Source organism: Gymnoscopelus braueri (assembly GCF_963280865.1).
Source record: "Gymnoscopelus braueri genome assembly, chromosome: 24".
Taxonomy (NCBI): domain Eukaryota; kingdom Metazoa; phylum Chordata; class Actinopteri; order Myctophiformes; family Myctophidae; genus Gymnoscopelus; species Gymnoscopelus braueri.
This window is the reverse complement of record NC_137626.1, coordinates 2932554-3076732: the sequence shown is the minus strand read 5'-3', so window position 1 is coordinate 3076732 and position 144179 is coordinate 2932554. Positions and strand designations below refer to the sequence as shown.

The 144179-nt window shown below is 41.0% G+C and overlaps 2 protein-coding genes and 2 long non-coding RNA genes across 10 annotated transcripts in view; 2 read left to right on the top strand and 2 right to left on the bottom strand.

Annotated features, from left to right (window-relative positions):
* Positions 1 to 40629: 40629 nt before the first annotated feature.
* Positions 40630 to 105313, bottom strand: LOC308080326 (uncharacterized protein). 7 transcript variants are annotated; one of them, XM_080422134.1, is made up of 18 exons: positions 105252 to 105313; positions 96199 to 96299; positions 95838 to 95949; positions 94496 to 94552; positions 90203 to 90332; positions 81199 to 81255; positions 61310 to 61386; positions 60439 to 60484; positions 59996 to 60238; positions 57995 to 59765; positions 57728 to 57901; positions 57463 to 57636; positions 57196 to 57369; positions 56931 to 57104; positions 56664 to 56837; positions 54554 to 54703; positions 54332 to 54378; positions 40630 to 41308 (listed from the first exon to the last, which is right to left on the bottom strand). In XM_080422134.1, the coding sequence occupies exons 7-18, from the start codon at positions 61355 to 61357 to the stop codon at positions 40755 to 40757; spliced, it is 3729 nt and encodes a 1242-aa protein (XP_080278260.1). In that variant the 5' UTR covers positions 61358 to 61386; positions 81199 to 81255; positions 90203 to 90332; positions 94496 to 94552; positions 95838 to 95949; positions 96199 to 96299; positions 105252 to 105313; the 3' UTR covers positions 40630 to 40754. The 7 variants fall into 7 exon arrangements, with proteins under 7 accessions (XP_080278260.1, XP_080278261.1, XP_080278262.1 ...); XM_080422135.1 differs by having other exon boundaries at positions 90203 to 90319; XM_080422136.1 differs by having other exon boundaries at positions 90203 to 90319; positions 95846 to 95949.
* On the top strand, positions 45740 to 46991 carry LOC308080332. The gene is made up of 3 exons (XR_013932696.1): positions 45740 to 46119; positions 46312 to 46403; positions 46616 to 46991. It is a non-coding gene; the product is annotated as an uncharacterized lncRNA (long non-coding RNA).
* On the top strand, positions 63095 to 67563 carry LOC308080330. The gene is made up of 4 exons (XR_013932693.1): positions 63095 to 63671; positions 65532 to 65700; positions 65902 to 66060; positions 66226 to 67563. It is a non-coding gene; the product is annotated as an uncharacterized lncRNA (long non-coding RNA).
* A 22347-nt stretch (positions 105314 to 127660) lies between the features above and the next one.
* The window catches only part of LOC308080231 (NACHT, LRR and PYD domains-containing protein 12-like), a gene marked incomplete at its 3' end in the record, with an annotated part of 63789 nt that continues 47270 nt past the window's right edge, over positions 127661 to 144179 (bottom strand). The window contains exons 14-15 of the mRNA XM_080422007.1: positions 132894 to 133185; positions 127661 to 128294 (exon numbers count right to left, since the gene is read on the bottom strand). Of these exons, the coding sequence (XP_080278133.1) occupies positions 127661 to 128294; positions 132894 to 133185 (926 nt within the window). The remainder of the gene's footprint in view (positions 128295 to 132893; positions 133186 to 144179) is intronic.

The following is a 144179-nucleotide window of genomic DNA, read 5'->3' as shown; positions in this document are numbered from 1 at the left end:
ATAAAAGGTTAAAATTATCGTGACGCTATTAACACATTTTGATGGGGACCCCCTGGAACCCCCCCCAAGGACCCCTGGGGGTCCCCGGACCCCACTTTGAGAACCAATGCTGTAAGGCGAGCACCGTGGCCTTCAGACGATAAAGAAAAGCCCCAGTGGACCTTTAAGACTTTACTGTCTGTCTGACACCACCTTTAACATGGTCCTGTTTCTGGTTGGACAAGAGCTCAGTGGTAAAAAAAAGTGTCAGCATTTGCACAGGAGACCCGGGTTCAAATCCAGGGCTAGAACAGGAACGTTACATGGTGCAGCTTTAAAGTAGATAAACACACTGAAGCAGCTGGTGAGGAAGACTGGAGCTGTGTTACAGTTAACCTGAGCAGGTGATGAAGACTGATAGAGAATAGCAGTGGTGGCCATTTTGTGGTTCCACGGATAGAAACCCCATTCGTTTCTCCCATAGAGATTTCTAGAAAATATTTATATTAATAATTGTAAGGCAGGAGCAGAGCCATCCAGGATCCTGGTGAATCATGACCATAAAACATTAGATGTGTCAACAAGTATTTCAAAACCGCAAAAAAAGGTTATATTAAATTAGTATATAATAGACCCCTTTATTATTATTACAAAACATACATTACCCACTTCACCCCTATATACATTTTGGCCGTTTGAAAATAGACGATCTACAAGCTCACAATGCGTCGCGATCAAGCCCCCAGGCCAGAACCCAGTGGTTTCATTGAAGCCAAATGGATATGCTGGCCATTTGAGGTATTGCAGGTGGGGCCACTGTATATGAACGAGCCAATAGGCCGCGCCCATCACATTTTCCAATACGTTTCCAACCAGGAAGAAGGGGTGATTTCGGCCCATGCGCTGGGTGAGCAACTCAATGCAAGTGGATGGGATATATCCGGTGCCCTCTCTATTATTTTTAATTCTATGGTCGCGATGCGACGCATTGAGAGTTTGTAGATCTGCTATTTCCCCCAACACATAATATGTAACCTGAACACATCATGTGATTACAGTATAGGATAGAAATGACTCATAATATGTAACCTGAACACATCATTTGATTACAGTATAGGATAGAAATGACTCATAATATGTAACCTGAACACATCATGTGATTACAGTATAGGATAGAAATGACTCATAATATGTAACCTGACCACATCATGTGATTACAGTAGGATTGAAATGACTCATAATATGTAACCTGAACACATCATGTGATTACAGTAGGATAGAAATGACACCTTCTTAAAGTGTATACTGTATATTGTTCTGTCTTTGCAATGTGCTTTAATCTACTTTTAGTTTCAATGAGTTACAGTTGGTTGTTGTGTATTTGGTACAGATTAATTAATGAGTGTTTACAACTCTTTGTTCGCTTGACTTGAACATTTACACACTGAAATCTGATGTCTGGACGCCATCTAGTGTTCATTAGCAGACATAACATGTGATGTTAATCTGTCTGAGAAGCAGTTAGGAGGAGCACAACCAAACATTTTGAAGGATTCTTTATCAAACTAAATAAACTGTTAACACTCGCATGACTGAGGTTTCATTATCCTCCACCATGCCTGAAAAACGATCATTTTGATCCCCAAATCAGGCTATCCTATTGGCCACTGTTAATTCTCTATTAGCTGTGAAGGGTCTTCTTTCATGTCTATCAGTCATGATTTATTTCGCTATCAAAAAATATCAAGCAAAATCACGAAATCGTCTGAGTTTTTTTTATTTTTTCTTCGTCCCAGAAGTGGGGGGGATATCACCCAAACTCTCAAAACCCCGGACATTTGAAGGATTTTATAAAACCCCCAGACAGCCCCCCAAAAGAGGATATGTCCGGGTAAAAGAGGACGTATGGCCACCCTGCATGAATGATGTAATTCAGTGTCAGACATACTCTGTAATATACGGTGGCTGTTATAAGCAGCAGTGCCGTGCGGGACTGCTGCGGGGGGTGGGGGGTCTGGGGACTGTACGAGCAAAAAGAGGGACGGGTCAGGATTTAATTCATAAATGTAAGTTTGCTCATCCTGGCGCTTCGTTCACTATTTCAGGAATAAATGGCTTTGCACAAACTGTTAACTATAAAGATAACAATGTGGCCATCCACATTGATGAATTGTCTATTCTTATATTCTGTATTATTCTATACCTGCATATTATTCTATGCATGTATATTTTCATCCACGGCTCTGGTCCAGCTGTTTGAGACGTCATAAGTGATCGCGGAGTTTTCTGTCGCTTTGAAATGACGCTAAGTGCAGTCCGATCCTTTGACGGCAACCGCTCGACCACTCCGTCCTCGCAAATAATCCTCGGCTCCTCGCAGGGGCGGGGCTTAGGCGCGAGTGGAGGAAGCGAGGAGAGTGAGCGAGTGACCGAGCTTTGGGGAATGGAATTTGGCTATTGTCTTCTAAAAAGCTGAGAGTTGAAAATGGGTTGCCAAATTTTGAGAGAGAAATAAGCAGGCAGGTCTATGAAAGTGTTACTGCATGCGTTGTGCCCTGAGAAAACAGTGAGACATGAAGAAGTAGGCTATTGTGTATTTCTATCTGTCTCCTATATGTCATCATGATTTGTGATTTGTGTATGTGGGGATCTCATTTTTACTTCCATGCAGTGTTGATTTCGTTAACGAAAACAAAACGAAATATGTTCGTCAACGCACATTTTTCAAAGGACGAAGACGAGACGAGACCACCACCCATATGAATAAACAATAACTGGGACTAAATCATTATGCAATTTCGTTGACTAATAAAGACGAGACGAAAATGTAGTTCACTAAATAAAGACTGGACTAAAATCTATGGTCATTTTAGTTCACGAACAAAGACGAGACGAAATATTATACCTGTATCATATATTTATTATATGATTTTGTCACTCCCTGTCTCCTTTGATGCGCAGCGCAGGTCATGCTGTTCCTCACTCACACACACCCCCTTTTAAAGTTGCAGCCGCGCACGCACACACACACAGAGTCACACCACCGTCAAATGAATGGCAGGAGGATTCAGATTTCAGAGCGAAACTTTACAAAATAAAACGGTAAAATGCTTTGCACGGGGCTCGGGAGAAAGAGAAGAGGTGATATGGACACATTTTCGCTACATCGATGTGGAGAACAAAACACAATGCTTGATTTTATCCGAAGGCAAGCAATGTGGGAAAAACAACAACTTGAAGAGACACAAGCGTTCACCACAAAGAGATCGAGTTATAAGTTAACAAAAGGTTTGGTGGTGGTTGTTTACAACGTAACATTAAACGTGGTGTTGCGTGTCGGCTTAATGTTCCAACAAAAACACTAATCCGACCCCAAAGTGCCCAAACTAATGCTGACGAACTTGCGTTAGCTTCTTAGCATGTAGCGATAAACTTACACCTGGTGTTTGCACTTTCTCCATTTACAGCCCGTACATCTACACAAACGTTCAGATTTCAAATATAAAGTGCTTACCTCATGGCCAGGGATGTTACAATTCTATTCGGGTAACCCATAAGTACCCATATTTTCCGTATTGTCCAATAAAAAACATTTTAATCCGATCGGTGGCCATTTTCTCCGTATTTTCTCCATGCTTTCAACTACGTGACCCTATCGGTTGGGAGGTGTAATTGCACTCTGATACACTATAACTCTATGAGAAAATGACCGCCAATCGGATTAAAATGCTTTTTATTGAACAATACAGAAGTTACGGGTACTTATACCCACCCGAAGTAAATTGTAACATCCGTGGCCACGGAATAAAAACTTTATATTTGAAATCCGAACGTTTATGTAGATGTATGGGCTGTAAATGGAGAAAGTGCAAAAAACAGGTTGAAGTTTCGTCATGACTGTCATAATATGACCGTCATGTAATGCTGCTTTAAATTTAGTAGCAGCAAGCGAACTATAGTAACTTGTAAACAACCCAGTGCCTATATTATTATTATTCATAATAATAATATTCACATTATTGTCTGAGCGTAAAGCTCTCATTCTATCAGCTGTCCACGTCGCTGACAAACGCGTCTCCTCTCCTCCTCCCTCAGTGCAACAAGTGAACACAATGCTATGTTCCACAAATGTGCTCAATCCTGCGCAAAATATCTGATCTTCAAGCATAAAACAGTTGCTGCGTGACAAGCTGTATGCTTGTAGATCCTATCTTTTTCCACCGCTTTGCAGTGAAAGGGAAGGTGGAAAAACATTTTTGCGAGAGAAATAAGCAGTCAGGTCTATGAAAATGTTACTGCATGCGTCGTTGTGCCCTGAGAAAACAGTGAGGCATGAATGGGGTAATAGCCGAGGCTAATTTGCAACACCAGTCCCTGATTAGACCTTTCTATATAAATATATACCTAATAAAAATGCATGAAGCTCTAATCTAAACAAGTATGAAAAGATATTTATATCTGCAAAGTAACTAGTAACTAAAGTTTTCAAATAATTGTAGTGAAGTAAAAGTACAAGATTTGCCTCTGAGCTGTAGTGGAGTAGAAAAGTATTACCATTATAATGTAATTATATATATAATTATAATATTAATAATAATAGAAAGACGCGAAAAACAAGCCCAAAGTCGCTTATAATAAGCAGACATGGCAACATAGACTCGCTGCTGCGCAGGGAGTCTGCTCGTCTACGGGCCGCTCTGCGGGGGGTCTGGAGGTGTCAACTGCTCTTCCCTGGGGGAGAGAGGGTGAGAGCGGTCAATTTAGCCGAAATATAACGGCTGGGATGGTATATATGGTATATATTTCATATTTATAATACGTTTCAGAAAGAAAAAAAAAACGGAGATGATTTGAAACAAATATTTGGGAAAAGTCATGAAAGGGGAACTTTCTCAGAGCTTCATGAGAGAAGATAATCCACTTTAAATTCTCAAAATCGGTCATATTGATGGCTTAGTCATGCAAGTGTTAACACAACGAAAATGTCCGCACACCATCTTGATGTTCCCAACATAATTTAATAAATAGAACGGTAAAAAACTGTTTCGACCGATGTGGCCTTCGTCAGGTATAAGGTATAAGCTGTCTGAAAACACAGTATGCCACCTGTCTGTCTATCTGTCTGTCTGTCTGCCTACACCTGGATCCTCTAGTATGCAGTGACAACAACTCCTGATCACCTCTACTGCAACAGCTTTGGTAGCAGGTCCTGAAGCACTAAGCACACTATCCACAACACTACAACACTTTTAAAGGTCCTGCATGTCCTTCAACTATAAATGTCCATGTCATTACGGTTCTCAGAGAGCGTCCATACTCACTCAGAAACGTGTTGAAATGTCTCACACACTCTCTTCTCCTCCAGGCTGTGTGTTAGTTGACCAGACACAGTCCATGTTGTACCTATTAATGTCAGCTGGTTATGGAAGAGATACTGAGTGAAAAGCAGCTCCAAACACACACACATGATGATGATATATACACACTGATATTAATACCCAGGTCTTTCATGTAGTGACATTTACCAGATTGTTGCATTTATAACCAACACTTAAACATCTCTGTTTTCACCTGTTTCTTCCTTCCTCCTTTTAAGTCCCACCCCCTCTCAGAACCTGCTAGGTTGACTAGAGTTGATTGACACCTGGATAACCAATGACATTGCTTCCATGAGCTTGGTATAAATGTAACATATATCTGACCAAGTAGCTGCATGTCTGCTGCCCCCTAGTGGACCTGGTGCTTTAGACAACTGGTTAGTGCAGCTGCCAGTGAAATGACAAACCTGGGTTCAAATCTCCTTCTGGACGCTTTGTCTTTGATGTTTGATGCTGTCTTTGATGTTTGATGCTCTCAATGTTAAGAGATCAAGTGTCACTCTTACTACATTTAACCTACATTAATATGAATACAGTAAAATAAGATAATTTGTCAAATCACAAGCACCTTGTCGACAACATAATTTAAATGTAATTTTCTCTTATGGGGGTTCCTGGCACAAAATATTTTCAGATGGGGGTCCATGGGCCAAATACATATAATAATAGTAATAATAATAATAATAATAGTAATAATAATAATAATAATAATAGTAATAATAATAATAATAATAATAATAATAATGATAATGATCATCATCATCATCATCATCATCATCATCATCATAATCCTCATAATACTCATAACACATAATAATAGTCAATGTAATAATAATAATAATAATAATCATCATCATCATCATAATCATCATAATAATCATAACACATGTAATAATAATATAGTCTGCACTCCTTTGCAGTATGTGTCACCTATATTTGCATACACAGTGAAATGAGGAATCTGCATTTAAAGAGGTGGTGCCATGTTTTTGCACTTTTTCTGTTTTTCATGTGTCTATGAGGTTGATAGAACTTCATTAAGCCCCCCGGTGGTGTTTTTATGGTGTTTTATGTCTTCTCAGACTATTTGGAGTTTTTTCCTGGAGGCTGAAACCTTGAGGGTCAAATGTGCCAATAGAGAAACAGCGCTTTAGTGACATCACAAAGCCCACACCCTCCCCCTCATTATCATAACACAACAGGTGTGGGCATGAGGAGGAGGAGGGACTAGGACAGGTGGGTGGTGCTAAGGTGGTGGAGGAGGTGCTAAGGTGAGAACCAGGTATACTTAATGCACTGGTGGGTGTGTCTACATAAAAACAACATTTTAACACTTACTGTACACTTTTTTTTTGTTGAAAAAAATCCTTACATAATAATAATACCTTATGATCAGGTTTTAGGGTTGAAAAATATCATGGCACTCCATCTTTAACCATCCTCAGTAGCAGTGGGCGCTACGGGGCAGGTAGGGGTTAAGTATCTTGGCATGGCCTGGCATCTGTCCTGGCCTGGCATCGAACCTGGGAAAATGGCTCTTTCTCTTACCTTTAATTATTTTATTTGAGTCTTTTCCCGTTGTTGGGTAAAGACGGTGAGAGGTGCTACAGCATCAGCTGTCAATCCACTCTATTATTAACTGCATCAGAGGCAAGTCGTTTAAACATTGAGATGTCAGCTGGCTTCCTGCAACTCAGAGCCTGTGAAAAGCCTGGTTTCCATTCGCTGTTCAATGTTCATATCCTGTCTAGAGCCCGCCTACTGCATCTGGTCATTTCCACACACACACACACACACACACACACACACACACACACACACACACACACACACACACACACACACACACACACACACACACACACACACACACACACACACACACACACACACACACACACACACACACACACACACACACACACACACACAGTGCAGGGCAGGCTGAAGCACTTTGCCTTTAGTAAGAGGTGAGAGGAGCCACAAAGAGCCTCCATTATGTCTTTATTTCTGATACAAAGTTCAGTCTCTTCATCTATTTTATTGGGCTAATCTTAATTCAGTTATGACTATTAGAATAAGAAAGATCCAACAAGAAACTTTTCAATCCAGGCTTTTGGAGGCCCACCCCATTGGGCCCAGTTAACTCAGTCCTATTTGACCCCAAGTTCCACACCTCTGGTCTTTCTCCATTCCTAGATCTGACAGAACATTCTGCTCCCCTGTTTTGTCCATTTCACCCAGAAGTCTATGTAATCCCTGTTCACAGGAGCATCATTTGGGGTTCCAGGACATGGCAGCTGTCTGTCAACCCCCTAGGTTTAACATTTAACCTTAAAATTCATATTTCCTCCACCTGAATGAATGTTTTTTTGCATATTTTAGATACACTTTACAGTATGACACTTGGTTTCTTTCTGCAACCATAAATTCATGAAACTCTTTGAGATTAGTTTCAAATGTAAAGTTCATTATAAATCGCGACGCATTGTGAGCTTGTAGATTGTAGAGCTTGTAGAGCTTGTAGATCTGCTATTTTCAATTGGCCAAAATGTATATAGGGCTGAAGTGGTTAATGTATGTTTTGTAATAATAATCTAAATCTACAAAAAGTAACTAGTAACTAAAGTTTTCAAGTAATTGTAGTGGAGTAAAAGTATAATATTTGCCTCTGAGATGTAGTGGAGTAGAAGTAAAAGCACTGGAAAATGTAAACACTCCAGTAAAGTAAAAAATACCTTAAGTACAGTACTTGAGTAAATGTACTTAGTTACTTTACACCACTGGTCTGCGGCTACATGCGTATTCATCTGGGGGTCCTTGACATGAACATGTTTGAGGACCACTCATATAGACACTATAGATACATGTGTATTCATCTGGGGGTCCTTGACATGAACATGTTTGAGGACCACTCATATAGAGACTATAGATACAGTACAGTGGTCTCATACAGCTATAGATACAGTACAGTGGTCTCATACAGCTATAGATACAGTACAGTGGTCTCATGCAGCTATAGATACAGTACAGTGGTCTCATACAGCTATAGATGCAGTATAGTGGTCTCATACAGCTATAGATGCAGTACAGTGGTCTCATACAGCTATAGATACAGTACAGTGGTCTCATACAGCTATAGATGCAGTATAGTGGTCTCATACAGCTATAGATGCAGTACAGTGGTCTCATACAGCTATAGATACATTACAGTGGTTTCATACAGCTATAGATACAGTACAGTGGTCTCATACAGCTATAGATGCAGTAGAGTGGTCTCATACAGCTATAGATGCAGTACAGTGGTCTCATACAGCTATAGATACAGTACAGTGGTCTCATACAGCTATAGATAGAGTACAGTGGTCTCATGCAGCTATAGATACAGTACAGTGGTCTCATGCAGCTATAGATACAGTAAAGTGGTCTCCTTTTTACAATAGGCGGAAATTACATATTGGTACTGCATGCAATAAACTGCATGATTCTTGCCCAAAACTGCATGAGATTGGCATAAATGTGGCATTTATGTACAGGGGAGGCTTGTAGGTATACATGTAACCCATTTCAATTCACTTATATCAAGGTGACAGCTCAGGGGACCATTTGGAAAATAGTGATGGCCGTTTTTCCCTCGACAAAATGTTGTCTAACTTTGAATCATTAGGTATTTAGCCCCCTTACCGACAAGGTAGCATGACAAGGTTGGTCCCATTGGAAACCTGAGGTTGTCTAGAATCAAATGTTATCTCTATCTTTGAGCTACGTCTAAATTTGAGCGTGCCACAGTCTCCGAAAGACAGTCTCGCCGGCGTTTCAGACAGCAATCCTGCAGGTCTCATAGGGGTAATAAAACATTGAAAAAAACACACTTTGGACCACTTTTTTTCTTGGGATCATCAAAATCCCTATATTAGAGGTCCTATGGATGCCAAAAATCAAAACAAGAAAAAAAAATAAGAGGGTACGCGTGGACCCCTCCTAGGGCCTCTACTAAAACTACAGGCTTTCTATTCCTGGAAAGTTAGCATGCTATAATGGAAGCCATTGTTCTTGTGTTAATAAAAAATGAAATAAAAACATTGAAATATTGAAGAAGAAAAAAAGCCTTCCTAACGATGATGTCACTGGTAGACGGGTTTCTGAAGTGTCCACAGCCTCCTAATGAAAATGGGTGAAGTTGTCCTTTAAAAATAAAACGTATGTTTCTGTAGACTGCTGTAGGCAGACTGTCCTCACAAACACTGTTTATGACACTCTACCTGAGGGAACATTGTGTTCATGTCCTCACAAGTATAGTTATACAAGTTGTCACACACACACACACACACACACACACACACACACACACACACACCCCTTCCTGTGGTGTGTGGGTTGGTGTGTGATACAGAGATGTGGTGTGAAGGGCGAGGGAGTGGAGAGAAAGAGAGGGAGAGAGACAGAGACACACACACGCACGCACGTACATACGTGCGTGCGTGCGTGCGTGCAGGTATATAAAGACAGACAGACAGACAGACAGACAGACAGACAGGTATGTATATAAAGGGTGAGATGGTGACTCACCAACCGGTTTCACAATGTGTTGATGTGACATCCAACCCTGTCTGTCTGTCTGTCTGTGTATCTGTCTGAGTATCTGTCTGTCTGCCGTCTGTCTGTCTGTCTGTCTGTCTGTCTGTGTATCTGTCTGTCTGAGTATCTGTCTGTCTGCCTGCCTGCCTGCCTGCCTGCCTGCCTGCCTAACTGCCTGTCTGTGTAACTGCCTGTCTGCCTGCCTGCCTGCCTGTCTGTGTGCCTGTCTGCCTGCCTGCCTGTCTGCCTGCCCAGTACAACATGAGGTCACCTGCATTGTATCGTATCGTATTGTATTGTATTACTGATGAATTGAGTACAATGCACCACAATGGAAACAAGCCCCTTTTTGTGCCTTTTTGTGTTATCCTTTTAGCATTAACCTTTGACTGTATAATACCTGTACTGCTAACACACTTAATAATATTCAACAATATTCAATAATTCAATTAACCTCAGTGGTGGAGGAGGGGACGTGGTCAGAAACATCAGCTTCTCCGTTCACTTCCTGTCTACGGCAGAAAAGGGGCGGAGCCTCCTGTGGTCAGGTGTCACAGCCTGGAGTTCAACATTCAAATCAAATCAAATCAAATCAAATCAAACTTTATTTATATAGCACATTTACAACAGCCAAAGCCGACCAAAGTGCTGAACATGGTTAAAACAAGGTAATTCAGACACACAGAAGCATCTACAAAAAATATATACACAGGGCAAAAACAAAAGAAAAACAAAGGAGAAACAAAACAATGCAGAGTTAGGACAGAACAGGATAGCTAAATACGACTAAAAGCAAGAGAGAATAAGTGAGTTTTTAGTAAGGTTTTAAAAGCCCCAATCGACTGGGCAGATCTAATGTTGAGGGGCAGCAGATTCCAGAGCCTGGGGCCAGCAGCCGCAAAAGCACGGTCACCCCTACTCCTCAAATTAGTCGTAGGAGCGACCAGCAGTAGCTTGTCCGCAGACCTCAAGGCCCTGGTTGGGATATAAGGCTCAATTATGTCAGAGAGATAGGAGGGTGACAGGCCGTGAATGGTTTTAAAAACAAATAAAAGAACCTTAAAATCAATTCTAAAATGAACAGGGAGCCAATGAAGAGTGGCGAGGACTGGGGTTATATGGTCACGTTTTTTAGTGCCGGTGAGGAGGCGGGCGGCTGCATTCTGGACCAGCTGTAGACGCCTAAGTGAAGCTTGATCAATGCCAGTATACAGTGAGTTACAGTAATCTAATCTAGAGGAGATAAATGCATGTATGACCATCTCCAGCTGTTTTTGTGGGAGATAGGTTTTGACTTTAGCTATAAGTCTAAGCTGGAAGAAGCTTGTCTTGACAACAGAGCTGATGTGTTTGTCAAGTTTAAAATTATTATCAAAAATAAAACCAAGATTTTTGGCAGAGGAATGGATGTTTGAATTTAAAATGCCCAGGGAGTTGGAGGGTGGGACAGGATGGTGGCCAAAAATTCAAATTTCAGTTTTGTTTTCATTGAGGGTGAGAAAATTGGCGTCCATCCAGGCCTTGACATCGTGGAAACAGGTGAGAAATGGCTGGAATGGATCATTGGAGTCGATTTTTTGCGGAAAATAAATTTGTACATCATCTGCATAGCAGTGAAAGGGCATATTGTGCTTTGCAAAAATTGAACCAAGAGGTAATATGTAAAGGAGAAATAAAATCGGACCTAGTATGGAGCCTTGAGGCACTCCACATGAGAGGGGAGTTGCAGGTGACGCAAATTCCCCTATGTGCACGGAGAAGGTTCTATCTGAGAGGTAGGACTGGAACCAAGTGAGTACAGTGCCGGAGATGCCAACAAGGTGTTCAAGGCGTGAAATTAAAATATTGTGGTCAACCGTGTCAAAGGCCGCCGAAAGGTCGAGGAGCACCAGTGCAGCAGGGGAACCGTTATCAGCTGTTAAAATTAAATCATTAAAAACTCTAAGAAGGGCTGTCTCTGTGCTGTGGCCAGGTTTGAAGCCAGACTGGAACTTTTCGTGGAGACCATGGGATAGTAAAAATGACTGAAGTTGTGAGTATACGACTTTCTCCAGGACTTTAGATAAAAAGGGAAGCTGGGAAATGGGCCTAAAATTGGAGAGGATGGAAGCGTCGAGATTTTTATTTTTAAGTAGTGGGTGTACAACAGCATGTTTAAAAGCAGGGGGAACAGAACCAGATATGAGGCAAGAGTTAATTAGCAGGAGGACACTAGGACCAACCACACCAAAAACCTCTTTGAGAAGGCGGGGGGGAATGCAGTCGGAGGGACAATTTGATGGGCGTAGCAGCATAACCATGTCAGTAAGGGCAGAGAGTGAAATAGGCTCAAACTGAGAGAGAGTTGCAGGACATGGAGAGGGGGTGGGATCTAAGGCCGTGAGTGGATGTGCTGCCCTGAGGTCAGAGATTTTGGAAATAAAAAAATTCTGAAACTCGATACAGAGGGCGAGAGAAGGGACAATGGGAGGGGCTTCGCGGGGGTTAGTGAGGGAGTTGAAAATATTAAAGAGAACCTGAGGTTTATGGCTGTTATTGGTGACAAGATTGGAGATGTAGAATGATTTAGCAGCTTTCACTGCTCTCTGGTAGTCGAAGAGGGAGACCCGTAAAATGTCCAATGAAACATGGAGCCTGTCTTTGCGCCATTTCCGCTCTGCACGCCTGCTGAGGCGTCTGAGGGCGCGGGTTGAGTCATTTAACCAAGGCTCATGTGGTGCTTTAGAACGTTTATTGTGGCGAAAGGGAGCAACGGAGTCCAAAATGTCAGTACAGGTGGAGTTGAGAAGGGCAAGAAGAGCTTCAGCACTGAGAGCACAGGGAGAGACCAGGGTGTTGAGCAATGATTGGTTGAAAATAAGGGAGAACTGAGGTGCAGTTAAGGGGTTAATGGAGCGTGTGAGGCGTGAAGGGGGACCAGCATTAACCACTGAGCAAGGGATGGAGGTGGTGAATAATATGGGGAAGTGATCTGAGATGCATGGAATAGGAAAAACGTCAAAAACAGAGATAGTGAGGCCAAAAGACAAAACAAGGTCCAGTGTGTGGCCCTTTTCATGTGTGGGGCCGGTAATAGATCTGGTGAGATTAAATGACTCAAGGAGATTAAAAAAGTCCTTAACTAGGGGTCGAGATTCACAGCAGACGTGAATATCCCCACAAATTATGATGTGATCATATTTTATCATTATCCCGGATAGAAAGTCTCCAAATTCGTTAATAAAATCCTTGGATTTTGGGGGGCGATAGACCAGGGCAAAGAGCACAGGGGAGGATAGATTTAGCTCAAATAGTTGGAGTTCAAAGCTGGAATAGCCTGTGGCTGGAGTCAATCGACATGATAGATGGGATTTATAGACTGTAGCTAGACCGCCACCTATGCCTAGGGGCCTCGGGGAATTAAAAAAGGAGCAGTCAGGGGGGAGGAGATCAGGAAAGAGTGTGCAGTCACCAGGCTGAACCCATGTTTCTGTGAGGAACAAAAAATCGAGGGAGCGGGCAGTGAAAAGGTCATTCAGCCAACGGGTTTTATGATTCAGGGATCTCGTGTTAAAGAGAGCCATCGTGAAATTAGTGGAGTCTGGACTGGGGGGTGAAATAGACCGTCTCAGGGGTCTGAGAAGGGCGTGCTCCACGCAACGTCTAGTACTAGTCAGTATGGGTTGTCTGGAAGTTATTAGAATTGGGATGTGTGATAGATGAGTAACAGGGTTTTCAGGAGCAGAAATAGGCATGATATTACAAATGGGAGATGAGATTTGTGGTCCGAGCCCAGAAGCCAGTGGACTGGAGAGCAGGGCGGAACTAAAGTGCTGGGAACTAGGACCAGGGGGATGTCAATAGCTGACGGACTGGTCAGTAGTCAGGGCTGTGTAGTGACGTACGTTAAGAGCTAGATTAGCAGCTAACGTTAAACTTCCAAATTTATTCGGATGGAGACCATCGTGGTTAAAAAAGGAGGCGTGGCCCCAAAACAAGTTAAAATTATCTACGAAATTAAGATCATGAAGCCGACACAGCCTAGTGAGCCAGGTGTTCAGACTAGCAATACGGCTGAAGCGCTCGTCGCTGCCAGTAAGCGTTGGAATGGGGCCAGAAATAAAAAATATCATTCCACTGCTAGTTAATAAATCAATGAGGCGTAAAAAGTGTTGTTTTGTCACCTCGGAAGTGTGACGGGCTGAGTCGTTCGTGCCAATATGAACCAGGACCTTTGTGATGGACGATGGGATTGAATTGAGGACACCTGGGAGTTTTTCCAAGATAATCGGGACGGTCGCTCCAGGAAAACAGCGCGTAATTGCATTCGGAAAGTGGATGTGTTTAATGATGGAGTCGCCGACGATTAGTAGTGAAGGGGGAATAAGTGGAGGGATGGTGGCTGGAGTAACTACGATGTCATTATTGACCATGGGGTGAGTCCGACCTGCCATCGGGGTGTTTTGGGGGCAGTGGACAACAGGAGAGACAGACGGCTGGAGCAGCTGTGACGCAGGAGACAGCGGTGGAGAGGAGCAAGGATCTAAGCAAGCACCCGTCCGCGGAATAAGAGCCCCGGACTGGCGTCGGACAGCTGCTTTTATCAATTGATGACGGTCATTTGTCAGACCGGGGGCGGGCAGCCCTGACCTCGCCGAATGGGGAGGTGAGCTATGTGTGTAGCTACATGCTACAGTTACATCTAAGCTATGTGTGTAGCTACATGCTACAGTTACATCTAAGCTATGTGTGTAGCTACATGCTACAGTTACATCTAAGCTATGTGTGTAGCTGCCTGTTTTAATATAGGATTTGTATGTATTTATTTATTTAATTATTTATTTAACTATTTATTTTTAGTAGCGCAAACGGCCAATTTCCACATTCTACCAGAGAAGATAAACTCCCTGATGAGAAGAATAGAGACAATATAATAATAAAGTGAATAATTCTCTGTCAGCCCCCCATTGGTCGTTCTCCTCTCATCTAACTCATTTCAGAAGTGCTATTATACAGTAGCTGTTTGAAGAGACAGTTTCCATCACATGACTTGTTTCACAACCTCTGAGTTTGGGTACTTTTCCATTCTTGTGTAAGATGGCTTCTAATAACACTGTTCTTACTTAACATGTAACCACTCTTCATAGTTATACAATTCACATAGTTACTCACATTCATTAGGCCATTACTTGATTAGTAGCCTACATGATAAACTCAATAAACAGCAAAAGTATGTTAATGTTCATATTACATAACATTCAAGAGGTTTGTACCCATTCATTGTGTGTAGCTTTAACTTTAATTAATGTATTTTCACACATATGACACAATAGTAAAGTCAAATCCAACAGAATTCATCATCAGAGACATTCCTTCTTATCCCATTTAGACCTGAAGACGATTCTAAAAACGCCTTCTAAATCCTGACCTAAGTTTTCTGAAAAACTAAAATATCTATAAAAAAAATAAATGCTATTTGCTATATATTGTTCATAGCAACAAGAACCCTAAAAGGGGTTCCCGTGTTGAAAAGGTATAGTTACAAATAGGGGTTCCCACCCCAAATGGGTAAACACATGGTGCTGCTCCATGGTCACAGCTAAACTCATCCCCTGTCATACGTATTGATCATCATTATACTGTCATACGTATTGATCATCATTATATTGCTGGTTCAAAGTACAGTAGTGCAACATTTTGTTAGCAGATTGTTGTGAACATTGAGGTCAAATCATACTAGAGAGATGGAAAGAGGAAGTACAATCATTTGAGCTGCGTGCAGCACTGCGAGTGAGAGGAGGGGCTGATATATGTGGGCAACAGTGTGTGTGTGTGTGTGTGTGTGTGTGTGTGCGTGTGTGCGTGCGTGCGTGCGTGCGTGCGTGCGTGCGCTTGCGTCAGTGTAGCCTGTGTGTTGCATTCTGAACCTTTCAGAGAACACGGAGAGGAGTATTAAATGTGTAATGATCTGATTTTGGTCAATCTGCTTTTATTGACCACTACTACAGTCATGTTATTCATACAATAGCATAGTTTTTGTCCCTATCTAAATAAAGTTTTATAGATGCAGTCCTGGCTAGCTTCACAGGGCGGGACATGGGTCTAACACTGTCCTGTTCAGTTTAAAGAAAAAATGTCTCTATAAACATGTACTCCGGCCCGAAGCTCATTAAGATTGCAAGTTTTGCATCTGTTTCTTGCATTCCACCCAGTAGAATAAAACATTATAAATAACAGCTGGTGATAATATGACACAATAACTCCTCACATATTATCCTCATACTGCATAGTTGATATAGAAAGCATAACATTGTGTGTGTTCAGTGTATGTTTGTACAGAGACCTACAGAGATGGTGGTTACAGAGAGGCAGGCTTGTGGTAGCTTGAAGGTTTCACATCTGACATTGTGTTGATGTCAGGCGGAAACCTTGCATGTCCAAAAACCTTCCTTTATCATTATAAAAACATGTACAAATTTAAAAAGTGATATAGCTGAATAGCTGATCTACAAGCTTACAATGTGTCACCTCGCTGTGCGTTGTGAGCTTGTACATCTGCTATTTTCACTACTTTTGTGCAACACTCGAAGTAAGGCTTTTCTTTTTTTTTTTACAAAAGCACATACAAAGTTGAAATATGGAGATTCAAGGTTTTATTGGTGCTGCATGATGTACAGCCTGCTCTGTGTGTCACTCTCACTCTCTCTCAAATAGTCCGGCGTTTACGCGCAATATTTTGATGGAATCGTGCACTTTACGATAAAAGCATGCCATTTTTGGCTATAGGGCCATCGCAGATTTGTCCAGTGGTAACCATGGCAGACATGTTTCAAAATGACCACCACTGCTGTTATTTTACCAATAACTCAGGTTCTAGACAACCTAGGATCTTGATTCTGGTGACTAATCCTACATGTTCAAGGATGAGGAATACAGTGGGACTATTTACAACATGTTCAAATGTAGATGCATTATGCAAAGCATCTACTGCTGCAGATTTGCCACAGAAGAAGCATCTCTCTGTTGAATGGGGTTCATTTCGTGCTCTGACGGGTGAACCTGTGGGTTTCTGGATCATCTGTGCGGGGTGCTTTCGTCTTTTCAGCCCTCTGAAGTTTAGTTTTATTGTACTTCAGTCTGCAGGAGTCATGCCATTTGGCATTGTGACGCCAGAATGCTGCCTCAATACCCTGACCCTCATCCAGTTGTGACAGATTGAGTGTTCTTGGTAAGCAATTGATCTTGTCAAATGCTGTAAGATGCTCAGCTATGGTCTTGTATCCTGCCTAGGGTTGCCAACTCCCAGAGATTAAAATATGGGACACCCTATCCGCATGGGCGGATTTTTTTTGGGGGGTCTAAACCCCCAAACCCCCAAAATGCATAGAAAACTATGCATTACCTATAACACAATACAAACATAATGGTCTTACACCTGCATTAGGCTACTACATCACACTGTACAGTAACATGGTTGTAAGTTCCATTCAGATCATAATCACAAGGAAATGAAATGCAATGCTTCAGCCATACACCAGATATGTATTGTGTATGTATGTTGCAGTTTGATATTGGCAGTTGTTTGCAAAATGTGAAATATAAATAATAAAAGTATGCTTTGGAAAAGGGCATGAAATAATGTTAAGTAGGCTGTACATGATTTGAACCTCCAAAATGTACCCTTCAACTTATTGTTTATGCCATAATGACATCCACAGGTTTTATAGCAAATGTGATGCGATGGCGATGGCCCTATAGCCAAAAATGTTCCTTATGGCATGCTCTAACTGAAAAAAACTTAACTCCTCCAGCAGAGGAAAAAACATGCAAAAATTCAAAACAGAAATAAACTGGAGCAGGAATACAAACAGCAAGGCAGCAAACACAAGAAAATAACAACACCACTCTTTATATACACACGCCAGTCCAATGAACAGACTGTACAGCTGGGTTCTCCAGGTGGGAACAGTCTGTCAATCAGGGCCTCACACAGAGGGGAGGGGCTGAGCAGAAGGAGAGGAACACACTGGCAGTGTTGCCAAGTCTGCTTTTTATAAGCGACTTCCCCCCCCCCCCCCTGTAAAGTTGCTTGTAAATATTGGTGGTTGCGGTTTTCTGGGCTTGTTTCTAAAGTGTACTTGCTTATTTGGGCTTGTTTCTAAAGTGTAGTTGTTTATTTGGGCTTGTTTCTAAAGTGTAGTTGTTTATTTGGGCTTGTTTCTAAAGTGTACTTGTTTATTTGGGCTTGTTTCTAAAGTGTACTTGTTTATTTGGGCTTGTTTCTATAGTATAGTTGCTTATTTGGTCTTGTTTCTATAGTGTAGTTGTTTATTTAGGCTTGTTTCTATAGTGTAGTTGTTTATTTGGGCTTGTTTCTAAAGTGTAGTTGTTTATTTGGGCTTGTTTCTATAGTGTAGTTGTTTATTTGGGCTTGTTTCTAAAGTGTAGTTGTTTATTTGGGCTTGTTTCTAAAGTGTAGTTGTTTATGTGGGCTTGTTTCTATAGTGTAGTTGTTTATTTAGGCTTGTTTCTATAGTGTAGTTGTTTATTTGGGCTTGTTTCTAAAGTGTAGTTGTTTATTTAGGCTTGTTTCTAAAGTGTAGTTGTTTATTTGGGCTTGTTTCTAAAGTGTAGTTGTTTATTTGGGCTTGTTTCTAAAGTGTAGTTGTTTATTTGGGCTTGTTTCTAAAGTGTAGTTGTTTATTTGGGCTTGTTTCTAAAGTGTACTTGTTTATTTGGGCTTGTTTCTAACGTGTACTTGTTTATTTGGGCTTGTTTCTATAGTATAGTTGCTTATTTGGTCTTGTTTCTATAGTGTAGTTGTTTATTTGGGCTTGTTTCTATAGTGTAGTTGTTTATTTGGGCTTGTTTCTATAGTGTAGTTGTTTATTTGGGCTTGTTTCTAAAGTGTAGTTGTTTATTTAGGCTTGTTTCTATAGTGTAGTTGTTTATTTGGTCTTGTTTCTAAAGTGTAGTTGTTTATTTGGTCTTGTTTCTAAAGTGTAGTTGTTTATTTGGGCTTGTTTCTAAAGTGTAGTTGTTTATTTGGGCTTGTTTCTAAAGTGTAGTTGTTTATGTGGGCTTGTTTCTAAAGTGTAGTTGTTTATTTGGGCTTGTTTCTATAGTGTAGTTGTTTATTTGGGCTTGTTTCTATAGTGTAGTTGTTTATTTGGGCTTGTTTCTAAAGTGTAGTTGTTTATTTGGTCTTGTTTCTAAAGTGTAGTTGTTTATTTGGGCTTGTTTCTATAGTGTAGTTGTTTATTTGGTCTTGTTTCTAAAGTGTAGTTGTTTATTTGGGCTTGTTTCTAAAGTGTAGTTGTTTATTTGGGCTTGTTTCTAAAGTGTAGTTGTTTATTTGGGCTTGTTTCTAAAGTGTAGTTGTTTATGTGGGCTTGTTTCTAAAGTGTAGTTGTTTATGTGGGCTTGTTTCTATAGTGTAGTTGTTTATTTGGGCTTGTTTCTATAGTGTAGTTGTTTATTTGGGCTTGTTTCTATAGTGTAGTTGTTTATTTGGGCTTGTTTCTATAGTGTAGTTGTTTATTTGGTCTTGTTTCTAAAGTGTAGTTGTTTATTTGGTCTTGTTTCTAAAGTGTAGTTGTTTATGTGGGATTGTTTCTAAAGTGTAAATTATTTGGGCTTGATTCCTAATGTTGTTTAACCCGGTGGTTCTTCCACATTTTCATGTCAAGGACCCCCAAAATAATATGTATTTGTCCCTGAACCCTCATCTGAAAATCTGGTCTCATCATCTGGTCTATGGTAGTGTATAATAATATTCATCGGTCCATAGCACTGAAATGTCTTGTAAAGACATCTGGAAGGAAACCGTAGATGAACTCCTGTCACAAGGAGATGGAAAGACAGTGATGGGGGCTTGACTTACCACCAGCTCCACAGTGACTCCTACAGGCCATTAAGTGCACCTGCAGGCCAGACTGCAGCAGCCTGAGGTGACAGTGAGAGAACTCTTACATGTAGAACTGTAAAGGATGTGGGTGTTAATTCACTGAACACACCATGTTAAGTGGTCAGATGGGTGGGCTGTGGGCATTCTGTTTGAATGATCAATCAATCAATTTTTTGTTTTTGTTTTTTGTTTTAAAGAAAATGTATTCAAAGAGTAGAGAAATGTACACATGACATTGCATAAAGTTATCATAAACATTTGTGGGAACCATTATTAATGTCCCATTGTTGAATAGTTTTAGCATTATTATGTAATACTCTTACTGTGAACACTAACCCAGCACCATGCCCCATTATTAAATAATTGTTTATTATTATTATTATTATAATATTTGAATTAAACCTTTATTTAACCAGGTAGACCTCATTGAGACATAACATCTGGGGCGGCAGTGGCTCAGGGGTTGAGTGGCTGGTAGAGCGGTCGGATTCTCAGTTCGATCCCGGGCTCCCCCAGAGTTAGTGTTGAAGTGTCCTTGAGCAAGACACTGAACCCCTAATTGCTCCCGATGAGCAGGTTGATGCCTTGCATGGTTTCCTCCTCCATCGGTGTGTGAATGTATGGGTGAATGTAATGCACAATCTATGTAAAGCGCTTTGGATAAAAGTGCTATATTAATGCACCATTTACCATATATAAATGTACCATTTAACATCTATTTTTAGGAAGCACAATACATAAAAACACATTTAACCTTCAAAGACAAATAGTTCTCACTCATCACGTGAAATGTCTTTCCCTCTTTGATGAGCGGCAGGGTGTTTAGTGGTGAGTCATCATCATTCATTTGATGACCGGGTCATCGGTCAATAGGACCAACTCCTCTGGTCATCAAATGATTGGCTCAGGAATGCAACAAAAACTAAACAATCTCCATGAATTCAAGGCTTCATGGGGTGTGTAATTGATAGCAATAAAGTCCTTTTTTGGTGAACTACTCCTTTAACTCTTGCAGTTGTCACACAATGCCACAGACAGACAGACAGACAGACAGAGAGACACACACACACACACACACACACACACACACACACACACACACACACACACACACACACACACACACACACACACACACACACACACACACACACACACACACACACACACACACACACACACACACACACACACACACACACACACACACACACACACACACACACACGTTTTAATTAGTGGTCTTTGCTGCATGTCTCTCCCCATCTCTCTCCTCTGTTTCCTGTCCATCTATACCATAAAACTATACATAAAAGGCAGAAAAAGACCAAAATATATATTTTAAAAAGAAGAAAGGCATTGCTTTTCCAATGTCAGTGTTTAAATGCCTTTTTCAGAATGGACAAAATGAATAATTCTTTTCTTTTCTGGTTTATATCGGTTTTCGACCATAACAGCAATTATTATATCAGATATCACTCAACTCACCATACGATTCCAATCACGACACGATTATTTAAACAATAATTTTCCAGACAAATCTAGTATTTCATTTAGACACTTCAGCTCAGGAATAACCAATACCATTTATTAACCATTTACCATATTGCATATATATAACCATTTACAGCAATATTAACCATTTACTGCAATGATATTGCATTCACATTTGGCGGTGTGACTCTGCTCATGTTACAGATTGCCTGCGCAAGCAGGACAACAGATCTGAAATCACGAACCCCCAGAGCAGAGCATAAAATACAGTTTTACATAACATTGAACCTTCAATGCATAATTAAACTACCACATATCGTTGCTGTCCGGCAGGAACCAGCTAACTCAATTTTTCCGCTTTTGCATTTTTTTCCCCATAAATCAGTGCTATTGAACACCCTTTACGTCTGTGTGTTGGTAAAACAAATATTGAACCAATGAAAAGTATTAAAAAGTGCTTCTGGCAAAACCAGCTAACTCCATTGGATCCGTGCAAACTTTCTGCTAAACCAGCTACTTCGCAAAGGGGGGTGGAGTTAGCTGGTTCCTGCCGGACAGCAGAGATATCATAGTACAATCCATAGAACCACAGTAGGCTACAATACACAGAATCATAGAACCACAGTACAACACCGAATCAACCTATAACAAATATGAACTCAATGCCACAGGGAGGAGGCCGGAGAGGTGGAGGGAATTTGAAAACAAACAGCTGTACAACCAGCTTAGACAGCGAATCACGTAGACTGAACAGAGAACAGAGGCTGCTTAAATGAACCACTGAGGGAATGAGGGCGTGAGTGAGTTTACTTGTAGCGAATGAGAATGGCGTGAGGATGAACGTACTGACTTCTGGGAGTACGAATGAATTAGCTTGTTAGCGAATGAATGGGGGGGGGGGTCCGGGGAGTGTGAACGTAGCATAAACCTCCTGCCTTCCGTGTCTACATGAACTATCGCTTAGCTGTATTTTCTATACTATAATAATGTGTTTTCTCTCATCCTCTTTTCATTACAGTAGCAAATGACTGAAAACTCTTTTCATCAATTCTCTTACAAAAAGCCTGTATTTTCTTCTTTTTTTGGGCTATTTTTTGCATCGTGATACATTTTTTATTAAATGGATTTAAATTGTCACCAGTTTGAATCGATTTTAATCGATTTACGCTAAATCGTTACATGCCTACGTTTCAGTTAAATAAAACGTTTTTTTCCCAATTCCAGTGTCAGTTATTTTGTTAGTAGATGTACAGATGTTTTCCTTCACGATACCCATAGCTTGAGTATCGCTCGATACTGAGTACTGATCCAATACCAGTGTGTAGTTTAAACACATCTAGGACAGTGGTTCTCAAAGTGGGGTCCACGGACCCTCAGGGTTCCAAATGGACCCTTACAGGTCTGTAACTCTGAGAGTGTACAAATGGAACCAAATGGACCCTTACAGGTCTGTAACTCTGAGAGTGTACAAATGGAACCAAATGGACCCTTACAGCTCTGTAACTCTGAGAGTGTAAAAATGGAACCAAATGGACCATTACAGGTCTGTAACTCAGAGTGTACAACCACTCGGACCACTTACGGGTCCATTTGGTTCCATTTGTACACTCTCAGAAATTAAAAGATTTGAGAACCACTGATCCAGGAATAAATAAATAAATCCATTAATAATTGTTAAAGTGCAGCTACAAGTTAGTAAAGGAATAATGCAAAAAGTACAGTTAGAGTATAAAACATCAACTGAAGAGATTAAAATGTGACTAAATGAAATATTATCATGTGATAAATGACCAGGTATCATATCATAGGTTGGAACCCTCAACGATACAGACACCAGTATTTTAGTCCACGGACCGCCATCGAAAAATAGTTTTTGTGCCAGGGACCCCTGTACCAGATTTGTGCTCATGTGACCTAGTCGTCCTTTTTTGGGCCTTGTTTTCATAAACCTGGTTATTTCTCAGCAGTGAGGACTGAACCATCTCTCACCTGTTGCTGGGGGTCTTCCAGAGCCCACCACCATGCAGTGAGGACTGAACCATCTCTCACCTGTTGCTGGGGGTCTTCCAGAGCCCACCACCATGCAGTGAGGACTGAACCATCTCTCACCTGTTGCTGGGGGTCTTCCAGAGCCCACCACCATGCAGTGAGGACTGAACCATCTCTCACCTGTTGCTGGGGGTCTCCCAGAGCCCACCACCATGCAGTGAGGACTGAACCATCTCTCACCTGTTGCTGGGGGTCTTCCAGAGCCCACCACCATGCAGTGAGGACTGAACCATCTCTCACCTGTTGGTGGGGGTCTCCCAGAGCCCACCACCATGCAGTGAGGACTGAACCATCTCTCACCTGTTGATGGGGGTCTTCCAGAGCCCACCACCATGCAGTGAGGACTGAACCATCTCTCACCTGTTGATGGGGGTCTCCCAGAGCCCACCACCAGTGAGGGCTGAACCAGGAGACGAAGGCCAGGTTCTCTGCACAGAAGGCCAGGGCCCAGAAGAGCAGCAGAGCGGCGCTGTGTCCTCGGGTGCGGTCCATCACCAGCACCCTGAGCAGGACCAAGGCCCAGACCCAGCCCAGCGCCGAGAAACAGCCGTACAGAAGCACGTAGCCGGGCAGCTCCCCTCCACTGCAAAGCATGGAATAAAGAGAAAAAACGTCTCATGACTGAACCATTCTGTTAGCATCACCCCATACAGTATCACAAAACATACAGTAACCACTTCGGCCCTATATACATTTAGGCCATTTGAAAATAGCCGATTTACAACCTCACAATGCGTTGCGATGCCCCCCCCCCCCCCACACACACACACACACACACACACACACACACACACACACACACACAGTAGGGATGGACAATTAATCAGTCATCATATCGGTATTGCCCATTGTTGGCCTCAAATGCAATATCAGTATTGAACCCATATCAGAATAATATATCGGGGCCCGGACCGCTGGCCTAGAGGTCCGGGCACCAAGGCTCATAGCCTGACAGCGCACCGCCGGTTCGAGTCCCGTTCTCGGCGGTCTTTGCTGCATGTCTCTCCCCATCTCTCTCCTCTGTTTCCTGTCCATCTATACTATAAAACTATACATAAAAGGCAGAAAAGGCCCCAAAAATATATTTAAAAAAGAAGGCATTGCTTTTCCAATTTCAGTGTTTATATGCCTTTTTCAGAATGGACTAAAATATTATACTTTTTTTTTTGTACAGAATGACATCATATCATATTGGTTTGTATCGGTTATCGGCCATAACAGCAATTATTATATCAGATATCACTCAACTCACCATACGATTCCTAGGTTCACGATACATTGTAGCTGCACAATAATTGTTAAAGTGTAGCTACATGTTAGTAAAATAATAATATAAATAGTACAGTAAGAGTATAAAACATCAACTGAAGCGATCAAAATGTGACTAAATGAAATATTATCATGTGATAAATGACGAGGTATCGTATCATAGGCTGGAACACTCACCGATACAGACACCAGTATTTTAGGCAGTATGTCGGCCTAGGTGACTGGACCGCTACGACAGAGGTCCAGGCTGCAGATATACAAGCTTGTACATCTGCTATTTCTGAACATTTTTTAAAACATTTGAATAATTTAGAATTTTTGTAACAAAAATCTTCTCTTCTGGGGGGTCCCTGGCACAAAGCATTTTCAGATGGGGGTCTGCGGCCAAATACACATCATTTTGGGTGGTCCTCCTTGGCACGAAAAGGTTTGAGAACCACTGATTTAGAAGACACAGGGGTTGACACTAACGGCTGCCCGACTGCCCGTGGTGGGTAAACAAAACTTGCGGGCAGGTGGAGTTTGCTTTGGGGTTGCCCGACCGGGCAACTGCGAGTTTTGGGCGGAGACAAAACCGTCTTTAGTTCACTATAAACACAACACGAGATATCTGTCTAAACACCTGAACGTGGCCAGAGCGCTCTGTCCCCTCTTCTCTCTCCCTCTCTCTCCTTCCCCCCCACACACACACACACACACACACAAACACACACACACACACCGTGCAGTGAGAAATAAGTGTTAAATTGAACGGTCATTCAAAATGTACCTATACATTTATATTGGACGATTGACTTTTCGGGCAAGTGGGCAAGACCTGTGGGCAAGTAGAACATGACCTGTGCTTGCCCGACGGGCAAGTGCCTCTGAGACCTTATAGTGTCGACCCCTGCAGACATGTTTTAGAATCGTCCTTAACGGGTTAAATAATAATCACCTTGCCGCCCGCCACAGCATCCCTCCCACGAACTGGAGCAGGAGGAGGCCGGAGACGGCCTGCTGGAGGCCGTAGAGGCGGGAGCGCGGGATGAACTTGGGCTCCATGGCGGTGCCGTAGCGCTGGTAGCAGACGCAGTGCACGGTGCCCAGGAGGAAGGCCAGGCTGAGCAGCACGGAGGGCACCAGGGTGAAGTAGAAGCAGGGGGCCATGCCGTGGTCCACCCACGTCCGGGAGATGGAGGAGTTGGCCTCACAGTAGCTCTGAAGCAACGCCATGGTGGCTGCAGCAGCTGGGGAGGGTCAACCTACGGAGAGAATTGGTTAAGGAAGACATATAGTACACTGAAGGCCTATTGGCCTAACTGTGAGAAAGCATCTTTATTTTAGCGTCCTAACTGTGAGAAAGCATATTTATTTTAGCGTCCTAACTGTGAGAAAGCATATTTATTTTAGCGTCCTAACTGTGAGAAAGCATATTTATTTTAGCGTCCTAACTGTGAGAAAGCATCTTTATTTTAGCGGGCGGCGCTTTCACTTAGCAGTTGCACCGTCTTTTGTCGACTGACACAGCCCTATTTTGCCTCTTTCTTATATCATTTGATAATTTGGCCAGTGTTTGACCAGTTTTTATAGTATAGTTTGTCGATTACTTTTGATGCAGTAATGGTCTTTTTCAGGTATTAAAAAGGTCTTAAAAGTCCTTAATCATGTGGGATCCTGACCTACAGGTTGAGAACCACTGCTATACAACATGTGCTTTTGAGTGCATCACATCACAACAGTGAAATGGGACCTCATAGCAGATATGATGCTAAAGTTTCCTTCTGTAAACCGAGGCAAGTGTCTCTTGCAGCCTCCTTACAAGACCAACTGTCTTGTTGTCCTCTGTACAAAGTACCAGACAACAAGACCAACTGTCTTGTTGTCCTCTGTACAAAGTACCAGACAACAAGACCAACTGTCTTGTTGTCCTCTGCTATATTGGGTTCTTGACTTCAGTGATATGTGTAGTACTTAAAGGTCATAGTTCATTGCCAAACCTAATTTAGCTGTGGGGTTTGTTATTATATTATTTCCACCTGGCCGAAAGGCCGGGAGGCGGAGATTATGTTTTTGCTCCTGTCCATGTGCGTGTGTCTGTGTCTGTGTGTGTGTGCGTGTGTGTGTGTGTGTACAGCTAATCTCGGACACCGCTGCACCGTTTGGTGTGAAACTCTGCGCTCCCAGTCGGCCAAGGAAGAACCTCCACCCCAAGTGGGCTCACGGGGCGGCGCTTTCACTTAGCAGTTGCACCGCATCTCGTCTACATTCACTCATTTTGGGGAAGAAACAAGAAGTTGAAGGATAACATTAAGACTGATAATGATGTACCGTGCATGTTCACATCATGTGTACTTATTATATATTGGGTACGGCCTAATTTCAACTATTGCTATAAAACCTGTGGATGTCATTATGGCATAAACGATACGTTGAAGTGTACATTTTGCCTACTTAACATTATTTCATACCATTTTTCAAAGCATACTTTTATAATTAGCTTTTTTTCCACATTTTGCAAACAAACAACTGCCAGTGTCAAAATGCAAAACATAAATACATACATACATACATACATACATACATACATACATACATACATACATACATACATACATACATACATACATACATACATACATACATAATACATTATCTGGTCTATGGCTAAAGCATTGCATTCCTTGTGATTTATGGTCTGAATAGAACTAGTTACAGTCAGCCATGTTACAGTAAGTGTGATACAGTAGCCTAATGCAGGTGTAAGACCTGTTGTGTTTGTATTGTGTGTTAAAGGTACAACTGTGCCAAAATGCATAGTTTTCTATGCAAAAAAATGCATAGAAATGATGTGTCCCTTACTTTAAATTGTTGGCAACCCTACTTCCATGTTCCATTGAGAAATAAGGGTATCCTAATAGTCAGGGGATATTAGCAGAAAGATTTCCAATCTTGGAATAAATTCCTTACCAAAAAAAATCTTCACCAATGTGTTTGTAAAGGTGTCTAGTAACACATCTCACAAAGACTGAAATTCAGTTTCCCTAGGAGAATTTTTGACAGCTGCTGAAAGTTGGGGTACCCACCATTTCCCTGCATTTCCATGAGGGCAAAACAAATCCAATTTTAATTCTGTTTTAAGTAGCATGTGAGGGGTCAAACTAGGGTGTTTTTATGATTCTGAATCCATTGCAAGCATTTGTTTTGCACCAAAACCACTCCTTGGGCTAAAAACGGCCATAGCCATCCTTGTCCAGGTATACTTTTTGTGTAAAAAGCCCATTGAGATTGGGCTGTTTTTAGCCCAAGGAGTGGTTTTGGTGCAAAACAAATGCTTGCAATGGATTCAGAATCATAAAAACACCCTAGTTTGACCCCTTACATGCTACTTAAAACAGAATTAAATTTTATTCTTTTTGCCCTGCATGGAAATGCAGGGAAATGGTGGGTACCCCAACTTTCAGCAGCTGTCAAAAATTCTCCTAGGGAAACTGAATTTCAGTCTTTGTGAGATGTGTTACTAGACACCTTTACAAACACATTGGTGAAGATTTTTTTTGGTAAGGAATTTATTCCAAGATTGGAAATCTTTCTGCTAATATCCCCTGACTATAAGCCTGTCCTGTAGCTTTGTCGCTGCCAGTGTGAACGCAGCATAACAATAAGTATAACTGGGGCTTTATGAAATGGTGGAAGAAGTACTCAGATATTTACTTAAGTACGCACAGTACTTGAGTAAATGTACTTCAGTTACTTTACACCACTGGTAGCCTGTAGCATTGTAGCTGCCAGTGTGAACACAGCATAACGCGAGTATAAGTAGAACCGGGGCTTTATGCGTAACTAGCCTTAGATCGAGACTCTCGTAGTATGTACCCCCCCATTTTGCTCTGGAATGTCACCAGTAAAGCCCGTATTTCTCCGAACATGTACAAATGCAAAATATAAGGTGCTTATCCGCTTGCCCCAAATGTTAGCTAGGTGTCCGGAGTATGTATGTAATGTATTAGTCCATGTTGTTCAATAAAGAAGTGTTTTAATCCCGTTTGTGGCCGAACCTTCGTTTACTTCCTGTTTACATTGAGTGTAATTCCGGCTTTCACCGGATGCGCCCCGTCACTACCGCCCATGGGAACTTCCCACAGAATCGGCCACAGACGGATTAAAACACTTATTTATTGACAAATATGGACTAACACATTACTTAAACACTCCGGACACCTAGTTAACATTTGGGGCAAGCGGGTAAGCACCTTATATTTAGCATTTTGTACATGTTGGGAGAAATACGGGCTTTACTGGTGACATTCCAGGGCAAACTGGTGGGGGGTGGAGCTAAGACTCTCGTAGATACGATAGTAAAAAGTCAGACTCGATAAAATGCACCTACAGTATGATAGTCTTGATCTAAAGCTACACTCACCTTGTGAAGAACACAACGCTGCAGCTGCTTCAGGTTCACACACACACACACACACACACACACACACACACACACACTAACACACACACACGCGCACGCACACACACACTAGTAAACAACTGGTACGCACGCACAAATAAAGCTTTGTGTTTATTGAAACGCAGTGCGAGTCACATTCTCACGCACGGTCACGGTCAGAGCTGCTGTACAACCACCATCTATTATGACTACACACACACACACACACACACAGTCCTAAGAGTCCTTATCCAACGTTTTACACAACGTTCACTCCAGGGCTGGTAGGTATACATCCTATAGTCTGGAGGGACGGTCGCGCCGTGATTGGCTTGCTTCTTTCTAGTCGGTTGTCAGGCAACCGCGGCTGCTGCACGCAACCAAATCGTCTACTCGGCACTCCTTGCGCCCCCTACTGGCCGTGAAACGCCATGTGACAAGAGCTGAGTGTGACAGTAGAAAGTAGTCTAATAGACTCTACTCTAGAGAGCAGTGGTTCTCAACATGTGGGTCGGGACTCCCAAGGGGGGTCTGCCCAGTTGACAGTGAAGTGACAATTTAAGGCTGTTTAATACCTTTAAAAAAAAGAAAGGCCATTAATAGGCCATTAGCCTATAGGCTACTCTACTCCTGCATCAAAAGTAATCAACAAACTATACTATAAAAACTGGTCAAACATTGGCAAAATTGTCAAATAATATAAGAAAGAAAGAGGCATTGTGAGCTTGTAGATCGGCTATTTTCACAATATGTATCTGTGGAACCGAGTCAAACCAAATGTACCTCTTCTACAATTCCAAGCGCTTGTCAGGGTTGGGGGGTCCCCAGTTCAAATATGATTATTTTGGGGGTCCCCAGTTCAAATATGACTATTTTTGGGGGTCCCCCCCAGTTCAAATATGATTATTTTGGGGGGTCCCCAGTTCAAATATGATTATTTTGTTATATGATTATATGATTAACTTGGTCTAGAGAGGAACAGCAGCGCAATGATTAGGTCGTTGGTTGTCAGGCAACCGCCTCATATTCTTGTTCTTCACCACGGTGGATATTAATTCATCCATGGATGAATTAATATCTGACTGGATGAATTAATGTCTGACTGGATGAATTCCTATCTGACTGGATGAATTAATATCTGACAGTCAGATATTAATTCATCCATGGATGAATTAATATCTGACTGGATGAATTAATGTCTGACTGGATGAATTCCTATCTGACTGGACGAATTCATATCTGACAGTCAGATATTAATTCATCCAGTCAGACATTCCCAGAATCAGAGATATTCCATTCACAAACTTTAGGGACCGTCAATAAATGACAGATTTCACTTTATTAAAATGTAATAGCTCCTGGACAAAGTGATCTAGACAGCCAAACATACATTTATAAGTTTCTCTCATAGCAATATGATAATGATAATAATAATATATTAATAATAGTTTCCCCCCCCCTCAAACTATTTCTATCTACTATCTAAGAATATCATTTGCCTTCAGGCCATAAATATTGTTGTGAGTCCATGTTATATGCCTATATAAAATTAATCGTGCTGGCCCACAAGTCGGGCGGGCCCAAGCTGGACATCGTGGTGCCGTGGGACGGCGGCCAGACGGGCTTCCTGGCCGAGGACGAGGACGGCTACGCCGACGCCATGGAGCGGATCCTGGCGCTGCCGCCCGCCGCCAGGCTGCAGATCAGACGCAACGCTCGCCAGTCCGTCGCCCGCTTCTCCGACCAGGAGTTCGAGGCCTGCTTCCTGGCAGCCATGGAGCCTCTGATGGGAACGCTGGCACGATGAGAGAGAGGGGGGTGTGCGTGTGCGTGTGCGTGTGCGTGTGCGGGTGCGTGTGCGTGTGTGTGTGTGTGTGTGTGTGTTTTAGGGCTGGGCGATATGGACAAAGTCAAATGTCAAAATATATTTGACCAAGTACCTCTATATATCAATATTGTGACGATAAAAGAAAATTCTAATTTCAAAAGATCTACAAGCTCACAACGTATTTAATCGCTACAAATTATAGGACTTGCACTTCAGTGATTCAAACACAGAAAAAAGATTCAGTATCGATAGAATATCCATATATTGCCCAGCCCTAGAGTGTGTGTGTGCGTGTGTGTGTGTGTGTGTGTGTGTGGGTGTGTACACATTGTGTGCGTATCTGTGACTGAATGCACATAGGCATGTCTATGCATAACTTTACAGTAGTGCGTGTGTGCGTGTGCGTGTGCGTGTGCGTGTGTGCGTGTGTGTGTGTGTGTGTGTGTGTGCGTGTGCCTGTGTGTGTGTGTGTGTGTGTGTGTGTGTGTGTGTGTGTGGCACTATGAGACCTCTGCTCCAGCAGATGCACTTAGAACACATGTATAGACCAAATCTGAATGTTTTGTAATCAAACGGTTAAGGCAGTATTTACAAGTGGAATGTCTAAGGCAGTGGTTCTCAAACTGTGGGTCGGGACCCTCAGGGGGGGTCCCCAAATTATTTTTCGGGGGGGTCCCCAGATGATTAGCTTAATGTGGAACATTGTTTTCTCACTCAACAGTAAACAACCCAACATACAGTATAAGTGTATACAGGGTATCTGCACATTTATACAGTGACAATTTAAGGACTTTTGAAACCTTTTTTTCTCTAAAATGGAAAATATGATCAAATAAATAAGACCATTACTGTGTTGAAAGTAATCAACAAACCATATTACCATTTTCTTTGAAAATAGCCGATCTACGAGCTTGAAGATCAGCTATTTTCACAATATTTATCTGTGGAAACGAGTCAAACTAAATGTAATGCCTCAACTCCTACAATTCCAAGTGCTTGTCAGGGTGGGGGGTCCCCAGTTCACATATGATTATTTTGGGGGGTCCCCAGTTCACACATGATTATTTTGGGGGGTCCCCAGTTCACACATGATTATTTTGGGGGGTCCCCAGTTCACACATGATTATTTTGGGGGGTCCCCAGTTCACACATGATTATTTTGGGGGGTCCCCAGTTCACACATGATTATTTTGGGGGGTCCCCAGTTCAAATATGATTATTTTGGGAGGTCGGGACCTGAAAAGTTTTAGTACCACTGATAAAGTGTCCGTTACATTAGCTGTGTCTGATTTGTCAACGTGTGGATATTTAGAACAAGAGAATATAAGTGTTCTGTTCCCTTAGAGAGATAATAATGTGTCCCAATGCTATACGCCTACACTATGCTTTTATTATCCACACAGGAAGACATTTCTTGTTGCGGTGACATCATGGTGATTTGGTCAGTACTATTAGGCTGGAGGTCAAGTGAGTAGCAATCCGATACTGTAATTATACATAAATAAATACATAAACTGTTAGGGCACAGCCATGAACATCTGTTATGTTGGGTCAGAAAATCATATTATCTATGTTTTACATATAGTCACTGTCAGGTGGAACCCTGTATGTCCAAAACTGCTACTTTTCAGATAATGTTCCAATGGATAGTTATTATTTAGTCACAAGCTCTGGTTAATACTTTTCATTGGTTCAATATTCATAAAACGTTCAGACACACTTAAAGGTAAAGGGTAAGTATAGGGTAAGTGATATTTTCTGGTTAAAACTAAACTATTTTTTTTGACAAGAAGTTGAAGCTCTATATTGTGATAGTAATCATTGCTATAGAGTTTTTGTTCAGTAACATAGGTCTCCACGTCTCTCCAGCTCTTTAATAAGCAGAAAATATATACTGTTGGTGGGTTGCAACATTTCAGCCAATCAGGAGAGAGTACCCATTTATCAGCTTTAAAAAAAAATTATGGCTTGTTCCAGTTCCAATTTTTTTCTGCTAATTTCTTTGTGTCATCACTTCCTATTTCATTTGTTTCATCTGTATCCTGACTGAGTTCTCTATCCTGATTGGACAAAATTGGTATCCCGTCCTGAAAATGCATTTTCTGTTTATTAAAGAGCTGGAGAGACATGGAGACTCCTGTTACTGAACTAACACTCTATAGTAATGATTACTATCACAACATAGAGCTTATTTAACACTTATTTTAACCAAAGAAGATCCCTTACCCTACCTTTAACCACTTGCACTTAAAACAAATTCAAAAATAGCAAACAAAAAGTCGTCGATCTGTGTGAGCTTGTAGATCGGCTTTTTTTTTGCAACTTCAGTGTGACACTGTAGTATGAATGATGTAGGGTATCGATGGACAACAGAAACCACGAAAAGTTAAAGCAGCACTACGTATTTTTTGTTTAGCATGTTAGTATGTTAATACAATATAACTTATATAATCGGGGTGGTTGTGTTTTGTCTCCCTGCTCTTCTATTGAGACATTTAGATCGTGTCTCACCTAGACACATGGATCTGACACCAATTCTGACCTGATGGGTCAAGAGTCGATTTATCCCCTGAGCAAGCAGGCCGGCTCTAATTAGCTCAATGGTAAAGCATGTCAGCAACGTGTCAAATCCGGGGTAGAAGAGGAAAGTTACGTCGTGCAGCTTTAAAATGCAGAGATTTCTGCCCTGACAGCAACGGTACCGTTTGTGAATCCTGTTGGTAAAAGAGAGAGAGAAGAGTTTGTCCTGTGTTTCATTTAGTCCATTTCTCTGATCCGTCAGTAGACGCTACTCTTATTATTATTATTGTTTTACTACGCTATGTTTTTGATTGTTATTAATTTGTATTAACCCATTAAGACCTGGAACGCATCTGTGTCATTTTTTTTTTGATTTCTTGGCTATTCAAAAATATCAGATCTACAAGCTCATGTATCTATGAGCTTGTAGATCAGCTATTTTTGAAAAATCGAGAACGTTTGTGCAAATCTTTGAATATTTCTCTTTTTTTAAAGCGAACATTTTTTACTCAAATCTTTGCTTCTGGGGGGATTCTACAATTAAAACACATGCAGACATTTGTCTTTTAAATCCTAACAGTTTGTTTTCTGAAAAAAAAAACATGCTGCTATATATATATATATATCAGTGGTTCTCAAACTTTTTCATGTCAAGGACCCCCAAGATGATGTGTATTTGGCCACGGACCCCCACCTGAAAATATTTTATTCCAGGGACCCCCCCCCCCAGAAGGAAAGATTTGAGTAAAAAATGTGTGTGTGTGTGTGTGTGTGTGTGTGTGTGTGTGTGTGTGTGTGTGTGTGTGTGTGTGTGTGTGTATTTTTTTCTTCAAAAATAGCAGATCTACAAGCTTGTAGATCTGCTATTTTTGAATCGACAAATAAATCTGAAAATGGCACAGATGCGATCCTGGTCTGAATGGATTTAAAGATAAACAGGTTGTTGAATGTGAACCTAAAAGCAGCTACAGGGACCAGAATGAAAACAAAGCCCTCTAGATATATGGACCTATTAGTCTGATAAAAATATATAGTTTTGAAGAATGTGTATAAATATGTAGTAATACATGTGTTATGACTGAGGATATGCTGTAGAATGTTTAAAATGTGTATAAATATGTAGTAATACATGTGTTATGACTGAGGATATGCTGTAGAATGTTTAAAATGTGTATAAATATGTAGTAATACATGTGTTATGACTGAGGATATGCTGTAGAATGTTTAAAATGTGTATAAATATGTAGTAATACATGTGTTATGACTGAGGATATGCTGTAGAATGTTTAAAATGTGTATAAATATGTAGTAATACATGTGTTATGACTGAGGATATGCTGTAGAATGTTTACATGAACCAAAACGGACGCTCTACTGCAGTGCTTCTCAAACCTTTTCATGTCAAGGACCCCCTGAAATGATATGTATTTGGGCTGCGGACCCCCATCACAAATAACATTTTGTGCCAGGGATTTTTCAAAAATAGCAGATCTACAAGCTCATAGCGGGGCACTCAGTGCCGCGCTATGAGCTTGTAGATTTGCTATTTTTGAATAGCCAAAGTATAAAATATGGTTAAGTGGTTAAAATGACTGCGACGCTATGTTACCTAATTTTGCTGGGGACCACCTGGTACCCCCCCCCCCCCCCCAAGGACCCCTGGGGGTCCCCGGACCCCACTTTGAGAACCAATGCTCTACTGTACATACGCCCCACCAATGTGACGTTTTGTTTTATACTGTATTATAATTGATGATGAATGTAATAAATGGCAAACACTGTTGTTCCTCATTATCTGATGATTGTACAGGAAAAGACCCCATCATTACAGCATCGTTTATTACCAGTTGTGGGAAAAGTACTCCGTTTTTATTACTTAAGTAAAAAATATCAATGGTAATACTCTGTTACAAGTAAAAGTCCGGAATAAAAAATGTGCTTGAGTAAAAGTACAAAAGTATTGGTATCAAAATATACTTAAAGGACAACTTTGTTTTTTTACAACCAAGGTTTATGTTTTAGCTTGTAATTAAATAAAATAAAAGATGAATATTTTCATTTACTGCTTTCTATAGTTTTAGCAATTTGTGATATTTTTCACAGTGGGCGGGGGCATTCGGGCAGGTGGCTAAATATGTATTTTTTTACACAATAAAAAAGGTCCTGTGGTCTTCGATGGCCAGATGTGAGTTATTGGGGGCTAGAAGAGCTACTGTAAATAATAATAAAGAAAACGCCGGGTTATTGTGTAAAAAAATACATATTTAGCCACCTGCCCGAATGCCCCCGCCCACTGTAAAAAAGATCGCAAACATTGCTAAAACTATAGAAGGCAGTAAATGAAAAATGTGTAACACTCATCTTTTATTTACTTTAATTACTAGCTAAAACATTAACCTTGGTTGTAAAACACCAAAGTTGTCCTTTAACGTACAAAAGTAGAAAGTGCTCATTATGCTTAATGTCCCATTTCACAAGTTTTCAAATGTATAAAAAGCGACGCATTGTGAGCTTGTAGATCTGCCATTTTCAAACGGCCGTAATGTATATAGGGCAGAAGTCGTTAATGTATGTTTTGTAATAATAATCAAAATCTACAAAGTAACTAGTAACTAAAGTTGTCAAATAATAGTGCAGTAAAAGTACAATATTTGCCTCTGAGATGTAGTGGAGAGAAGTAAGTAAGTATTGGAAATACTCAAGTAAAGTACAAATAGCTAAAAAAATGTGCTTACCGGTAAGTACAGTACTTAAGTAAATGTACTTAGTTACTTTCCACCACTGTTTATTACAGTGGTCAATTTGGGGGTCCTCGACAAAAGATTGAGAACCTCTGATGTGTTCGAATAATGTGCAAATAACTTTAGCTTTCTATTCAATAACAGCTGTGCTAGTCAGGTTGTTATTACATTTTATAGATCAGCAGATTCACGCAATGTTTTGTCAGTGTTTTAGTATTAAACATAACAGTAAAATAAATGCTAACATTTTCCACTTTCTGAGTGGATTCTGTCACATATACCCCGTGCAGTACCTTCATGTACCACTAGGGGTAGTGGTACATGAAGTGGTAGACATACCCCCATTTTACAAACTGTTCCATATTTTATTTGCAGATGAGTTCACTACATACAACTGCCTGGATGGATGGATGGATGGATGGATGAAAGTCACCTGTTCTCAGTCTCCTAGCACAACGGTTCTCACAGTGGGGACCGGGGACCCCCAGGAGTCCTTGAGGGGGTTCCAGGGGGTCCCCAGCTAAAAGGAGTTAATGTACAGTAGCATCAGAATCAGTTTAACCACTGTAACCCTATTTCATACTTGGGCTGTTCGAAAGTAGAAGATCTACAAGCTCACAACTATACGAGCTTAAAACTAATAAAACTACTAGAACATTTTTGAAGAAAATATCTTAATGAGTCTTATTAAAGCATTAGGTATTAATTTACCCAGTGACTGAACACTGTACTCATACTGTTTATTGTCAAGGACCCCCAAATTTCTACGTATCAGGCCATGGACCCCCATCTGAACATATGTTGTGCCACAGACACAATGATTTTAGATGTATTCGACAAGCTGTTTGTTAACTTTTCTTCAAACATCTTGTTAACTTTTCTTCAAACATCAAAGATAAGTGTCCAGATGAGGATTCAAACCTGAAGCACAGGGCACCAACCTTGGGGCCCCCCCCAAGGTTGGGGGCGTAAAAAACGGCGTAAAAAAAAAAAAAAACGCCGACATTTAGAAGCAGGGGTGCTAAAGGAGCGCTAAAACGCGCCGGTGAAGCGTCATTTTTACCGGGTCCAAGCACCGGGCACCATGAAGGGTTAATCCGCCCCTGCCTGTGGTCTGTAACATGTACTGCTCTCATCTAATTACAGAACATTCAGCAATAGGGAATAACATGGAAGGAAACATCAATATCCCAAACTTATGGCAGAAATAAATGCAGTAGCACAGGGTCTGTGTTTCCCATTAACCAAACAATTAGGCTCAACACAAACATGACTTATGACTTGACCTTAACATTAAGCACATCTCTGCTGACCAACATTAAACCAAACAGACTTAGCACTGAACACTCACAAGAGGAACAGGTTTGGGTCTGGAGATGTGACAGTCAGTTTAGGCTTCCTCCTTCTCTAGTAGTTAGTTAGTTCCTCTTTCTCTGTGTAGAAAGTCTGACTGAGGATTTGATTGCCTCTGAGGCAGCACACCTGTTCTAATCAGTTAATTATCATGAACCTCAGCTGGTACATAACTAGTTGAGGGTGGTAACAGTTGGCACTCCACTGTGCTCTTAGAGGGCCTCTGCAACAACTTTTGTACTTTTACTCAAGTAACATTTTGAATTCTGGACTTTTACTTGTAACAGAGTATTTATACTTTGCAGTATTTTATACTTTTAAGTAAAACATTTGAGTACTTTTACCAACACTGTTTGCCCCAAAATGCTTTACTGCAAGTTTACAACTTTCTATACAGTACTTTTACTTGTAACCTGTTTACTGTAACACAGTATTTCTATATGGTGGCATTAAGACCGGGAACACATCTGTGTCATTTTAAGATTTATTTGGGCTATTCAAAATAGCAGATCTACAAGCTCATAGCGCGGCACCGAGTGCCGCGCTATGAGCTTGTAGATCTGCTATTTTTGGACTTTTGCAAATCTTTGAATATATATATATTTTTTAAAGCGAACATTTGTAAAATATTGTGTTCTAGGGATATATAATATGTTAATATATTATATAATAAATTAATATATATTATATAATAATATTGTGTTCCAGGGACCAGAAGCAAAGATTTGAGTTACAAATGTTCGCTTTAAAAACTTTATATTAAAAAATGTGCACACATTTAAAAAAAAAAAAGTGATCTACAAGCTCATAGCGCGGCACTCGGTGCCGCGCTATGAGCTTGTAGATCTGCAATTTTTTAAATAGCCAATAAAGGGCTCAGTAACATGCAGAATAGAGCAGTGGTTCTCAAACTTTTTCATGTCAAGGACCCCCAAAATAATATGTATTTGGCCACGGACCCCCCCACCATCTCAACATGTTTTGTTCCAGGGACCCCCAGAAGCAAAGATTTGCTTTAAAATGTTCGCTTTAAAAATATATATATATATTCAAAGATTTGCACACATTTTCATGATTTTTCTATCTACAAGCTCACAACGCGTCACTTTGCGACACGTTGTGAGCTTGTAGATCTGCTATTTTCAAAGGATTTTTATACATTTTATTCATTTGAAAACTTGTGAAATGGGACCTTCTGCCTAACGAGTACTTTTACTTTTGGTACTTTAAGTATATTTAGAATTCCAGACTTTTACTTGTAACAGAGTATTTCTACATTGAAGTATTGGTACTTTTACTTCAGTAAAACATTTTAGTACTTTTTCCACCACTGGTTTTATACTGTAAAAGTATTGAACCAAGGAAAAGTATTATCTTTGTGATTAAATAATAACTACATTGGATCCACTGGAACAAAAGGTTCTTTTTTATTATTATTTGTTTCCTGATAAATAACAGTTTAGACTTACAAGGTTTCCACCTGACAGACAATGTCATCTTTACTGTGTGTGTGTGTGTGTGTGTGTGTGTGTGTGTGTGTGTGTGTGTGTGTGTGTGTGTGTGAGTGTGAGTGTGAGTGTGTGTGTGTGTGTGTGTGTGTGTGTTTTATTGAATCCAAGACAATTGTGGGAAAAAAAGTGAGCAACGAGCAGTAGTGGAGAAAGTACTCAATTGCTTTACTTAAGTAAAAGTATCAATACTGCAGTGTAGAAATACTCTGTCACAAGTAAAAGTCCGGAATTCAAAATTTGCTTGAGTAAAAGTACAAAAGCATTTTTAAATGTATACAAATCTTTCAAAAATAGCAGATCTACAAGCTCACAAAGCGTGGCATCGCGACGCATTGTGAGCTTGTAGATCTGCTATTTTCAAATAGTCAAAGTTTAAATAGGGCTGAAGTGGTTAATGTATGTTTTGGAATTATAATCAAAATCTACAAAGTAACTAATAACTCAAGTTTTCAAATAATTGTAGTGGAGTAAAAAGTACAATATTTGGATCCGCGATGTACTGTAGTGGAGTAGAAGTACAAGTATTGGAAATTGGAAATACTCAAGTAAAGTATACAAATGCCTCAAAATTGTACTTAAGTAAATGTTAACTTAGTTACTTTACACCACTGGACATGAGCATTTTGATCATTGGTTGTGATTTTTGTGTCTAGAGTTTAGAAACATGACCTCAAGTCGTGTGTGTGTGTGTGTGTGTGTGTGTGTGTGTGTGTGTGTGTGTGTGTGTGTGTGTGTGTGTGTGTGTGTGTGTGTGTGTGTGTAAACAGATAAAAACAACACACACTCAGTGTAGTTCCATGTAAATGATTTTAATGATCAACGTTTAGACAAGTTGTCTTCATCAGGGTGTGTTTACAAACATTTACACTGATTTCAACCAAAACAAGTTAAAAATAGCAGATCTACAAGCTCACAACCCATAGAGCAGTGGTTCTCAATCTTTTCATTGTCATTTTCTTGTCATTTCAAGGAGTTCAGAGTCACAGATCTGTAAGGGTCCATTTGGAACCCTGAGGGTCCCTGGACCGCACTTTGAGAACCACTGGCATAGAACACTGAAATACATTCTGCTTAACGAGTACTTTTACTTTTGCTACTTAAGTATATTTTGACATTAATACTTTTGACTTAAGTACGATTTGTAAAGTAGGACTTTTTGCTGCTAACAGAGTTATTTCTACATTGTGGTATTTCTACTTTTACTCAAGTCCAAAATATACAGTATGAGTACTTCTACCACCACTGCAGCACCTCACACACACTTTACTGTGTTTAGCTGCGCGCGCGCGCTCTCTCTCTCTCTCTCTCTCTCCCACTCTCTCCCACACCTCTGTGTGTTTAGCCTCTCTCTCTCTCTCTCTCTCTCTCTCTCTCTCTCTCTCTCTCTCTCTCTCTCCCCCCCTCTCTCTCTCTCCTCCCCCCCTCTCTCTCTCTCTCTCCCACACCTCTGTGTGTTTAGCCTCTCTCTCTCTCTCTCTCTCTCTCTCTCTCTCTCTCTCTCTCTCTCTCCCCCCCTCTCTCTCTCTCTCCCCCCCCTCTCTCTCTCTCTCCCACACACCTCTGTGTGTTTAGTCTCTCTCCCCCCTCTCCTTACAGACAACCCTCTGCGTGTTTAGCCTCTCTCTCTCTCTCCCTCTCTCTCCCCCCTCTCTCTCTCTCCCACACCTCCGTGTGTTTAGTCTCTCTCTCTCTCTCTCTCTCTCTCTCGCTCTCTCTCTCTCTCTCTCTCTCTCTCTCTCTCTCTCTCTCTACCAGATCTTACACACCTCTGCTGTAGATCCAGCATAAACCCATAAACCTGCATATAGAGGTTGTGTGAAGGTGGTGTGAGCTGTATAGAGGAGGGTCCTTGTGTCAGTAACACAGTAGAATGACAGAGTACCTGCACTGTGATCCAGGTAAACCCCCACTCTGCCTCTGCCTCTGGAGGAGGAACCCTCTGACACTTTAGTCTCAACGTTGTTGTGTCTGAACGTGTAGCCTCTATCAGAGCAATGTAAACACCAGGACTTGTTATTGTCTCCAAACCATGACTCAACACCCTGTCTGTTGATGTCTTTATAACAGACTGCTATACCAACCCATCCACTCCATTCAACCCACACACTCCATTCTACTTCCCAGTAGGACCTCCCACCTTCACACAGACTCTCTCTACACAACACCTGATCCCAAAAGGTGAATCTCTCTGGATGATCAGGGTAACCTTGGTGTCGTGTTGTTTCAGTCACCTTCATGTTCTCCTCTGACAGGGAGAGGGTGTTGTTCATGGTGTTCAGATCCAGTGAGAGTGAACAGGAATCTGTGAGAAGAACACATGACAAAACATCACAACACATTAAAACCTCATGAATATTAATGTGTTTATAGAGTTTAGAGCTTTATTGTCATGGTTGTATGTGCGGGGACGACGCCGCCGCCGCCGCCGACGGGGGGGTCAAACACTGTGTGTGACACTGGTGTGCAACTAACATAAAACAACCTAAAAACAACTCACAACACACACACACACACACACACACACACACACACACACACACACACACACACACACACACACACACACACACACACACACACACACACACACACACACACACACACACACACACACACTATCTATTACTATACTTGCAGTGGTGGAAACTGAAACTAAGTAAAAGTATCAATACTGCGATGTAAAAGTACTCTGTTACAAGTAAAAGTCCGGAATAAAAAATCTACTTGAGTAAAAGTACAACAGTATTGGTATCAAAATGTACTTAAAGTACCAAAATTAAAAGTACTAAAATGCTTGAAAATAGCAGATCTACAAGCTCACAACGCGATGCGACGCGTTGTGAGCTTGTAGATCGGCTATTTTCAAATAGCCTAGGTATAAAATAGGGCTAAAGTGGTTAATGTATGTTTTATAATGTAACAATTCATATCTGCAAAGTAACTAGTAACTAAAGTTTTCAAATAATTGTAGTGGAGTAAAAAGTACAAATTTGCCTCTGAGATGTAGTGGAGAACATTTAAAAAACTCCAGTAAAAAATACCTCAGAATTGTACTTAAGTACAATTCTTGAGTAAATGTACTTAGTTACTTTACACCACTGTATACTTGTGAGGACATCAACATTTAAGGTTGGTTACATGTTTACCATTCTTTTTAACCACAACCCTAAAGCTGAAAATAGCTGATCTACAAGCTCAGTGACCGCAACGCATAGCGCTATAACTCCAAACCTAACCCCTAAACCTATAACCTCTAAATCAGTGGTTCTTCAACTTTTTCATGTCAAGGACCCCCAAATTGACACTTATTAGCCCGCGGACCCCCATTTCAAAAGATATGCCAGGGACCCCCATAAGAGAAGATTTTTTTACGGCTCTAGCAGTGATTCTCAACCATTTTAATTTCAAGGACCGCCAGTTTGACATGCATTAGGGCTACAGAACCCCATTTAATGGCATTTCTATCACTTGGACCGCAATTTATATTGTAAAATCTATGTCAATTTAACTCTGAGAGTGTACAAATGGAACCAAATGGACCCGTTAGGGTCCATTTGGTTCCATTTGTACACTCTCAGAGTTGTACACACAACTCACTCTCAGACCCCTCTAGTGCATATGTAGACCCCTCTAGTGCATCTGTAGACCACTGTAGTGCATCTGTAGACCACTGTAGTGCATCTGTAGACCCCTCTAGTGCATCTGTAGACCCCTGTAGTGCATCTGTAGACCACTGTAGTGCGTCTGTAGACCCCTCTAGTGCATCTGTAGACCACTCTAGTGCATCTGTAGACCCCTCTAGTGCATATGTAGACCCCTCTAGTGCATTTGTAGACCACTGTAGTGCATCTGTTGACCACTCTAGTGCATCTGTAGACCACTGTAGTGCATCTGTAGCCCACTGTAGTGCATCTGTAGACCACTGTAGTGCATCTGTAGACCCCTCTAGTGCATCTGTAGACCACTGTAGTGCATCTGTAGACTACTGTAGTGCATCTGTAGACCACTGTAGTGCATCTGTAGACCCCTCTAGTGAATCTGTAGACCACTGTAGTGCATCTGTAGACCACTGTAGTGCATCTGTAGACCCCTCTAGTGCATCTGTAGACCACTGTAGTGCATCTGTAGACCCCTCTAGTGCATCTGTAGACCCCTCTAGTGCATCTGTAGACCACTCTAGTGTATCTGTAGACCCCTCTAGTGCATCTGTAGACCACTGTAGTGCATCTGTAGACCCCTCTAGTGCATCTGTAGACCACTGTAGTGCATCTGTAGACCACTGTAGTGCATCTGTAGACCATGTAGTGCATCTGTAGTCCACTCTAGTGCATCTTTAGACCACTCTAGTGCATCTGTAGACCATGTAGTGTATCTGTAGACCATGTAGTGCATCTGTAGACCACTCTAGTGCATCTGTAGACCATGTAGTGTATCTGTAGACCATGTAGTGCATCTGTAGACCCCTCTAGTGCATCTGTAGACCACTGTAGTGCATCTGTAGACCACTCTAGTGCATCTGTAGACCCCTCTAGTGCATCTGTAGACCACTGTAGTGCATCTGTAGACCACTCTAGTGCATCTGTAGACCCCTCTAGTGCATCTGTAGACCACTGTAGTGCATCTGTAGACCACTGTAGTGCATCTGTAGACCACTGTAGTGCATCTGTAGACCACTCTAGTGCATCTGTAGACCACTGTAGTGCATCTGTAGACCACTGTAGTGCATCTGTAGACCACTGTAGTGCATCTGTAGACCACTCTAGTGAATCTGTTGAGCCTTCATGGCGACCCCCCCCCCCCCCCCCCCCACAGGGGGCATAGCTTTCCCCTACACATCGGAGCTGCCTAGTCAATTGATATTTTTCAATCTTTATTAAAGACCAATTTGCCTGGTCTTTAACGACAGCTGAGCCTGGCAGTCCATGTTTTTCATTTACTGGTGCTAATGTTTTGTTTTTGTTTCTATTTCATTGGTATTTTATGCTAATGTCTATTTATATTGCATTTTTATGTTATGTTTTGTTTTAACCTGTACAGCACTTTGGGTGACCTAGTCATCATGTTAATGGTGCTTTATAAATACATTTTTAAAGTTGTGTTGAGTTGAGATGCAGTATAGTGGTGGTCTATAGATACAGTACAGTGGTCAATGTATGTGGTCTTTAGATGCAGTACAATGGTCTATATATGCAGTACAGTGGTTTATAGATTCAGTACAGTGGGATATAGATGCAGTACAGTGGTCTCATACAGCTATAGATACAGTACAGTGGTCTCATACAGCTATAGATACAGTACAGTGGTCTCATACAGCTATAGATACAGTACAGTGGTCTCATACAGCTATAGATAAAGTAAAGTGGTCTCCTTTTTACAATAGGCAGAAATTACATATTTGTACTGCATGCAAAACACTGCATGGTTCTTGCCCAAAACTGCATGAGATAGGCATAAATTTGACATGTCTGTACAGGGGAGGCTTGTGGGTATACATGTAACCCATTTCCATTCACATATATTGAGGTGACAGCTCAATAGTAAGGCGGAAAATTGATACCATAGTGCACTTGGTGATACAAGCGCGAAATTTGGCACAGATGACCTTCATATGACCTTAATTGATAATCAACCTCTGGCCATGCAGAATTCCTAAGATTTCAAGATGGCCACCACCAGTTTTCAAAATGGCTGCAACTGGGCCAATGTTTTGGACTATATCACTTTGCTGGGGCTTATTTTAATATATGAGAATATGTTCTGGAGGTATTTCTAAAATAGCTGTATATATATGCTATATTCTCTATTTCTGCATGACACCATTGTACAGCAAACAGTAACATTTGGCTTCAGTGGTTAATCAGACTAATCTGCTATTTGAAAATAGCAGTCTGCAAGCTCACAATTCAATTCAATTCAATCCAAAGGGCTTTATTGGCATGAGAAAACATACGTTTACATTGCCAAAGCAGAAAGCACAATACAACAATACAGCAATACAATCAAAACAAAAAATATGTACATTTGAAAGTCAGAATCTTCAATAGATCAATTTCTATGTACCACAATTTCTATGCTCACAACGAGTCGTATCGCGAGCGACGCGTTGTGAGCTTGTAGATCTTGTAGATGTTGTAGCTTGTAGATGCATTTTGAAATAGCCGATGTATACAATAGGTTTAAAGTGCTCATGTGACCCATAATCGCTTCTTTTGGGCTTGTTTTTCTAGACCTGGATGCTTGTTTCTCTCACAGTATCTGGCAACCCTAGCCACAGCACGGCAGTGGGGGGCGTGGCGTGCATTAGCCAAGGCAGCGAGTTGGCTTTATAGGATAGCAGTTTGTTGTAAGGGAACTCTGCTTGGAAACTATTTACTGCGTGAGGGTTTGTTTTATTTGTGAGTAAAATGGCAAACACGAGTAGAGATTTGTTTTATGCACCGGGTGCTGCTTCGAGTCCTCTCAGACGCCAGCCTTCGACTCCGAGAAGAACAGAATTATTAGGAAGTCCCTCTAATTCTAATTCTGGGGATATGTTCAAACGGATGCTTAGAGCTATGCAGGGATTGTCTGACCAAATCACCGATCTTAAAGCGGTAGTGGACATGCAGAGCAATGAGAACATGGAAGTAAAGCAGGAACTGAAACTGTTGCGTGACCTAGTCGAGAGCAACGCTGCTCGGGATGACGCTCACGCTACATTGTCCTCTCTGCCTGCACCAAAGAGGATCAAAAGAGCGAATAACATCGACATTGCGGTAAGTGAAATTATGTCTGACTATATGGGCCCTGTGTCTACTAGCGAGAAAATACTTTGTATGTGTTGCTTGTCGAAAAATAAGTGTAACTAGTGTTCTGGTGGGTAACCGGAAGGCTCACCCCAAAACACGATCGCCCCCACTTTAGGGGGAATATCAGGTAGAGATTTTACTGGATATGCGCCGGATTTGCGCCCGGGCGACTGTTTTGGGGCGAGCGTTTTGGTATTCCTTTGGTGCTTTGCCAAAAGCATTGATTTCCTCAAATTAACCTTTTATAATCATGCTGTTTACAGGAGGCTGTGAGGCATCTACACAACTCGGAGAAGAATAACCACAAATACAATCCAAAAGAAGCGTAAGTAACTAAATTCAACTATATCACAATCATGCTTTAGTAAGAGGGGAGACCCTGCCCCACCGATTCGATTTGTAGTGGGGGATAGTGGGGGGAGGTAGGCCTGTGGATTGGGTTCCTGTCCTGGTGAAATGTTTTAACTGATAAAGAAAAAAAATGATAAAAGCTAACACGGTTCTTCTCTTCCAACAGGGTAAATTCTCCACATAATATTGATGTTGCGGCTCATCTTTTAGGAGAACTAAGCATTAGTTTCTGTAATGTTGATCCTGTTTTTATAAAAGGTAAGCGCACATGCATAATACACTCACAGTATTCAAGCTATAAGCTATTTGCGTCTTAATAGAGTGGGCTAGACCTGCAGAAGCCAGCAAACCTGTTTTTCTTATGGTAGCCTACTTACAGGTCTTTTTGTATTCAAAAACCCCTGTGTTATAATTGAAAGCACACATTCATGGTTCTGGTGACTAATGCATGCTTGTATTTTCTATTTTAGCATCCTGCCGGACTTATTTTGAGTCATTACAAAAGAAAGAGCGGCTGAATAAACCAGAAAATGCACAGGAGAAAGCAAAGGTACAGAAGTCTATGAGGACACGACAGAGAAAATTACGGGTAAGTGAGGAGAGCAGTTTTGGTAGGCCTCACTCACACAGTTAAAACAATTTCTTAGTTTTGTGGTTTAATTGTAATTCTATATTTTTTTGTGTTTGTTTTTTTACAGTTGTTTGAGGGCAGGAGATCCGTGTTGCGGCCTGCTGAGGAAATTCTCTGGAACAGCACTGCAACCAAAGAGCTCATGTCTGATGAGGAAGATGGCTTCGAAGATGGTTTGCCAGTATGGTTCATCAGACCTCCACCAGGAAGAAGTTCAGCGCTTTCGAAGCTGTGCCAGGAGCTCCAGGAAAGAAGACCCCCAGGACCTCGTTCCAGACCCAGCGTTCTCCAGAACGCAATGCCTGTGGTTGACGAGTTCGAGGACCATAACGGGTCTTTTACACTCCTCCAGCTGTAAGGACACAGCAAGAACTCCAGCGGCGTAGTGTCAGACATTACATGCAAAAGTGTCACTTTTCAGCTACAGTCACCTTTTTTAACCCAAATAGGGCATTGTGTGACACCTGACCCAAAAGAAAACAACATGTTGTCACCTTTTTCACCTCGGGGCTGTTTGCAAGCATGACTTGCTGCCTTTTTGTATATATTTTTGGGTGCATCAGCACCTATTTGATTTGATTTTTTTAGATGTGTGTGTGTGCTTCCCTCTTAGATGTGTCCTTTTTCATTTTCGATTTATTTTAACCATTGTTTTATACTTAGATTATATATCTTGGGCTTGTTTTTAAAGTGTAGTTAATTTTTGATTTTAAACAGTCCTCAAACATGTGCATGTCAAATGATTGTCTTTCTCCGCAGACCATCTGAATTAAAAAAAAAATATGTATATTCCAAATATTATTTCACTAATTTATTTTCAAGATAAAAATAGAAGATCTACAAGCTCACTGTGAGATTGTAGATCGGCTTTCAAATAGCCAATGTACTGTTTAAAGCAATGGTTCTCTACCTTTCATGTCAAGGATTTCTATTTGGCCGTGGACCCCATCTCAACTATTTTGTTCCACGGACCCCCAGAAGCAAAGATTTGAAAAAAATATATATATTAAAAAAGATATATATATTCAAAGGTTTGCCAAAAAAAATCTAGATTTTTAAAAAAAAATAGCAGATCTACAAGCTCATAGTGCTGGTTGGTTACAATTATTGTGATGCTATATTAACACATTCGGCTGGGGACCCCTGGAACCCCCCCAAGCACCCCTTGGGGTCTCCGGACCCCACTTTGAGAACCACTGGTTTAAAGTGCTCATGTAGCCTAGTCACTTTTTTGGGCTTGTTTTCATAGAACTGGCTGCTTATTTCTCTCACAACAGCTGTCAACATCAAACGTTGTGCCGTTTCCTCTGTTGTATGTGTTTACATGGAGACGGGACGTGCAGCGTTTTCAAACTTTTCCATCCTGGAAGGAGGTTTCACTTAGTAACGGATTCAAGCCCCAAAAACACCGTTCCTGTGTAAACGGACAGCACATTAACTGTGGAGTACACAAGTATAAGTGACTTTTTTTCCCCTCATGTCACTACTTGCTGACTATATACCAGTGTCAGTCTACTTTATGTGTATTATGCGGTCGACACAATGACATTTTGCACCTTAATCCCATGTATATCGCACTTGACTTTTGTCTTTTATTGTGATTTTTTCCCCTAAGCACCTTAACTAACGTCCATAAGTATATCATGCACAGTATAAATTGCTGCTATCTTCACGCACACATCTTATCTCAGGTACTAGTGTAAATATGTAGACACGAATTTCACCCAATTTTAACCCAATTTAACCCAAGATTAGACTCAAATCTTTGCTTCTGGGGTCCCTGGAACAAAATCCAGGGATTCTTTGAAACATTTGATTTTATCTGTGTGCTCCTGTTCCATTGTTTTGTATAAATAATTGTTTTATTTTTTTGGATCAATAAACATAATTACATGAGTTCTGCCTATTTGTTTTTCTATATTGTGTGTGTATGTGTATATATATATATATATAAATTAAATTAGTGTAGGAGGGGGGGGGGGGGGGGGGGGCGCTATGAACCACCCCTCCCAATTGGGGGGGGGGGGGGGGGGATAAACTAGGGGGGTTATGCCAGAATTAGCATGCAGAATTGTGGGGTGGGTGGGTGGGGTTATAAGCCACAGCTTCCAATCAAATGTGGTTTTCTGCACATGCTCAGAAGTGGTTGGGGTGGGAGTGGTGGGGTGGGAGGGGTGGGGTGGGGTGGGGTGGGAGGGGTGGGGTGGGGTGGGGTGGGAGGGGAGGGGTGGGGTGGGGTGTGTGAGGTCCTTGCTGGCAGACACCACAGGGGGTAAATGCAAATGAATGTCTCAGAAATGGTACATTTACCTGGATACGTGGGAGGTATGTGGGAGGTGGTACATTAATGAATGAGGGCAACTTACACACACATACTCCCTTAAGTATCAGGGGTCTGCCTGATGAATACCCTCCCAAAATCATTGCTTTTCACCCAGTGTTTTTTTTCACATCAATTAGTAAATATATGAAAAAATAAGTAAAAAGCACTTTTGATTATTCAACTAATTGAAAAAGTAATCACTAAGCAAATAATCGGCACTTGCAACCGTAAAATATTTAAACTGTAACAGACCAAGTCTGATGAATAATTTCACTGTTGACTGACAAGTTGTATCTGCTGTCACCATTCCCTGCTCCTTATCCCACCTTACTTTCCCCTGCTGTAGAGCAGTGCTTCCCAAACTGGGGTCCCCAAATATTTTTTTGGGGTCCCCAGATGATTAGCTTAATATTTAATGTAACATACAGTATAAGTGTATACAGGGTACCTTCATATTTTAAAGTGACAATTTAAGGACTTTTCAATACCTCTAAAATTAAAAGGAATATAACTAATAATAAAACCATTACTTTGTCAAAAGTAACCAACAAACTATACTAGGGGTGGTGGCAGTTCAAATATGATTATTTTGGGGGGGTCACGGCCTGAAAAGTTTGGGAACCCTTGCTCTAGAGAACAGTTCCTCATCCCACCTTCCTGTCACCTGCTATGAATAAGAGGAGGATGCTCTGTGAATAGTTTCATACAGGATAAAGACCACGCCTTATAATGGTCCATTTCCTGGTGGAAGAAGTATGCAGATCTTGTGATAGAATAAAGATAGAATAGGGCTAAAGGGATAGTTCACCCCCAAAATGACTTTTTTTCTATGGATTAGTCACCCCATGGAGACTTGAATTCATAGATATTTTTGTTTTTGTCTCATTCCTAAGACAATAATGTGATGACCGGCAGCGGTTCCGGTAGGAGACACAAAGAGTCTCCTTTGAGTCTCCTACCGGAACTGCTGCCTACCGGTTCGCTGGTCATCAAATTATTGGCAAAAATGTATCTATGAATTCAAGTCTCCATGGGGTGACTAATCCATAGAAAAACTATCCCATTAAGTGATTAATGTATGTTTTGTAATAATACATCCGCAAGCTGTCAAATTATTGTAGTGGAGTAAAAAATACAATATTTGCCTCTGAGATGTAATGGATTAGAAGTATAAAGTATCAAATACATGGAAATACACAAGTAATGTAAAAGTACCTCAAAATTGTACTTAAGTACAGTACTTGAGTAAATGTACTTATTTACTTTCCACTACTGTACATTTCAGTATTTTTTCTCAGTGATTACGCTACGTTTGATTACAATTATTGTTATTTGACAACTATGTTTCATTAAATGCTCTCTGAAAGTCTATTGGATGCTTGGGCACTGCAGGCTGAAATCTCCTGTACAAATCAAATCTATAGTATACACATCCCTGTTTAGTCCTACACCTGACTTTATCACCAACATTCTATTACGTTGGAAGAATCAAACACTGCAGGTTCAGGTTGTCAACTTTTTCATCAAACCTTGTGATCAAAGTTTAAATTTATATTAATTAATTCATACCAAACCGCCAAATCGTTGTCCAACCTGTTCTCACCCCAACACGTCATATTTTGTTGCTTGATCAGGAGCCTTTGGCATCCAATGCTGGCATCTGAGGGTACCCTTTTGTGTGGGAATGATCATAACAATTCCCACCTTGGTGCAACTCCAACAGTGCCCATTCGAGTGCCCGCTCTGTGTGGGCACCCACTTAGCTCTTGCCAAGCTGCTCTCGCGGGGCAGAAGTGGGCCTGAGGCCCTCACAGGGATTTTGCGGTTAATAAATGTTTCTTTGTACTTCGAAAGAAAGATGAACCAAGGGAATTAACCAGATTCTTACTGTGAATAGTGGATGTAATGAAAAAACATACTCGAGAGTGGATTTGAGTGGATTTGGATGACTAAAATAACTTGCTACTCATGCATTATTTTCATATTTAGTACATTTACTCAAGTACTGTACTTAATTACAATTTTGAGGTATTTGTCTTTTACTTTACTGGAGTATTTCCAATTTTCAATAACTTTACTTCTACTCCACTATATCTTAGAGGAACATTTATACTTTTACTCCACTACAATTAAATGAAAACTCATTCACTCAGATTTTGATTATTATTACAAAACATACACTAACCACTTCAGCCCTAAATAAAATTCGGCCATTTGAAAACAGCAGATCTACAAGCTCACAATGTGTCGCATCGCGACACATTGTGAGCTTGTAGATCGGCTATTTTCAATAGATTTTTTATACTGAACTTGTGAAATAGGACATTCTGCACAATGAGTACTTTTGCTTTTGGTACTTTAAGATTTTGATGCCGATACTTTTGTACTTTTACTCAAGTACATTTTGAATACGGAACTTCTACTTACAATATATCTACATTACAGTTTTGATGTGGTATCCTCAGAAGTGGCTGTGCGACACAGTGTATATTTGGACAGTTTCTCCCCGGTCGAGCTCTCCGAATTCACTTTAATGATCACATCTTCCAAACCAACGACCTGTCTCTTGGATCCAGTCCCAACTAAATTACTTAAAGAGGTCCTGACCCCGGTTGGTGCATCCCTACTCAATATGATCAATATGTCCCTAGTGACGGGCTACGTACCACAGTCCTTTAAGGTAGCTGTCATCAAACCTCTCCTCAAGAAGCCTACTCTCGACTCAGGCATTTTGGCTAACTATAGACCTATATCGAACCTTCCATTTCTCTCTAAAATCCTTGAGAAAGCAGTCGCCAAGCAGTTATGTGACTTTTTACATAACAATAAGCTATTTGAAGCTTTTCAGTCAGGATTCAGAGCACACCATAGCACTGAGACGGCATTGGTGAAGGTCACAAATGACCTCCTGATTGCATCCGATAACAACCTTCTCTCTGTACTGGTTTTGTTGGACCTCAGTGCTGCATTTGATACTATCGATCACCATATTTTGTTACAGAGGCTAGAGCATTTGGTTGGCATTAAGGGTGCTGCATTGAACTGGTTTGAGTCCTATCTGTCTGACAGATTTCAATTTGTAAACGTTAACGATACACCCTCATTACGCGAAAAGGTTAAATACGGAGTCCCACAAGGCTCTGTACTTGGACCAATACTATTTACTCTATATATGCTTCCTTTAGGTGAGATAATTAGGAAACACTCTATAAATTTCCACTGTTATGCAGATGATACACAATTATATCTATCGATGAAGCCAGATGAAACAGATCAACTGGCTAAACTTCAAGCATGTCTTATAGACATCAAGAGTTGGATGACCCGTAATTACCTACTCCTCAACTCGGACAAAACTGAAGTTATTGTACTTGGCCCTAAGCACCTCAGAGATAAACTAGCCGATAAGAATTTTAACCTAGATGGTATTACCTTGACCTCCAGGGCCACTGTAAAGAATCTGGGAGTCACGTTTGACCAAGATATGTCCTTTCAGTCCCACATAAAACAAATTTCAAGAAATGCCTTTTTTCACCTGCGTAATATTGCAAAAGTTAGGCACATTCTGTCCCAAAATGATGCAGAAAAACTTGTCCACGCATTTGTTACCTCTAGGCTGGACTATTGCAACGCTTTATTAGCAGGCTGCCCAAGTAAGTCCCTAAAAAGCCTGCAGCTAGTCCAAAATGCCGCTGCGCGCATACTGACAGGAACCAGAAGAAGAGATCATATCACTCCTTCATTGGCCTCGTTGCACTGGCTCCCGGTTAAATACAGAATAGAGTTTAAAGTTCTCCTCCTCACATACAAGGCTCTCAATGGACAGGCACCAGTATATCTCAAAGAACTCATCGAGCCCTATAAACCAGCCAGAACACCATTGCGTCCACAGTATGGAAAAATGCTTACAGCTCCAAGAAACCCCAAAAAGATTAGAACAGGAGGTAGAGCATTTAAGTTTCAGGCACCTCAGCTGTGGAACCTTCTCCCAGTCTCAGTCCGTGAAGCAGACACACTCTGTAAATTTAAGACTAGACTAAAAACCTTTCTCTATGATAAAGCCTATAGCCAAAGTGTATAGACTCAGTCACCCTATAGTCATCCTCTCCCCCCCCCTTTTTCCTCTCTCCTCTCGTCCTCTCCTTTCTCGTCCTCCCTTTGGTTGTGTGGGTTTGTGTCCCATTGGTACAATCGTAATTAACCCTGTACAGATTCACGCTCTAGTAAGGCCTGCCACTAATTCTACAACCGGGGACCTGCTCCCCGGAGTTTCTTTTATTTCCCACGTCGCAGGTCCATGGACCCCCAGCTGCGGCTCAATACTGTGACTGCGGACCGGGCCTCTCCATGGAGCACGACCGTGGATTTCTACTACACTACACTATACCACTACACTATACTGTATATTATCTTAACATTCTTTTATTATACCATTATATACTGCATACACACTATTGCTGTACTATATTATTTTATTATATTATATTATCATATACTATCTTACACTATTATATTTGCTGCTAGTGTTATTGTTACTACTTGCACTGTATCTCTTTCTGTCTCTCCTCTGTCTGTCTCTCCCTCTCTCTCTCTCTTCTTTCCCCCGACACGGTCGAGGCAGAAGGCCGCCACCCTAGAGCCTAGGGTCTGCCTGACGTTTCTTCCAGTTAAGAGGGAGTTTTTCGTTGCCACTGTCGCAAAATTGCTTGCTCAGGGTGGGATGTCGGGTCTCTTCTCTACATGTAAAGTGTCTTGAGACAACTTGTTGTGATTTGACACTTTAATAAAATTGAATTGAATTGAAATTGATACTTTTGCTTTGGTAGTACTTCTTCCACCACTATATTTACACATTACATTTTTTTTTTTACACTTTAGTTTTTATGTTTTTGATGAATGATATACATGACTAACTTGTCTCGATATATTTTGCTGTTCCTGTAAAACACATAATTGCAAAAGAATAGTGTATAGGCAATATGGTCACACAATAAGAGCTCTAAAGGCTACAGATGTGTCAGTGGTAGCGGGTTTGGGGGGGGGGGTATGGGCCATTTACAGGGGATTCTTGTGAATGAAAACACATTACACTTATAGTGATTATCATCTTCATTAACAGTAGGAAGAGAATGAGTGAATGTCACATGTTGCTGTTTATATGAGCTGTTCATCTACATAGCTGGATGTGTGATACTTGACATTTTTAATGAATGAAACATAATTCACACTTACACTTCCTCACACCTGGTTGCAGCCTGCACTCGCCACCATGTTTGACACTGGGGGTAGAGGAGATACAAAGTAAATGTTTGCATATTCCATTCAATACTAGAAACAATAATTTATCATGATTTTTCAGGATGAAACATTAAACAATATTGTACAGAATAACCATATGATTTCCTTACTCAACTAGAACACATTTACAGTGAGTGACAGCAGTTCTCTCCATACCTCAGAGTCTCCAGTGGTAGAGCAGAGAGGCGATTTACGCCGTCTCCTAGGTGATTGTAGTTTAAATCCAACACTTTGAGATGGGAGTTGGATCTCAGAGCCGAGACCAGATAAGAACAGCCTTCCTTTGAGACCATACAGCCTGACAACCTGCACGCACGCACGCACGCACACACGCGCGCGCACGCACACGCACACGCACACACACACACACAGGTTATGTCAATACAATGTTGCCACTTTTTCCTGACAAAAGGACCTTTGCTATGTGAAACCAAGGGCTGAGACTCGTTTGATGGGGCTTGGTCCATATAAAAGTCAAGTGGCCAAGTTGTCTCAAGAATAAAGTTCTCTGCACTTCACTGTCTAATGGCTGTTGACCAAACTGAGTAAAGAATACAAAGTTTATCTCCAACCTTTCAACAACTTTTGGGTGCTACGTTTCACCTCCGACTTACACTAGCCCATGAAGTGAACTATTATATCCAATGCATTATGCATCCCCTTTGACTGTTTTACATACATTCCACTTTACAACACACAAGGCAGAGGTTTACGTATCAGTCACACCCACTCCATTTTGATTGGGTAAAGCACAGTTTAAATCCTGATCAAAGGCCTGCCCCCAAGAAAAGCTCCTATCCAAGTATTTTGTGAGATCTGCTGACAGATTAGATTATGCATGTGGGAGCAGATAAAATAGGTCAAATAAGTGAAGTAGTTGCTGAATGGCTGGGATCCCTTTGTACCTAATATGTGGCGGAGGGAGGAGGAGTTCACCCAAAAAACGACTTATTTTCTATCAATTGCACACCCCATGAAGCCTTGAATCCATGGATTATTTTTTTTTTGTCGCATTCCTAAACTAATAATTTGATTCCTGTCTCCTACCGGCTAATGTATCCGGTAGGAGACACAAAGTAGATTATTTGTGTCTCCTACCGGAAATACACCCGGGCATCAAATTATTGGCTTAGGAATGCGACAAAAAACAAAATAAATCCATGGATTCAAGGCTTCATGGGGTGTGCAATTGATAGAAAATAAATCATTTTTTGGGTGAACTCCTCCTTTAAGCTGCTACTGCTAGGCCGATTAACTGTGGGGTTAAGATCATCATGGCAGCCATCAAATAAAATAATTAAATGCCTGGACTAAAGAAGAACCTCATGAGGAGGAGTGCATTTAAGTATGAGATGGAAAGAGGGGAAGCAGCTGCTCATTCAGGAATTTTCTTTTTCAACCTACACTTTAACTGATAAGCAGATTTACATTTTGCTTTAATCTTATTAAGACAAAACATTTTTGGTAATTAATCAAAACTCTTTACTTTGGTTTTGTTTTGGATTAACACTTTTATCTTAATTTGATTTCATCTTGAGTTTTCTGAGTTAATTCGATTTGCAAGCTCATAGGGCGGCACAAAGTGACGCACTATGAGCTTGTACTGTATATCTGCAATTTTTTTGAATAGCCAAAGTACATCATGACACAGATGCTTTCCTGGTTTTAATGAGTGGTGGTTCTACAGGTTTAAAGGAGTAGTTCACCCCAAAATGACTTATTTTCTATCAATTACACACCCCATGAAGCCTTGAATTCATGGATTTAAAAAAAAATAGTTTTAGTCGCATTCCTGAGCCAATAATTTGATGACCAGTGTATTTCTGGTAGGAGACACAAAGAGTCTACTTTGAGTCTCCTACCGGATACATTAGCATCTTTCCGCCGGTAATCAAATTATTGGCTTAGGAATGCGACAAAAAAAAAAAAAATCCATGAATTCAAGGCTTCATGGGGTGTGCTATTCATAGAAAATAAGTACTTCTTTGGGTGAACTACTCCTTTAAAGAGTTCTACAGGTTTTAAAGGATTAGCCTTTTCTCCTCAAACTCTGATGTTTACACAGAGAAAATGAAGTATAGTAAATCAACAAAAAATTACTCTTTAATACAGATCTATTGAAGGCCAAATGCAATGAATAAAGGGTGCAACGTAGTGAACATTTTATATTTTCTACTTTAGCTGCATATTATTTCATTTGCATTGTTGCTTATATATATGCACATGCACCAGCTGAAATTGGTTGAAAAGGTTAAGGAATACTGACCTGACGGTCCCCAGTTTACAGTCTGGACTCCCCAGTCCACCAGAGAGCTCTTTGACTCCCACATCCTGTAGATCGTTGTTGCTGAGGTCCAATTCCCTCAGGATGGAGGACTTGGAACTGATAGCAGATGATAACGCCTCACAGCATTTCTCTGATAGCTTACAGCCACTCAGGCTGAAGAGAAACAAGTTATAAAATCATATATTTAATATATATATATGCACGTGCACCAGCTGAAATTGGTTGAAAAGGTTAAGGAATACTGACTTGACGGTCTCCAGTTTACAGTCTGGACTCCCAAGTCCACCAGAGAGCTCTTTGACTCCCACATCCTGTAGATCGTTGTTGCTGAGGTCCAATTCCCTCAGGATGGAGGACTTGGAACTGATAGCAGATGATAACGCCTCACAGCATTTCTCTGATAGCTTACAGCCACTCAGGCTGAAGAGAAACAAGTTATAAAATCATATATTTAATATATATATGCACATGCACCAGCTGAAATTGGTTGAAAAGGTTAAGGAATACTGACCTGACGGTCCCCAGTTTACAGTCTGGACTCCCCAGTCCACCAGAGAGCTCTTTGACTCCCACATCCTGTAGATCGTTGTTGCTGAGGTCCAATTCCCTCAGGATGGAGGACTTGGAACTGATAGCAGATGATAACGCCTCACAGCATTTCTCTGATAGCTTACAGCCACTCAGGCTGAAGAGAAACAAGTTATAAAATCATATATTTAATATATATATATGCACGTGCACCAGCTGAAATTGGTTGAAAAGGTTAAGGAATACTGACTTGACGGTCTCCAGTTTACAGTCTGGACTCCCAAGTCCACCAGAGAGCTCTTTGACTCCGACATCCTGTAGATCGTTGTTGCTGAGGTCCAATTCCCTCAGGCTGGAGGACTTGGAACTGATAGCAGATGATAACGCCTCACAGCATTTCTCTGATAGCTTACAGCCACTCAGGCTGAAGAGAAACAAGTTATAAAATCATATATTTAATATATATATGCACGTGCACCAGCTGAAATTGGTTGAAAAGGTTAAGGAATACTGACTTGACGGTCTCCAGTTTACAGTCTGGACTCCCAAGTCCACCAGAGAGCTCTTTGACTCCCACATCCTGTAGATCGTTGTTGCTGAGGTCCAATTCCCTCAGGCTGGAGGACTTGGAACTGATAGCAGATGATAACGCCTCACAGCATTTCTCTGATAGGTTACAGCCACTGAGCCTTTTAAAAAAAGTTATAAAATCATATATTTAATATCATGTAATATAAAGATGACCTTTTATGTTAAATGTATCAAGTTATCAGTTCACCTACAGAGCTCTATTTGAGGCTTTGACCACTGGCAGCAGCATCAGAAGAGCCTCCTCTGAAGCTTGGTATTTCTTCAAGTCAAACACCTCCAGCTCCTTGTCTGATGACAGCAACACGAAGACCAGAGCTGACCACTGAGCAGGAGAGAGTTTGTCTTTGGAAATACTTCCTGATCTCAGGTATTGCTGGATCTCTTCCTCTAAAGAATGATCATTCAGCTCATTCAGACAGTGGAACAGATTGATGCTTCTCTCTGCAGAAGGATTCTTCCTGATCATCTTCTTGATGTACTTGACTGTTTCCTCATTGGTCTGTGACCTACTTCCTGTCTGCTTCAACAGTCTTTTTAAGCGAGGCTGATTGGTCTCCACTGAGAGGCCCAGCAGGAAACGAAGGAACAAGTCCCAGTGTCCATTTGGACTTTCTAAGGCCTTGTTTACAGCACTCTGGTGGAGATGAGTCAACTTTCTAAACTTCATCAATTTGAAGGTTGACAGTAGGTTGACACCCCGGCTGACACATCTGCTATAGACATGGAGAGCAGCCAGAAACTCTTGAACACTCAGATGGACAAAGCAGAACACTGTGTCCCCGAGCATCCCGCGGTCCTTTCTAAAGATCTGTGTGAACACTCCTGAGTACTGTGCAGCATTTCGGTCTATGCCACACTCTTTCAGGTCTTTTTCATAGAAGATCACGTTGCCTTTCTTCAGCTGTTTAAAAGCCAGTTTTCCCAGAGACAGAATGGCCTGTTCTGGATTTGAATCAAACTTTCCATTAGTTCCGTCTTGAAACTTGTCCTCCTTGTGTTTGGAATGAAGTTCCATGAAGTGGATGTACACCTCAGTCTGGGTGTTTGGCAGCGGGCCTTTTTCCTCTTCACTCAACATGTCTTCCATAACGTTAGCAGTGATCCAACAGAAGACTGGGATGTGACACATGATGTGGAGGCTTCGTGATGTCTGGATGTGTGAGATGATTCTGGCCTGGTTCTCATCACCACTGAATCTCTTCATGAAGAACTCCACCTTCTGGGGGTCAGTGAACCCTCTCACCTCTGTCACCCTGTCGAAATAATTAGAAGGGATCAGACCGGCTGCTGCAGGTCGCGTGGTTAGCCAGATGCAAGCAGTAGGAAGCAGGTTTCCATTGATAAGGTTTGTCACCAGTACACCCACTGAGGTTGGCTTTGTGACATCGTTCCAGATCTTAGTGTTGTGGAAGTCTAGAGCAATCCGACACTCATCAAGGCCATCAAAGATGAACGCAACTTTGTACTTGTCGAAGCTGCAGATTACTGATTCCTTGATTTCACCAAAAAATTTAGTAAGAAGTCCCACCAAGCTGTAAGTCGTCTCCTTCTCCAAATTCAGCATTCGGAAAGTGAATGGAAACAGGAAGTCGATTTCCTGGTTGGATGTGCCTTTTGCCCAGTCCTGAGCGTACTTCTGAGTTAGGACTGTTTTTCCGATGCCAGCCACTCCCTTCATCATCACTTTTCTGATTGGGTCATTTTCTCCAGATAAAGGTTGAAAAATGTCTTTGAATTTGATTTGTGTTTCTTTCGTGGGTGGTTTCCTGGACAATTTTTCAATCTGTCTGACTTCATGTTCATTGTTGACCTCTCCACTCCCTCCCTGTGTGATGTAAACCTCTGTGAAGATCTGATTCAGTTGTGTTTTATTTTCTTGACTTGTGATCCACTCAAACAGACAATGGAACTTCTGTGTCAGATTAGACATCAATTGTTGTTTACAGGCAGTAGCAAGACTTTCTAAAATGACCAAAGAACAGAGGACATCAGTGAGTGCATATTATGGTAAATGTGGTCCTCATTGAGAGGTCTTTGTAATGATATGGTTGGTTCTATGGTTGTTGCTGAGCTCTAATAAATTGTGTGATCCAATTGAGGAGCTTAATTTCTCATAATATGTTATTGCTTTGGGGAAGTTGGTATAACATATACTACTAATAATATTAATTTAGCAGTACATAAGGTCCTACCTGGCCTCTCCGACAGGTCTGGTTGGTGTCGTTTAAGGGCATTGTAAAATGCTGCTTGGATGGCTGTTCCCCCTTGATCGAGCATCGCCATGTACAGTTCTCTCATTTGGTCCATGCTTGTCTTCTCGGCTTTAATCTTGGCATAAAGCTCAGGATGGATCATGGTTCCTAGACTGTCCACTATAGGCATGACAGTGGAAACCTTTTGAATCAACTCTGCCCTCTGCTGGATCACAAAATGTGCTGTTTGCAAGAGAAAAAGAGAGTGGTTGAGATAAATGTATCACAGAAAATGTTCATTAAGTGAGTGCAAAATAAAGCTCTCTGCATCTGTACATCCCCGCAAGAATAGTGGTGGAATAACTGGTAGTTTCATAGTTTGGGAATATGATATTGAGTATGTATATCCTGGTAAACAGAAGGTAGCACCAGAAAAAGCTCACCTTTTTCTGCATCCGTCTTTTCTGAAGTCAAGCCGTCACCAGCATCCTGTTGTACACAGTCATGTTATTTTAATCATATCATGCCTGAGTGCTATTGTTCAACATTACATCTTGTATTTTGCAATAACCACCCCATTGCATCAACATATGCAATGGGGTGGTATATGCAATGCAATATTTCATTTGGCATTAGGCCTTAAGCTTTATTTATACTTCAGGGTAAATAGTAAATTGTAAACACAGCAATCAACCGGTTTCAGACGTCAAAATGGTAATACATATGCCAAACTATTGTCAAATATTTCAGTATAATTGAATGACAACTTGTGGAGACTGGAGACATAGAAGTTAATTAATATTGCATATTTTGAAATTGACATATAGGCTGACTATAGGTTGACCTTTGACCATAGGTTGCAGTGAGGCAAATTTTGTCATGTTAGGCTACTATTGACGAAAAGTTATGCGAGGTCATGCTAAGAAACCACACACCTTTTTCCAATGATGTCTGCACTTTATTTAATGAATTGAACATGATTGTATAGCATGTGGAAACATTTGCACTCAAATGCAGCTAATTCTGAGATTATGTTACAGCTGTGTGATGTGATGTATATTTTTATCGCACATTGATTATTGTTTAACAAACTGGTATTTTACAGGTGTGATGATTCATGTGTATCTCTGTTCTGTTTTCCTTTTGAAATGTAATGTACTCTTGTGTTGCTTGTTTTGATGGGGATTGCGGATGAAAATGAGCTATAAGTCTGGTGTATTTACATTACATTACTGTTCATACGGCGTCCGTCTAAACAAACATATAAAGTAAAGCTGTGAACAAAGAAGACAACAGTAAACAGATGTACTGTACCTGAATCTGTGGAGCTGCCACTGATGCTGAAGGTGACTGGTCCTCCATTCTGGGCTTTACAAATGACAGCACAGAACCTGCACAATAACACCATGTCACAGTTAAGTTAACTCTTAGTGAAGAAAAACTAAACCAAAAAACAACATTCAACATGAAAAACTCTCCGAAAGTGAAAAGACAAAATCATAATTAGTTTCACAAGAATAATATATCAGACCGCCAAATGCGTCAGCGCCTAAGACTTTGGTGATGCAGTATTCAGTCAGCTTCACCACTTTGCTGATGCGAGCGAAGAAGGTTACGTGACAGTTAGCTACATGCTACTGAACTACATGCTACAGCCTCAGAACATGGTTCACTGTGCATTTGTCGTGGGGAAGGCCAGAGTGGCTCCACTCAAGCCCATGGCTGCTCGTATGGACAAGATGTTGAGATCGGAACTGCAGCTGAAACTCGAGGAGTCTGTGTCCTGGTCCTGGACAGACAGCACAACCATGTCGAAATGTATAAGAAATAGAACAAGCAGATTCTGCACTTCTGTTCCAAACTGAGTGAGACCATCTTGAAGATCTCTAAATCATGTCAGTGGAGATATGTTAATAATACTTCACTGAACCCTGCAGACTATGCGTCAAGGGGACTCAAGGCAGATACATTAATCAAAATCCACGCTTTGTTACAGAGGCAGAAGAATGGAAGAATGGCCCAAGAACTTAGACAACCCTGGGGACCTAACCACGGAGGACCCAGAAGTAAGGAATGCCATGGTCAGTGCTACTGCAGTTACAGATCAAGTAGATGCTGTGCTGGAGTTCCTGCAGTACTTCTCTTCCTGGATTCACCTTAGGAAGGCAGTTGCTTGGATGCTTAAGCTCAAGAGCATTCTAATGAGCCTCGGGCGTAAAATGAAAGAATCAAATGCTGCTTTCTCTCCGCTTGAGGTAGACAGGGAGATGAAGAGCTTCAAGGCAAGTCTCTTGAGAGAAGACTCTTGTAAGCTCACACTGGAGAAACTTACAGAAGCAGAGCAGGAGATCCTTCGCTACTGTAAAAAGAAAAACGTTCTCCAAAGATATGAGGTGAAGGAGTAAAGAGAAGCAGTAACCTTTTCAGGCTCAATCAAGTCCTCCAAGAGGGCATCCTCAGAGTAGGAGGAAGACTCAGCAGGGCAGCCATGCCTGACGAGTCAAAGCAGCCAGCAATCTTGGACAAGAATCTTCATGTCGCAAATCTGATCCTCGGGGAGATCCATGAGAACTTGGGCCACAGTGGTCGCTACCATGTGCTCTCCAAGTTGCAATCAAATCAAAGTAATGGATCCCTGACGCAAATTCGGCTATAAGGAAAATCTTTTCCAAGTGCCATGTTTGCCGACGCTCACATGGAGCTTCAGGACAACAACAGATGGCTGACCTTCCAAGAGACAGAGTCCTGGCAGACAACACTAGAGTGGACTACTTCGGCCCATTCGAGTTAAAACGCTGTGCAATACACTTAGGCCATGTTGTGTAGGTCCTTTTCGTTCAGTTTCGTTCCCATCAAGTGGCCCTAAATAATCTCTGCTTCTTAAAAAAGATCTATTGGTAGTAAGTAAGAAAAAAAATTACCGACATCTGATCCGGCGCAGTATTTTTATAATCAGTGTTTAAAAGTCGGTACTATTTTCTTAGCAGCGTCGTAATACTTTCAAAGGGGTGGTGCGGTTTTTGGCACGTGATTCCCGTTACAACCAATGGGGTCGCCTCTTCCGCATCACCATTTCCTGCAACAACTGCCATGGCAACCTTAACGTCGAGCAGCGAGGACTCCGAGGAAAAGCAACCAAAACAAAGAAAATATCATTCAAAATCACGTAAAAAGGACTCTAAACGATGCTATATGCATTCTATGTCTGTCCAGAGGGAAGATGTCGTCCGGGATTTTACACAGATAAGGTGGGATACCTACAGAAACAGCATCAAGCGGTGGCTTCCTCTGCAGGGTGAGAGTAAAGAAGTTGCAGAAACTTATAAGCATTGTGTCGATGTGCCTTTTGACCAGCATCCCGAGGACGCTGGGTTTCACCTATCGTGCTACAATCGATTTATTGACAAAAAGCGTTTTGTAGCGGCTGAAAAATGCGCCACACAGACTTTGGAAGTTCCAGATGCAGACACGGGTCAGTCAGGCAGCATCAGCGCCGACGGAGCCACATCTGAAACCCCCCGAAAGAAACTGAGGTCCAGGACAGGTTTGCCCGTAGCTTCTGCTGGCCCTGTCCTTCCAGCGCTATGCATTATTTGTAAAAAAGTGGACAAGTACATCACTGTGGCAGGCAAACGCACGAAGGATCAACTCTCAAAAGCAGAAACGTTGACTGCAGGTAAGAGACACACACACACACACGCAGAACTGTTGTTTAATGTTTATAACGTGGATAACAATGATTTCGCGGGACTCTCCGGACCCCTTGGTGGTCCTTGGACCCCCGCGATGTAATCACGGGGGTCCCGTTGCCCCCCCCCCCCCACACACTTATGATTATATGGGTACATTATATATTTTGGGACTATATGTAGGCCTATCATTATTACATCTGAGGTCTTCTTTTATTTGATGGGCTGTGTTTGAGTCCAAGGCTGGGGGGAGTAATTCACACCTTTTGTTAAAGAAAAAATGTGTTGGTTCTTTTGTTCAGATCAAAGATGTTGACATTTATGTGTGAATTCCTGACTGGGCAGGAACTGTTGACTATGTAACATGTAGTGGTATTTTTTGGGAAGGATATGTGCAGATAGAGAGACAAAAGCAGTGGTGTAAAAAGTACTCACATTTGTTACTAAGTAAAAGTATCAATAATGCAGTATGAGTATTGCTATGAAAATGTACTTAACGTACCAAAAGTAGAAAGTACTGAATAAGCAGAATGTCCCATTTCACAGGTTTCAAAGGTATAAAATGTATACAAATATTTAGAAAATTGCAGATCGACAAGCTCACAACGTTGTGAGCTTGTAGATCGGCTATTTTCAAATGGCCAAAGTTTAAATAGTACTAAAGTGTTTAATGTATGTTTTGTAATTTTAATCCAACTAGCATTTTTTTTTAAAATACGTGTAGTGAAGCAAAAAGGACAATAATTGACTCTGAGATGTTGTGGAGTGAAGCAAAAGTACTGAAAATTGGAAATACTCCAGTAAAGTAAAAGTACCTTAAAAGTGTACTGAATTACAGTACTTAAGTAAATGTAATTAGTTACTTTACACCTCTGCAAAAAAGGCTGAGGTCTTGTGATGAAGCAAATTTATATTATGATATTACAGTGGTTCTCAACCAGTGGTCCGGGGACCACCAGTGGTCCTTGAAGGGATTCCAGGTGGTCCCCAGCTAAATGATGGAGAGTTGGTAACCAAATGCATCCTTATAGATCTTTAACCCGTGACAGTGTAAAATGTTATAGGTTTTTCAAGAGTAAATTTACTGTTAAAAATCTGCATTACTTAATGTACAAGAAGTATAGACAATTAGAGAATGTTGAAGGATTGTTATTTTGATCGTCTGCCTGTTATCTCTCCTATTGGTACCAACATCAATACAGCATATAATTGTGGACAAAATGTCATCCAACAATAACAAAATATTCTAATTATTGTGGGTCTGACAGTCTAAATCTCATCAAATGGTGGTCCGTGGCTCAAATGCTGAATAAATAATGGACCTTGATATGTAAGGGGATGAAAACCACTGTTATATTATACTGCTTAGCATTGATTAGTCTGTTGCTATAGCTTGTGAGAGCTAAGAGCAGGACCTACTAAAACAATAGCTGCTGATAAGGCTGGAATGCAAGGGGTTCAGGTCGGCAGGTCACAGCTGCCAGCAGTCAGTGGCCCTTTAGTTTTATGGCTCTGCAGGGGAGAGGTTTTAGCAGTACTAACATGTATTTACCTTCCCATGGAAAAAAATATAATACATACATACATTAACACCACACATAGTCTTTTGTAATGATGGCAATACAAATCTGTAAAAGACACATTTACATTTATTTCCTCACTGTGTTATTTACAGCCCCCCCCCCCCCCTCAACACACACACACACACACACACACACACACACACACACACACACACACACACACACACACACACACACACACACACACACACACACACACACACACACACACACACACACACACACACACACACAGATCATTAACGTGTACTTTTTTGTTTAAAGGCCGGTTGATGAAGGCTGCTGAGCTGAAGGAAGACTTTACCATCCTTCGGCATATTAAGGACAAAGACTGTGTGGCCCTTGAGGTGCGTTACCACAGGATCTGTTACAAAGACTACTGCAGGTTCTTGACGAGGTCTACAGCAACAAGTACTGCAACCACAGACGAAGTGTGAGTTATTACATTGCATTATCAATTTGCTCACATTGCACATTTTTAAAGTAAGGCATTGACCAACAACATATAGTCTGCATTTTGTCTGTCTTTAGATACAATCTTGACAGCACAACTCTTTGCACATGTTAAGTATTTGTGTGTGTGTGTGTGTGTGTGTGTGTGTGTGTGTGTGTGTGTGTGTGTGTGTGTGTTCAGAAAAGAACCACCCTTTACTGACAGCTACAAGATCTTCTGTGAGAGGGTCATCCGACAGAGGCTTATAGTGAACCAGGACGTGCTGAAGATGAACCAGCTGCGAACGATGTTTGTCAACACTGTGAAGGAGCATGAGGATCGTGATGCTTCAGACTACAGGTACAGTAACTCAAATACCATGTGTGTGTTTGACATTCTTGGTAACAAAACCAAAATCTTCATGCTGAAAAGTTTCATTTTTATTTATTTATCCAACAAAAAAGGCTATGAGAGTATGTTTAAACAAAATTGGTTCATTTGTATACTTGTGTTTTTTTGTTGCAGGCAGGACAAATTGAAGAGGAGGTTGACCTGTGATTTCCCCCAGCTTGTTTTTCACAAACCTGCCAAGCGCAACGTCACAGAACTGGTTTATGTTGAGACTTTGGCAGCAGATAAACTGATAGATAGGCTACCTCAGCCATCAGGTACAGAAACAACAACCGAGTCACAGTCCACTGAGGTAAGCCAAGCTGAAAGTGACAGTGAACACATGGCTAGTACAACACCTGGACATACAACTGAGGAGAACACAAGGACACTGTATAGTGCAGGATTGCTTTTGAAGAGGCTTCTATGTGACTCTCCTGGTATGACATGCCCGTGGCCTCCCACAGCAGAGGATTTCAATGTGTCTGAAGCCAAATCTGTTGTGCCAGTTGAACTATACAATCTAATTGCCTGGATTATAGGTGCAACAGAGGAACCAACACTAGCCTGTTATGTTGATATTCCTGATGATGTGAACCTAAAAGTGTTATCCATTTGTCAAGACATTGTGTATCTTGGTTCTAAAGGTCGCAAGCAGACACCAAAGTCATTGTGCCTTGGTCTAACTGTTCGCCATTTAACAGGTTCATCCAATGTTCTGTCACTACTGAGTAGATTAGGACATTGTGCTTCATGGAGCACAGTTGTCAGTTTAGACACTAGCCTAGCTGAACTACAACTAGTAGAGTACGGAGACAAAATCCCAAAGGGCTTCTCAAAGAAGGCACCTACAATACTGGTGTGGGACAATATTGATTTTGGGGAGGAGACACTGTCAGGTCGTGGAACTACTCACCATACTAATGGCATTATGCTGCAAAGTTCTGTCACAGAAACTGTGTCAAAAACAGACAGACAGCCACTAAAGAAGGCAGTTTACTCATTCAAAGCACCTCCTAGCTTCCCTATAGAACACTACCAACAGTCTAAAAGACACGGGCCACAGAACTTGTTTCACCATGAAAGTGTTCCATTGCAGACGGAAACATACAAGTTGAACACTGTGTCTGCTGCCAAAACTGAACTAGCATATGTTTTAGTGAAGTACACAGATGCTGAAGCATGCACAATCCCAAGCTGGACAGGTTTCCATACAATGCTTCAAAGTGATGCGACTCTGCAAAAGTCAGCTCTGTATTATCTTCCGGTCATTGAGGCTTCACCGACAGAGATGTCAACAGTTAACACTATTCTGAAGCGAAGTGTTGAAGTTGCTGATCAGCTAGAGCTGGACCATGTAGTGTTAGTTTTTGACCAAGCTATATATGCCAAAGCTCAGCAAATCCGCTGGAAAGATGCTGACCTGACAAAGCGTGTAGTGATTAGACCAGGTGAGTTTCATACATGCATGTCCTTCCTAGGCATTTTAGGAAAAAGGTTTGGTGATGCAGGACTGCAAGACATTCTCATTGAGTCAGAAGTTGTTGCCCAAGGATCCATCAATGGTGTCATCAGTGGTCATCAATACAACCGCAGCATGAGGGCACACAAACTTATGTATGAGAGTCTGCAACGTGCCAGATTTAGCACATTTCTAGACTCTGTGACACCAGAGGAGAGAGATGATTGCATGGATGTCATCAGAGAGATCAAAGATGCATTCCCAGACAGAACAATGGATGTTTTGAGTGCAAACGAGAAATTTGACAAAATGTGTTCAAAGTATGCAGTCTTTGTGGAAAAGAGTAGTGCAGAAAACCCAACGTTTGCCTTCTGGAGTTCATACATTGACATGGTGCAAATACTCCTTCTGTTTTTGAGAGCAACACGTGAATCAGACTGGCAGCTTCACCTATCAACAGTGCGCTTGATGATGGCATGGTTTTTTGCTTATGATCGTGTGAACTATGCTAGGTATTTACCTCCATACTGGCTGGAAATGGTCAATTTGCCTCTCACACATCCTTCTTGTCACAAAGACCTCAGTGTAAAAGGCCAGTGGACAGTCCAACGTCAAAGTGCCCATGGATTTGCATCAATTGCTTGTGACCAGGCTATTGAGCAAACATGCAACAGAGATTCCAAGACAAAGGGTGGCTGGACAGGGATAACACAGAATCGGGATGCAGTGTCTCGCTGGATATTGTCACAACATGAAAGAGCTGCCATAGCTAGACAATGTGAGTCAATGGCTGGTAAATCTCCTGAAACACGGAGACGAAAAGATCTAGACCGCACACGGATTCAGGCCGATGAAAAGGCTGTGACCAGAATAAGTTCCACCTTAGATTCCATGCTGAACCCATTTGACATACACCAAGATGGCATTGTTTGTCTTAGCTCAGGGACGGTAGCAGCTGAAGAAATCCAGAAGGATTTGCTTGCAGCACATGAAAAGGGGGAAAAAGCTGTCAAAGATTTTATGGACCAAAGACTGTTATCAAAATCCGTTGACATATTCGCCCCCATCAAGGCACAAAAACTGAAGACATTCAGCGACCAGGCAAAGACAAAGAAGAAATCTGCAGCAGGCAAAGATGTGATTCTGCGAGCCGACAAGAAACTGTTCTCCAGACTACTCATTATTGGTCAAAGTAGAAAGATAGACCTGAGGGAAATTCTGTCATACTCCTTGGGAACCGTTTCCTATCCTTTAGCCAGTACTGATGGGTCACTAGCTAAAACAGACAAATCAGCCCTGATGACTCTATTGGAGAACAAAGGTGGAGACTGCTTAGTTCAAGGAGTTCCGTCACATGGAGCTATTCTCTTTGATGGCATGGCAGTCATTCAAGCCATTCATTCAAAACCAGCTACCTTTGGAGAGTTTGCTGACAACTTGCTACAGTATGTGGTCAAGCTAGCTCTGAAGCACAAGTGTACACGGTTAGACTTTGTCATTGACCAGTATCCCAAAATTAGTATAAAAAACCTAGAGCGGTCACGTAGAGCTGGGGGCGGTACGCAACAGGTGCAAATCTATGGACGGGATCAGAAGGCACCTACACAATGGAAAAAGTTTCTATCAGATGGAACTAACAAAGCAGCACTGGCAGAATTCCTCTATGTTGCTTGGCGAGATGCTGACCTCACCATTTTGGGCACAGACTTAAGCTTGTACATAGCACATGGAGAACTGTGTCACTGTGTTACTGTTAAAGACGGTTCACAAACTATCAGTGCTGTTCAAGAACTGACATGTGATCATGAGGAATGTGACACTCGGGTGTTTTTACACGCACAGCATGCTGCACAAGGACATCAAACTGTAGTCATCAAAAGCCCTGATACTGACGTGGCAGTGATTGCTGTAAGTCTGCAGAGAGATTTACAGTGTAGCTTGTATTTTTTCACAGGTGTAGGCAACAGAACGAGGATCATTGATGTGGCTAAGGTGTCAGCAGCTCTTGGCACCAGTGTTTGTTCAGCACTCATTGGTATCCATACCTTCTCAGGTTGTGACTCGACCAGCGCCTTTCATGGCAAGGGCAAAAGGAAGACATTTTCTCTTGCTTGTCTGAAAGAAGAATACCTGACTGGGTTCACACATCTGGGCAGCAGTTTCAATCTTGACCAGTCTACCTTTAACACACTTAGCAAATATGTGTGCCACCTGTATGGCCAGTCATCGGCCAAAAACGTAAACGATGCAAGATACAAATCATTCTGCATGGCATCGTCAGCTTTGCCAGAACTGTCCATTCCCCCAACAAGTGACGCCCTGTACCAACACTGCAGAAGGGCAAACTACCAAGCAGCAATAATGAGACATTGTCTGACTGGTATAATGTGTGCCCCTTCACCCATTGGCAATGGATGGCACATTGAGGATGGGGAGTTAACAGTGACATGGATGACTACAAATCCTGCCCCTGATAGCGTGTTGCAGGTAGTCCACTGTAGTTGCAAGACTAGCAAATGTGTAACTGAAAGATGTTCCTGTAAGTCTGCAAGACTACCTTGTACGGATTTGTGTCGGTGCCAGAACTGTGAAAATGTTTCAAAGGAAACAGAAGAAAGAGCTGTATCCGATGATGACTCTGATGACAGTGATAGGGATGATTAAGATACGCACAATGTGCTCCTTATTTATTTTTATTTTTTTCAACAACATGTTCAAGAATTGCTACACTGTCATTTTAACCCATTTAAATGTAATGCATACATGTTCCAAAAAATACTTTAAAATGGCTGTATTTTATTTTTTTCACAGCATAGCCTTAAATGCACTGCCAAAAGAATGACTTGCACTGCCAAAAAAATAACTTTTTGTTGCGCCGAAGTGAAATTGTTTTATTGTGATGCATTTGTTTTGGTATTCTCATATTTTGTGTGTTTTTGGAGGGGGGGGGGGCGGAGTTGATGTACATATGACAGATGCTGTGACACACTGTGCTACTTTAATAAATGTTTTATACCATTATGTTGTAATAATTCTGACCTTTAGTGCATTTATTTTAGTCTTGTCCATTTATGGTATTCTTCGAATTTAGGGGGTCATGGTAGCATTTTGATTGATTTTCAGCCATTTTGGGCCAAGGTGTGCTGCTTCTTTTTCTAGCTTTCATTACACAGTAGGTTGGGACATTTCTTATGTATAAAACATAAGCTTTTAGCTAAATGTGTATGTTCCCTTGTGCTGGGTTCCAATCACTTCAGTAGAAGCGTTTTCTTTAACTTTGCTACATTTCGTGATCTAAATTCAAATATGAGTATACTAAGGCACCAATACTTGTTTCAGGTGTTAGGTACATATATTTATGACATTTGAGAAAGATTTTTTGTTGCCAAAAACAATATAAAACATTTTACAAGCAAAAACAGCAGCACAAGATTTTCGTTTTTTGGTTATTCACTTTTATATACATTTCTGGCTTGTGAAAAAATACTGCAGGATTTTGTGCGGAGGTATTTTAACCCAAAGTCCACAAGGGTATTGTCTATGCAAAAATGCATTGAAAAAGTAGACCCAAGTCGTGGGAACGAAATTCATTTTCTAGGCACTTTTTGGTGGGTCACAACACGGCCTAACTTAGAGATAGCATCTTCACGGGATAGCGACTCCTTTATACATGCAGCTGAGTGAGATTAAGAGAGCCGTTGAAGAGTGGAATAGTTTCAAGATCGAGCACACCCTACATCAGAATGCCATCCAGTGGATGTTTAATCATCCCACTGGCTCCCACCACGGAGGATTCTGAGAGAGACTGATCAGGTCCTTGATGAGGAGGGTCTACACACCCTGCTTTGTGAGGCAGAGGGCATTATCAACAGTCGGCCTATAACCAAGATGTCTGGCAATCCAAATGATGTGGAAGCACTTACGACGAATCACCTCTTGCTCCTCAAGACCAAGTGGCCTCTACCACCAGGTCTGTTAGATAGACAGGATCTGTATGCACGCAGGAGCTGGACACAGATCCAGCATATGACAGACATAATTATTCTGGAAGCGATGGACAAGAGAATATCTTCCACAGCTGCAAGAGCGCCACAAGTGTTCCCGTCCATCTCGCAACTTCGCCACTGGAGACGTTGTGTTGATCGTCTACGACTCAGCACCACGCAACACCTGGGTCATGAGAAGGATCATCCGGACAATCCCAGACAAGTTTGGGCTGGTATGTCAGGTCTGTATCAAGACCAAAACCAATACGCTCGACCGGCCCATCACAAAGGTTTTCCTCCTCCAAAAAGCTGAATGAGGCAGTGCTTTCTTACCTCTGTCAAGGTCTTAGGTGCAGCCAATGCTTGGCTCCCAGCGTAAGTAGGTAAACGGTAAATCAAGCAACAGAGAACAAATACTTTGGCTCCATGTGTTATATATATTTTTGTAATTGTCTCCAGAGTACAATTAAGCTGCCGGCATGTGGGAGCCAAGTTTTAATATATTTTTTATTAATAACTGCTTTATTTTATGATTTTGTATTTTGGTTTAACAGTTCATGTATATTGAAGGGTATGATTGTTAAATAAGTTAAAGGACTAGACCACTTTGGTAGAGGTACCTTGCCATGATGTAACTCCAAAGGTGGGAAAATTTAGAAATAATTGCTCCAGTGATTAGAAATTGATAATTCAAAATATGCTCCTCATTGACTTACATTTTACGCTGAAACAGCTGTCAAAGTCACTCTTTTAGCACATAAATGTACGCAAGACAATGCGTACGTCAGACAATATAGAACATCACCAAACTCAGTACTATTTTTTTTTTAAATAAAAATGTTAACTTCCTGTTGATTTTACTATTTTGATTGATTGATTGAAATTTTTATTAGGCAAAAGAATGTAAAACAACACAGTTACATTTATAATGCTTTTGTCTAAAAGGTCCGGCCAAAAATGTCCTTGCGGACTTGTTTCCGTTGGGGTCCTTGAGTTAATTTCATAGACATATATAGTAGCAACCAAACAGTTCAAAAATCAACATGAATCAATGTCATAAATATATGTACCTAACACCTGAAACAAGTATTGGTGCCTTAGTATACTCATATTTGAATTTAGATCACGAAATGTAGCAAACTATGAAGAAGGTTTTCTTCCTAATAAACATGGCAAAATCAACAGGAAGTTTATCTTTTAATTAAAAAAAAAAACAGTACTGGGTTTGGTGATGCTCTATATTGTCTGAATCAACTTTGTTTGCGTTCATTTATGTGCTAAAAGAGTGACTTTGATTCAATCTAAGTCAATGAAGACATCACGGCCCACATCCCAAACCTCTACCAAAGTGGTCTTGCGTGGATTTATTTTTAGATACAATAAAACAATTAAATACAATAAAACATTTAAATTAAATAAACGAAAAAAGTAATTAAAAAAACACGGCCCCCTCGCGTATTAGGAGGGCAGGGTGAGTCACCAGAACCAAGGACGGGAGTTTTTGATGAATCTATCATGGTTAAAATGGAGTTTGAAGTTATAATGGGTTTGTATAGGAAGGGGGCGTGTCTGATAAAATGAATATCTAATATCTAAATACTGAATCAAGTGACTTAAAAACGGTCTGGGGGGCTCACAAAAGCCTGAGTAGACAATAAAATGACCGAAAGTTTTTTTGAAAGTGAAATATCCCGTTAAACAATGAATGGACACAGTGATTTGAATTCAGCTAAACAGCATTTATTTTTAAATGGAAGCTGATTGTTTTTTAAATATATCACAATCATTTCAATATGCGTGTGTGTCAGCAATGTCACTGGAAATAAGAATACAGAATCTGAGCTGCTTTTAAACATAATATTCGGTCGAATTCATCTTTCTTTTTTATTTATCTTTTTTTGTGTTGGATGTGTGATGGAATTTGTCAAGTACTACAAACTCCATCTTGAATAATTGAACTCTCTCCTGACTGGCCTCCCAGCATGCTCACTGAAGCGCCTCCATATGCTTCAGAATGGCACAGCATGCCTGGTCTTTCACCAGCCAAAATGATCACATTTCCCCCTTTCCCACTCGCTCCATTGGCTCCCAGTTGCTGCCTGCACAGAGTACAACTGATGTTGGCCTACAAAGCGACTAAAGGCATGGCACCCCCATACCTTCAAAGCCTGATCCAACCCTATAACCCATCCCACTCATTTAGATCAGCTAACACAAGAATGTTGTACAAGTCTTCCCTAAAACACCCGTGACAACGCCCCACACGTCCTAGACTATTCTCCATTACCTAAAACACCCGGGACAACGCCCCACACGTCCTAGACTATTCTACCTAAAACACCCTGAACAACGTTCCACACGTCCGAGACTCTTCTCCATTACCTAAAACACTCTGGACAACACTCCACACGTCCTAGACTCTACTCCACCCTGGCTCCCAAACTTTGTTATAAACTCCCCGTTGCAGTCAGAACTGCTGACTCACTCCCAATCTTCTGCCGTTCTCTGAAGACTCCCCTCTTCAGACTTCACCTCACCTCCTAGCACTTCACTCTCCCTATACCTCTCCTTGACACCTTTTCTTTCGATGAATGCAAACGATTGACCAAGATATGGCTACTTTGCAGACATATCTTGGTCACTAAAACTATTGTTTTGTTTAGATTTGTATTCTTAGATTTTCTTTTTTTTATTCTTATACCACAAATGTACAGAATGTGATTTGGATAGTATGTTATTTAGACAGACGCTAGGTTCATTGTTGACGTGGTATCCTAGTCTCTTTGAGGCCATGCATGGTTATCTCTGCACTCTATTATTGTAATTATTTACCTGTTTATTATTCATTAGAGTTCAATAAACACGTGTCACTATGTTAAATGCTTCAATTGTAAATAGTAGGCCTATAATTGTTGTCACATGCACATCCTATATATCAGTTACATATATACAGTGACTGTAGGTGAATGCAGATGATCTTGATTGATTGAAGTTTCTAAATCCACTGCTGTCATGAAGGACAGAACGGTTTAACAATTTAACAAAGAACCTTAACAACTTGGAATAATTTAAACTCTATATCCTACTGGGAATAAGTGCTTTATTTACTACATCCAGTCTGTATTAACATGTTCTTCACCTAGTGGTCAGTCCACTTCTGAGAGGATGAATCAGTTTAAAACTACAGCAGAGAATCATCAGGTGGTGTAGTTTTACAATGATTCCACTAGATGGTGCACATTAACCACATCAAATAACAAAAACTCAATTACAAAAATATGCTGCAAGCAGCAATAATACGGGGCCAGTGAATGCAGAAAGAAAAAAGAAAGAAGCAATGATAAGTAATATGCACAATAAGCCATAGAAACATAGAAGACTGAACTTGAGAGAAAGAAAACCATGCAATTAACACAAGCATTTTAAACCTCACTAACCCTAACCTCAGTAAAACTATGGCTACCCCTAACCTCAAGAAATACTATGCGTAAGCCTATGAATGCCAAATCATGATCACCTCAACACATCGTCGGGGACAGGGATCGAACCAGTGACCTCCGGACTCATAGGCTGCCTTTCTTCTCATTTAGCTAGAGATATGATAGCCCTGGTAGTGTCTGTTGATATATATGTCTTTCCGTCCATTATGAACCAAGCCTCTGTGTCCTGAACTACTCTAGATCACTGGTTCACAAACCATTTAGCAATTACTAATAAAGACCTTTTTTGTCTCCTCGGAACGAAAACTAGTGAAAGTAGCCGATCTACAACGTCACAAAACGTTGCTATCTGAAAAGTTGTGAGATTGTAGATCGGCTATTTTCAGAATGAAGTATGTCACATTGAAAAAACACTCTCAAATAAGCATTTCTGGTTATCTTTAACAATTGCATTATGCATTAATTGACACAATCATGTTGTGTGCAATGCAACTTAAATGAAGTCTGCATCAAGTGAGACTTGAACCGGCGACTTTGAGGTTGTAAGACACGCGCTTAAGCGAGAAGCCATTGGACCAACAGACAGAAACTGTGAAAAAAGAGATCACACCGATGATACAGTTTCACGCAAATAGCTGAAAAATCCTGGGTTTAAGTGTTTTTCAAACTGCTCAAGATTGCGGACAATCTAAGGGTGGTGCTTACTTAGCCTGGTGAACCCTCCCTCCGGAAATCTCATTTCCATTTGATTTCAGGAGTGAGTCTGGCCTGATCGCCCATTCTGCAATATTGGCTGTGGGCTGGAGTTGGGCGGGAGTAATACCGTTGACTGACAACCCCTTCAGCCAATGATCGTTATTCCCCTTCAGCCAATCAGCAGTTCTCCAGACTAATGTGACGCAACGGGACTTTTGAGACGGCCATGCCCAAAATAGGTTGCCTTATTCGGATACATGCGTGTCACTGCCCGCCCCTGACGGTTCTCTACATTTTTATTTTTAAATAGGCTCCGTCATGATTAATTGACCACATATATGAAGTTAAACAACTAAATTCTATCCAAACGATATCTTAAAACTAAATTCTGTGCCTCAAAAAAGAAGTTTGAGAGCGTTTTAAAAACTGAAAGTAAAAAGTGTAACTGGCCACAGAAACAATGGCGGATCGTTCCATTTTTGTCGGCTGCACTCGGTCCCATTCGGGCTCACTCGGACTCGCCACCTGATTGGCCAACTGTCGCTGTCAGTCACAGAACGATGTGCGACGACGCTGATAGGCTCGTCCATTTGGTGTACGGGCTAGAAACGCCCAGACAAGCCTTCAGGCCAGACTCCTTCCTGAAATCAAATGGAAATGAGATTTCCGGAGGGAGGGTTCACCAGGCTAGTGCTTACTGGTCAACGTGATAGATGTGTTCCTCATGAGTCAAGGCACATGTGTAAGCAGGTCTAATGGCTGTCGGCCAAACGAGGCATGACTTTTGCCTGTTTAAAGTTTGCATTTAAAAAAAATTGCTATAGCGCCCCGTTTGACCAATTGGAGTAAGATTGATTTCAGTGATATTTGGAATGACCCTCTACATTTTTTTGTTTCAAAGAAATGTGAGTCTGCATGTATGTGTTAGGGGCAGATGAATAATTGTCATAAAACTGCAATATTCATTGGCTCATTAAAGCTTCATTTCTTTCACTTAGAAAAAATCCGCTCCCAACGTTTTGTCGGCATAGGTCCAAAGTTCATGTGTAAAAGGTTTCGTGCAGATTACTAAAAAATCCTAGCCTGGTAAACCCTCCCTCCGGAAATCTAATTTCCATTTGATTCCAGGAGTGAGCCCACAGCCACTATTGCAGAATGGGCGATCATGCCAGACTCACTCCTGGAATCAAATGGAAATGAGATTTCCGGAGGGAGGGTTTACCAGGCTACAAAAATCCCAGGAGGACATAGGTTTTAACTGTTTTTCATATAATTCAAAATGGTGGGAGATCTAAAGGTCAGAGGTCAAAAGTCAGAGTGTGAAAGTTGTTCATCATGAGTAGACGCATGTGTGTATCAAAGTTGTATGGCCGTAGGTCAAACAGGGCATGAGTTGTACCTGTTCAAAGTTGGCATTTCAATTGAGTGCTATAGCGCCACCTTTTGACGAAAGATTGTGAGATTTATTTCTTGATGATCCTGTACCTGGCCTGTAGACCTGTTTGCAATTTGGTGTTGGGGGAATTTCTCACCTGACATCACGGAGGTGCTTGTCCGCCAGAGTGGCACGAATGGCGCAATGGCCAAATCAAAAATGGCCGCCATCGACTATGATGAAAATCAAACTTTTTTGTTTTTGAGTTCCACGAGTTTAAACACATGTAATACCTCCATTTAGACTAATTGTGGTGTGTGGAATTCATTTCTGATATTGTTATGACCATTTTGGGTGATTTTGACCTTGAAAGGTCATGGTCATTTTGTTATTCTGAAGACCTTGGCCATAACCTGGCCATTGTTAGGAGTAAAAACAGGTGCAATGAGTCTTATCCAACTAATTCTGACATTTAGAATTCATTTCTGATATTGTTTTGACCATTAAGGATCATCTTGTCATTGAAATATCAATGTCAATGTCATTTTTCAATAATTAAATTACGATTTTGTACTTTACTGTCCCTTTTATTGTATTTTTTTTCATAATAATTTGTTTTATTTACAGCAAAAGACATACATGAGAAAAGTAATTCTAAACATCACCCTTTAACTTTTATAATTGGGTGTTGAATTTAGCAAATAAGACTATGTAGGAATTAATGTCATGATCTGTGTCTGTTCTGTATTCCTGATGTGTTTCTAGTGTTCTTTCTTAGTAGTTTTAGATAATGTTTTACTTTTTTCTTGTGTTTCTTGTGTTGAGGCCCTGATTGGACAATTGGAGAAGCTGAATCAGGACTTTCTGGAGTTTGAGAAGGAGTGCGAGGCCAAGTCAGAGCTCTGCAAATTCTTTGGAGTTTGGCTAGAGTTGGTGGCCGTCATCAAGAATGCTGTAGTCTCTGAAAGAGAAGGAAACTGGGATCTACATGCGGCTACTGTCGAGGACTCCATGCCAATCTTTGCAGAATGTGACTGCATAAACTACCTGCGTCATGGCTCATGGTATCTTGAACAAATCAAGGTGCTAGAGTTCACACATCCTGAGCTCTACCGGCGCTTCTCTATAGGCCAGTGGGTTGTTCAGGATCGACCAGGCTGGTTCTGCGCTGTAGGAGGTGATATGAAGGTCGAGCAGACCATTCAGCGAGTGTCCAGGAGGTCACTATGTAGTAGGAGCCACACACAATACAAATTCTGTGGCAGAGTTTGAGCTCTTGTTCCACGAGATTGGGTCAATCACCAATGTCCTCAACCTTCTCACCAACAACCACACCATGAAACACACAGAATGCCATCTCCAGCATGCACTGAGTACCACTCGCCGCCTTACATTCAACCGGAATGTGTCGAAGCTGCTGGACTTTGTGCTAGAGCGTCAGAATCCATACTCAATAATGGTCAATGTGCCTGTGCCACTGCACAATCTGCTCACAAAGCAAGCTGTTGACCGAGGGGTCGCTCCACGCTTGCTCAACTGTCTCACAAATGGGGAGCGTGTCTACTGCTCATACAGACAGGAAAGGTTAGTTGAGAAGACCAAGAAAATGAGCACAACCATACCAAAGCGGAAGCTACCGCAGTTCAACGAGCAACCGAAGAAGACACCAACAACCACTCTGAAGGAGCAGAAGTTAGTCTCATCCAAAGACATGGCCGAGGCACATAGGAGTATGGACATTGCTAAGGAGCGGGGCATGAACATCCGGCAGGTACTAACTCATGATGTGCTCTCAGCATCTCCCCTGTTTGAAGGTGACCTTCCAGCTCATGTCAACAAGTCAAAACTTGTCAGTGAAATTGAGCCTGAACTTGACCTCACCCAATGGAGTCCAAAGTCTACTCTTGCCACTCATGTTGTGGTAGACTTCATGTCGAAAATACGGCAGATGCCACTAGCACGATTCCCTACTTTAGGTGCTGTCATCAACGCCATCATCAGCTCAACATTATCCCTCTGTGAAGAGCCAGAGTTCATCCAGCTCATACTTGATTCCTACATTGAGATGTCTCTAAAGGAAGGGGAGCGCATGCGGCGCACAGACTCAAGAACAGGAATCGACATCATTGGCATGAACAGAGACACACCTATCCCTCAGCAACTTGACAAGTTCTGGGCATCTGAGGAGAACAAGCGGAATCTCCAGCTGCTAGTTCGGGATATGGTGTGCAGTCGAGCCTGTCGCAATACTACCATCATTGTCAGCTCTGTAGTCTCTGAAGATGAGGTGCTCCCAGCAAAGGCAGCTGGTGGTGAAGAGATCCCAGACCTCTTGAACTGGATTGAGGAGGCTGATACCAGACTGGTGGTGCATGTGGAGTGGGCTGTTCGTGTGAAACAGAGCAAGAGAGTTATCATAGTCTCCAATGATACAGACACCTTCGCATTACTGCTGTACTACACCCCATACTTCCAAGCACTGGGGATGAAGGATATCTGGCAGCAGTATGGCACTGGTGAGAAGCGGCGCATGCTTCCACTGCATCAAGCAGTCTCTCATCTTGGAGCACCACTAGCCAAGACAGTGATCAAGGCACATATCCTGACTGGAGAAGACTGCATGAGCAAGGTGGGGACCAAACATGCATTTATGACTTCTGACCCAGTACAATATTTAACAAACTTTGGAGAGGCAGACACCTTGACAGAACAAGACACAGCATTGGCAGAGAAGTACTTGGTACGTGTCTGGGCAGGGGCTAGGTCAAGTACAGCTGCTGAGACGTTTGATGACCTCAGGGTAGAAAGCTATACCAGTGCCAGTGCTGGAATTGATGCTCTCCCTCCCACAAGTAGTGTGATCAGAGGTCACATCAAACGAGGTGCTTTTCTGGTGCATAGGGCTTGCCACCTGCTTGTGACGGCCAAGGAACCTGAGGCAAGACTAGAGGCAATGGAACATGGATGGGAGGAGCACTTTGGTACACTCCTGCCATCCAAATGTCTGAAGCCCTTACCACCGAGTCTGCTCACAGTATGCAAGTGTGCAGGCAAGTGTGACACTCGGCGATGTGGCTGCGTGCTGCTGGAGTTCCGTGCATTATATTCTGCCATGGAAAACAGGAAAAACCTTCATGTAAAAACCCATCACACTAACCTGCATGCACACATATATGCTGCACTGTATGAGAAAAAAATACATTTGATTTTGTCTTTTGATTTTATTTGTATATCACTTTTATTTTCATGTCTTATTTTCTAATTAAAGCACCCAATTCAAATAAAAGTCAAAGGGGGATATTTAGAATTGGAAAATGTTTCATGTTCATGTCTTTTGTTGGAAAAAAAAGGGAAAAAGTACAATAAAAGTGTTAAAAAAAGAATCAAGTTATTGAATAATGATATTGATATTGATATTTCAATGACAAGATGATCCTTAATGGTCAAACAATACCAGAAAGGAATTCTAAATGTCAGAATTAGTTGGATAAGACTTATTGCACCTGTTTTTACTCCTAACAATGGCCAGGTTATGGCCAAGGTCTTCAGAATAACAAAATGACCTTGACCATGACCTTTCAAGGTCAAAATCACCCAAAATGGTCATAACAATATCAGAAATGAATTCCACACACCACAATTAGTCTAAATGGAGGTATTACATGTGTTTAAACACTCAAAAACAAAAAAGTTTGATTTTCATCATAGTCGATGGCGGCCATTTTTTATTTGGCCATTGCGCCATTCGTGCCACTCTGGCGGACAAGCACCTCCGTGATTTTTCATGTCTAGGGACCCACTGACTCAGTTCAGGTGAGAAATTCCCCCAACACCAAATTGCAAACAGGTCTACAGGCCAGGTACTGGACTATGATAGTTTTTCATGATCATCTATCATATGGCCGAGTTTCGTAAAAAGCGTATGCACGGTTCAGCCTGAACTGTGAAAAGTGGCAGAAGAAGAAGAAGAAGAAAAATAATGCCAATATCAAAACGGAGCCATGCTGGCAGCCTGGCCCCGTAAAGAAGGTTGTGTGAAATGGTGTTTCAGTCCTGGGGAGGAGATGCTGTTTTGTTCACTTAATGAAGTAATATGTGTCTATATGTGTATCTGTCAAACAGACAGCTCTGACACTTCTTATGACTCACCAATGGAATGACCTTCAGTAACATCTGTTGTTACCTGGTGTTTCTATCTGTCCATCACTGAAAGCAAAGACAACAAATCACTATTATATAGATGTTGACCCATAAGTCCAGACACAGTTGTTAGAAGTGATCTTGTGACGATGCACATATCCAATCAATTTAATTCATCGAATCACTGTCAGTACTATATAATGGAAATTATACAGTCCAATTATAAGAGTAAGTGACTCCAGATGATCCGTATTGATTTAAGTAATTACATCCACTGCTGTCAAGAATGGCAAAGAACAGTTTAATAGAGGATTAAACACAGAACAATAGAAACTCTATACTGGTATCTATACTGTATCTCCTACATCCAGTGTGTTGTGGATAAAACATAGTGGAGTCAAACACAGTCAAGACACAGTGAAGACATTCATGTTTTAATGTGAGTAATGAACATGGGATGTATACGTTGCAATAGTCATGGATGTTCTACATCCTGTGTCATAGTGTGATTCTGTTGTTGCTATTTTATTGTTTTACATGACTGAGTGGTTTATGATTTATTACAGAACATACTGTAGCACACTCTACTGGGTTCATCACCATGCCGGCTTGTGATGGACATTTTTGTCAAATGTTATTTGCCACAGACAATAATAATGAGCGGACAATAATATTACCAGATACACAGACCTAGCCCTACCAGTGGACTCCTAATGTTCCATAGTGTCTGTGCCAATGTAATTTTAAATGATAGTACTGCTGCATTCATTAAATCAGTGTCCTACATATTGTGAATAAAACCTGGCTGTACACAGGCATCAATGCAGCATGGTTTCAGAGGTCACATGAGGGAAGGGGGGTTTCCATTAAAAGAATGAATCTGATATAGAAGTAGAAGTATAAAGTACAAAATTGTTCCTGTTGCTGATACTGACGGATGGAGACAGTAATTTTAGGTCTTATCATTTGTGTGTGAATATCTAATCATGTTGTAGGTCATCAAGACAATTTAGGATGTCTTGTTGACACCTGCCTCATCAGTTTGTACTGTATAAGCATCTCACCACTGTACTGTGTACTGAATCAAAACAAGACCAGGCAAGACTAATAGGTGACATGCACTTAAAGGACAAGTAACATATAGGCTACTTTTCCTACTTATATTGATCCCAAATAACTGTCCATGGGGTCTATTTGCAGAATTGCCCCTGTCGTCCAGTTTCCCCATCTGTCCTCAGCAGCCCTCATATCATAGAGCAGGAGCTTATTGCTACTTAAGCTATTTGAGATTTGTTTTTTCATGAATGTGTTATTAGTTGTCATTACACACACATCCATGCCTTGGTCGTCCCACACGAGCAGTCTTGTAAATCATGTTTTAGGGTGAGTGTTCGGCACAACTGCCAATCAAAGTGACTGTACTGGCCAATCACAGCGCGTCTTTTCCGGGACTTGGCAATACACATAACAGCATAACATCTGTTTAGCAGACCACGGTGGCTTGTGTGGGACAACCAAGGCATGGATGTGTGTGTAATGACAGCTAATAACACATTCATGAAAAAACAAATCACTTTTGACTTCAACAAATAGAGTAAGTAGCTTATGGTCTCTGCTCTATGCTATGAGGGCTGCTGGGGACAGATGGGGAAACTGGACAACAGGGGCAATTCTGCAAATAGACCCCATGGCCAGTTATTTGAGATCAATATAAGTAGGAAAATGAGCCTACAGTATATGTTAGTCCGACCTATGTAGTTTTGTCCAAAATAGACCCGAACGGGTCTAATTGAGTACATGTCTGAGTACATGTACTTAGTTTCTTGCCACATGTTGTAGCTATTCTTTTGTGTCCATCACAATTAGACTTGAGTGCCTTTGGTACCTGCATTCCTACATAACCAGGAATGTCTTTGAGTAAACACTTCAGTTTAAAACTTAGCAAATCTACAAGCTTTTATAGGCCAGTGCCTATATATTTTAGCACTGCACCAACCACCCAGCCCCCAGGCTGGAACAGTTAAGTTGATATTAAAGTTCTTATTCATATTTAAAAAGGAGACAATACAATATGCTGCTATTAATTCACATTTAAGCTTTTATGAAAGTGAGGTAAAACTTGTACTTCAGCCGATCTACAAGCTCACAACATGTCTTCTATTTTCATTATTTGAAACAGGGCTTAAGTGGTTAATTCATAATGAACTTTTTCCCTTCCTAGAAATGTAGTGAAGTCAAAAGTACAAAATGTGTTTTTGTCGTGGAGTGAAAGTAATACACATCCAAAATACTCAGAAGTCCTCAAATCTAAATTACTTCAGTTAAAAGTTTGAGACCGTAACAATAAGCAAACCAAAAAAGACGATCTACAAGCTCACAACGAGCTCTATATACAATGGTTTAAATAACCTCCATAATGCTACTAAACGAGCCCTATATACAAGCATTTCAATAACCACCAGAGGGCAAAATCGAGTAGCGCCGATCATAGCACTATGTCGCGCAAATATCTTGGCCAATCAAACCCACATGTCAAGTTTGTGACATTTTATGCAACATTTGTTGGCCAATCAAATCCGGATGTTAGGTTTTGTGACGCTCACCCAAGATAGGCTTTCTGGTAGCTTCAATGTTGCATTTGAACTGTTGTGTGGGAAAGACTGACCATCAGCAATGGTGTAATTTGTGCTTTGGATAAATGAAGAAAATAAACTCTATAGTACTGAAACTGAAGCCTGAGTCTTACAGTAGTTTCACACAATTAGTCCAACAATGCCCACAAACAGGAGTTTTGAGCCACACACTGTCTGTCTGTCTGTCTGTCTGTCTGTCTGTCTGTCTGTGCGTGTGTGTGTGGTAGACAGGTGCTACATTCCCATAGCAGATCAGCTTAATGTAAGTGTGGATGATTAAAAGACGATTAGATTGATTAGATTTGACTGAACTTTTTTCAGGACTTCACACTAATAAGTGACTCCCAAACCCACATGGAGCAACTGGTGTTCAACACATAAAGACAGTTTTGTTCCCATTTTAACCACATTAACCCCAGCATCCCTATTCTGGTCATGTCATAATAGACCAACATTCTGCCAAAAACACAATCTACAATCTCTCAGCGAGTCACATTGGAATGTGTTATGAGTTTGTAGATCAGCTATTTTCAGCAAAGATATTTGGTAGTAGATCCATGGGGGACTGCAGTCAACTAAGTATAGGGGTTTACAGTAAGTGGTTAGGAGTGTGTTCTACATACATTTGAGCTGCTCTTGTTCATCAATGTCCTTTCCTGAATGTTGTGTTTGTCAAGCTCCTTCTAGTCATGTGTTCTCTTAAGCATCTACACCTGTGAGAGTGGTGAGGCATTCTGGGAGATGTAGTGTGTGCGATGGCGGCCATATTGTGACGTTACAGCTCATTGGATCCGATATGGAAATGCACAGATATAAAAACGCAGATACTTCATTGGCCGCTGCAGTTCATTGGAGTGATGTGTCACCATGGCCGCCATATTGGGAAGGGTTAGCCGAGCCTTCTAATGCATGTACAGTATGTCTATTGAAGCAGGCGGTCTCTCTACTATTAAATTATTATGTATTTTTGTTTATATCATTGTCAATTTTATTTATTTAATTGTGGTAATTATTGTTAAATTTTTGGACCAAAAAACGTCCATATCCATCACATTTGAAAGACAGTAATTTACCATCATTGACAGTCTCTGTTCCATATTCTAATGGCACTGAAAGCATACAGTACAGTTAACAAATAACACTCCAAGACAGTTGAAAGCAATTATAACATCAAAGTCACAGAGCAGTAGCCTATAACATAATGGTTAATACATCAAATAAATAAATAAAGTAAAATAACAAAAATCCCTCGAAGATAACGTTTTTGCACAATTTTTGCCGTGTTGCCACTCTGTAATTTGTGTGCAGTTTGGCGATGTGGTGAAGCAAGCCTCAATTAGCAAAATTGAGACACAACTAAAGACAATAACACAAGCACTTCATCTGAACCAATTTCATCCCAAGCTGCACACAGACTAACCATGTCTCTTCTTGCAGTGGAGTTCTGCCGAGTTCTAAGCTGCTGCTTAACGAACTCTCAGACTCAGTCACTGGCTTTATCAGTAAGTGCATAGATGACATAGTCCCAAAAAAGACAGTTCGGATCTATCCCAATCAGAAACCATGGATGGACAGCGGAGTACGTGCACATCTGCATGAACGGGATGCTGGTTTCAAATCTGGCGACGTGGAAACGCGCAACACGACGCGCGCGGCCCTAAACAGCGCCATCAGGAAGGCGAAAAAGGCCCACACAAAAAAAGATGCAAGACAAACTCAGCAATGGCGACATCAGGAGCACATGGCAGGCGGTACACACCTTGACAGACTGCAAAACAAGAACCAGAAGCGAGGTGAACCCGCCTGCCTCCCTCCCCAACGAACTGAACACTTTCTACGGCCGGTTTGAGATCAGCCCCAACCGTGGCAGCCAAGCGGGGCCATCAGCAGCACCAGCAGAGGAGAACCCTCTAACCATCTCGGAGAGAGAAGTGCGTACAGCCTTCGCACGGGTCAACATCCACAAGGCAGCCGGACCTGATGGGATTCCAGGCCGGGTCCTTAAGGTATGTGCAGACCAGCTGGCGGGTGTCTTCGCTGACATCTTTAACCTCTCCCTCTCCCAGGCTGTGGTCCCTGCAGGGTTCAAAATGTCAACCATTGTGCCCATCCCAAAAAGGCCAAAGTGACATGCCTGAACGACTGGAGACCTGTCGCTCTCACCCCGATCGTCAGCAAGTGCTTCGAGAAACTGGTGAGGGAATACATCAGCTCCACGCTACCTGCCTCGCTGGATCCGTGGCAGTATGCATACCGCAAAAACAGATCCACCGACGACGCTATTGCCATGGCTCTCCCCACCGTCCTCTCGCACATGGACAACAAGCTGCTGAAGGACAAATATGTACGTATGCTGTTCGTGGACTACAGCTCAGCATTCAACACCATTGTCCCAGCAATACTTGACAAAAAGCTCAGAGACCTAGGGCTACACCCAAGCATGTGCGACTGGATACAGGACTTCTTGTCCAACCGACATCAGGTGGTGAGAATGGGCAGCATCACATCCGACCCCCTGACCCTCAACACCGGAGCACCCCAGGGATGCGTGCTGAGCCCTCTCCTCTACTCCCTGTACACGCATGACTGCATAGCCACACATGTCTCCAACACCATCATAAAGTACGTGGACGACACGACAGTGATAGTCCGAATCGTCAACAACGACGAGTCTGACTATAGAGAGGAGATCAACTCACTGGCACTCTGGTGCCGGGAGAACAACCTCTCTCTTAACGTTGACAAGACCAAAGAACTGATCGTGGACTTCAGGAGGCCGCGGAGAGACCATGCGCCCATCCTCATCGACGGTGCTGCAGTGGAAAGGGTCAGCGAGTTCAAGTTCCTCGGAGTACACATCGAGGAGGACCTCAAATGGGAGACGCACACCACACACGTGAGAAAAAAGGCTCAGCGCCTGAAGAAGCTCGGAGTAGGACATCGCATCCTCAGGCTGTATTACAACAGTTCTGTTGAAGGCATCCTAACAGGCTGTGTCACGGCCTGGTACGGGAACTGCACTGCCCGAGAAAAGATCAGCCTACAGCGAGTAGTGCGATCGGCAGAGCGGATAATGGGAATCGAGCTCCCAGCGCTCCAGGAACTGTACAAAAAGCGGTGCGTGGTCAAAGCCAAGCGCATCATCAAGGACAAGCACCACCCAAGTCACAGACTGTTCAAACCCCTACAACGACCGCGACCGGGCAAGGGGCTCTACCGCAGTATCAAGAGTTCCACCACCAGGTACTGGTGCAGTTTTAATCCGGCTGCTGTCAGAATGCTGAATGGGGCATAAGCCTGATGAGGCATAGGCCTTGTTCAGCAGCCTGACAGCAGGAGGTGCAAAAACTTTTCTGGCTCTTCCTGAACACACCTGTGGATTATACCAGGGACAATGACTTGGACTTAGCTCCCCCTCGGACACACCTGTGGACTACACCAGGTACAAATGACTTTTTGTTGCACTCCCTCATGGAGCTACTTGCGGATTATACTAGGGTCAGTCCACCCTAGGTGGACACACTGACCTTTTGCACCTTAATCCCATGTATAACGCACTGACTTTTTTTTTTGTCTTTTTATTGTGCTCTTTTCCTCTAAGCACCTTAACGTCCATATGTATATCATGCACAGTATAAGTATAACATGCACAGTATACATACATTGCTGCTATGCTCAGGCACCTTAGTTAGTTTTTTTTTAGTTTTTTATTATCTCAGGTACTTTGTAAATATGTAGATAACTTGTCTGGCCTTCTGTTGCTCTCTTGTTTTGATCTCCTTCCCACTTGCCCCCCACCCCCTCTTCTTCTCCCCCCCCCCTCTTCTTTCTATGGAAACTAACGTTGCGATGGGAACGATGTACAAAAACGAATTTCACCCACTTTTTTACCTTGTAAACCTGTGATGTGACAATAAAACTGATTCTGATTCTGATTCTGATTCTGATCTGCCTCTTATGAGCTCCCCTCTTATGAGCTCGCGGGGACATACAGCCCCAGAATCCAATGTGGCGTCTTAGCGTCTACCTTTTTATGTCTATGTGGGAATGCACCATAGACATAAGTAGGTAAACGCCTTATTGGCCACTGGGCCGCACGGCAACACCACCTCCATTCTACAGTATGTAGGGAAGCTGCTATAACTGCAAGAAATATGTCTGGGTTGTATAGAATAGAAATCCCTGAGACTAAACTCTTTTTTTCTGTTTTATAACCATTACTGTTACTTTGTAAGATTGTTCTGGTATGAAAACCCACATTTTGTTTTTAACCACTTACCCTGTATCATACTGAACTACATGTCTGACATTTATAACAAATCAAACCACGTGAAAATTGGTTGAGAATTCTGCAAGTTACGATGATTTTAATACTGGAGAGACCTCCTGCTTTAATTGACATACATCATTAGGAGGCGCGGCTTTCCCCACAAAATATGGCGGCCGTGATGACCGTCAGAGGCCAATGAGGTATAGAGACACACGGGAACTACAGATTTAACGCCCACATTTGAGACAGTGCACCCACGCAAGGTCCGTTAGAACGATGTACTGCAGCTGTCAATCTATGAGATTAATATGAGAGTTAGCCTACTTTTAAAATGATTCTACATGAACTGGAGATGATATAGAGTTGAATAAAATATATTTCCACATGTATAGAGTGTCTTTATCAACATATCTTCTTGTTTTCTCAATAGTTTGTGTTTCACATTTAATTTGTCACTTGAATGGGTTACCCATAATGTAGCAGAGGAGAGACGGCAGACTGACAAGTAGTCGCATTTCAGTGACATCACTGTCTTTACGAACGCCAACGTCGACCTTGAAGAGGAGAATTCTCATCCCAAACCCAACTGACTTTGATCATGTCTATATTTTGAACATGTCATAGGCTTATATTAATTTATACCTACTGCAGAGCTCCGACGGTACATGGAAAAATTAAAACGTGTGGGTTTACCATTGTTGTATTAACTTGCCTGAATGTAAGTTGGGGAAATAACCCAATTAAATGGAGGAGTGACATATCCCGACATTTTCAACTACTGAATTCTCCAGGTTAGTATTAATATACAAATAGTCTTGCAAGAAGCTGTTTGGATAATTGTCCAAAATAAATAGCCTATAAAAATTATACATGAGATCTGGGTATTGAAAACCTCAAGGGATGCGTCCGTGATGTATATTCCATGCGACCACTTGAACTTTAGATTTCAGATGCTAGAACTTTTGACACACTGATGGAGTATATTATTATAGTATATTGTGGGTTGCATATTAAGATATAGCAGGTATGTCACATTAAAAAGGACAAATAAAACAAATGGGACACATTATTAGAACACAAAAAAAACGCTACAGCCTCAGTAGTCAACCAGTGAAATTACAGTACTGTACAATGCCTCTCATAGAGATCTTATTGGCAGCAGTACATCGTTCTAACGGACCTCGCGTGGGTGCACTGTCTCAATAGTGGGCGTGAAATTTGTAGTCCCTGTGTGTCTCTATATAACTATGGGAATGCACTAGCACCTCTCTACCCGCACACGCACGCACGCACGCACACACACACACACACACACACACACACACACACACACACACACACACACACACACACACACACACACACACACACACACACACACACACACACACACACACACACACACACACACACACACACACACACACACGTTGATGCAGGAACTCAAATCCTCTCAGAATGCAGATGGATGGAGATGACATGATGAGATGAGAGGAGGGTTTAAGTAATTCACTGATTAATGGTTTATTTCAGTTAATACTTTACTAGAACTCTGTAATTCCCAAAACAAACTGTTAAAGTAGAATAAGAAGCAATAGAATAAGAAGAGAGACTAAACACCTCTTCAGGGGTCATCACCATGCCGGTTTGTGATGCAACATTTTTGTTTTGCAATATTTCTGCATTAATTAAATCTGTGGCCTATATCTATTCTGAAGAAAACATGAGACTAATTGACTCTTATCAGTACAGTCAGTGCTTTCATCACACATTACCTGAACACATTAGAACATTATAATGAATAAAAGTAAATGTTTCATTATTTTTATGTTTAAAAAAAAGACATTGATGTCTGCTTCAAACAAATACAAAGGTGTGAATGTTGATGAGTTCAAAGCCATCAGGAATTAATGTATTCATAAACACAATGAAGTGATGTCATACAAGGAGATTGAGTCTCTCCCTCTCCATTCGCTCCATAATGGAGCTTACGTATGATTGTATGATGTATGAATAAGTGTATGATTTAATGTAGCCTACATTAAAACACTCTTAGAACACTCTTTAAGCCAGTGTGACATTAACAGTGTAGGTGTGAAACATCACATACCTGTTTACATATTCATGAGCACAAAGCACATGACACACGTTATAGGTGGAGACAGCGCTGTGGGCGGGTCTGGAGGTGACTATAGACAAAACATCCAGCCAATCAGGACGTCAGGACCTGTTGACAACCTCTGTATTAGTTGGTGTTTGGGAGGAAGAGCACACACGCACGCACACACACAAAATAAGTGGCTGTTTAATGTGTCTTAAACCTGATTTATACTTTGTCAATCATCATATTATGATGATGTCACAATGCATGGAAAATAGCTGATCTACAAGCTCACAACGCATCGTATGCACAACACTGCCAGGATATGAGTGTGAAGTAGGACCCAAATGCAGGACGAGCAGCAGACATGGAACTAATTACACAGGGGAGTTTATAAAGTACACGCAGCACTAACAGGACACAGGTGAACTCAAAGTACAATCAACACAGGATTGGACGAGACTAACAGAACACAGGTGAACAAGAACCAATAATCAGTGGGATGAGTGTAGTGGATAAAATTCATATAACAGTCATTGTGGTATTGATTAATTGAATGTATTAGTAGATGCAACAATCATCACCTGTTCTTCCTTGTTAAACTCCTCTCCCTGACAAAGTCCTTTACAAACAGTCGACTCATGCAAACCTATTTCAAACATACTGACTCTGGGTGAGTCAGTTATAGAATAAAGCCCATGTAAGGAGTGACCATCTGTTGTTACCTCTTGTGTACCATCCTGCCAGTATAAATATGTGTAAGACATTGGTGTTGGGGGGGGATGGGGGAAGCCCTGGAGGGAGACACTAGTCTCTCTCTGCTGTGATGAGATCTACAATAAAGCATGGAGTTTGGTTCCTGACAACTGAGTCCTGCATCTTCCTGATCTGTTTAACTTACATAAAGTAACATGTAACAGACACCGGTAACAGATAAAAACAAACATTACTACAAAATAAGATGCTCAACAAACACCTGTGGAATTAACAGACTAACAGAACTCAGACCTACACACAGAAGTTGAACATACTAAACACAGTTACAGAAGTAAAAGTAAATCAGGCAAACAAAACTAAAACCATCTGTGCACATTGAGACAGATGCTGGCTGCAGACAGCAGGCATAAATGTAACTTTGAAATGTTAATCTATGTAAGGAAACATTGTTTACTCTGTCGCTACCCGTGAATTATTTTTTACAGCGTAAAAGCGACTGAACTGCTGGTATTTAATGATGTGGGTATAGCCACTGGCCAGGTTTCTGGGAATATTTTCCTCCCGTAAACAATTCCCAGTTATAGCCTATATTAGATTAAAATTTTCTGCCTGTAGGCCTAAGCTAAATGAAGCATAGCCTACCTGTGGGGTCTGAGTGGGATTGAAGTGCTAATTGATATCTAAAAGAAAATGGTGTCCCGCTGTGCGGGGAGAAGGTGTTAGAGTGTGTGGAGTCCCCAAGGGAAGACAATGAAATCGCAGGAAAAAGGGTCAATTTGGACGTGCGGTAGATCAGCTTAAAGGACAACTTTGTTTTTTATAATGATAATAATTAAAAAATGAGTGTTATTTCTTTTTTCATTTATAGCTTTCTATCGTTATAGCGATTTTTAACTGGGGATAATTCGGTTAATTGGATTATTATTATTTTTTTACACAATAAACCGCCTATTTTTGGCTCTGCGAGGCCGAAGGCATGGAGGCCAGGGCAGAACCTCTCCATCCTTGCTCCCGTTGCAGTTCACTCTCCCTATACTCCTTCTTGACACCTTTTCTTTCGATGGATGCTAGTGATTGACCAAGGTTACTTTGCAGACATATCTTGATCTATTGTTTTGTTTAGATATTATTTTTTTTTTCACAAATGTACAGAATGCGATTTTTTAATAGTGAAAATAGCCGATCTACAAGCTCACAAGCTGTCATGATGAGGTTGTGCAGCCTATATATTTGTTATTAGATGTATAATGAAGTATATAGGGCTTAAGTAGTCATAAACTACGCAAGCAACATAAACACATAAGAATTGAATAAGTGTGGAAAAACCCATTGATTTGTGATCAGATTGACTGCTTAATGAACAGTAAAGTCAATAGGATTAGTTAAACCTGGCTATTAGCCTGGTCTGGACCAGCTAAATCTCCATGGTAACTAATGTGGCATTGCTTTCATGAAACCGAGTCATGGATAAAACAATCCAGGATAACTGTCTAAATTAATCTGGTTAGATAACTCGGCTTTCATGAAACCGATTCATGGCTAAACCAAGATAAATTCATCCAGGATAGTTGATAAATCCCGGGTTAATCTGCTATCTAGGTTTCGTGAAACAGGCCCCTGGCATCCTAGTCTCTTTGAGGCCATATATGGTTCTCTCTGCACTGTATGATTGTAATTATTTACAATAATAGAGTATATATATATATATATATATATATATATATATATATATATATATATATATATATATATAGTAATACATCTCCATCAAAGTCCCGTAAGAAAATTGTATCTCTTCCTCCAGATGACTCCATCCAGTCTTTGTTATTATATTTTCCACAGCAATATGCAGACATGTAAAGGAAATGGATACATATCTGGATAATGTGTCATAATCTTCTCTACAGGTCACATACTGTATTATCACAAGTGTTACATGAGGCAGTTCTAAAGCTAAACTTTAGAACTGCATTTAATACAACTATAATAAAACACTATTACACATATACAGTGACTGTTGGCGAATTAACTATAATAAAACACTATCACACAGTGACTGTTGGCGAATGAACTATAATAAAACACTATCACACACATACAGTGACTGTAGGTGAATTAACTATAATAAAACACTATCACACATATACAGTGACTGTAGGTGAATGAACTATAATAAAACACTATCACACATATACAGTGACTGTAGGTGAATGAACTATAATAAAACACTATCACACATATACAGTGACTGTAGGTGAATGAACTATAATAAAACACTATCACACATATACAGTGACTGTAGGTGAATGAACTATAATAAAACACTATCACACATATACAGTGACTGTAGGTGAATGAACTATAATAAAACACTATCACACATATACAGTGACTGTAGGTGAATGGAGATGATCTTGATTGATTGAAGTTATTATATCCACTGCTGTCATGAAGGACAGAACGGTTTAACAATATAACAAAGAACCTTAACAACTTAGAATAATGTAAACTCTATAGCCTACTGGGGAATAAGTGCTTTATTTACTACATCCAGTCTGTATTAACATGTTCTTCACCTAGTGGTCAGTCCACTTCTGAGATGATGAATCAGTTTAAAACTACAGCAGAGAAATCACACATCAGGTGGTGTAGTTGTACAATGAGTCCACTAGATGGTGCACATTACCCACATCATATAACAAAAACTCAATTAGAATAGTCAGGGGATATTAGCAGAAAGATGTCCAATCTTGGAATAAATTCCTTACCAAAAAAAATCTTCACCAATGTGTTTGTAAAGGTGTCTAGTAACACATCTCACAAAGACTGAAATTCAGTTTCCCTAGGAGAATTTTTGACAGCTGCTGAAAGTTGGGGTACCCACCATTTCCCTGCATTTCCATGCAGGGCAAAGAAAATCTAATTTTAATTCTGTTTTAAGTAGCATGTGAGGGGTCAAACTAGGGTGTTTTTATGATTCTGAATCCATTGCAAGCATTTGTTTTGCACCAAAACCACTCCTTGGGCTAAAAACAGCCCAATCTCAATGGGCTTTTTGCACAAAAAGTATACCTGGACAAGGATGGCTATGGCCGTTTTTAGCCCAAGGAGTGGTTTTGGTGCAAAACAAATGCTTGCAATGGATTCAGAATCATAAAAACACCCTAGTTTGACCCCTCACATGCTACTTAAAACAGAATTAAAATTAGATTATTTTTGTCCTGCATGGAAATGCAGGGAAATGGTGGGTACCCCAACTTTCAGCAGCTGTCAAAAATTCTCCTAGGGAAACTGAATTTCAGTCTTTGTGAGATGTGTTACTAGACACCTTTACAAACACATTGGTGAATATTTTTTTTGGTAAGGAATTTATTCCAAGATTGGAAATCTTTCTGCTAATATCCCCTGACTAGAAAAAGATGTTGGATATTTATTTCTAGGTTCAGTTGAAACATGGATTGTTGTTAATATAAAGAAGGTTGTGTGAAATGGTGTGTTTCAGTCCTGGGGAGGTGAGGCTGTTTTGTTCACTTAAAGAAGTAAATGTGTATCTGTCAAACAGCTCTGAGACGATGCATGACTCACCAATGGAATGACCTTCAGTAACATCTGTTGTTACCTGGTGTTTCTATCTGTCCATCACTGAAAACAAAGACAATACATTATATAGATGTTGACCCATAAGTCCAGACACAGTTGTTTGAAGTGATCTTGCAATGAGTATCTAACCTATTTAATTCCCTGAATCACTGTCATTATTATATAATGACAATTACATACATGGGCAACTGGCGGCCCAGGGGCCACATGCGGCCCCCACCTTCACTTAATGGGGCCCGCAGGTTAATATCGGAATACTGATATATTATTGATTTCAGCTGTTACAATTCCAAACATGCAAACATGACCCACTTTAACTATAAAAAGTAGCTAATTATAAAAAATAGCTTAACGACTAGTATTACATTTGTATTGTCTTTTTTATGTCCAATGTATTTGTTCATAAAGTTAACGTAAGTATAACTAAATGCATTTTAAATGAAATAAAAATGTTACTTTTCAGGAATCCAAAAAAAAATTGCAAAAATAGCAGATCTACAAGCTCAAAACACATCGCACTGTGACACGTTTTGAGCGTGTAGATCTGCTATTTTTGCAAATTTTGTGTGACATAGAATGACGAAGTAGGGCATTAATTACGAAAAAAGTAAAAATATGGAGATAAGAGGTTTCTGCCCAACAGTATATGCAATGTGTCCCTCTGGAGTGAGTGTGAAATATAGTGGCCCTCTGCATCATCACAGTTGCATCACCCCTGCTCCAGACGATCAGTGCGTTGCATAGTCATGGATGTTCTACATCCATAGTGTGTCATAGTGTGATTCTGTGGTTGCTATTGTATTGTTTTACATGACTGAGTGGTTTATGATTTATTACAGAACATACTGTAACACACTCTACTGGGTTCATCACCATGCCGGCTTGTGATGAACATTTTTGTCAGATGTTCTATTTGCCACAGACAATAATAATGAGCGGTCAATAATATTACCAGATACACAGACCTAGACTGAATGTATATCAGTGGACTCCTGATGTGCCATTGTGTCTGTGCCAATGTGATACAGGTTTTAAAATGATAGTATTTCTGCATTAATTAAAGTATCCTATAAACCTGGTGTTATACAGGTATCAATGCAGCATGGTTAAAGACTATACCATGTTTGGGAGTTCAATAATTGGGTCTTATCAGTACCGTCAGTGCTTTCAGCGCACATTACATGAACACAATGAGAACATTATAATGAAAAAATATTGTTTCAGATACACTGCATTATTATTTATTGATAATAAAGGACATAGTGATGACCCCTGCTCTTTAAGCCAGTGTGACAGTAACATAGCAAAGGTGAGAGACATCACATACCTGCTTACATATTCATGAGCACAAAACACATGTGACAGGTGGGGACAGTACTGTGGGCGGGTCTGGAGGCGACTCGAGGAAAAAACAGCCAATCAGGACGTCAGGACAACCTCTGTATTAGTTGGTGTTTGGGAGGAACCGCACACACACACACACACACACACACACACACACACACACACACACACACACACACACACACAGACACACACACACACACACACACACACACACACACACACACACAGCTGCTGCAGTTCATCGTTCTAACGGACCCCGAGTGTCAAAAGTGGGCGTGGATTTGTAGGCCTTCCGCTTCCGGCCGTGTGTCTCTATAGTGTAGGTGTGAGACATCACATACCTGCTTACATATTCATGAGCACAAAGCACATGTGGAGACAGCACTGTGGGCGGGTCTGGAGGTGACGAGACTAAACATCCAGCCAATCAGGACATCAGGACCTGTTAACAACCTCTGTATTAGTTGGTGTTTGGCAAGATATGTAAAAAGAAGGTACAGACATCTACGTCATTTTGCTGTTCTGCAGTTTGGCTCCGTGGAATACATTGGAGTCAATGAGAGCCAGGTGGACCAGCTTAGAACAAACACTATTTCTGAACGACTGTGACCTTTGTGAAATACTCGGCCCAGGAAAATAAAAGAAGACATACTGTATCACACATTGTTTTCTGCTGTGTTGCTTTTTGATGTGTACACTGTATAAGTTTATTGAGCCATCTAAAGAGCACAAAGTAAGTGATACTGCCGAGACAGAAACCAGTGTTGCCATGTTTGCTTATTATAAGTGACTTTGGGCTTATTTTTCTGTGAAGTTGCTTATGAATATTGGTAGTTGTGGGTTGTGTATTTTTTTGGGCTTAATTGCTTATTTGGGCTTACTTCACAATTACATTTTTTAATTATTTTAACCTGTGGTTCTTAAATATGTCATGGACCCCCAAATGAATATGTATTTGTCCCCTAACCCCCATCTGAAAATGTTTTGTGTTGTTAGAATGTTTCAAAAATATTCCAAATATTCCACGTTTTATTTCAAGATTTTTTGAAAATAGCAGATCTGCAAGCTTACAACGCGTCCCATTGCGATGCGTTGTGAGCTTGTAGATCGGCTATTTTCAATGTACTGTATACAGTATATAGGTTTAAAGTGCTCATAATGGCCTAGTGCCCTAGTTGCTTCTTTTGGGCTTGTTTTCCTAGACCTGGTTGCTTATCTCTCACACAATCCGGCAACGGTGCCAGAAACTATACATGTCGCTGTTTAGATGCCTCAATAACATTATACAGTGTGTTTAGATGCCTCAATAACATTATACAGTGTGTTTAGATGCCTCAATAACATTAAACAGTGTGTTTAGATGCCTCAATAACATTATACAGTGTGTTTAGATGCCTCAATAACATTATACAGTGTGTTTAGATGCCTCAATAACATTATACAGTGTGTTTAGATGCCTCAATAACATTATACAATAACATTATACAGTGTGTTTAGATGCCTCAATAACATTATACAGTGTTCACATCAAAAAACTATAGATTGGAAAACAACCTGTGATAATTATGTCTTCTTTCATATTCCTGAACCGATTAACTGACAAAGGACGTGTGTGCACACACGCACGCACGCACGCACGCACGCACGCACGCACGCACGCACGCACGCACGCACGCACGCACGCACGCACGCACGCACACGCACACATGCACGCACCATCTAAGTCAGTGGTTTCCAACCAAATTATTTTGGGGGGTCCCCAGATGATTAGCTTAATGTGCTACATTGTTTTCTCACTCAACAGTAAACAAACCAACATAGAGTATAAGCGTATACATACAGGGTATCTGCACATTTATAAAGTTACAATTTAATGACTTGAAGTCCTTTTTAATACAAAATTGGCCAAATTGTCAAATATTGCCAAAATAAAAGGGCAAATAGCTGATCTACAAGCTCACAAGAGCTTTTACAGGATCTCCTCACTGGTCAGTAGGAATACATTGAGGACTCTAGCAGGAGCACTCATCCAATGTCACTTTGACTATGCACCTCAAACACGTCCACAATCACAACACCAGAGGGAGCTCCACAAATCACGTTCAACCCAAATTTGGCTCAACCTTTGTTTTACTGCTATGCCACCAAAATGTGGAATGCCTGAACAGTTTGGGAACCCTTGATCTAAGTGTCTGTTTAGTGTGTCTTAAGCCTGATTTATACTTTGTCAATCGTCATATCATGAGAATGTCACAATGCATGGAAAATAGCTGATCTACAAGCTCACAATGCATTGTATGCACAACACATTGTGAATGTAGATCAGCTGTTTTCGCCTAATGACGTGTTGCTGAAACTTTGATTGAATGCCTCAATAAAGCAGAGTGTGAAGAGACATTAAAACACTGATTGTTTCTGTTCCATAGACTATGTTCATTATGTTCACAATATTTAAGCTTTCACATCATGTCTACAGAGCATAATGTCTACAGATCTACATGTTCAACACTTAATAATCACTGTCATGTGTAGGTGCTATACAACAGTGGTTCTCAACCTGTGGCCCAGGGGGTCCCCACATGATTTTTTTTTTTTGGGGGGGTCCCCAGATGACAGTGAAGTGACAATTTAAGGACTTTTAATACCTTTTTAATACCTCAAAAAGAAAGAAAAGAAAAAGACCATTACTGCATCAAAAGTAATCAACAAACTATACTATAAAAACTGGTCAGTCGGCCAAATTGTCAAACAGTATAAGAAAGATGATTTTTTTTAGAAGCAGATCTAGAAGCTCACAACGCCTTGCAAATGTATTGTAGATCTGCTATTTTCACAATATTTAGATGTGGAACCGAAAATGTAATGCCTCAACTCCTACAATTCCAAATGCTTATCAGGGTGGGGGGTCCCCAATTAAAATATGATTATTTTGGGGGGTCCCCAGTTCAAATATGATTATTTTGGGGGGTCCCCAGTTCAAATATGATTATTTTATGGGGTCCCCAGTTCAAATATGATTATTTATTATTATTTATATTATAATATCCTACATTAGAATTGACTAATGAGAGGGCCGGCCAGCCGGTGGCCACGTCACTCTGACTCAGATATAACCATAAACAAACCTCATACGCCCATATATAGGCAGGACCACGGCCACGTCACTCTGACTCAGACATAAGAAATAATATAAGACGGAGGCAAAAATGTAGAAAATAGCTGATCTACAAGCTCACACCGCCTGCGCTTACGAGGCGTTGTGAGCTTGTAGATCGGCTATGCCTCAACTCCTACATTCCAAGTGCTTATCAGGGTGGGGGGTCCCCAGTTCAAATATGATTATTTTGTGGGGTCACGGCCTGAAAAGGTTGAGAACCACTGGCTTAGATGAGGAGCTATTTTGTTGCATTGGAATTGCTGAGGTTTTAGACATATTTTAGTTTGTTCAAAACAGTATATTTAAATTGATTTTTTTGTGGTTATTTGGTTATTTTGTGCTGCACCACTAGGCTATAAAGATATTAATTTAGTTTACTCGTTTTGAACCAATGCTGCACTAATTTGACTTGTGATAAAAAAAAAGCCATATAAAAATAACAGCAATTCATTGATGTGAAAAATACGAAATTTACTTTTACTTTTACTCTTTTAGCAAGTACTTTTTTACTCTTACTTGAGTAACATTTTGACTAAGCTACTTATACTTGTAGTGGGGTAAAGTTAACCAGGGGTACTGAAGTATAACTAACTGTGTGTGCCACTTCAAGCCGTGAGGCTGTGGAGCTGGCTGAGGGACCTCAGGGTCCATAGGAACTCTGTTTGTACTATTACATTACATTACATTACAGTCATTTAGCAGACGCTTTTATCCAAAGCGACTTACAATAAGTGCATTCAACATAGGTAGGGAACGAAACTACTAATCACCAGAAGTCTTAAGTGCATTTCCAGCATAAACAAGCAACCAAGAGTATACCTAGCGCTAAGGTAAAAGTGCAATATATCAGCTACCTACTTTCTTAAACAGATGAGACAAAATAGCAAAATCAAATGAGCACAAGCTAAAACAAATAAGTGTATCGACTAAACAAGATCCAATAAAACAATACAAAAATAAAACAAGAGTTTGTACAACTAGTTAACAACAAGTAGGCCAAAGAGGAAGCAAGTAACCTCACTGACTGGAGTGACGCCTCAATTCGTTCTCCAACCATTCATACACACCTCTGGAACATCAAACTAACTTCAATATGGCGTTGTTGGCAACTACAAAAGTACGGTAGAACCTTTACCAAAACATAGTAAAGTCAGTGGTTCAGATACCACTCTTACTCAAGTACTGGGGTCGAGTACCCTGTCCACCTCTGGCCATATATATAGGCAGGACCACGACCACGTCACTCTGACTCAGACATAACCATAAACAAACCTCATACGCCCATAGGCAGGACCAAATACCGATACTTTTGTTTTCTTGGCATTGAGCTTGAGGCAGATCTTCCTGCACTCCATTTCTACTGCCAGTAGTAGTTTTCTCACATTCTCTGCTGTGTCCGAGACTCGGGCAGTGTCATCTGCAAAGTCCATGTCAGTAATCATGATGGGAGTTACTAGCTTGGGACCAGCGTGAACCCCAGTGCCACAAAATATATTTTTCTCATGAGGAAATAACAGGAGTGACACATCACTGACAAAGCTGCACTCAGATCACATTCATTATATTCCAGTTCTTAATGTACTTTAGTGATAAAGAAAATCTATTTGGTACAAATTCTCAGATCCAGGGCCATCAACTGTGACCTTTTTGTCAAGATACAATAATATTCAGCTTCAAAGATTAGGACATGGAGCTAACTTTAAACTGAGGCCATCTGTTCTAAAAAAAAAAAAATTAAAAAACAATTAAATGTATAGAGTAACTATCATGAAGGGTGTTTTGATTACAGTGATTACACATATGTTTTCACCAGATTATAAGTAACATCTGGTGATATGACACAATACCTTACATGCTCATTCTGCATGCATACAGTTGACATAGAAAACAGAACATTCTCTCTGTTCAGTGTATGTTTGTGCAGAGACCTGCAGACATCCTGTGGGTGCCGGGAAGCCCGAGCACCCAAAGAGAAAGCCGAGCAACCACAGGAAATGTGTCGGTCGGATGACTATTGTGTGATGCTTTGTAACGTGCACAGGATGCACGATGTACCCGCTCTGATACCGTGTGTTATTGTGAACAGATTTCTGTCATTCAAACTCTCTCCCTGTAATCTGCAGAGTCCTTATGTCAGTTATGGTTTCATCATCAGCCAATAATCAAATTGTATGACTTGAAATGAAAAAAGGTCATTTTGCATGCCTACTGGGACAGGTGCGTGTAGGAGCAGGCAGCCAGTGCATGAGACAGGAAATAATGGTGATCACGCACACTGTCTTCACTTAAAGCAAAACAAGTATTTTATTGCAAGTACAATGTTTCCAACTGACATTCATCAGGTATTTCTGATGAAGGGGTTAAAACTTGGTTGATGTGTATGTGACTTGTTGTTGAGTACCCTATCAACCCAACATGAATCGGCATCCATGCCTGCAGAGATGGTGGTTGCAGAGAGGCAGGTGTTGTTTGCAAGGCATGTGGTTAGGTCAAGTTTCAACATCAGTCATTTCTCAGTGCTAGACATGACATACAGCCTTCATTGTAACCACATCCTCTGCTCTCATGAGAGCAGAGGATGTGGTCACAAAGAAGGAGCTGTTATCTGCATTTTCATATGCACCCACACGCACAACCGTTAACTTCACCTTGTCAAAACAAGATGGCGCCGACATGCACAGCGGCAAACTTCACCCTGTCAAAACAAGATGGCGGTCATGTGTAGGTACTATACAACAGTGGTTCTCAACCTGTGGGTCGGGACCCCCAGGGGGATCCCTACATGATTTATTTGGGGGGGGTCCCCAGATGACAGTGAAGTGACAATTTAAGGACTTTTAACACCTTTTTAGTAGCTCAAAAAGAAAGAAAAGAAATATACCATTACTGCATCAAAAGTAATCAACAAATTAAATGATACTATAAAAACTGGTCAATCGGCCAAATTGTCAAATAATCTAAGAAAGAGGCTTTTTTTCTTATCTACAAGATCTACAAGCTCACAACGCCTTGCAAATGTGAGCTTGTGAGCAATATTTATCTGTGGAACCGAAAATTGAATGCCTCAACTCCTACAATTCCAAGTGCTTATCGGGGTGGGGGGTCCCCAATTCAAATATGATTATTTTGGGGGGTCCCCAATTCAAATATGATTATTTTGGGGGGTCCCCAGTTCAAATCTGATTATTTTTGGGGGACCTCAGTTCAAATATGATTATTTTGGGGGGTCCTCAGTTCAAATATGATTATTTTGGGGGGTCCTCAGTTCAAATCTGATTATTTTTGGGGGACCTCAGTTCAAATATGATTATTTTGGGGGGTCCTCAGTTCAAATATGATTATTTTGGGGGTCCTCAGTTCAAATATGATTATTTTGGGGGGTCACGGCCTGAAAAGGTTGAGAACCACTGCTATACAGCAATGATATGAAGTTCACCCACTCATACATATTATAATATATCCTACATTATCCGACTAATGAGAGGACCGGCCGGCCGGCGGGCGGACCATGGCCACATCACTCTGACTCAGACATAACCAAACCTCATACGCCCATATATAAGCAGGACCATGGCCACATCACTCTGACTCAGACATAACCATAAACAAACCTCATACGCCCATATATAAGCAGGACCACAGCCACATCACTCTGACTCAGACATAACCATAAACAAACCTTATACGCCCATATATAAGCAGGACCACGGCCACGTCACTCTGACTCAGACATAACCATAAACAAACCTCATACGCCCATATATAAGCAGGACCACGCAGTGGCGTAACGGAGGGGCAGCAAGTGCTGCGGTGCGGGGGGGCCACCAGCAGGGGGGGGGCCCGCCTGCGTTGATACAAATATTTCTACAGCAAAAAAAAGAAAAAGTTGATTTATAATGGTCAAATAGAACCGAATTAGACCCGAATTAGACCGAATTAGACCCGAATTAGACCCGAAAATGTTGTGCACGCACATGCACGCGCGCGCACGTGGGCCTCACGTGAAACTCCCGCGGGGAGGCCCCGCGATTCTGCGTTACGCCACTGGGACCACGGCCACGTCATTCTGACTCAGACATAACCATAAACAAACCTCATACGCCCATATATAAGCAGGACCACGGCCACGTCATTCTGACTCAGACATAACCATAAACAAACCTCATACGCCCATATATAAGCAGGACCACGGCCACGTCGCTCAGACTCAGACATAACCATAAACAAACCTCATACGCCCATATATAAGCAGGACCACGGCCACATCACTCTGACTCAGACATAACCATAAACAAACCTCATACGCCCATATATAGGCAGGACCACGGTCACGTCACTCTGACTCAGACATAAACAACCCCAATACGCCTATATAGGGCATAGTAGTGGCGGCCATTTTGTGATTCCACAGATAGAAACCGCAGTATTTTTTTCCCATAGAGATTTTAAAAAATATTGATATTAATTATTTTAAGCCTGGAACTATGCCATCCAGACTCCTGGTGAATCATGACCATAATTAGATTAAAAAATATATTTGAAAACCGCAACAAAAACAGTATTTATTGAATATAGTATATATTTAAATAGTCAAATATTTTATGTATATATTATTGCTTATGTATGTATATATATATATATATATATATATATTTATATATTTATATATTTATATATTCTATCATTTATATGGCATATAATTATAGATATGTCCTCATTATGACCGTGGGTATGCTCTAAATGTGTATTTGTCATTTCATTAGGTCTTTAACCCATTAAGACGGGAAAGAATCTGTCTTTTTTAGATTTCTTTGGCTATTAAAAAATAGCAGATCTACAAGCTCATAGTGCGGCACCGAGTGCGGCACCGAGTGAGCTATGAGCTTGTAGATCTGCAATTTTTTTTAAATCGTGAAAATTTGAGCAAATCTTAAAATATATGAATTTTGGCCGCGGACCCCCATCTCAAAATATGTTGTTCCAGGGACCCCCCAGAAGTTGTAACAGAGTAAAAAATGTGCGCTACAGAAAAAAAGATATTCAAAGATTTTCACACATTTTCACGATTTAAAAAATACAGATCTACAAGCTCATAGCTCATAGCGCTCAACAGCCCACTTTACGTTTTGGCCTATAACTCTTGAACCGTAGGTCGTAGAATAAAAATATTTTTTCCCCTAGATTCCTTGGGTCATGACGTAACTCCCCATATAGGCCACGCCCATTTGCGTCAGGATAGATTTTCCGCCATTTTGAATTTTCTTCAAAACACACTTTTAGCTCCTCCTCCCACATATTTTCTCCAAATTTCACAAAAATCGGTACACATGATCTCTGGATCCATGCAATAATCTGGACCGAAACAGAATTTTGATAGTCCATACCGTTCGTCCGTAAATGGCTTCCAAAGTTAGCGGAAGGGGCCCGTTTTACAAAAAAGGCCACAAATCACGAACGAAACAATCCCAAATTTAAATCACATGTCAAGGGTGGTTTACTCAACAAATCCCCAAAAGCATTTCCACTTTGATCCATAGGGGGCGCCACAAATGCTCAAAATGTAACCGTTTGACGCAAAAACCTTATGTTGGGGGGATCAATCCTCTCAAAATGAAACACAAGTGATCTCAGGAGTTATGTGACAATGTAATTGGCGCAGCTTCCGACGGTATTCCTCCCAGTGTATTCCTCGAGTCCCGGCGGCAGCGACCCGCGTCTCGCGTCGGCGCAACCACACTCTGCAATTGCCCTGAATTGCGACGCGTCTAGTATTCATGTTAAACACCATGAGACACACAGCTACACAACACAGCTTATGTTCATGTTAAACACCATGAGACACACAGCTACACAACTTTATGAACTTAAATACAACTACATTGGACATAAAAAAGACAATAGCATTTTAGTACTAGTCATTAAGCTACTAATATAGACTGAAGTAGTTAAAGCGGGTCATGTTTGCATGTTAGGAATTGCAACAGCTGTAACTTGCGGGCCGCATTAAGTGAAGGTGGGGGCTACGTGTGGCCCCCGGGCCGCCAGTTGCCCATGTATGATTTAACCTGTTAATCTGGTCAGTAAGTATTACAATATAAATATAATATAACTTCTTATGAGCATTTCCTACATTCATATTGTGCAATGCAATACCATATAATACTCAAACATGTTGTCCTGCTATAGGATGGTGAATTCACACATTCACCAGAGCCTTAATTCAAAGAGACGTTTTACCTTCATCAGAAGAGGAGACGTTGAAAGAAAAGACGCTGTTTCTTCACATCCATCGATGTCGAGTGTCTGAGTTCATCTGAGGGCGTTTGTCTCTTCCTCAAACTCAACTAAGAACAACATCTGTGACGTCAATGAGTTTGAACAGGAAACTATGTGTCAGGAAGAAATATAAAATACATACATTTATTTATATGTTGCTTGCATTTGGTTGTTGAGACATTCATCTTTACATGGTTCTGTATTGTTGTCAAAAACAACAGTCTTCAACATGTACACACACAGCAATAGTAATGGATGTCATATCACCCATTCTTGAGAATTAGGACAAATCATGTCTTACCAAAACATTTGACCCATTAACACACTAATTAAAAAATATATATATATATGAATTACATACAATTTATACAATGTTTTGATCTGGTTTCCTTTTTTTTTTTTTTACATCTAAACTTGCACTCTGCCAGAAAACACCCTTGTCTCAGACAAGGATTCACAACTTCATACATTTTTTTAAATTTTGTTAAAATAACTAACCATGTGTATTGATAACGTAGGTGTAAGAATGTACTATTAATATCATCTTTGTTAAAATAGGTTTTAAAATGTGTAATTCTATTAGCATTAGTAGAAATCTAAGCAACTTTGAAACATAAATTACTAACTATGACTGTGCTGTGGAATGAAAAAAAAACCACAACATTTGGTCAACTCCGTCAGAGTGGTATGTAAGGTTAATGAATGCCAATCAAAGCTTGGTCCATTACAGTCTGGCCTGCAGTGTATCTGAAATGTTCAAGGTTGTATTTATTGTTACATCTTGTGCACATGGTATGTAAGAGCAGAATGTGTTTTACTGCAGGCATCATAAGTGATTAAAACAAAACCTGTCACATGATTGAACATCATTAACTACCCCTGACCTCATACTGTACATGCTTCTGACCCCCAGCCTGAGAATAATGTGTTGCTGAAACTTTGATGAAATGACTCAATAAAGCACAGTGTGAAGAGACATTAAAACACTGATTGTTTTTAAGATGAAATTTGTTCACATTACACTACATAGATGATCATTTTCAGTATGTTCAAAATATGAAAACTTTCACCTCATGAGATTCTACATGGGCAACTGGCGGCCCCATGGGACCAATGCAGGCCCCACCTTCACTTAATGTGGCCCGTGGGTCAATATATGAATATATATTATTGATTTCAGCTGTTCCAATTCCAAACATGCAAGTTTACATGACCGTTATAATTATTATATCCTAGTGAGAGTGCAGATACACAATGTGACCCCCTGGAGTGAGTGTATAAATTAGTGGCCCTTTCCATCAAAGTAGCCCAAGCCTGTCCTAGATGCATTCTGAGGGGCTTGTTACTCTACATATAGATACTGTATAGACCCACATGACATGACACTGTGAGATATTTATTTTATAATTTTTTAGTAACATGTATATTTAAGTGTTTTCAATGTCAGAACATGTATAAGTGTACTGATAGATGCTGAGTGTTTCTGCTCTACTCATCACTCATTTTAGCATTAAAAAGAGAAACGCAAATCTTATTTTTTTGACCTATTGAGACATAGTTTGCACATCTGTCGACTAATAGCTGCATGACAGGATGGAGGCTGCCCCCAGCGGTGTGCCATGGCTAACTTAGCATAAAACTGGTGTGCCGCTCCCACCATCGGCGCATACGCTACGACTATCGGCACGCCACGTTTATTTATGTGATGTTGATCGATTGAACCATGTCTCAATTGACACATCCGTTTTTATGCTGCAGTAGGCTGGCGTTCCCGAACGCAACTCTAAAAGTTTAGAGCCTATAAATTGAACCGTCCACAGTTCATTAGCGAACGCAATGGACACAGCTGGCAAACATTACCTAATCAAATCTCACAGGAACTAATGACGTTCGTGTCTTATCTTGATTGGGGATTGCACACAGAGCATCAGACCCAACTGGAACCAGGCACCATTTGTTTGTTTCTATACACACGGCCCGGATCCAACCAACCGTACGCGGCCTAAGACGACTGCCGCTGTCATTCAAGAACTAAACATTACAGTTATTAATAAAACTGAAATGTAAAGAAACATTTCAAACATTTGATATCAGTCACAGCTGGGTATGAATAATGGCTTATTGACAGCAGCAACCAGCAAAGGAGGTGAAAAAAACTGATCATGCATTATATCACAAATTCAGTATTAAAATGTGTGTCTCTGTGTACAGACCTGCAGCAGCTCCACCATTCACCTCACTACAGCAGACTGACACTATACTGCCTTTACCAAGCTGTGACTGAGAGAGTGATTGACGATTGTCAGTTGTGGACCCCCCCCTCCCCCATTCCCTCCCCCACAGAAATACACAGACAGCAGTTTAACTTTGTGCTTTTTCCTAAATTAACGCCATACTTGATCATACTGCAAAAGTGGCAAAAGTAGCAGATCTACAAGCTCGAAGCTTGTAGATCTGCTACTTTTGCCATTTTTGAATTTGAATCCTGTAACAGTTTTGGATATATGAGGTTTCCACCCGACAGAGACCATGTATACTGTAGAAACATTTTCAGAAAACGTGGGGTAGGATTTAGAAGGTGTTTTTAGAATCAGGTCTAAATGGGTGTTACGACCCGGCCTAGGGGTCACATGGTGTAACATAAAAATGGACTCCCTCCTACCCAGTTCCCAATTCAGACAAGCCACACAGGTTTAACATCCCAAGAGTTCAGGATTTATTTTACAATTAATAAAAACACATTTACAATACCTCAGAGTGGGGACCATAACTTCCAAAATAAACACATCCTACTCTCAACTAACAAAACATAGAACAAACTGAAATGACAAAGAGAGAGGTCACCCACCCCTACATACACAATGCACGACTACAGTATCACAAGTCTAAAACTGAACAAAGTGCTGCTGTTTGGGAACTTGGCTAGGAGGAAGACAACAGAACAACTGAGGACAGCCATCTTTATAGTCCCCAGCCTGGTCACATGAGCCAATCATCAACAGGCTCCACCTAGTAATCAGCCAGTCACACTCAGCCACCACACATTCACCAGTCACACCAGCTGGTACTCAGTTACTCAATCACACACACACACCAATGACAGAAACATACCTACACACACAGGCAACACACAGGAAAACATATATATGACCCTATAGCAGTGGCGGAGCGTCAGGGTAGGCGGCCGCCTACGGGCCCGGGACTCCGGGGGCCCGGGCCGTCAGATCACATGGACCTTTATTTTATTAGAATTAGACGCACTTTGCGTGCTCCGCCTCTCAGCAACTTTCCCAGAGAGTCACCAGCCCGTGCGCTGGTAGTCTGGGAGGCATTGCGTCGGAGCTTGGACAGCAGGGGCGCGGCCACTGCGTTGTGATTCAAATAAACAGCCAATGAAGAAAAGGGGGCGGGATCCACATGCAGTGGGTGTTACATCTAAATAGGATCGACGGGAAGCAATTTCCCCTTGAGAAATTGCGGCCGCCATTGTTGTGTACTGCCGTTTGCCTCTCGTCGGACTTTTGCACAGCTCTCAGACCGGTAAGAGGCGTGTCCGCTCAGATTCTGAGCGTAAGCTACATCCCGCCCACAAATACCAGGGCTCTGGCCCAGAAGTTCCTCGCCAGAGCTGGCGAAAACTTCTGGGAACTCAGATTAGTGCGCTGGTGACTGGGCACACATGCACGGGCGCTGCGCGTGCATGTGTGCAGGGGAGGGGCCTGATCAGTGTGCCGTGCCTGTCGGCCCGGCTTTCAGTTGTTCCGCCACTGCCCTATAGGGTCATAACAATGGGTTAAAACACAGAGCTGTGACCTGGGCTACAAAACGGATCAGTAAACAGCCGAGCTGACAGAGACCACATACATGGTTTATTCACACTTAAAATAACAACGTCTATACCAGTGACTGTCACGTCAATTAACTGTCAAGTTCAGCTGCTTTTCCTTTGTACTTTCAGGTTGGTGTCGTCCTGTGTGGCTTCCAGTCTTTCTGTAAAGGCCAATACCTTGTGACATCGGGAAGAAACTTCGGACAGGCTTTAAATCCGAACTAGTTCAGAGAGTCAAGACACCTGGGAGAGCAGGAGTTCTGAGAGAAGTTTGTAATGACGTCAATGTGTAGTTACAGTACATCACCTCCCTTTATGAAACCTTTATGAAGGAGCATGTATTGGCCTTACGAGTGAAAACATCATAACTGTCCTTAAATGACCTAGTCAGCTATAGATGATCAGTTCTGCTGACCAGACAGAGTCACTGTGGTTCTCCTCCTACAGAGATAAACTATCCTCTCTCTCTCATTTCCTCTTAGTGTGCACACTGTACTTCCTCTTCTCTAGACGTAAAGAGGAAGCTGTTTCTCTGCTGCTCTGACCACACTGCCCCACTTTCTACAAGACTCTACATGCTACAGTTACATTGAAGCTACATGTATAGCTGCCTGTTATGATGTGTAGCCTCATACTTGTTCATGCATTATGTTTATGCACTTAACGCCAATATAAGCTAAACAACTGTAATGTCTGGAGTGGGGGGAAAACAATCAAAATTTGATTTAAAATGAATTGGTGAGATCCTGTTAAGTACATTTTAAGTTATTCAATTCGGTGCCATATGGCACAAGAGGGACTTTTGATGTTTTTTTGTTGTCAGTTTTCATCAGTGGTTTTGATCAAATTGAGGTCAAATCATACTAGAGAGACGGAAAGAGGAAGTACAATTATTTGAGCTGCTTATTTCAGCACTTTGAGTGAGAGGAGGGGCTGCTACATTTGGGCAATAGTGTGTGTGTGCTTGTGTGCGTGTGTGTGTGTGTGTGTGTGTGTGTGTGTGTGTGTGTATGTGTGTGTGTGTGTGTGTGTGTGTGTGTGTGTGTGTGTGTGTGTGTGTGTGTGTGTGTGTGTGTGTGTATGTGTGTGTGTGTGTGTGTGTGTGTGTGTGTGTGTGTGTACGTGTGCATGCGCGTGTGTCTGTGTGTGTGCGTGTGTGTTTAGCCTGTGTGTTGCATTCTTAACCTTTCAACTAGGCACAGATGAGAAGAGCCATATCAATACTGTGATAAATGAATATTGAAACAGTTTGACATATTCAGAATCAATGTGTAGGCTATTGAACAATATATATGTGTGACAACACTAAACCTATATTGTTGCTGCACACACTAGAAGTGCGTGTTCATGTCCTCCACTACACCACTGGGTGTCTGTGGAAACACTTTGAACATTATGATTGTGTTCTGTGGAGTTCACTCTACAGCAGGGGTTCCCAAACTATTCAGGCCGCGACCCCCCCCCCCCCCCCACAATAATCATATTTGAACTGGGGACCCACCTGGGGACCCCCCAAAATAATCATATTTGAACTGGGGACCCCCCACCCTGACAAGCACTTGGAATCGTAGGCATTACATTTAGTTTGACTCGGTTCCACATAGATATTGTGAAAATAGCCGATCTACAAGCTCACAACGCTTCACACTGCAAGGCTATTTTCACGATGTTTACCTCTTTCTTACGTTTGACAATTTGGCCAAAAAGTTATTAAAAGTCATTAAATTGTAACTATAAATTTGCAGATAACGTGTATACACTTACAGAAAATGTATACCTTTGGTCATCACAGAGATGTAGCGTTTGGCTGGTTGAAACTAACTGTTGAGAGAGGCTGAAAGGTCACTTTCTGCAAAAGCGTCAAATTGAACTTAATAGCATGACATCATGTGATATTTATGTAGAGTTTAAACTAGAGTTTAAGCTACTGTACATAAATACCTGCTGTGTGAAAATCTAATATATAGATATAGGTCCTTTGTAATTTTAGGGTGAATAATACTAGAATCCCAAAGGTATAAGGTATAATAATAAAACCCAGAGGTTCTGTAACCTATGTAATGACAACCGACTTGGTGATGAGTTTCACATCCTGTTTGAGTGTAAACTAAACTAAATAACTTAAAGAAAAGTCTTTTTAGCGGAAATAAACAATGGTGTGGGTTCTGAGATGTTGCTGGGTCTGTGTCTGGAGTGGAAATGAATCAGTCTTTTATAGAGGCTGTAATTGGGGCGGCAGCAATTCCAGATCAGCTGAAGGTGTGCCAGCCTGAGTGAGAGAGACAGTGGCTGCAGTTACATGGACAGTTTCATTCGGAACGAATACACTTCCATTCGGAATGAATGAATGGATGAATTCATTCAGAATAGAAATGCTCATGTAAACACCTCAATTGGAATAGAATATTCCATTCCAGTCTGACCCGAATGAATTTTCATTCGGGTTAGGAGGGGTGGTATAGACCGTTTGAATCGGGATATACCAATCGGAATGACGGAATTGACCATGTAAACACTTTATTCCGAACGCTCCTCTCTGTTTGGAATACATGCATTCCTTTGCGCATGTCCGTGCTTAGTAGTGCTGTCAGAATTGTCCAAAAATGACCTATCAAATCTCTAATTCGGCCACGGTTGGTGCTGAGAAGCGCTCGCTCCTGCGGGATAAAATGAATGATTCTATTCTATAGTGTCATTTAATAAGCCTGTAATGGTTAAGCCCAGACTTGTCCAGGAGAACGGACGCTCCGAGGATTGCTGGCCTAGGCTACATTTATATGGATCTTTTTCTAAACGGGTATTTTAGTCCTCAGTTTTTAAAAAGAATCCCTGGCCACATGACAAAGATAAAAAAAAAAATCCCTGTCCACACGTAAACGCAGAAACGCATTGATCAGCTGCAAGTTTCAATTTTAAATCAGATTTTATTTTATTATTTTTATTTATTTTATATATGAGGGGCCAAATACATAATACATTTTAATCACATGTTAAGGCCCAATACTGCAATAGCTGCATTATTTTAATAGCATACGTGAACAAAAATAAATGAAAACAACATTATTAGGGCGCAACTGCAGCGAAAAAAGATGAGATTTACTTCATCAATTCATTACATGGGCAGCCGGAACGGTCGTCCCAAAACACCCCGCCCCACGCACCTTTTGAGCGGGCCATCCACGGCTGCTCCATGGTCGCTGGATTTTGACCCGGGGCGATTGTGTTTTAGGGCGACAGACCCCGCATTCAACCCGTGTGCGCACCGCTCGCTACTCGGCGCAGAAAGAGGGTTTTCGTCACAGTGAATGAGTTACAGCATGTTTCAAAGCTTTTTCATAATAATACAAGAAAAACGTGACACTCTCATAATGAGTAGCTTATACTTTCTACCTATATATAGTAATAGTATATTTTGATGCCAATACTTTTGCCATAACTGAGCGTGCCTTGTTTCATAGACTGTAGTGTTGCTCTCTCTCTCTCTCCATTTATTATTATAATGACCATGAGCGGTCCGGTGTTTATGTATTATTATTTATTATTATAATGACCATGTGCGAATGCACGATGACATCATCGTACCTACATGAGAAATGTGATAAATAGTATAGGCTAGCCTACGTTTTACCGTGTCTGGTACCAATACAAAAAAATAAACTGGTCTGAACTTGTAGATCTGCTACTTTTGCATTAAAACGGCGATAACAAAGGAACACAGGTTTGTACCGCATACAACGCTGCCTGGCCAGGAGTCGGTGCGTTGCTTACCGGCCTGTCTACGACCGACAGATCTCCGCCGCGGAGGCACAAGGGGGCTATTGCCTCCTCCCATGCCCACCAGGGGAAGCTCTGCTCCGGGTAGTGGCCCCTGGTCCATGCCCGGGCGTAGGCGGGAACCACTTTGCGCATGTCAAAAGTGATATTCCGAATGAATGCTTTGGTCATGTAAACGAGGAATACTTTTATTCAGGTCCCATGTAAACAGGTGAGTGGAACAGATTCCTCTATTCGGAATGAGTTCATTCGGAATGAATTCATTCTGAATGAATACATGATTGTCCATGTACCCTCAGCCAATGGTCCTGAGTTGAATAAAAGATGAGATTATATCAGTAAACAACAGTGACCACATGCATATGGCTTATTGAGCCTGATTATCAGACTGAGGCGTGCCACTCAGTGGAGTGGGCGGGGTCTATGGTCTGGAGCCAGGCTAGTGATGCATAGACATAAGTCAAATTCCATTCCCCAAAGCTCGGTCACTCGCTCACTCTCCTCGCTTCCTCCATTCGCGCCTAAGCCCCGCCCCTGCGAGCAGCCGAGGATTATTTGTGAGGACGGAGTGGTCGAGAGGTTGCCCTCAAAGGATCGGACTGCACTCAGCGTCATTTCAAAGCGACGGCAAATTCCGCGATCACTTATGACGTCTCAAACAGCTGGACCAGAGCAGCAGAGGCGTGGATGAAAATATACATGCATAGAATAATATGCAGGTATAGAATAATACAGAATACAAGAATAGACAATTCATCAATGTGGATGGCCACATTGTTATCTTTATAGTTAACATTTTGTGCAAAGCCATTTATTCCTGAATTAGTGAACGAAGCGCCAGGATGAGCAAACTTACATTTATGAATTAAATCCTGACCCGTCCCTCTTTTTGCTCGTACAGTCCCCAGACCCCCCACCCCCCGCAGCATCCCGCACGGCACTGCTGCTTATAACAGCCACCGTATATTACAGAGTATGTCTGACACTGAATTACATCATTCATGCAGGGTGGCCATACGTCCTCTTTTACCCGGACATGTCCTTTTTGGGGGGGCTGTATGGGGGTTTTTATAAAATCCTTCAAATGTCCGGGGTTTTGAGAGTTTGGGTGATATCCCCCCACTTCTGGGACGAAGAAAAAAGAAAACAACTCAGACGATTTTGTGATTTTGCTTGATATTGTTTGATAGCGAAATAAATCATGACTGACAGACATGAAAGACCCTTCACAGCTAATAGAGAATTTTACATTTTAAGAATCGGTTCAGAATTGAATGAGTATGGCTATAGTTAAATAGCGTAAAGTGTCCTCTTTTTGGGGAATTCAGAATATAATCACCCTATATTCAGTCTATATATAAATACAATACATTATTTTAAACATAATCTTTGTCACAGTAATTTATAGTAGTCCATGCACTGCATTGAGGCATGCACGGAGAGAAATGAACTATCAGCTTTGGAGACAGAATAAGTGCACAATATATTACAATGTATATAATTGTATTATATTTTATATCATACAACGCAATAAAGCAACGCAATAAAACCAGTGGCTTGTTGCGTCTTTTCAGTTAATTTACACTGTGTGTGTGTGTGAGGCGCAACGAGTGATCGGCGGGGGCGAAGGGGGGGGCAGCCGGTGTTTTCGGCATGGTTTCGGGTTTCAAGCATTGTTTGTGTGGCCACATGTGGAGGAGGACCATGTATACGTCACGGGAGAAGGGAAAAAACTAAAAAAACTTGTTCACGTGATGCGGAAGTCTGCCGCAGAGGAGCTGTGGAGAGTGGTTGAGCGTATACTTGATGTACACTCGCTAAATGCGGAAGTAGAGAGCCTCCTCGGCTCCTCCACTCGACTCCACTCGCCTCCTCCAAGAAGCAACTGACTAATTGGACCCTGACTACTTCCGGTTTGGAGTCGGAGTGACCGAGTGGGAGTGAGCGAGTGGCCGAGATTTCGGGTTTGGAATTTGGCTATAGAAACCTATACCTCATTGGCCTCTGCAGTTCATTGGAGCGACCTGTATCTCGGGCGCCATTTTGGAAAAGGCAAGCTTCCTGACTACAGGCCAATCACAGCCCGTCTTTTCCGGGACTTGACAGAATCTAGTTGTATAAAAATATCCTGTTACATTTTTATACAACTAGATTCTGCCAAGTCCTGAAAGACGCGCTGTGATTGGCCAGTGGTCAGGAAGCTTGTCTTCTCCAAAATGGCGCCCGAGATACAGATGCCTGAGAGCCGGAGGAGGCGTCTACCTTGATATGTCTATGTAGTGATGTATGTATTAACCACATTGATTTGGATGAAAGGAGTGCATAATGGATAAGGTGAACAAAAGGGACCTGGAGGCCAGGGCTTTAAAGGGAGTTGTCTGAGCACCGGGCCCTGGTGCTCCCCAGTCACTGCTCCCCAAGTCCTGAAAACCAATAGAAACACAAAGGAGAGACAAAGCAAATACACAAACATACATAAGATAACTGAAAGATGAACTACAACCGTGACATAAGCTTACATACAGGGGACCCCCACACACATCACTGTGTTGAAACTAACCTCTCTCTCATTTCCTCTTAGTGTTCACACTGCACTTCCTCTTCTCTAGACGTAAAGAGGAAGCAGCTTTTCTGCTGCTCTGACCGCACTGGGTGCATCCACACATGTAGGTCAAGTTGACGCTCGCAAGTCGGAAGTCCCATCCACTCCCATGTTAAGTTAAAAACCGGAAGTTCCGGTCCGATGCGCGACTTAAGTGCATATCAGGATTCCGGTTTATATTGAGTAACGGCCAAAAATGTCCGGAACCGGAACAAGGGCTTGCTACCCTAGCGTCAACTTGACGTACATGTGTGGATGCACCCCCTGCCCTGCTTTCTACAAGACTCTACAAGACTCTACATGCTACAGTTACATTATGTTATGATGGCCTGTTATGATATAAGATCTTTATGTATTTGTTTGTTTCTTTGTTTATTTTTAGAAGCACAAACGGACAATTTTCACATTCTACCAGAGAAGATAAACTCCCCGATGAGAAGAATAGAGACAATATAATTATAAAGTCAATAATTTCCCGTCAGCCCCCCATTGGTCGTTCCCCCCCCCCTCTAACTCATTTCAGAAGTGCTATTATAGCTGTGCTATTATAGCTCAAAAATAGCAGATCTACAATCTCACATCGTGTCACTTAGAGCTTGTAAATCTACTATTTTTGAACTTTTTTTTTTAATCTTGAAAGATTATTTTTTTTAACAAAAATGTTCTCTTCTGGGCGTCTCTGGCACAAAACATTTTTGGCCAAATAAATATCATTGTCGGGGTCCTTAATGGGTTAATTGACTACAATAGCATCTCCTATCAGAAGTATTATAGATGGCTAGCGTCACAGGGCAGGACATGGGTCTAACACTGTCTATTATACACTTAACACTGAGTTCATCTGTTCTAAAAATGGGATATTTCAATAAACATGCCCTCCTGAACATGCTCACAGAAGATTGCAAGTTTTGCATCTGTTTCTTGCATTCCACCCAGTAAAATAAAACATTTTAAATAACAGCTGGTGATAATATGACACAATAACTCCTCACATATTATCCTCATACTGCATACAGTTGATATAGAAAGCATAACATTGTGTCTGTTCAGTGTATGTTTGTACAGAGACCTACAGAGATGGTGGTTACAGAGAGGCAGGCTTGTGGTTAGCTTGAAGGTTTCACATCTGACATTTTGTTGATGTCAGGCAGAAACCTTGTATGTCCAAAAACCTTCCTTTATCATTATAAAAACATGTATACATTTAAAAATAGTGAAAATAGCCGATCTACAAGCTCACAAAGCGCCACATCGTGGTGCGTTGTGAGCTTGTACATTGGCTATTTTCACTACTTTTGTGCGACACACACTCAAAGTAGGGCATTCATTTTATGAAAACATAGTTTAAATATGGAGATACAAGGATTTATTGGTGCGTCTCTCCCCGCTCCGCACGGCGGGGAGAGACGCACCAATAAATCCTGAGCGTCGGCCCAGCACGCAGGCACCCAAATATATATATAAATATATATATCTACTGTTCTCTACACCCCCCCCCCACAATTGTCTTGACACACACACACACACAAACACAAACACACACACAGAGCTGTTACCTCCATGTCTCATATCTACCACCAACATACACAATAAGAAATCAATGTAGTAATGATTGTAAAGGTTGAGACCTTTACAATCATTACTACATTGATTTCTCATTCTATTATACAGTAGGTGTTGTAGCCTATGTTTATGATTATATTTATGCACTTAAAAACCCATACAAGCAAAACAACATTTTTGGAGTGTGTGGGGGTGTGTCTTCCCCTCAGTTCTCATCAGTGGATATTATGCAAAAGAGGAGGCCTGGTCAAATCATACTAGAGAGATGGAAAGAGGAAGTATAATTATTTGAGCTGCGTTCAGCACTTCGAGTGAGAGGAGGGGCTGCTACATGTGGGCAACTCCGTGTGTGTGTGTGTGTGTGTGTGTGTGTGTGTGCGCGTGCGTGCGTGCGTGTGCATACGTATGTGCTCTTGTCAGTGTAGCCTGTGTGTTAAATTCTTAACCTTTCACCTAGAGAACACAGAGAAGTCATATCAATAAATATGCATATATGTAAATGAGTATTGTAACAGTTTGAAATATTCAGAATCAATATGTAGACTATAGTGAACAATGTATGTTTGTGTTACTGTTGCTGTTCATATCTCCTCCACTACAGCACTGGATGTGGTGGCTGTGGAAACCCTCTCTACACCTACTGTACATAATGCACATTTTCAATAATATCAAAGCTTTCAGTACATGATATTCCATGTCAGGAGTATTACAATGGTGATAATATGACAGAGCCTTTATTGACCACTATACTACAGTCATGTTATTCATTGACTTTTTATATTTTCATACAATAGCATAGTTTTTGTCCCTATATCTAAAGTATTATAGATGCAGTCCTGGCTTCACAGTGCAGGACATGGGTCTAAACACTGTCCATTATCCACTTTACACTGACGTCTTCTGTGATATTTCAATAAACAATAAACTCCTGAACTTGTTCACATGCTCATTATTGCAAGTTTTGCATGTTTCTTGCATCCCACCCAGTAGAATAAAACATTATAAATACCAGCTGGTGATAATATGACACAATAACTCCTCACATATTATCCTCATACTGCATACAGTTGATATAGAAAGCATAACATTGTGTGTGTTCAGTGTATGTTTGTACAGAGACCTACAGAGATGGTGGTTACAGAGAGGCAGGCTTGTGGTTAGCTTGAAGGTTTCACATCTGACATTTTGTTGATGTCAGGCGGAAACCTTGTATGTCTAAAAACCTTCCTTTATCATTATAAAAACATGTACAAATTTAAAAAGTGAAAATAGCCAATCTACAAGCTCACAAAGCGCCACATCGCTGTGTGTTGTGAGCTTGTACATCTGCCATTTTCACTACTTTTGTGCAACACTCAAAGGAGGGCATTTTCTTTATTTTACAAAAGCACATAAAAAGTTGAAATATGGAGATACAAGGTTTTATTGGTGCTGCATGATGTACAGCCTGCTCTGTGTGTGTGTCTCTCTCTCTCTCTCTCTCTCTCGCTCTCTCTCTCTCTCTAAGGTAGAACACAGAACGCACACAAATAAAGGTTGTATGCAAAAAACTGAAAACTCCTTTACTGAATAAAAACTGAACTCCTCTAGCAGAGGGAAAAACATGCAAACTTCAAGGTCAAAAATACAAAACATAAATAAACTGGAGCAGGAATACATACAGCACAGCAAACACAAAACATTAGTAACAACACTCCTTACATACACACACCAGTCCAATGAACAGACTGTACAGCTGGGCTGTCCAGGTGGGAACAGTCTGTCAATCAGGGCCTCACACAGAGGGGAGGGGCCTCACACAGAGGGGAGGGGCTGAGCAGAAGGAGGGGAACACACACTGGCAACGTTGCCAAGTCTGCTTATTATAAGCGACTTCCGACTCTGCCCCCCCCCCCCCCCCGTAAAGTTGCTACGTTATGTATTTGTCCATGAACCCTCATCTGAAAATATCTTATGCCAGGGGGCCCCATTCAAGATTTGTGTATTTAGAATGTTTCAAAAACATAAAAAAAAAAATTCAAGATTGTTTTTGAAAATAGCAGATCTACAAGCTCACAACACGTGCAATGTCACTCGTTATGGGCTTGTAGATCTGCCATTTTCAAATGTATGTGTTACAGTACATGTGGGAAACCAGAAGTGGGAAAAGCTGAACGGGGAGCGCCCATTGAGTTTTTTTCATCAGTGAGAAGTGAGTTTTACACCAGAAAGAAAATGAAAAATAGAATATGCTGTTTAACCCTGTTTATCACTGTGGAACCTCAGTTAGAACAGGTTCACAATTTAAACTTAAGAATCAATCAACCTAAACAGTTGGCTGGTCTAGTAGTGTATAATAATAATAATAATAATAATAATAATAATGGCTCAAAATAAACAATCAAATATTTCATTATAATACATCTGTTTTAGACCCTCAATGAATGTAATCTGAGGAAAAGAATGACACTCACAATCACAATGACTATAAATGATTAAAATATGTAATAATGTGTGATGCAGCATGCCTCGGTCCATAGCACTGAAATGTCTTGTAAAGACATCTGGAAGGAAACCGTAGATGAACTCCTGTCACAAGAAGATGGAAAGACTGTGATGGGGGCTTGGGGGCGTTTGTCAGCGACGTGGACAGCAAGATGGCCGCAGGGTGAAGCCGCAGCGTGAAACCTCTCTCTCGCCAACCCCGAAAATAATGAGTAAAACTCGGAAATAAGAAAGCAAACAATGTACAATAATAGCCTTAAAAAGTAATGAATCTACGCTCTGGAGAAACCACAAAGCCTGAGAATATACTGCTAAAAAAGAAGGGTGAAGGAGCAAACGTGGAATCTACTATGGCAAACAAAGGGGAGCTGCAGCAATTGTTTGCGGATCTGAAAGACTCCCTGACTAAAGAAATCCAGGAGTTCAGAAATGACTTCAAAGCCTTCCGACATGATACAGAAAAGGATATTAAAACAATTATGGAACAAACAGCGGATCTGCGCAAGGACATGGAGAAAACAGCAAAGCGTGTGGACCAGCTGGAGACGAGAGTGAGCGACCTGGATGACGCAGAGAATACGCATCAAAAGCAGGTGAAACAGACCAAGACCCGAATGGAGGAACTGGCAGACCAGGTGGATTATTTGGAAAATAAATCCAGGCAAAATAATGTCTGTATCTATAATGTCAAAGAAAAAAGTGAAGGCAGCAATATGACCGAGTTTCTCCAAAGATTAATAACAAACATTTTGGAGGTGCCAGGTGATGCCAATATAATCAGAGCGCACCGCATGGGCATATACAAAGAGCAAACAAACTTTACAAGACCGATTATTGCAGCCTTCCTAAGCTTTGACACAAAGAAAAGAGTGCTTAAAGCAGCATGGGATAAAAAAGAAGTGCTGTATGAGGATGAGCGGATTTATTTTGACAATGATTATACATATAAAACAAGACAACAGAGAGCTCTGTATAAACCAATTCGGGCATCCTTGAAACTACAAAACATCAAGACGCACATCCTTGCGCCAGCTAAATTGAAGGTCTTCAATGAAGATGGAACATTTACAACGTACTCAAATTCAACAGAGGCAGCCAGAGACTTGGAAAAGAGAGGACTATATAAAGCAGAGCGTGGAAAAGTCACAGAGGAAAAGAAGAGTGGTTAATTACCAGCGCAAAGGAGTTCACAAACGGAAAAAAATGAATTCAGGTACCAACACATTATAAGACTAATATTTTCGTTATTTTTGATAAAAAGAAGAATGGTTAATTACCAGCACAAAGGAGTCTACAAACGGAAAAAATGGAGTTCAGGTACCAAGACATTATAAGACTAATATTTTCGTTATCTTAGAGAAAAAGAAGAATGGTTAATTACCAGCACAAAGGAGTCCACAAACGAAAACATTTAATTCAAGTACCAAGATATTATAAGACTATTTTTTTTCCGTTATCTTAAAGTTGAATATGGCAAAAAACAAAAAAAGAGGAGGGAGGAAAAGTAGATAACTTGGAAAAAAAAAAAAAAAAACTACTCCCTTTCTATCTATTGCTGTGATTATTATTTTTGTTATTATTATTGTTATTATTATTAATACTATTTGATTAAGCTGGGTAGTTAGTTAATCTAAAGTGTTGATTTTTGCAATATATTTAAAGTTTTTTTTCCTTTGTACTTTTCTTTTTTTTTTTTTTTTTAATGAATTTTCTTTTTGGGTGTGTACAGAATTTGGTGACGAGACAATATGATTTAAGTAATAAATAATTAAAAAGAATCTAGTGATTGCTCAAATGATTAGTAGGATTGTAGGATATTGTACTGCCAGGTCAGGATGTTATTTTTTGACCTGGAATACAATAATCATCCTTTTTTTTGTTTCCTTTTTTTTACTAATCAAATAGCCAAGAATGTGCTGAGAATAAATAGTTGTCGTTAGATTGAAAGAATTAAGAGGGGTTGGGGGGGGGGGGGGGGGTGATGAAATAAGGCAGGTTACAGCATGTATGGCAAATTGTGTGTGTTTTTATGGTTGGTTGTGAATGTGTGTGTTATGTGTTTAATAGTTCACAAACTTAAGGGAAGAAGTTGTTTACTGAATTTTGTTTATTATGATTACGATTAATCTACCAAGAAAAGGGTTTAAATTAGCTCACATTAATATCTGCAGCCTGAGAAATAAAATTATTGAAGTATCAGAATTATTATTGCTGGGTATACAGGTATTAGCATTATCAGAAACCCACCTGGATGATACTCTTAATGATGAGGTACTGGGTATTCAGGGGTATAATATTTTTAGAAGGGACAGGAATAGATATGGAGGGGGGGTGGCAGTTTATGTACAGAATCATATTCCAGTCAAATTAAGACCTGATTTAATGGCTGCAGATATTGAAGTGATTTGGCTGCAAATTAATTTACCACATGTAAAACCCCTGCTTATAGGATGTGTATATAGACCACCAAGTGCAAATATGGATTATCTTAACCAACTTTGTTTTATGTTAGATAAAGTATGTGATCTTGGTCATGAAATTTATTTTTTAGGTGATACAAATATTGACTGGAACTCATCTAATTGCCCACTTAAAGAGAAGCTTCAATCAACTGCTAGAACATGTAATTTAATTCAGATAGTGGAAAAACCAACAAGAGTGTGGATAAGGAGAGATGGTGGTAAAAGTGAAACGTGCATTGATCATATATTCACAAACTGTAGTTATTTATGCTCCAAAGCATTATCCATACCAGTCGGGTGTACTGATCATAATTTAATAGTAGCTATAAGAAAAGCAAAGGTGCCCAAATCAGGACCAAAAATTGTTTATAAGAGATCAATGAAAACATTTAATGAAGATGTATTTACAGATGATATTAAAAACATATGTTGGAAGAAAGTATTGGACAAGGAAAATCCAGACGATGCACTTGAAGTCTTTAATACATTATTTTTACAAATTATTGAAAAACATGCTCCTATTAGAAAATACTCAGTAAGAAATCTGAAATCACCCTGGTTGGATAATGAATTAAGAGAAGCAATGAGATTGAGAGATGAAGCAAAACAAGCAGCGATCCTATCAAGTTTTGAGTCTGATTGGCAAATCTATAAGAAGCTACGAAATTATGTGACAGCTCAAAACAAAAAGAAAAAACAATTGTTTTATGAGAACAAAATTAAAAATGTGAAAAACGATAAAAAGAAAATGTGGAATGTTGTAAATGACATGATGGGCAGAAAACCAAAATCTTGCCCATCTTATCTTGAAGTGGATGGAAAATATTTGACCAAGCCAGTTGACATTGCTAATTATTTTGATGATTATTTTTATTCTAAGATCAACTGTTTTAGGAGCAATATGCAACATGCAAGTATAAATCCCTCAACTACATTAATTAAAAACTCAATGAATAATAAGAACTGTAAATTTAAACTAGCAAAAGTAACCGTTAATGAAGTTGAGTGTCTGCTTACTAAATGTAAAGATAGACCACCAGGGGTTGATGATTTAGATGTTAAATTTCTTAGTTTGGTTGCTAATTTCATTGCTGTCCCTGTTTGTCATATTGTTAACTTGAGCATTGAGAAATGCATCTGTCCTCAAGCTTGGAAGATAGCTAAAATCATTCCACTTACAAAAAATACAGCTGCACCATTTTCTGGTACAAACAGTCGCCCTATAAGCTTGTTACCAGCTTTAGGAAAGGTAATGGAGAGAATTATCTTTCAACAAATACAACTTTATTTTGATGTGAATGGATTAAATACAGAATATCAGCATGCCTATAGGCCTGGTCACTCTACATGCACGGCCTTGACACAGATGACCGATGATTGGCAATGTGAGATGGATAATGGAAGATTGGTGGGGGCTGTTTTACTTGATTTTAGTGCAGCGTTTGATTTGATAGATCATCTGTTGTTACTGGATAAGCTTAAACAATATGGTTTCACTGTCACTGCATTAAATTGGATGGAGAGTTACTTAAGTGACAGAAAGCAGACAGTTTTCTTTAATGGTAGTTTTTCAAAGATCAGTCGGCTTAATTGTGGAGTCCCTCAGGGAAGTTGTTTAGGACCACTATTGTTTTCAATTTTTATAAATGATCTTCCGTTAGTTCTACATAAAGCTCAAATTTCAATGTATGCAGATGACTCGACCATATATGCTGCAGGAATGACCACAGATGAGATTAATAATATTTTGGAAAATGAATTAAAGTTAGTAACAGAATGGGTAAAGAGTAATAAACTTGTACTGAATGTTGGTAAGACAAAGTCTATATTAATGGGATCAAAGTATCAGATGTTATTTGAACCAAAATTGAATTTGAATATAAACAACATTCCAATTGACCAGGTACGAGAGACAAAACTTTTAGGTATTACTTTCAACAACACTCTATCATGGTCCCATCATGTTGATAATACTGTGAGCAAAATGGGAAGGGCTGTTTCAGTTACAAGAAGAATTTCTAAGGGACTGCCACCAGATGTCATTAGACAGGTCTTAAACGCTTTAGTTCTGTCACAGCTTGATTATTGTTTTGTTATTTGGTCTAGTGCCTCAATGATCGATATTAAGAAACTACAAGTTGTTCAAAATAAAGCTGCACGTTGTGCGTTAAATTGCTCCTATAGAACTAATGTAAAAGACATGCATGACAGTCTGAGATGGTTGTCTGTTAGTCAAAGGGCTACTTATTGTTTAGTTAATTTCATCAGAAACATAAAAGTTACACAATCTCCAGAAATATTATATAAAAGGTTATTAAAACATTGTACTCATCATGAATATCAAACAAGACATGCAATTGAAGGAAGGTTGAATTTTCCCAAAGTTAAAACATCTGTTATACAGAAAACTGTTATGTATAGAGCTATTGGAAGATGGAATTCATTGCCGAGTTATATTGTTCAAGCCAATACAAAAGAGGGTTTCAAAATTATGGTAAAACAGTACCTTCCAATATTTCATGAACTTTAATGATTTTGTGTTTAACCTTTGACATCTTATTGACTTGTTTGTTATTATCATGAAATGTATGGTTTGGGAAAAAAAAAAAAAAAAAAAGAAAAAGGAAATAATAACAATAATAATAATGTATGGGTAACCCTTTTCTCCCTTTGATCATGAAATGTACAAAATTGTAAAATTGTAAATGTATTTCTGAATTTTTGTAGGTGAACTATTGTCTTTGTCTGTGTTTGTATCTATGTTCGTTCTGTATGATGTGTATTTGGGTGTGTCGGACCCCAGGAAGAATAGCCATGCTTAGTGCAAGTGCTAATGGGGATCCATAATAAAGTAAAGTAAAGTAAAGTAAAAGACTTACCACCGGCTCCAGTGACTCCTACAGGCCATTAAGTGCACCTGCAGGCCAGACTGCAGCAGCCTGAGGTGACAGTGAGAGAACTCTTACATGTAGAACTGTAAAGGATGTGGGTGTTAATTCACTGAACACACCATGTTAAGTGGTCAGATGGGTGGGCTGCGGGCATTTTGTTTTAATGATCAATCAATCAATTGTGTTTTTTTAAGGAAAATGTATTCAAAGAGTAGAGAAATGTACACATGATATTGCATAAAGTTATCATAAACATTTGGGGGAACCATTATTAATGTCCCATTGTTGAATAGTTTTTATCATTATTATGTAATACTCTTACTGTGAACACTAACCCAGCACCATGCCCCATTATTAAATAATTGTATATTATTATTATTATTATTATTATTATAATATTTGAATTTAACCTTTATTTAACCAGGTAGACCTCATTGAGACATAACATCTGGGGCGGCAGTGGCTCAGGGGTAGAGTGGCTGGTAGAGCGGTCGGATTCTCAGTTCGATCCCGGGCTCCCCCAGAGTTAGTGTTGAAGTGTCCTTGAGCAAGACACTGAACCCCTAATTGCTCCCGATGAGCAGGTTGATGCCTTGCATGGTTTCCTCCTCCATCGGTGTGTGAATGTATGGGTGAATGTAATGCACAATCTATGTAAAGCGCTTTGGATAAAAGTGCTATATCAATGCACCATTTACCATATATAAATGCACCATATAACATCTATTTTTAGGCAGCACAATAAATAAAAACACATGTAATCAAATCAAATCAAATCAAACTTTATTTATAAAGCACATTTACAACAATCGAAACTGACCAAAGTGCTGTACATGGTGAGACAAAAAAAATGTACCTTCAAAGACAAATAGTTGTCACTCATCAGGTGAAATGCCTTTCCCTCTTTGATGAGTGGCAGGGTGTTTAGTCATTCATTCATTCATTCATTTGATGACCGGGTCATCGGTCAATAGGACCAACTCCTCTGGTCATCAAATGATTGGCTCAGGAATGCAACAAAAACTAAACAATCTCCATGAATTCAAGGCTTCATGGGGTGTGTAATTGATAGCAATAAAGTCCTTTTTTGGTGAACTACTCCTTTAACTCCTGCAGTTGTCACACAAAGCCACAGACAGACAGACAGACAGACACACACAGACACACAGACGCACACACACACACGTGTTTTAATTAGCGGTCTTTGCTGCATGTCTCTCCCCATCTCTCTCCTCTGTTTCCTGTCCATCTATACCATAAAACTATACATAAAAGGCAGAAAAAGACCAAAATATATATTTTAAAAAGAAGAAAGGCATTGCTTTTCCAATGTCAGTGTTTATATGCCTTTTTCAGAATGGACAAAATTAATTATTCTTTTTTTTCTGGTTTATATTGGTTTTCGGCCATAACAGCAATGATTATATCAGATATCACTCAACTCACCATATGATTCGAATCACGATACTAGGTTCACGATACGATTTTTTAAACACAATCATTTTCCAGACAAATGTAGTATTTTCTATTCACCTGTTTCCTAGGCTGTGTGTTTTCCACTTCCTGTCGATTTCATTGGATATCATTGGTCATCTGACCAGTTTCATTGGATTTCATTGGATCAAATCGACAGGAAGTGGAAAACACAGCCTAGGAAACAGGTGAATACTATAATAATGTGTTTTCTCTCATCCTCTTTTCAATACAGTAGCAAATGACTGAAAACTATTTTCATCAATTCTCTTCCAAAAATCCTGTATTTTTCTTATTTCTTTTGGGCTAGTTTTTGCATCGCGATACATTTTTTATTAAATGGATTTAAATTGTCACCAGTTTGAATCGATTTTAAATCGATTTACGTTACATGCCTACATTTCAGTTTTTTTTTCCCAATTCCAGTGTCAGTTATTTAGTTGTACATGTTTTCCTTCCCGACCCATAGCTTGAGTATCGCTCGATACTGAGTACTGATCCAATACCTGTGTAGTTTAAACACATCTAGGACAGTGGTTCTCAAAGTGGGGTCCACGGACCCTCAGGGTTCCTTGAGAGGGTTCCAAATGGACACTTACAGGTCTGTAACTCAGAGAGTGTACACATGGAACCAAATGGACCCTTACAGCTCTGTAACTCAGAGAGTGTACAAATGGAACCAAATGGACCCTTACAGGTCTGTAACTCAGAGAGTGTACAAATGGAACCAAATGGACCCTTACAGCTCTGTAACTCAGAGAGTGTAGAAATGGAACCAAATGGACCCTTACAGGTCTGTAACTCAGAGAGTGTACAAATGGAACCAAATGGACCCTTACAGCTCTGTAACTCAGAGAGTGTACAAATGGAACCAAATGGACCCTTACAGCTCTGTAACTCAGAGAGTGTACAACCACTCGGACCACTTACAGGTCCATTTGGTTCCATTTGTACACTCTCAGAAATTAAAAGATTTGAGAACCACTGATCCAGGAATAAATAAATAAATCCATTAATAATTGTTAAAGTGCAGCTACAAGTTAGTAAAGGAATAATGCAAAAAGTACAGTAAGAGTATAAAACATCAACTGAAGAGATTAAAATATGACTAAATGAAATATGTAAATGACCAGGTATCGTATCAGAGGCTGGAACACTCACCGATACCGACACCAGTATGTTAGTCCACGGACCCCCATCTAAAAATAGTTTTTGTGCCAGGGACCCCTGTACCAGATTTGTGCTCATGTGACCTAGTCGTCCTTTTTTGGGCCTTGTTTTCATAAACCTGGTTATTTCTCAGCAGTGAGGACTGAACCATCTCTCACCTGTTGCTGGGGGTCTCCCAGAGCCCACCACCATGCAGTTAGGACTGAACCATCTCTCACCTGTTGCTGGGGGTCTCCCAGAGCCCACCACCATGCAGTGAGGACTGAACCATCTCTCACCTGTTGCTGGGGGTCTCCCAGAGCCCACCACCATGCAGTGAGGACTGAACCATCTCTCACCTGTTGCTGGGGGTCTCCCAGAGCCCACCACCATGCAGTGAGGACTGAACCATCTCTCACCTGTTGCTGGGGGTCTCCCAGAGCCCACCACCATGCAGTGAGGACTGAACCATCTCTCACCTGTTGCTGGGGGTCTTCCAGAGCCCACCACCATGCAGTGAGGACTGAACCATCTCTCACCTGTTGCTGGGGGTCTTCCAGAGCCCACCACCAGTGAGGACTGAACCAGGAGACGAAGGCCAGGTTCTCTGCACAGAAGGCCAGGGCCCAGAAGAGCAGCAGAGCGGCGCTGTGTCCTCGGGTGCGGTCCATCACCAGCACCCTGCGTCTCTCCACCCTGAGCAGGACCACGGCCCAGACCCAGCCCAGCGCCGAGAAACAGCCGTACAGAAGCACGTAGCCGGGCAGCTCCCCTCCACTGTAAAGCATGGAATAAAGAGAAATAAACAGCCGTACAGAAGCACGTAGCCGGGCAGCTCCCCTCCACTGTAAAGCATGGAATAAAAAGAAATAACGTCTCATGACTGAACCATTCTGTTAGCATCACCCCATACAGTATCACAAAACATACAGTAACCACTTCAGCCCTATATACATTTAGGCCGATCTACAAGCTCAATGCGTCGCGATGCCACACACACACACACACACACACACACACACACACACACACACACACACACACACACACACACACACACACACACACACACACACACACACACACACACACACACACACACACACACACACACACACACACACACACACACACACACACGTTTTAATTAGCGGCCGTTGCTGCATGTCTCTCCCCATCTCTCTCCTCTGTTTCCTGTCCTATACTATAAAACTACTAACTAAAGGCAGAAAAAGACCCAAAGATATCTTTAAAAAAGAAGAAAGGCATTGCTTTTCCAATTTCAGTGTTTTTTTTTTTACAGAATGAGATCATATCATATCGGTTTATATCGGTTTTCGGCCATAACAACAATTATTATATCAGATATCACTCAACTCACCATACGATTTGAATCACAATACTAGGTTCACAATACGAATTTTAAACACAATAATTTTCCGGACACATCTAGTATTTTCTATACTATAATAATGTGTTTTCTCTCATCCTCTTTTCAATACAGTAGCAAATGACTGAAAAATCTTTTCATCAATTCTCTTACAAAAATCCTGTATTTTCTTATTTTTTTGGGCTATTTTTTGCATCGCGATATATTTTTTATTAAATGGATTTAAATTGTCACCAGTTTGTATCGATTTTAATCGATTTACGTTACATGCCTACATTTCAGATACATAAAATGTTTTTTTCCCAATTCCAGTGTCAGTTATTTTGTTAGTAGATGTACAGATGTTTTCCTTCACGATATCCATAGCTTGAGTATCGCTCGATACTGAGTACTGATCCAACACCAGTGTGTAGTTTAAACACATCTAGGACAGTGGTTCTCAAAGTGGGGTCCACGGACCTTCAGGGTTCCAAATGGACCCTTACAGGTCTGTAACTCTGAGAGTGTACAAATGGAACCAAATGGACCCTTACAGGTCTGTAACTCTGAGAGTGTACAAATGGAACCAAATGGACCCTTACAGGTCTGTAACTCTGAGAGTGTACAAATGGAACCAAATGGACCCTTATAGGTCTGTAACTCTGAGAGTGTACAAATGGAACCAAATGGACCCTTACAGGTCTGTAACTCTGAGAGTGTACAAATGGAACCAAATGGACCCTTACAGGTCTGTAACTCTGAGAGTGTACAAATGGAACCAAATGGACCCTTACAGGTCTGTAACTCAGAGAGTGTTGGTTCCATTTGTAAACTCTCAGAAATTAAAAGATTAGAGAACCACTGATCCAGGAATAAATAAATAAATCCATTAATAATTGTTAAAGTGCAGCTACAAGTTAGTAAAGGAATAATGCAAATAGTACAGTAAGAGTATAAAACATCAACTGAAGAGATTAAAATGTGACTAAATGAAATATTATCATGTGATAAATGACCAGGTATCGTATCATAGGCTGGAACACTCACTGATACCGACACCAGTATTTTAGTCCATGGACCCCCATCTAAAAATAGTTTTTGTGCCAGGGACCCCTGTACCAGATTTGTAATGTTTAAATGTAAAAAAATATATATTTTCCCCAAGAAGTTTTTGAAAATAGCCGATCTACAAGCTCACAACGCGTTGCATCGCGACGCGTTGTGAGCTTGTAGATCGGCTATTTTCAAATATCCAATAGATAGGTTTAAAATGCTCATGTGACCTAGTCGTCCTTTTTTGGGCCTTGCTTTCATAAACCTGGTTATTTCTCTCGCAAAATCTGGCAAAACTGTCTCTCACCTGTTGATGGGGGTCTCCCAGAGCCCACCACCATGCAGTGAGGACTGAACCATCTCTCACCTGTTGCTGGGGGTCTCCCAGAGCCCACCACCATGCAGTGAGGACTGAACCATCTCTCACCTGTTGCTGGGGGTCTCCCAGAGCCCACCACCATGCAGTGAGGACTGAACCAGGAGACGAAGGCCAGGTTCTCTGCACAGAAGGCCAGGGCCCAGAAGAGCAGCAGAGCGGCGCTGTGTCCTCGGTAGGGATGGAGCTCGTAAATTTTTATTGATAATGAGCACCTTATCGAGCCTGCTTATCGAACCGAGCTTTTATCGAGCCCACTATCGATCTTTTTCTATTATTAAGAAAAAATCACACCCAGTGTGAAGTGGGCGGTGTGGTCACAGTGGTCATCACAGTGATGGAAGTTCACTTAAAGAAAAGTAATATTGTGGACCAACCATTGTACACCCCTAACTTAAAAAAAAACATAAATGTGTTTTTTTTAAGTGCATAGTCCTATTTATAGGGCTATGCACAATTCTGAACAGAACCGGTATCTTTTTTTATTGGCCAGTTGTGACAGTGAGTTTGTGGCTGACCACTATCTAAAATTAAATGAAGATGACAAAAGTTTAAAATATTTTTGCCTATCATTAAAACAACCATTCATATAATGTGCAATAAGTGTTAAATGGCTTTAAATTATGAATAGTACTGTAATAATTACTATAAAATCTCCATGTCTCTTCAACTCTTTATAAACAAAAAATGCATATTTTCTTTGTTTTAACCAAAATATATCACTCTCACTAGATTTTACTAGGGCCTTCAAATACAGTATTTTTCTAACAGACGGAAGGCAAGTGACCCGGGTTTCCCCGGGCAGCGCTGTTTGGCACAACTTGCAGCTATCAATACACTTTTAGACCGACATGTTTGTGCCAGTGTGGGTGATTAGATTTATTTCTTGATCGCCTCTTGTTTTGATAGTTTAGACATGACGTCATGGGCCGCTGCACTCGATAACAGGCTCGACAAGCCCAAAGCTTATCGAAACCCGGGTCTCGATAAATTCATGCCCGGGTATATAATGGACCCGGTTTTCGAGCTCCATCCCTAGTCCTCGGGTGCGGTCCATCACCAGCACCCTGCGTCTCTCCACCCTGAGCAGGACCACGGCCCAGACCCAGCCCAGCGCCGAGAAACAGCCGTACAGAAGCACGTAGCCGGACAGCTCCCCTCCACTGCAAAGCATGGAATAAAGAGAAATAACGTCTCATGACTGAACTATTCTGTCAGCAACACCCCATACAGTATCACAAAACATACATTAACCACTTCAGCCCTATATACATTTCAGCCATTTGAAAATAGCCGATCTACAAGCTCACAACGCGTCGCTCTGTGAGCTTGTAGATCTGCTATTTTCGGTGTGACACTGGTGTGCAACTAAGTATAAATCATAAATCAATCATGCATAACTCCTAAACCTAAACTCTAAATGTCTAATCCTAACCCCAACGTGAATCTTAAATCTTAAATGCAATATCAGTATCGAACCGATATCAAGAGAGTATATCGGGGCCCGGACCGCTGGCCTAGAGGTCCAGACACCTAGGCTCATAAGCAGCCTGACAGCGCACCGCCGGTTCGAGTCCCGTTCCCGATGGTCTTTGCTGCATGTCTCTCCCCATCTCTCTCCCTGTTTCCTGTCCATCTATACTATAAAACTATACATAAAAGGCCGAAAAAGACCAACAAATATCTAAAGGCATTGCTTTCCCAATTTCAGTGTTTATACTGAATGCCTTTTTCAGAATGGAAAAAATATTATAATTTTTTTGTACAGAATGATTTATCATGTGATAAATGACGAGGTATCGTATCATAGGCTGGAACACTCACCGATACAGACACCAGTATTTTAGGCAGTATGTCGGCCTAGGTGACTGGACCGCTACGACAGAGGTCCAGGCTGCAGATATACAAGCTTGTACATCTGCTATTTCTGAACATTTTTGAAAACATTTGAATAATTTAGATTTTTTGTAACAAAAATCTTCTCTTCTGGGGGGTCCCTGGCACAAAGCATTTTCAGATGGGGGTCTGCGGCCAAATACACATCATTTTGGGTGGTCCTCCTTGGCACGAAAAGGTTTGAGAACCACTGATTTAGAAGACACAGGGGTTGACACTAACGGCTGCCCGACTGCCCGTGGTGGGTAAACAAAACTTGCGGGCAGGTGGAGTTTGCTTTGGGGTTGCCCGACCGGGCAACTGCAAGTTTTGGGCGGAGACAAAACCGTCTTTAGTTCACTATAAACACAACACGAGATATCTGTCTAAACACCTGAACGTGGCCAGAGCGCTCTGTCCCCTCTTCTCTCTCTATCTCTCTCCTTCCCCCCCCCACACACACACACACACACACAAACACACACACACTGTGCAGTGAGAAATAAGTGTTAAATTGAACGGTCATTCAAAATGTACCTATACATTTATATTGGACGATTGACTTTTCGGGCAAGTGGGCAAGACCTGTGGGCAAGTAGAACATGACCTGTGCTTGCCCGACGGGCAAGTGCCTCTGAGACCTTAGTGTCGACCCCTGCAGACATGTTTTAGAATCGTCCTTAACGGGTTAAATAATAATCACCTTGCCGCCCGCCACAGCATCCCTCCCACGAACTGGAGCAGGAGGAGGCCGGAGACAGCCTGCTGGAGGCCGTAGAGGCGGGAGCGCGGGATGAACTTGGGCTCCATGGCGGTGCCGTAGCGCTGGTAGCAGACGCAGTGCACGGTGCCCAGGAGGAAGGCCAGGCTGAGCAGCACGGAGGGCACCAGGGTGAAGTAGAAGCAGGGGGCGATGCCGTGGTCCACCCACGTCCGGGAGATGGAGGAGTTGGCCTCACAGTAGCTCTGAAGCAACGCCATGGTGGCTGCAGCAGCTGGGGAGGGTCAACCTACGGAGAGAATTGGTTAAGGAAGACATATAGTACACTGAAGGCCTATTGGCCTAACTGTGAGAAAGCATATTTATTTTAGCGTCCTAACTGTGAGAAAGTATATTTATTTTAGCGTCCTAACTGTGAGAAAGCATATTTATTTTAGCGTCCTAACTGTCAAAAAGCATATTTATTTTAGCGTCCTAACTGTGAGAAAGCATCTTTATTTTAGCGTCCTAACTGTGAGAAAGCATATTTATTTTAGCGTCCTAACTGTGAGAAAGTATATTTATTTTAGCGTCCTAACTGTGAGAAAGCATATTTATTTTAGCGTCCTAACTGTGAGAAAGCATATTTATTTTAGCGTCCTAACTGTGAGAAAGCATCTTTATTTTAGCGTCCTAACTGTGAGAAAGTATATTTATTTTAGCGTCCTAACTGTGAGAAAGCATATTTATTTTAGCGTCCTAACTGTGAGAAAGCATATTTATTTTAGCGTCCTAACTGTGAGAAAGCATCTTTATTTTAGCGTCCTAACTGTGAGAAAGTATATTTATTTTAGCGTCCTAACTGTGAGAAAGCATATTTATTTTAGCGTCCTAACTGTGAGAAAGCATATTTATTTTAGCGTCCTAACTGTCAAAAAGCATATTTATTTTAGCAGCCTAAATAAAATGTCAGAAAGCATATTTATTTTAGCGGGCGGCGCTTTCACTTAGCAGTTGCACCGTCTTTTGTCGACTGACACGGCCCTATTTTGCCTCTTTCTTATATCATTTGATAATTTGGCCAGTGTTTGACCAGTTTTTATAGTATAGTTTGTCGATTACTTTTGATGCAGTAATGGTCTTTTTCAGGTATTAAAAAGGTCTTAAAAGTCCTTAATCATGTGGGATCCTGACCTACAGGTTGAGAACCACTGCTATACAACATGTGCTTTTGAGTGCATCACATCACAACAGTGAAATGGGACCTCATAGCAGATATGATGCTAAAGTTTCCTTCTGTAAACCGAGGCAAGTGTCTCTTGCAGCCTCCTTACAAGACCAACTGTCTTGTTGTCCTCTGTACAAAGTACCAGACAACAAGACCAACTGTCTTGTTGTCCTCTGTACAAAGTACCAGACAACAAGACCAACTGTCTTGTTGTCCTCTGTACAAAGTACCAGACAACAAGACCAACTGTCTTGTTGTCCTCTGCTATATTGGGTTCTTGACTTCAGTGATATGTGTAGTACTTAAAGGTCATAGTTCATTGCCAAACCTAATTTAGCTGTGGGGTTTGTTATTATATTATTTCCACCTGGCCGAAAGGCCGGGAGGCGGAGATTATGTTTTTGCTCCTGTCCATGTGCGTGCGTGCGTGTGTGTGTGTACAGCTAATCTCGGACACCGCTGCACCGTTTGGTGTGAAACTCTGCGCTCCCAGTCGGCCAAGGAAGAACCTCCACCCCAAGTGGGCTCAGGGGGCGGCGCTTTCACTTAGCAGTTGCACCGCATCTCGTCTACATCCACTCATTTTGGGGAAGAAACAAGAAGTTGAAGGATAACATTAAGACTGATAATGATGTACCGTGCATGTTCACATCATGTGTACTTATTATATATTGGGTACGGCCTAATTTCAACTATTGCTATAAAACCTGTGGATGTCATTATGGCATAAACGATACGTTGAAGTGTACATTTTGCCTACTTAACATTATTTCATACCATTTTTCAAAGCATACTTTTATAATTAGCTTTTTTTCCACATTTTGCAAACAAACAACTGCCAGTGTCAAAATGCAAAACATACATACATACATACATACATACATACATACATACATACATACATACATACATACATACATACATACATACATACATACATACATACATAATACATTATCTGGTCTATGGCTAAAGCATTGCATTCCTTGTGATTTATGGTCTGAATAGAACTAGTTACAGTCAGCCATGTTACAGTAAGTGTGATACAGTAGCCTAATGCAGGTAAGACCTGTTGTGTTTGTATTGTGTGTTATAGGTACAACTGTGCCAAAATGCATAGTTTTCTATGCAAAAAAAATGCATAGAAATGATGTGTCCCTTACTTTAAATTGTTGGCAACCCTACTTCCATGTTCCATTGAGAAAACGGCCATAGCCATCCTTGTCCAGGTATACTTTTTGTGTAAAAAGCCCATTGAGATTGGGCTGTTTTTAGCCCAAGGAGTGGTTTTGGTGCAAAACAAATGCTTGCAATGGATTCAGAATCATAAGAACACCCTAGTTTGACCCCTCACATGCTACTTAAAACAGAATTAAATTTTGATTTTTTTTTTGCCCTGCATGGAAATGCAGGGAAATGGTGGGTACCCCAACTTTCAGCAGCTGTCAGAAATTCTCCTAGGGAAAGTGAATTTCAGTCTTTGTGAGATGTGTTACTAGACACCTTTACAAACACATTGGTGAAGATTTTTTTTGGTAAGGAATTTATTCCAAGATTGGAAATCTTTCTGCTAATATCCCCTGACTATAAGCCTGTCCTGTAGCTTTGTCGCTGCCAGTGTGAACGCAGCATAACAATAAGTATAACTGGGGCTTTATGAAATGGTGGAAGAAGTACTCACATATTTACTTAAGTACGCACAGTACTTGAGTAAATGTACTTCAGTTACTTTACACCACTGGTAGCCTGTAGCATTGTAGCTGCCAGTGTGAACACAGCATAACGCGAGTATAAGTAGAACCGGGGCTTTATGCGTAACTAGCCTTAGATCGAGACTCTCGTAGTATGTACCCCCCCCCCCCCCCCCCCATTTTGCTCTGGAATGTCACCAGTAAAGCCCGTATTTCTCCGAACATGTACAAATGCAAAATATAAGGTGCTTATCCGCTTGCCCCAAATGTTAGCTAGGTGTCCGGAGTATGTATGTAATGTATTAGTCCATGTTGTTCAATAAAGAAGTGTTTTAATCCCGTCTGTGGCCGAACCTTCGTTTACTTCCTGTTTACATTGAGTGTAATTCCGGCTTTCACCGGATGCGCCCCGTCACTACCGCCCATGGGAACTTCCCACAGAATCGGCCACAGACGGATTAAAACACTTATTTATTGACAAATATGGACTAACACATTACTTAAACACTCCGGACACCTAGTTAACATTTGGGGCAAGCGGGTAAGCACCTTATATTTAGCATTTTGTACATGTTGGGAGAAATACGGGCTTTACTGGTGACGTTCCAGGGCAAACTGGTGGGGGGTGGAGCTAAGACTCTCGTAGATACGATAGTAAAAAGTCAGACTCGATAAAATGCACCTACAGTATGATAGTCTTGATCTAAAGCTACACTCACCTTGTGAAGAACACAACGCTGCAGCTGATTCAGGTTCACACACACACACACGCGCGCACGCACACACACACACACACTAGTAAACAACTGGTACGCACGCACAAATAAAGCTTTGTGTTTATTGAAACGCAGTGCGAGTCACATTCTCACGCACGGTCACGGTCAGAGCTGCTGTACAACCACCATCTATTATGACTACACACACACACACACACACACACACACACACACACACACACACACACACACACACACACACACACACACACACACACACACACACACACACACACACACACACACACACACACACACAGTCCTAAGAGTCCTTATCCAACGTTTTACACAACATTCACTACAGGGCTGGTAGGTATATACATCCTATAGTCTGGAGGGACGGTCGCGCTGTGATTGGCTTGCTTCTTTCTAGTCGGTTGTCAGGCAACCGCGGCTGCTGCATGCAACCAAATCGTCTACTCGGCACTCCTTGCGCCCCCTACTGGCCGTGAAACGCCATGTGACAAGAGCTGAGTGTGACAGTAGAAAGTAGTCTAATAGACTCTACTCTAGAGAGCAGTGGTTCTCAACATGTGGGTCGGGACTCCCAAGGGGGGTCTGCCCAGTTGACAGTGAAGTGACAATTTAAGGCTGTTTAATACCTTTAAAAAGAAGAAAGGCCATTAACAGGCCATTAGCCTATAGGCTACTCTACTCCTGCATCAAAAGTAATCAACAAACTATACTATAAAAACTGGTCAAACATTGGCAAAATTGTCAAATAATATAAGAAAGAAAGAGGCATTGTGAGCTTGTAGATCGGCTATTTTCACAATATGTATCTGTGGAACCGAGTCAAACCAAATGTACCTCTACAATTCCAAGCGCTTGTCAGGGTTGGGGGGTCCCCAGTTCAAATATGATTATTTTGCGGGGTCCCCAGTTCGAATATGACTATTTTTGGGGGTCCCCCCAGTTCAAATATGATTATTTTGGGGGGTCCCCAGTTCAAATATGATTATTTTGTTATTATATGATTAACTTGGTCTAGAGAGGGACAGCAGCGCAATGATTAGGTCGTTGGTTGTCAGGCAACCGCCTCATATTCTTGTTCTTCACCACGGTGGATATTAATTAATCCATGGATGAATTAATATCTGACTGGATGAATTAATGTCTGACTGGATGAATTCATATCTGACTGGATGATTTAATATCTGACTGTATGAATTCCTATCTGACTGGATGAATTCATATATTACTGGATGAATTCATATCTGACTGGATGAATTCATATCTGACTGGATGAATTCATATCTGACTGGATGAATTCATATCTGACTGGATGAATTCATATCTGACAGTCAGATATTAATTCATCCAGTCAGATATGAATTCATCCAGTCAGACATTCCCAGAATCAGAGATATTCCATTCACAAACTTTAGGGACCGTCAATAAATGACAGATTTCACTTTATTAAAATGTAATAGCTCCTGGACAAAGTGATCTAGACAGCCAAATACATTTATAAGTTTCTCTCATAGCAATATGATAATGATAATAATAATATATTAATAATATTTTCCCCCCCTCAAACTATTTCTATCTACTATCTAAGAATATCATTTGCCTTCAGGCCATACATATTGTTGTGAGTCCATGTTATATGCCTACGGTACTGATGGTCCATTGTGGAACCTTGGGCCGTCAACCTTTACTTTATAGAGTGCAGTCAGAAGACAGGCCTTGATAGCCACAGCGTTGATATACTGAATGTAATAGATAAGAACTTCAGAATTCTCCAGGCGCTCAACCGAGCGCTTGTTTGCATGCAGACTTAGATGTGGAGCGAATTGCCTTCGTGATATATCAGGTCGTATTGTTTTAATATCATTAATTTGCCGTTCTTTTATTCACATAGTATAGAGGGAATCTCCCTTGTTTGTCAATAAAGATGCCTTGCGCATGTAAAAGGTAATTTCTGTGTATGTCGTCTATAAACTGGACTTTAGGGTTTATTGAACCAAGAGTGACAGGTCTGTCACGGCACATCAGCTGGTGACCCCGACCGTGACCCTGTCCAGTCCAGACGACCGCTGGATCCATAAGATCCAAATAACAATTCGCCCATACACTATGTGCTACAATTCCTTGGGGCCCCAGGAAGGGTACACGCGGTGCTATATGTGAATTGTATTATACCAAATTTAGGTCAATTATTAAAGACAATGTGTAAATATGATTGCATACATGTGAAGTCACCACTGAACAGCAGATTGAATGACCTTTGTGTTTAATACCTAGGCTCTGTACTTCATATACCCCATGATGTCCTGTTAGCGTGGCTGGGTGGACCGAGTTGATCCTCCCAGCAACTGTCTCTGTATATGTTTATGAGACCACCGGAGACACCCCGACGTTTTTTTACACGGATGTTTAACTATCAGCTGTTACTATCAGTTATTTGTCTTTATTTATATATATATTCATGTCAAGGCCTCTAGAATAACCCACGATCCAACTTGGGTGTTCGAGCAATGCATGGCTATATATATAAATATATGGATTTATTTTTGTTGTACCTCGAAATACCACTTTTTCACGCTTTGGTTTTCGGTGCGGGTGAATTTATCTAATATTAGTTTTACACTAGGTGCTGGGGGTTTGTCTGTGTGCCTGCATGAAAATATCCTTACAATTGTCATAATGGTCCTATAGTTTACTGAGACACTACACTGTTTCTCTGTATTCTGTGGTCCTATAGTTCACTGAGACACTACACTGTTTCTCTGTATTCTGTGGTCCTATAGTTTACTGAGACACTACACTGTTTCTCTGTGTTCTGTGGTCCTATAGGTTACTGATAGACCACACTGTCTCAGTGTACTTTATGATCCTATGGTTTACTGAGACACTACACTGTCTCTCTGTATTCTATGATCCAACAGTTTACTGAGACAATACAATAAGTGGCCTTTACTAGGATCTCTAAACCGCAAACCACGCCGGGTACATGGGAGAAGATAGCGTGTAGCCTAAGTTGTGTACGTTATGTGTCGTTATGTGTTATTATGTGAAAGCTGGGACTGCGGCTAAGAAAATACTACAGGTTATATTATGTGAAAGCTGGGACTGCGGCTAAGAAAATACTACAGGTTATATTATGTGAAAGCTGGGACTGCGGCTAAGAAAATACTACAGGTTATATTATGTGAAAGCTGGGACTGCGGCTAAGAAAATACTACAGGTTATATTATGTGAAAGCTGGGACTGCGGCTAAGAAAATACTACAGGTTATATTATGTGAAAGCTGGGACTGCGGCTAAGAAAATACTACAGGTTATATTATGTTTAAGCTGAGACTGCCACTAAGGGGCGACCCCAAAAATACTACAGGTTACATGCACGTTATGTTTAGCTCCAGCATCCGAGCGAGGTGACGTGAACGGCTGGCTCTGCAGCCTAGGGTTGCCCCCTAAATAGTACTACAGTGTGTCATATGTGTCTTCATATGTATGTTATATGTATGTGTTCCGAATGAATGAAGGCCTCTGTAAGTCCTGTCTGTTTGTTTGTTGTTGTTTTTTTTAAGGAGCATCCACTAGTCTACACCTTAGTGGAGACTATTCTTCCTGAGGTCCAGGTTTGTGCTTAAGTACAGTCTTGAGGTATTGTTACTTTAAAAAGCCCTTACAGCTATCTGTATTTTTACTTCCACTGCATACATCTCAGAGGCAGACAGTGTGCTTCTGCCCCTGCAAAACACCTTGAGAACGTTGGTAACTGTTTACTTTGAAGTGGTAGATAATTGCTGCAGAACCACTTCAGCCCTGCATACAGCTCAGCCATTTGGAAATTGCCGATCTACAAGCTCACAAGCTATTTCATCTCAAGCACTTCGTGCTTGTGGATCTGCTATTTTCAAAGGGAAACTTGTGCATGTTAAATCTGAGAAATTGTGAATGGGGACAGGCTGCCTATTACTGTAAACACTTCTCACGTTGGTGTCTCACTCCACTCCGATACCATTTTTTGTTTTTGGTACTTTGACCCAAGTACATGTCAGTGGATAGTGTAATCTGCTCCGTAAGCATTTTGTTTAGAGATTTTGTCCTGCTTAGGAATTTAAACAAGGAAGATAACCGCCTGCACGGGGTTCAGTGGTGGAAGCCAAGGTCACGAAGTACATTTACTCAAGTGTTCTACTTGAGTACATTTTGAGGGTCCCATTTTGTATCTCACTAGAGTGGTTCCAGTTTTCAATACTTTTACTTCTACTTAAGTGTACATTTCAGAAGCCGACATTGTACATTTACTCCAGTATGATTACTGGAAACCGTGGCTGTTTAGGCTAGCTCAATAGTGACTCATTGTGCTAGTAGAATCTGCTATTGTTGTTAGAGTTATGAACAGTCTGAAATACGCTATAGCTATGATTCGTAATCCCAGAAATTAAGGACACAGATAACTAGGGAGTGGTAGCCCTTAGATTAAAAGATTGGAGTCAGTTATTTTGGAAAATGGAAAAAGAGGAAAAAAGCGAGGAGAGAAATATGATGTTCAAATAAATTAGTTTCTTCAGAGAATTCTGCAAAAAAAAAAAGAAAAAAAAATAGCTTCCATACAGTAAGTGAGTCACTCCCCTCAGAGAGAGAGAGAGAGAGAGAGCCTGGCGCAGCACTATAGAAAAAAGGGGGGACCCTGTGAACTGATCAGATCTTATATGCAGAAATAATGTACTGTGACCAAACTAAGCGTTATCCGTAATAATTGTATCAATTTGTAGATCTGCTATTTTCGTTAAATTTTATGCACAGTCTGCAATATGTTGTATACCTATGATTTGTATAATCCCAAAAACCAACAGTTTACTTTCTTAGAAGTGACCAGACCAGAAACAACATGCAAGTGCACTAAGGTGACTAAATGATTGTTGACTCTGAACTGAATATCAGTAAAAAAAATATATATATAATAATAATAAAGAGAAAAGCCAATTTGACCGTGTGGTTAAGTAAGTAGAGTGTAAGTGTAAAATAAATAGGTTATATTTAAAATAAGTAATAATAATAATTATTATTATTATAATAATTTTAAGAATGTAACAGTGGACAGAAAGCCCAAACGCTTCTATGTATTGTTACATTAGTATATCTATATTTTTTTGTTATTACAACTATCTCAGACTTTAGAAATGGGTTGGTTTCACATTCGAGGACTGCAACACTGGTTGGCGGACGGTCATTTCTTTCTATGAACTGGAAACATGCAGTGGAAGGCCCTATAATTCTGTCTGATCGACATGCTGAGGCAGAGGGGCACCAACATTGCAAACTGCAGTGTTCACGAGACTCACTTCCGATGACACCTATGGCATCCAGAGAGCAAGCCTTGGGAAAGCTTGCGTGACTTTTGACAAACTTTTATCTGTTACAGACACTGGAACTACTATGCCATGGAGAAGGACACACTTTCTAAGCAAGAAGTGGGAATATCTGAAGCAAGGTTGACTTACTGCTAATCGTTGTTGTTGGGGCCTCGACATGTGTAAACAAATACATTTTCTATCGCTCTGGGTGGGACACAATAAAAAAATATATATATATTCTTTTTTACAAATAACATACACTAGAGAGGAGACAAACATGATACTTATTAGAGATTAAGTGGAATTTAAAACAAATGTATTTCTGCTTTAACAAACAAACAATTAGTTGCACTAATATATTATAGAGTAAACCTGATTTTGACTCGCATAGATTAAAGTTTCAAAAGATCACATAATAATATTTCACCAGTAGTAATATAATATTACATCTGATGTATAGTGACATCATAGACTAAAATAACTATAATAGCTTAATCAAAGAAAACAACCAAATTGAAGTGAAACTGTTGTAATGTGTAGTGTTAAATAGAATGCCACAATCAAACTATATATATATTCAAATTAAACTAAATTATACAGGCCAATGTCAAATTAGTTAACTGAACGGAAACATGCTGTGTGCGTGTTGGCTCCTTTTGTGCTCTGGCTTTCTCTGAAACAGGTCATGGGTTGCAGAAGAGAATTGTACAATCTTGTACAGCCCGAGAATAATGTCAATTGACCTGTGCATAAAGCACAGGAAAGTTGTTTTGTTGTGTTTCCAATTACATTTTGTGTATGGTATGTGTTGTTGTGTATGTCAAAAAAGGTAAAGGAGGGTGGCACCCTGGCCTCTGCACATTCCTATGCTGTGTGCCCTGCCGGGTGTCAGGTCAAGGAGGGAAATAATATGATAGAGATCAAAGACTCACCATCAAACACCCACCCAATTTTTTTTTAGATAAAGGAGGGACACTACACATTTAATTTGAGTAGTACCAATATCACTCTCAGCCAGACAGGAACATACCATTGTTTCATGGGGTACATCTATGCTGCCCAAGGCCACTGAACGACCCCAGAATACATATTAATTTTGATTTTGATTTTGATAGTAATGTTGGGGGACATAATCTGATCGTAGCGATCTCCCTGGCAGCTTTAGGCACATTAAATATAGGCTGTCTTGCCCTTCGCAAATGGCAAGTGATAAGAGAGCAGTGACAGAGTGATCCCAATACACACCACAGAAACATTATATTGCCACCTGGGCCCCCATGCTGAACTTGACGAAGAACACCCCTGCACGATATCTACGCCCCGACTTTCGACCTCAAGGAGGGTACGGATCTGACTGGCGCTTGGGGGTTGGGGCCCCTGTGTATAATACGGGGGGCTCCGGTCTCAGGCCCCAGGAGGGTACGGACCCGGGGGGCTCGGGAGTGGGACCTCCGCCTCTTAGCTCATTCAGTGCCAAGTACATTCGTTAATGGCACTGGATGGGTTGGGGGGGGGGGCCTAGTCTTGGGCTCTGTCGGAACCTCCTCCTCCGGGCTCGGAAAAGTGACCACCTCAACCAGAGGAATTGGAGAAGAAACCAAAAATGCACACAGAGAACAAGTGAAATGATTTTTTTTTCTTTTTAAATATATATATATTACACATGTTAGAATAGTTGCTTGTAAAGGAAAACTCAGTGGGAATGCCCCACTGAGGGACCCTAAGTTTAGCAATGCAATATGGAATCAAATGATGTAATTGTCCCCAATAAGAGCTCATGTCCAGATGGTAGGTTTGGGACTGCCCCAGCCTAGTTCAGAGTTTCCCCTTCAAAGAAAAGGGTTTTCCTCGGCTCACATGACTCAAAAAGAGAAAAATGGGACCTGATTTTTTAAACATGAAATATGTTATGCTAATGGGTAATTTCTATAAAGTACTGTCTAGATTTTAATCTTGTGTTGTTGTGGGTACTAAATTCGTACCCAAGGAGGGCTTGATGGTCCATTGTGGAACCTTGGGCCGTCAACCTTTACTTTATAGAGTGCAGTCAGAAGACAGGCCTTGATAGCCACAGCGTTGATATACTGAATGTAATAGATAAGAACTTCAGAATTCTCCAGGCGCTCAACCGAGCGCTTGTTTGCATGCAGACTTAGATGTGGAGCGAATTGCCTTCGTGATATATCAGGTCGTATTGTTTTAATATCATTAATTTGCCGTTCTTTTATTCACATAGTATAGAGGGAATCTCCCTTGTTTGTCAATAAAGATGCCTTGCGCATG

What these genes read in the sequence shown, in the direction of transcription:
- LOC308080326 (XM_080422133.1), bottom strand. Translation starts at nt 61,462, where the DNA reads ATGTTGAATGTTGTTTTTTGGTTTAGTTTTTCTTCACTAAGAGTTAAC. An exon ending in TGTAAACTGGAGACCGTCAA is followed by an intron (nt 56,838 to 56,930) that starts GTCAGTATTCCT and finishes GTTTCTCTTCAG; the next exon opens with CCTGAGTGGCTGTAAGCTAT. An exon ending in GCAACCAGGTGTGAGGAAGT is followed by an intron (nt 41,309 to 54,331) that starts GTAAGTGTGAAT and finishes TTCTTCTCACAG; the next exon opens with ATTCCTGTTCACTCTCACTG.